General features: G+C 45.3%; 5 protein-coding genes and 1 long non-coding RNA gene across 7 annotated transcripts; 4 read left to right on the forward strand and 2 right to left on the reverse strand.

The window, feature by feature from the left end:
• The first annotated feature begins 9,044 nt into the window (after window positions 1-9,044).
• Window positions 9,045-21,887, forward strand: LOC111163729 (C-C motif chemokine 14-like). 2 transcript variants are annotated; one of them, XM_022552674.3, is made up of 6 exons: window positions 9,045-9,241; window positions 11,263-11,310; window positions 17,090-17,217; window positions 18,344-18,491; window positions 21,094-21,208; window positions 21,668-21,887. In XM_022552674.3, exons 1-6 carry the CDS (start codon window positions 9,184-9,186, stop codon window positions 21,753-21,755), a joined length of 585 nt encoding a protein of 194 aa, XP_022408382.1. In that variant the 5' UTR covers window positions 9,045-9,183; the 3' UTR covers window positions 21,756-21,887. The 2 variants fall into 2 exon arrangements, with proteins under 2 accessions (XP_022408382.1, XP_022408383.1); XM_022552675.2 differs by lacking the exons at window positions 9,045-9,241; window positions 11,263-11,310 and having other exon boundaries at window positions 17,104-17,217; window positions 18,339-18,491.
• On the reverse strand, window positions 18,861-61,725 carry LOC111163678 (uncharacterized). Its single transcript, XR_016388982.1, has 2 exons — window positions 47,380-61,725; window positions 18,861-47,003 (listed from the first exon to the last, which is right to left on the reverse strand). It is a non-coding gene; the product is annotated as an uncharacterized LOC111163678 (long non-coding RNA).
• CCL16 (C-C motif chemokine ligand 16) lies at window positions 22,246-28,069 on the forward strand. Its single transcript, XM_030763158.2, has 3 exons — window positions 22,246-24,373; window positions 26,383-26,635; window positions 27,064-28,069. The coding sequence occupies exons 2-3, from the start codon at window positions 26,448-26,450 to the stop codon at window positions 27,173-27,175; spliced, it is 300 nt and encodes a 99-aa protein (XP_030619018.2). The 5' UTR covers window positions 22,246-24,373; window positions 26,383-26,447; the 3' UTR covers window positions 27,176-28,069.
• Window positions 50,054-56,168, forward strand: CCL5 (C-C motif chemokine ligand 5). The gene is made up of 3 exons (XM_022552589.2): window positions 50,054-50,249; window positions 51,627-51,738; window positions 55,685-56,168. The coding sequence occupies exons 1-3, from the start codon at window positions 50,174-50,176 to the stop codon at window positions 55,770-55,772; spliced, it is 276 nt and encodes a 91-aa protein (XP_022408297.1). The 5' UTR covers window positions 50,054-50,173; the 3' UTR covers window positions 55,773-56,168.
• HEATR9 (HEAT repeat containing 9) lies at window positions 58,665-72,034 on the forward strand. The gene is given in 16 exon segments (XM_022552590.3): window positions 58,665-58,828; window positions 59,964-60,013; window positions 61,606-61,787; window positions 62,051-62,177; window positions 62,404-62,460; window positions 62,655-62,711; window positions 63,399-63,456; window positions 63,844-63,974; window positions 67,715-67,897; window positions 68,289-68,381; window positions 68,470-68,589; window positions 69,628-69,701; window positions 70,177-70,228; window positions 70,670-70,756; window positions 70,988-71,362; window positions 71,924-72,034. Coding segments are annotated over 16 exon segments (1,830 nt in total). The 5' UTR covers window positions 58,665-58,740; the 3' UTR covers window positions 72,020-72,034.
• A 6,838-nt stretch (window positions 72,035-78,872) lies between these two features.
• On the reverse strand, window positions 78,873-108,312 carry TAF15 (TATA-box binding protein associated factor 15). The gene is made up of 16 exons (XM_022552569.2): window positions 108,218-108,312; window positions 101,732-101,771; window positions 100,185-100,236; window positions 100,018-100,102; window positions 99,833-99,935; window positions 97,637-97,830; window positions 96,097-96,217; window positions 88,717-88,751; window positions 88,070-88,102; window positions 86,072-86,181; window positions 84,891-85,020; window positions 82,041-82,133; window positions 81,264-81,345; window positions 81,059-81,147; window positions 80,555-80,951; window positions 78,873-79,201 (listed from the first exon to the last, which is right to left on the reverse strand). Exons 1-16 carry the CDS (start codon window positions 108,222-108,224, stop codon window positions 79,162-79,164), a joined length of 1,611 nt encoding a protein of 536 aa, XP_022408277.1. The 5' UTR covers window positions 108,225-108,312; the 3' UTR covers window positions 78,873-79,161.
• Between the last annotated feature and the right edge of the window lie 9,141 nt (window positions 108,313-117,453).

Genomic DNA, 117,453 nt, shown 5'->3' on the forward strand with positions numbered 1-117,453 from the left:
GGAGCAACTAAGCCCGTGTGCCACAACTACTGAGCCTGCACTCTAGAGCCCGTGAGCCACAACTACTGAGCCCGTGTGCTGCAACTACTGAAGCCTCCATGCCTAGAGCCTGTGCTCCGCAATAAGAGAAGCCACCACAATGAGAAGCCCACGCACCACAATGAAGAGTAGCCCCCACTCACTGCAACTAGAGAAAGCCCGAGTGCAGCAGCAAAGACCCAATGCAGCCAAAAATAAATAAATAAAATAAAATAAAAATAAAAATAAAAATAAAAAATATATGAGATATAGCCATACAATGGAATATTATTCAGTTGTAAAAAAATTAAGTACTGATCCCTGTTACAACCTGGATGAACCTTAAAAACATGAAATTAAACATTAAATGAAAGGATCCAAACACAAAAGGCAACATATAATATTATTCCATTTATATACGAAGCATCCGGAATAGGCAAATCCATAGAGACAGAATGCAGACTAGTGGTTGCCAGGGGCTGGGGGAGGAGAGAAAGAAAGTGACTGTTAACTGGGTGTAGGAAATACCTTTTGGGGTGGTGAAAATCTTCTGGAAGTAGACAGAGGTGATGGTTACACAAACTGTGAATGTATTAAATGCCACTAAATTGCACACTTTAAAAAGGATTAACAGTTAATATTATTTGTTTTACCTCTGTAACAACAAAAAGCAATAAGCCTCCTCTTGGATGAGGAAGTATTACTTTTACTTTCAGGAAACTTATACAGATTAGTCAGTCTCCATTGCCCAAAGAGGAAATTATCAGTTAGCTTTTACTCATAACAAATCACCCTAAAATTTAGTAGATTAAAACAAGCATTGGGACTTCCCTGGCGGTCCAGTGGTTGAGACTTCACCTTCCAGTACAGGGGGTGTGGGTTCGATCCCTGGTGAGGGAGCTAAGATCCCACATGCCTCACAGCCAAAAAAGAAAAAAACCCCACCAAATCATAAAACAGCAGCAATATTGTAACAAATTCAATAAAGACTTTTAAAAAAATGGTCCACATCAAAAAAATCTTTACAGAAAAATAAACAAGCATTAACAACAAGATACCTCTGCACACCTACTAGAATGGCCAAAATCTGGAAAAATAACAACATCAAAGGCTGGCAAGGATGTGGAACAGCAGAAACTCCCATTCATTGCTGGTGGGGATGCAAAATGGTACAGCCACTTTGGAAGACAACTTGGAGGTTTCTTACGAAACTAAACATACTCTTACCAAATGATCCAGCAATCATGCTCCTTGGTATTTACCCAGAGGAGTTGAAAACTTACGTCCACACAAAAACCAGCACACAGATGTTTACCGTAGCTTTATTTATAATTGCCAAAACTTAGAAGCAACCAAGATGTCCCTTAGTAGGTGAACAGGTAAATAAACTGTGGTACCTCCAGACAGCCCCAAAGCAAATGAGGTATCAAGCCGTGAAAAGACAGGGAGGAATCTTACAAGCATATTAGTAAGTGAAAGAAGCCAATCTGAAAATGTTGCATACTGCATGATTCCAACTATATGACATTCTGGAAAAGGCAAAACTATGGAGACGGTAAAAACTCAGTGATTGCCGGGTTGGGGGTAGGTGGGTGGGAGGGGAGATGAGTAGGCAGAGCACAGAGGATTTTTAGGACAGTGAAAATAGTCTATGATACCATAATGACGGATACACATAACTATACATTTGTCCAAACCCATAGAATGTACAACACCAAGAGTGAACTGTAATGTAAACTATGGTCTTTGGGTGATTACGATGTGTCACTGTTAGGTTCACCAATTGTATCAAATGTACCACTCTGGTGGGGACTGTTGATAATGGCGGAGGCTGTGCCTTTTGGGGGTATGGGGTATGAGGGAAACCCCTATACCTCCCCTCAGTTTTGCTCTGAATCTAAAACTGCTTTTAAGTGCCAGCATTTATTATTTCTCACAATTCTGTGGGTTGGACGGATGGTTCTCCTGGTCTGAGGCAACTCAGCTGGGGTTCAATGGTCTAGGATGACCTCTCAGCTGGGACAGCTCTCCATGTGGCTGCTTAACCTTCAAGAGGCTACTATGGGCTGGTACACATAATTGCATAAAGGTTCCCAGCAGAAAACTAGCACAAGTCTCAATGGGCCAGCACTTTTCAAGTCTCTGTTTGCATCACACATTCTACTGTCTCATTTGCCAAAGTAAGTCACATAGCCAAGACCAGAGTCAGTATGGGAAACAACTTCCCAAGGGTATGCATACGGGGTGGGGGGATTTATTGCAGTCATTTTTGTACATAAGCTACCAAAGGAAGGAAGAAGTCAAATATTTAAACCAAGACCTAATCTCTAATAGCCAAGCTAGAGTTAGGAGAAGTGCTTTGTACAAAACAGAGATCTCTTTATTTGACTTGATATCACCAAGGCATACAGGAAATGGTCAGAAGATATCTGAGGACCCCCATCCATGTGTGACCACAGAGCAGTTTCAGTTCTACATTATAAAACAGACTTCAGCTGTGGACTCTTCTTTTTTTTTTTTCTCATTTTTTTTAAAATTTATTTTTGGCTGCATTGGGTCTTCATTGCTGTGCGTGGGCTTTCTCTAGTTGCAGCAAGCAGGGGCTACTCTTCATTGCGGTGTGCAGGCTTCTCATTGTGGTGGCTTCTCTTGTTGCGGAGCACGGGCTCTAGGCACACGGGCTTCAGTAGTTGTGGCACGCGGGCTCATTAGTTGTGGCTCACGGGCTCTAGAGCGCAGGCTCAGTTGTTGTGGCACACGGGCTTAGTTGCTCCGCGGCATGTGGGATCTTCCCGGATCAGGGATTGAACCCGTGTCCCCTGCATTGGCAGGCGGATTCCCAATCACGGTGCCACCAGGGAAGCCCAAGCTGTGGACTCTTGAATGGAATGCTATTCTTCGGATTTGTTGTGTTTCTCTAAGCAGGCCGTGGGCCCAGTCTTGTAGACATCAGGAGAAACAAGAAGACGTGTGGGTTGGATCTTTTATTCCCCTTAGTACTTAAAAAGAAAGGCTTTCCCATGTACAATAGTGAGGCTGTTTAAGATCATACACAAGGGTGGAAGAGGTACACACGGATTATTTCCAAACAGAGATATTTACAGTAAGGACACAGAGGAAGTGGTGTAGACCAGGAGTCACCTCACCAGCTACCTGTCTCTGTGGGTCCTGGTCAGGCCTGCCCTAACATTTACAGGACCCAGGGTAAGAATACATAAGGAGGCCTCTATGTCAGGTGTGCCAATATTTGAACTTTATAAAAGAGCGAACAAACAGATTTAAAAGTACAACGAATTGCTTAACATTGCAGCCCTGTGAAGCTACTGCATATACAGCCCTAGTTTGGGAGTGCATCGCCACAGACCGGAGCACAAAAACAAGCAAGAAAGTGAACATGGAGCACCGCCGGGGAAGAACTGCTTGTTTTTCAAGAACGTATGGTGTTCATACCATCTGCGAGGAAAGATTTTGACAAGCTAGCTGGCTTACCTTTTCTCTTACCTAAAGGCTTCTGCGGTTCAAATCTTCCCCGCGGTCCAAAGGGGTGTCGGCCTCCAGTGCTGGCAGTGGCGACCCATCAGCCTTCACAGCCTTTGGACTCACAGCCTTTCAAAGACACAGGGCAGGAGAGGTGGAAAAGCATTTTCCCTTGAGTCATGAACTGTGTTTGTCACAAGAGTGGATGTTTAGTATTGAAGGTCATGCCAGGCCAGCCCTGAGTACCACATCCCAAGAGACAGAGGTTCCTTTGTGCTCTCTGATGAATTTATTTAGCGTGTGTTTGCGATATCAAGAATGCTCCAAAGCATGGGGTCCAGGCATAGTCCCCTCCTGTCTGGGTCTTAAAGGAGTACCAGTCCTGGCACTTTGAAAGTTGGGACGTGTTAGGCAGGTGATAACTGTTGTCTGCCACCAGGAGCAGCTGTCCCAGGATGTCAACCTACGGCATGGTTTGTGCCAGAGTTGCCACAAAGGACACAACTTACACAGGCGCTGGATGGAATACTTTACTCACGTAGAGAAGAGACAGAGCAAGATGAGCTTCAACAGTGAGTGTCGTTCCTCCCCACAGGCAGTGGGTACCATCTTGCAGCCAACTTAGGAGAATGATCTGCAACCCCTCTTGGGCTACAAGTGAAGGGTCCCATTCCCTCCCCACTGGGAACAGGTGGTGGGAGGGTTGGCCAGGTGCCCTATGTCGTACAAGCTTAGGCAAAACAAAGGTGCACGCGTTGAGTCCAGAACACAGAAAGATAATCCCACATGAGGCAATAAACCCAGCACAGCTGTGCAGCGCTTTATCTCTTGGGAAGGAAGTGTTCCAGCCCCAAGGCCTCTCTTCTGTGGCCCTGAAGGGGTTGAAAGATCACATACCCCAGAATGCCTTTCCCAGTGGGATGCGCACCTGGCCTGAGAGAGAACTAGATCACTACCTCACCTTTGCTTGGGACAACAACCTGAACTCAAGGGACCTTCCTTACTCACCACACATCCATCAGATGAGGCCAGACACCTGGGATGGTTTCACTTGGAAACTCAAGGAACAGCAACCAATGCAGGGAAGAACCACAACTTCAGGCCTCTCTCCTGAAAAGGGACCTGTGCATGGAACACCATCCAGATTTCAAGACCTGCCCAGCACGCAGACACATAACACATGGAGTGATGAGAAAGGAGGGAGGGGAAAGTTGAAAGTAACAGCAGAAAATTCCCGTAGACTAAGTGCAGGTCTGAGAAAAAAGATGAGCTACCCCAGCGAGGGGACATCTTAGCTCAAACATGCTAACTTTGTAATAGGATAGGGCAGCTCAGCTTATGCTAGATAAACGTGTTGTGCAAGCCCGGATACTGGAATGTGGCAAGAGCAGTGTTTACAGGCAGAGATGACAAGATATCTGGTATCTCTAAGGGAAGAAGCTAGCAGGTATCCTAAGCAGTATTGTGAAATAATTAGAGTGAGTGCTTCACGTAGCAAACACCTCGTCTCAGAGGAACTGCCCCAAGCACAGTTCCTGGAGTGCAGTAGGTGTTCAAGAAGCACTGGCTGCTGTTATCATCAGCTCTGGAAGACCGCTGAGGGAGGAGCGCCTGATGTGGAGATGCACAGCCCGCTCCCTCGGGTCTGCCAAGCTAAGTAGCAAACAGAGCTGATGTGATTCTTCAACGTCACCAACGATGCTTGGTGGTGGAGGAGAGGACAATCAATAAGAGACTCAGGAAGTACACGAAAACCACTCACAAAGTGTTTTCTATACCAGAGAGGTCAAGAAACAGCAGTATACTGTGAAATCGGACATTCGCGCCTTCACTGTTTCTTTTGCTGAACCAACATTCGTTCGGTACTATGTCGGACACCTCTGTACACACCACTTCTAGTCCGTCAGTGCCATCTCTTACTCTGGCCACCACTACAGCAACCAGTCCTGCACAGGCCTTGTCCAGCTCCACATAGGTTTAATCTGACAGCACCTCACCTTGCCATCATGCATACCCCTCTTTTCCTGTATCAGGGACTCTCTGATGCTGACATAGAGGACCTGAAGGAATCTGTTCGGTACTCAGGCACGTGCAACTTGGAGGTACTGGACAAGGACTCATGACTACAGGGACTTGGAAGTCACTGGGTAACATCCGCAACAAAGGAGAAAGTCAGCGAGTGGACAGAATGACTTGTCCCATGGAAGCCAGCCAGCCTCTTCCCTCAGTCACGACAGCGCTAGTGCAACAAGCCCTTGGCTATGGTGGCAAGGATGGCGGCTATGCGTGGGCCCAACAGTGTGAGCTCTCTCTCATCAAGGCCCATTTAACTATTGCCACTGCTGAATGCCTAACCTTCCAGCAGCAGAAGTAGATGTCAAGTCTCAATATGGCGCCCAGCTCCAAGGAGAAAATACAGCCATATGGTGACCTGTTGATTATCTTGGACCTCTGCCACCCTGCAAGGGAGAACAATCCGACCTTTGCAGGACTGACACGTACTCCAGATGTGGGGTTTTTTTCCCTACCAGCAGTACCTCTGCCAATGGTCCAAGGACTTACAGAATGTCTGATCACTCAGTATGGTGTTTGTACAAGATGGCTCAAGTCAGGGGATCCATTTTATAGCAAATGGTGTGAGTCAGCGGGTACATGGGATCCACTGGTATTAGCATATACTTAATCACCCAGATCAAGAGAATGGTGGGCTGTTAATAATTTAGCTGAGGCAACAACAAACTTCAGGGCTGGGACCTTCCCAGCGTTCAGTATATGCACTGAATCAAAGGTTGTCAGATGACGCTACGTCGCCAGTGGCTGAAACACTCAGGAACCAAGGGGTTGGCCCCTCTCCATAATTCCCAGTCATCTACTTGTGGTTCCCATCCCTGCAACATTAGGCTCTGCTGGATTCCTGGGGAGAAGGCAGGGGTGGGTAGTAGAGATGTACTAGCACGAGTACACAGTATGGGTTCTTTTGAACCTGGAAGAACTAATACAACCACCTTGAAGGAGGCTTTGTGATGGATTAGACATAATAAAGGCACAAACACATTGGAGGGAAGCAAAGGGTGGACCGTATTGTGTATTACTTCACATCCTTGCAAACTCACCCTTTAACTCAGCCACTGCTCAGTCATCACTTTTCTTAGATTTACACAAGCTTCATGCAGGTCTCTTGCCTCATAACTCTATAGCTTCCTGCCCTGGGGCTTTCTCTGATCCTGAGCTGTGGAAATCATGATAGAATATAACACACATGCATTAGCAAACCAGAAGTGTGAGGAATTTAATATCTGTGATCCACCACTGGCCAGTGAAGGGTTGTCCCCACCATCTATTGCTGTGTAACAAACCACCCAAAGCTTAGTGGTATAAAATGACCACGATTGTATTCTACTCACAAATGCTATGGGTTGGAAGTTCATACGGGGCACAGCCCAGATGGCTCATCCCTGCTGATGATGCCTGGGGCATGCTTGGGAAGACACAATTAGCAGGAAATGACTCAAAGGGATGGGCAACCATCTAGAGCAGTGTTGGCCAATCAAAATACAATGCAAGTCACATATGGAATTTTAAATTTTTTAGTAGCCGTATTAAAAAAGTAAAACAGGGGAATTCCCTGGCGGTCCAGTGGTTAGGACTCGGCACTTTCACTGCCTTGGCCCAGGTTCAATCCCTGGTTTGGGTATTAAGATCCCACAAGCTACGTGGCATGGCTTAAAAAAAAAAAAAAAAAAAAAGTAAAACAGATGAAATAATTTTCATAATGTATTTTCTTTAATCCAATATATCCCAAACCTTATCATTTCCACATGTAATTGATATAAAAAATTATTGAGATGCTTTTACATTTTGGGGGGGTACTAAGTCTTTGCAACCCAGTGTATAGTTTATACTTTCAGAATATCTCAATTTAGATTAGCCCCATTTAAAGTGCTCAGTAGCTACATGTGGCTAGTAGTTGCTATATTGGGCAGTGCAGATCTACAGGCTTCCTCACTCCCATGTCTGGCACTTAGGCTGGGACGCCTTGAAGGCTATGCTCATTTGGGACTGTCAACCAGAACACCTGCACGTAGTTTGGGCTTCCTCACAGCATGGCAGCCTCAAGCTAGTCACTCTTCTTAAATGGTGGCTCAGGGCTCCACGAGTAAGTGTCTCCAGTGATCAAGGTTCAAGCCCCATGGTTTTTCACACCCTAGCTTCAGAGGTCACATGGCATGCTCCACTGACGGAACCAGTCACAAGCCCTCTCTGCTTCAAGGCGAGAAAACAGAGACCCCACTGTTTGATGAGAAAAGCATGTCAACGAATTTGTGGCCGTATTTTAAAATGCCACAGGAATGAAAGCCAGGAGATAAATGTTTCTCCTTTCCTCCTCCAGGCAAAATATTCTGCAATGCATTCATAAGGCACTTCAAAAAGTCCCAGCAGAATCAAACGCTAATCCCCACCAACTGGTCCAGGCTCTCATTCCTGCTCCTAGGAATACTTCCCAAATTATCGAGCTTCACCCCATAGTTCTCATGCTCTGCTTTCAGGGGAATCTAAACTAGGAACAAAGATACAAAAATCCCTGCTTTCATGGAGTTTATGTTCTAGAAAAAGAGACAGATATTAAAAGATTTACAAGTAAAGTATATAGTATATTAGATAGTGTTAAGTGCACAGGAGAAAAAATTAAGACAAGAAATTTGGGCAGAGGGAGATTATAATTTTAGATAGAGTGTCCCAGAAAGACTAACCAGAAAAATAACATTTGAGTAAGGAGCTGAAGGAAGTTAGGGAGAAAGTAATACAGTAATTTAAGGGAAGAGTAACGAAGGCAGAGGGAACAAAGGTCTCTGAACCAGCCTGTACAACTGAAGCAGAATGAGTGAGGAGAAGTAATAGGGTCTGAAAACAGAGAGAAAACGGGGACCAGAGCACATAGGGGCTTGTAGGCTCTTAGAAGGATTGGGCTTTACACTGCGGAGATTAAAAACCATGGGCGGGGTTTAAACAGGATTGACTTGATCTGATTTATATTTTAACAGGATCGCTCTGGCTGCAATGTTGAGAATGAAGTGAAACAGGGCAAGGGCAGAGGAAGGAGACAAAATAGGAGGTTTTTGTAAGAATCCTGGTGAGAGATAAGGTTGGCTTGGACAAGATGGAGAGGGTAGATGTGGTGAAAAATAATAAGATTCTGGACACATTTTTGAAAGTAGACCCAAAAGTATTTATTAATGGATTGGATGTGGGGGTGAAACAAAGAGAGGGATAACATGACCGGGTTCACACGTTAGAGCATCCTCTCTGGTCACCCCTGATGACAGGCTGCTCATGCCCTTGAATGGGGTTAACTCCTGAGGAAAAACTTCTGGTTAAAGTATTCAGTGAACCTCCTAGAGGAAGTATCCTTCATAAACTAGTCCCTCCCTTTGCCTGTATCCATTGGGCAGTTGGGAAAGCCTCAAGTCATCCTTGCCCTCTACTTCCTGTTACCTTCCCAGCCTCATTCCCTTTTATAGAAATAGTGTGTTGTCTGTTATTCAGCCAAAGAACAGCATTCTGACCTCTGCCTCGTGACTTCCTGGTCCCCCTCTTCTTATAAATACAAGGGCAGAGCTGGGGTCTGGGGGAGTCAGAGAGCAGAGAGCCCAGGAGTCCTCAGGCTGGTACTGGCTGTGCACGGGGAAGATGAAGACCTCAATAGCTGCCCTCTCCTGCCTCATCCTTGCTGCCCAGGCTGCAGTTGGTGAGTTCAGTGAGCCTTCTCACAGGTGGGCAGGCTGATGGTGACTCTCAGTCCAGGGAGGAGATGCAGGGGGACACCTTTGTCCCAATAGGGATGTGATACTTAGTTAAAAGCAGCAGCAGTAGATATAGACCTCTCCCTGCAGCCTTCGGTCCCTGAGGAAAACTGTATACAGGTGACTGGTCCAACCTGGGGAAACAATTCTCTCCCTTTCATGGCCAGAATTATATGACACTTTCTCTTAGCTGATATAGGACTATTATGAGCTAGATCAAGAGAATTGTAGTAAAATTGTAAATCTGTAGAAAGAGGTATAGAATTCTATGATGTTAGAGTTATTATATACCCTCTGGTGTAAAACTATCAGGGAGGAAATTGGACAAGCCGGGCGAGTGACTCACCCAAGTCTACTTAACCACATTTATTTATTTATTTAACAAATAAATATCTAGTACTTTCTGTGTGAAAGCAGGCACTGTTCTAAGTGTCTTACAGATATTAATACATTGGATCCTCCTAACAATGCTGTGGGGTAGACTATCAGCAAATTATATGGTTTTGCTTATTATTATTATTATTTTACAAATGAGAAAGCTGAGGCATAGAAACCGTAGGTAATTTGCTCAAGATCACACAGCCATAAGTGGTGGCATTAGGATACAAGCTAGTTAGCAAGCTGTTATGGAAAGACATGTCATTTAAGACTTTATTTTGCAAGCCCCACACACATCATATCAAGCGTGTTGAAGTGCGTGCACATGCCTCATTTAATATAATTCATATGTAACTATATAAGAAATGAACTAAAAGTTTAGTTGTGTTTGCCTAATTAGCATAGTACAGGTCTACAACCCCTTATCAAAATTTCTGGGGATAGATGTATTTTGGAATGCAGAATTTTTCAGGTTTTAAAAAGATAATAAGATATGACCCAGCAATTCCTTTTCTTGATATACCCCAAAAAATTGAAAGCAGATACATGAAGAGATACCTGTACAACCATGCTAACAGCAGCATGAATTTTAATCTCCAAAAGGGGGAAGCAACCCAAGTGTCCACTGACAAACAAATGGATTGAAAAACAGGGTATATGCATACAATGGAATATTATTCCGCCTGAAAAAATAAGGAAATTCTGATACATGCTACAACATGGATGAATATTGAAGACATAATGATAAGTGAGACAAGCCAGTCACAAAAGGACAAATAGTATAATTCCACTCACATGTGGTACTTCAAGTAGTTAAATTCAGAGACAGAAAGTAGAACGGCGGTGGCCCAGGGGATGGGGTAGGGGGAAATGGGGAGTTATTGTTTAACGGGTACAGAGTTTCAGTTTTGCAAGAAAAAAGTTCCATGGATGGATTGTGATGAGTTGCACAATATGTGACTGTACTTAATGTTACTGAACTGTACACTTAGAGATGATTAAAATTGTATACTTTATATTATGTACATTTTATCACATTCTAAAAATATATATATTTTAAAAGGTAACACATACCTGGACATTACTTAACATCCCTGACAGAGTCTGAGAGACACATTAACCAAACACAGTAATATTTCTGCAGCAAACACATTTACTCCTATGTTAAAGGAGTAAATAAAGCCTGTAGATAGCCTCACTTCACTTTGGGTGACATTGTGCCACCAAATCATTTAATGAAAAATTTGTCTGCTTCCAGAGTCCTGTGAATTCCAAAAATGTGTAGAAAGCATTGTGGACTGTATCACATTATGTAGCTAATCAACTGATTTATTTGTGTTGGATTTGCAATTTGCTTTTTGTATTCAAGTCAATAGAATGTTTTCATGTCTCAAACTTCCTCAAAAGTTCCCTGAACAGTCTCAGGGCCTTGATAGAGAAAATGGGCCTGGAGGCAGGTCTGGTCCAGTGGTCCAGCATCCTTGCCTCCCTACCAGGGGATGGGGTTGAGGAATGAGATAGATGGAGATGTTGAAACAACTGCTTCCCAGTAATTTTTCTTCCCTTCTCTACTGTTTCTCTCAAATAGAACACCTGATGCGGAACCTGAAGAATGAACACTCAATATCTCAAGGAGGTAAAGTTTTGTTACGGTATATATATATCTGCTCAATGGCTTCAGTCTACCTCGTTTACAGGCCCTGGGGGGAGAGGAGGGTCCTATGGGCGGTGAACATCTCCAAGGAATTTCAGGATGGGCCATGGGTCTATAGGTGGCCTCTTCCATAGATGACTTCTATTCCACCTGGCTGTCCCAAGAGCTGGCTCATCTGGGGGAGGGGGGAGGGCCCCCTGCAGGCCTCAGACCCTTCCTCTTCTGGGAGGAATGGTCCTGCTCTGTTGCGGCCCCGCCTGGATGCCCTCCGACACACAGCTCAACCCTGGGGAGAGTGAAGCAAGGAGACACCAGCAAGTGCTGGCAGAGAAGGAAAACATCTCTTTCGAGTCTTGCACCTTCTTACCCTTCCCAGTACTCAGGAGGAAAGGGGGAAAGGATCTAGTTTTCCTCAGACTCAGTCCTTAAGTGACCCTTTCTCTTGCAGTAAGCATTCACCATCCCACTGACTGCTGCATCTTTTACACCCGACTAAAAATCCGATGTGTATTCATGAAATATTATGTAGAAACGACCAGTGCATGTTCCCGGCCTGCTGTCGTGTAAGTGCCGAGCCCACTGGCCATGTCTGGGGGTGTGGGGGGAGGCACCTGATGGATGGATGTCCAGAAAAGTCCCACCCTCTGGATCCTGCCAGGTCAGCTGTGGCTTATGTCCTCATTAGGATCCATCAGTTATGAGATGTTCCCAGAGAAGAGGGAAGCTAGGGAAGGAAGGAGACAGCAGGAGGGACGCTGCCCAAGGAAACTCCATGAGTCACTAAGGGAGTCTCGGAGCCTGAGGGAGGGTCTCAGAGAGGGGCCACTCTGAGCTCCTGCAGCAGAGAAAGGAAAGAACAGGCTGGGCCGAGTGGGGAATCTGAGGGGCAGGGAGGATGGGCCTCCCCATTCCCATTTGCTCAACCCTCCTCTGTTTGTAATCTTTCCCCCCTTTGCTCCCCAGCTTCATCACCAAAAGGGAGCAGCATGTCTGTGCTAACCCCAAAGATGAGAATGTTCAGAAATGCATATTGGACCTGAAGCTAAGATCAGTGACCAAGGACCTGAGAACACTATCTCTTGAGAAGAGATACTTGGAGTAGGCCCCCTCACCTCCATCTCTCTGGCCCAGACTACCTCCTAGGTGGGCCCTGGCCTGAATTATTTTTTAAAAAGCAACAAGTACTGTTCTGTTCTGGTTACAAAAGCAGTGCATTAATAAAGAGTATCCAATTTAACTTTAACTTTAAGAGGAAAAAGAATCTGTCGGAATCGCTGAACTTTGGATTTGCGTTTTTGTCAAAACAAGACATCATAGTAGAGTTTTTTAAAAGCTAAAAACATGACATTCAAGTATAGATTGAATATGTGTCAAAGATGTATTTAACCCATTAATGAAGGAACAATTAAACTGATTCAAAGATCATCTGAGGAACAGAGGTTTATATAGTTATTGGGGATGGCATTCTGAAATGTTGTTAGAGAAAAACAAATTAATATCCTATAGGGCAGGGGTCCCCAACTCCTGGGCCGTGGACCGGTACCAGTCCGCAGCCTGTTAGGAACCTGGCTGCACAGCAGGAGGCAAGTGGCGGGTGAGCGAGAGAGCGAAGCTTCTGCTGCTCCCCAGTGCTCGCGTTGCCACCTGAACCATCTCCCCTGAACCCCATCTGTGGAAAAACTGTCTTCCACAAAACCGGTCCCTGGTGCCAGAAAGGTTGGGGACCGCTGCTATAGGGCAATAAATCTGTAACTTTGGGGATTATCTTTTCTACTAGACAAAACTCCCTTGCATCTGTGCTTGGTAAAAAGCTACAAGTTACAAGACATAGAGAAGGAACCACAATAAGACGTGTAGGGGGGCAGACTTATGATGTAGTCAAGTCCCATACTCCCTGGTAGGTGACCCACAGACTGGAGAATAACTCCATTGCAGAGGTTCTCCCACAAGAGTGAGAGGTCTGAGCCCCACATCAGGCTCCCCAGCCCAGGGGTCCTGAACCAGGAAGACAAGACCCCAGAGCATTTGGCTTTGAAGGCCAGCAGGGCTTAATTTTGGCAGTCCCAGGGAACTGGGGGAAATAGAGACTTTACTCTTTAAGGGCACACACAAAATCTCACAGGCCTTGGGACCCAGAGCAAAAGTAAACATTTGATAGGAGACTGGGTCAGACCTACCTGCTGATCTTGGGGAGTCTCCCAGAGAGGCAGGAGGCAACTGCAGCTCACCCTGGGGACACAGACACTGGCAGCAGCTAGCCTTGGGAGCTCCTTCTACCACGTGGACACTGGCGCTGGGGGGCACCACTGTGGAATCTTCCCTCTAGCTTATTGCTCCAGGATCCAGCCCTGCTCTGGCCCAACAGCTTGTAGGCACCACTGCTGGGACACCTCAGGCCAAGCAAGTCACTGGGTGGGAACACAGCCTCACCATCAGCAGACAGGCTGCCTTAAGACCCCCTGAGCCTACAGCCACCTCTGGACATGGCCTCACCCACCAGAGTTCCAGAACCCAGCTCCACTTACCGGGGGGCAGGCACCAGCCCCAGAATCCTCAGGGCCCCAGCTCTGCCCTACAGGAAGCCTGCTTTAGCCTCTGGACAAGCCTCACCCACCAGGGGGCAGACACCACATGCAAGGAAACCACAATCCCACAGCCTACAAAACCAGCCTGCCCACCAGCAGGCCAGATCCTACCTTGGGACCAGCTGGGCCTCAATCTTGCCTACTAGCAGGCCAACACAAGCTTTGGAACAACCCGGACATCATCATAGCCAATTTATCAGGAACTGCTCACCCCCACCACCAGTGATCTGACACCAGCTCTGGGACCCCTGAGCCCTGCAACCAGACTCCAGGATCCGGCTCTGCCTGCCAGTAGTCTGGCACTAACCCCAAAACCTGGCTTCGCCCACCAGTAGGCAGATAACACCCTGGAGTCTTCTAGATCCTGACTCTGCCCACCAGTGAGCCAGCACTAGCCCTGGGGCTCCCTGGAGTTCTGCAGTCAGCAGCCTTGTGACCAGGCCCTACTAACCAGCAGCCAACAGCTCCATACAAGGCAGAACCTGGCAAACAAAGAGACCAGGGCCAACTAAGCCTATCAGACACCCACATAGCCCCGCCACAACAGAAGGAACCACACAGCCCCCATAGGGGGAACCCCTAGAGCACACAGCTTGGATGATGAGAGGGGCATGTACGGCTGGGATGCACAGGACGTCTCCTGCGGAAGGCCACTTCTCCAAGGTTAAGAAATATAATTCATGTACCAGATACATAAAAATACAAACAGCAACTTAGGCAAAATGAGGTGACTGAGGAAGATGCACCAGACAAAGCAACAAGATTAAACCTCAGAAGAAGAACTAAGTGAAGTGGAGATAGGCAATCTACCCAAGAAAGAGTTCGGGGTAGTGACTGTAAAGATGACCAAAGAACTTGGGAGAAGAATGGATGCACAGAGCAAGAAGTGAGAAGTTGGGTTTCCCTGGTGGTGCAGTAGTTGAGAGTCCACCTGCCGATGCAGGGGACATGGGTTCGTGTCCCGGTCCGGGAAGATCCCACATGCCGCGGAGCGGCTAGGCCCGTGAGCCATGGCCGCTGAGCCTACGCGTCCGGAGCCCGTGCTCCGTAATGGGAGAGGCCACAACAGCGAGAGGCCCTCGCACCGCAAAAAAAAAAACCAAACAAACAAACAAAAAAAACACAGAAATTCTGATTCAGTAGGACTAGATGGGGCAAAGAATCAGCATTTCCACCAAGTTCCCAGGTAATGCTGATGCTGCAGGGTGGAGTGGAAATTTGAAGAGGAACTCTCGCTCTCAACTCTGTAACTTCAGCATTGTTTGCAACTTTTATATAAAGCACATATTTCTTTAGTAACCAAAAACTAATTTCAAAGAATTGAAAAAAAAAAAGAATCTTCATTGTCTTTTCAAGGACAAACAACAAAATGGGCCAGCTTTTGACTTGTGTTAATTCTTGATTGTTTTTATGATGAAGCATATCAAAGCTACTTAATTATAAAAGAAATATACAATTGGGAAAAGTTTAAATATGGCTAAATAAGTCTGACAACCAATTTTGAATTTTTAAAAGTAAAAATCTTAGAAGGGCAAAATAGCTAGAAAAATATGTGCTTTAAAGCTGTAAAAAGAAAAATCCATATTTTTACTATTTCACTTTTAGAACCACAGACAAGATTTTTAAAGTAAAGGAAAAAAAAGATTTTAAAAGTAATATAGCTCATTCCCTTTTCTCTTGGTGTGAGCCAGTGCTTGGACAGAGGGCATGACCCACTTGGTTGAGGCCAGTGGAGCTGGAAGACTTCTCACACACAGGCAATGAAGCAAAGAAGTAAACATATTAAGGGTCCCACCCACCCTTTCTATATTATTCAATTTTTTTTAATCAGTGCATATGTATTGCTTTGAAAAACATTTTTAACATTTTTAAAAATAATTTTATTTATTTGTTTTTGGCTGCATTGGGTCTGCGTTGCTCTGCACAGGCTACTCTTCATTGCAGTGCGCGGGCTTCTCATTGCAGTGGCTTCTCTTGTTGTGGAGCACGGGTTCTGGACACACGGGCTTCAGTAGTTGTGGCATGTGGGCTCAGTAGTTGTGGCTCACGGGCTCTACAGCACAGGCTCAGTAGCTGTGGCGCACGGGCTTAGTTGCTCCACGGCACGTGGGATCTTCACGGACCAGGGCTTGAACCCGTGTCCCCTGCATTGGCAGGCAGAATCTTAACCACTGTGCCACCAGAGAAGTCCGATATTTTTAACATTTTTTAAACAGGCACTGCATACTCACCAGTGGGCAGCAGGAAAACCTTTAAGGTCTCTGATTATGTTGCCACTGAAGTCCATTCATCCCACTGTTTTGCAATTTTCATTTACTTTTTTGAGTCCCTCTTCAAAAGCTATGAGTCCTCTGAGGTCAGGGTCACCTCCAAGCCTAGCCCATGATATTATGGCAAAGAAGTGATGTGGTCACTAAACCCATTCTCTCTTGTCCCTGGGCACACAGATGATCTATATTTTCCTTACCTTTGTCATTAAGTTGGAGCCAGGTGACTTCATTTTGTCCATGGAGTGTAAGTGAAAGTAATTTATACTATTTCCAGAACTGGGCCATAAAAATCTGCCCATCCCTCTCTGCTTCTCCCCTTTTGTAGTAAACTTGGAGGCCTCTTGTGGAAAATGGCGGCATTACAAGATAGAAGAAGACTTGGTCCCTGAATGGGTGCATGAAACAGCCTTCTCCAACACATTCACACTCATCCCACTGCTGGCCCACACTGGACTGTGACATGAGCCAGAAATAAACCTTCATGTAATGAATCCCCTGAGATTTAGGGGCTGTTCATTATAGCAATGAGCGTAACCAGACTAATGTGGGTAGGAATTCAATAACTGCTTGAAAAATAAAGGACTTTCCTGTAGAGATCCTAGCAACAACTTGGCAAGTAGGCTAGTCTCCACAAAAACAAAGTAATCATTATTTCTTCCCAACTCATATTCTTCCCAGAAACATCTTGTTTCCTTAGACTGTTCCTAACGACAATTGTTATCACTTGACTTGAGGAGTTTAAATAGTGTTATTATTGATAACAAATACAGAACATTTTGAATAAATTACTGTCTTGGCACCTAAGCATGAGAATTCAGCTGTTTCCTGTGAGATATACATACTTAGACCAGCTCAATTCATCCTTCTTCTAAAACATATACTTACAGATCACTTGCTATCTGCTAGGCCTGCCCTGCCCTGACGAGTGGAGGAGAGAAGATGGAAACAGCCTTCTAACCACAACAGCAAGAAGAATAGGGCAAGTTCCCCCAGGAAGAGCACGGTCAAGGCCACTGGACGGAGAGCGTGAAGAGGTGGGTCTGTCCTGCATCCAAATCATTTCGTGAACATGAGCAAGTCTCTGGCCCTTCCTGAGCTACAGTTCCTCCTCAGTAAATAGCCTGTTTAGACAAATCTAAGGATGACGCAAGCTGCACCTTCACAGAAATGCACGGACACGGCCTCAGCACCATTTCCAACACTGAGCGCCAGTCCACCGCTAATCAGTGAAACCTGCTAGCCATCCCTGAATGAAGCATTTTCTAGGTTCCCATCAAGCTTTTCTGTAATGAAAGTCAGAAACTGGGAGAAGGTCCCAAAGGGATCCACTCTCTGAACTCAGAAAGATCTCAGAATAAGGGTTTTCTAGAGAAGCCAAGCCAGGCAGTACAGTTTTAGAGACAGCTCATTGGGGGCTCCTGCGTTTCTTCTCCACGGCAGAGTGATTAAGGACACAGACTTGGGAGCCAGACTGCCTGAGTTTGAAGCCCGATTCCACTTATCAACTGTCAAATCTCGGGGGAGTAATGGATGCTTTTTGTGCCTCAGTTTCCTCAACTACTGTTAAAAGGGCTAATATTCATGAAGCGTTTGGGACAGCAGCTATTACGTATAGCAACCCTTAAAGTGTAATGCTTGTTAAATAAATTATCTGCTGAGCACCATGACACTTCTTCACCCCAGGGGACAGTGAAAGGCTGGGGATGAGGTAGAGAGACAAAGGTTCTGCTGAAGAGCTTAAGTGAGGATTTCTTAGACCTGATGTGGGGGCTCCCACAGACCTCATCCTGTTGCCCCAAATCCCCTCCAATCTCCAGCCCCCATACGGCCTTGTTCTGAGGCCAGGAACCAGAATTGGGTACAGGATACATCCCAGCCTTTGAGATCTTTCACTGAATCTGAGACAGTCTCCTCTACCACTGTGCTCATGGTCGCCCTACGACTAAGGAAGAGCTTATATCAAAGGGTTAAACGTATTCCCACTGGGGATGGAGGTCAATTTTCTCCCTGAAACTCGGCTCTCTGTGCTTCCTTCACTCCACCCTCAACAAATGTGCAGGATATGAAATTGCTGAGAAGTCTACTTTGAAATCTTAGTTCCCCTATCTAAAAAAATATACTTTGCCTCAATGAACATTTCTCAAAACTTCCTCAGCCCAGGAGCCTCCGAAGCCCCTACCAGGCCAGCTCTCCTCCCGCAGCCACTCCCTTCACAGGAGGATGAGGGTCTCCATGGCAGCCACATCCCTCCCCCTCCTCCTTGTCCTCATCACCGTCGCCCTGGGGTCCAAGACTGAATCCTATTCAGGTGAGTGCAATACCTTCCAACCTGGTTCTTGTGGGTAAACAAGCATGAGTAGGGTTGCCGGGGATACAAGGAAAAGGGGCTCTAGAAGGAGGTCTGGTGTCTTCTTTTTTGTGTTACTGAAGTATAGCTGCTGTACAATGTCATATAACTTACAGGTGTACGATAGAGTGATTCACAATTTTTAAAGGTTATACTTCATTTATAGTTATAAAATATTGACTGTATTCCCCATGTTGTGCGATATATCCTTGTAGCTTGTCTTATACCTAATAGTTTGTACCTCTTAACCCCCTACCTCTACTTTTCCCCTCCCCATTTCTCTCTCCCCACTGGTAACCACTAGTTTGCTCTCTATATCTGTGAGTCTGCTTCTTTGTTATTATATTTACTAGTTTGTTATATTTTTTAGATTCCACATATAAGAGATATCCTACAGTTACTTGTCTTTCTCTGTCTGACTTATTTCACTTAGCGTAATGCCCTCCAAGTCCATCCATGTTGCTGCAAATGTCAAATTTTCATTCTTTTTTATGGCTGAGTAGTGTTCCGTTGTGTGTATATAAGGTCTGGTGTCTTCCTCACCCTGCCCGGGGTGAGTCCCCTTCCTGTCAATGCCATGCAGTGAGGCCAGGCTATCTCTTCACTCCCTCAATTCACCTCTCTTCGCCATTCAGCAAAAGACTGGCTCATCCCATTTGGGGTCATTATGCCTAGGGAGACTGAGGAACAGTATTTGGAGCCTCTCGAGGCCACTATGTCCATTTACCTCCTGGGATTTGGACCCAGGCTGCTTCCAGGGTCTGCCCTACCCCACGAGTGCAGTATCGTTTAGTTATGTGGTAGGGGGAAACGCGACAGTTGGGGGCGTCCCCAGGCCACCTTTTTTCAGCTTATTTCTTAAGATGAGCTGCCTTTACAGCAGCCAAAACTACTCCTCACTCTGCAATTTTACTTTATTTCCTTTTCAGAAACTGAAGGGAAACATAGAAGGTTGTTGAAATAAAACTAGACTAAAGTTGACGGAATCTGGACAGCTTGATTTGCCTCTCTGAGAATTCACTCAGACGGCTCAGAGGAATGCAGTGGCAGTGGTTCCCGGGGACAAGCGGGTCCCTTATCTCACTCTTTGGGGAGTGAGGATGCTGCTGGCAATGGTGCTGGATAAGAGGACCAGCCCTTCCCTTTCCACCCAAGTACCCGGTCACTGTCGGTGACCCCGAGGTCATCGCTGTGCACACCCACATTTCTGTCCAGGTTGGTCACATAACATGCACAGCCCCAATCACTGCACCCGCTAACTGCAGGGTCCTTGATCTGAAATGCCCTTCCTGCTACCCCCATAATTCAATCTTGGTGTGACTTTGCTGTCACCCCCTTGCACCTCCTGTAAGAGCCATGAAATTTCAGAATCAAAAAATAACTGAAAAATAGTGATTTTTTTAGAAAGTGTTTTAGATCAGGAAACCTTCTCTTCAAGCAAAATCTTACACAGGAGGCCCAAAATGTAAAACAGACAAAAAGGCTGATGGGGTCTTATACCCAAGACTGAACTCCCAAGTGCATCAGTGCCTCCAGGAAACTTCATGTAAAGACCACCAATCCAGTTAACCGCCTCTTCACAGATGGGGAGACTGAGGAGGGAATGAGGGGTGATGGGCGCAAAGCCAGCAGAGGCAAGGTGGGGTGTCCTGCAGATCTGGGTGTCCTGGCCCCCGGGCCATTGTCCTCGGGGCTTGGTATGGGCATCCTGCCCTCTTTGCGGGGAACGGGCAGAATGGGGACACTGAGAGGGGCAGGGTCTGCATTCCCAAATGGCATGTATCCCAATCCCTATTGGGATTTCTTCCCACATCCCTCTTTTTTGGAGCATCTCTGCCAGCTGCCCCCAGGGATGGCGTGTGCTCGCTGAGATCTGGGCTTTGCTGCTCTTCCATCTGGAGTTCAAAGTCATCAGCCAGTCCTTCTGGGGTGGGGATGTGGGGGTGGAGAATGGAAAGCAGAGTGATCACTAATGACGGAAGAGGGAAAGGGGAGCCCCGGGAAGAGTCTGAAAGGGAGACCAGAGGACTGAGTTTTTTCTACAGCCCTCTCTTGGAATTCTGGGGGCTGTCCCCTCCTTCCTTCCCTCTTCCACCTGCTCGGGGGCAGAGGCAGCCAGCAGCTGTCACCTTTAACAAATGTCCCGATCTGGGACTTCCCTGGTGGCGAAGTGGTTAAGAATCCATCTGCCAATGCAGGGGACACGGATTCGAGCCCTGGCCCGGGAGGATCCCACATGACGTGGAGAAAAAAAGCCCGTGCGCCACAACTACTGAGCCTGTGCTCTAGAGCCCGTGAGCCACAACTACTGAAGCCCGCGCACCTAGAGCCTGTGCTCCGCAACAAGAGAAGCCACCACAATGAGAAGCCCGCGCACCGCAACCAAGAGTAGCCCCCCCTCGCCGCAACTAGAGAAAGCCCGCATGCAGCTTTCTCTAGTCTCTCTTTCTTCGCGTTGCGAAGACCCAACGCAGCAAAAAATAAACAAATAAAATAAATAAGTTTATTTAAACCAAACAAACAAGTGCCCTGATCTCAGCTTCCCTCCATGCTTTCTCCTCAGGAGGACCTTACCACCCCAGCGAGTGCTGCTACAGCTACGTGACCCGGCCAATCAGGAAGCAGTGGATTTCAGGCTATTATGAGACCAGCAGCCAGTGCTCCAAGCCTGGAATTGTGTAGGTGGCACCCATACACCACACTGGGGGAGGGGGAGCCAGCAGGGCCCGGGTAGGGGAGAGGGGGGCAGGGAGAACACAGAATGGGTGCTCCCCAGGGTGCTTCTCAGGAATGTCCACGCAGGGAGAGGCAGCGGGGAGGCAACCTGGGGGCTTCTGGGCTGTCTGGGGCCTGCTGGGGCCAGGAGGAAGCTGGTGCCATGGATGGGGAGGTGTGGGGGAGGGGAAGGGGAGGCAAGGGGCACTTCCTGGGTGGGGACACCGAGATTAGATGGGTCCAGGGGCCCTGAGGGGCTGAAGGGCATGCCTCAGAAAGGACGCTGGCCCTGGGCTACCTCTCACTAAGGAAGGAGAACCAGTCTGGGTTGGATGAGGAATTTGTGAGGAAGGGAGGATGGGCTCTTGCTTCCTGGCTGCTGGACCCTTGGTTTCTCATCCTTCTCCCCTCTTGTTCCACAGCTTCATCACCAAAAATGGCCGTCAATTCTGTGCCAACCCCAGCGATGACTGGGTCCAGGACTATATCAAAGGAGCTGAGGAGATCTGAGTGACCCAGAAGTAGCGGAGAAGGACACAGCTCAGAATTTAAAGAGATGGGGCTGAACTCCACTCCCAATTTAGCCCCAGACACCTCCTGGGAGATGCCCTGCCTTGAATTAAAGACCATCATGCCCTTCCCTGCACTCGTCCATTTCTACTAAATTGCCCATTGGCAGTAGACTTGAGGACACTGGTGAGCCCAGCTCAGGGTGGCACTCTCAGCCTCAAGCATCACTCTGCAAAAGTTTGGCCAGAGCCTGGTGCCAAAAAATGGGTCAGGTCTGCGATGGAGGTAGAGGAAAACTGAGCAGAAAATGAGGAAGACAGTGTAAAAGCTACCTTTACACAATAATAACCGCAATCATAACAGATTCCATTTCTGTAGCGCCGTCTATATTCTAAGCAGTTTGTGTGCATTATCTTATTTAAGCTTCACAAGTGTAAAGCTAAGAATTATCACCTGATTTTGCAGGTAAACCTTCATAAAGGCCTCTCTATAGCAAACTCCATAGTCTTTTTCTGGGCTGGTCTCAAGGCCTCTGTTCCCTGCTGACTGGGATAGGAATGACTCATGGACATATTTTATCCAATTCTTGCCCATCCACTTACATACATCAGGTTGCACTCTATTGTTTTACTCAGTTTTGTGTCCTGCACAAGGCATAGCAAAAAGCCTGACCCACACCAGGTGCTCAGGAAATGGATAGATGGATGGATGGTGGATGGATAGTCAGATGGGTAGATGGATGGATGGGTGGGTGGATAGATGGATGGATGGATGGGTGGGTGGATAGATGGGTAGATGGATGGATGAATGGATGGTGGATGGATGGGTGGATGGATGGGTAGATGGATGGATGCATGGATAGATGGAATGATTCAGGAGTCAAAAGGAAGCTTATGCTCCAGGAATAACACTCAGCTGCCCCCAAAGGGGGGGATGCCCCCATCTTCCAGGTTCAAGAAGGAGCTCTGCATACAAAGAGGAAGAGCACATCCAGTGTAGGCACTATGACCACCCTTCCTGGCCTCCAGCCCTCCACAGACAAGGGCCAAGAGGGTGCCTGCACACTGAAGGTACAGCAGACTTCCTCAGACCTTCTCTCCTCCATAAACAGAGGTCAATGGGGTATCTCACACACGTACCCTCCCTAGCTTCATAAAAAGCCACAGCTTCACCAGCACTGACTGTCTTGAACACACCAGGACTAACTGTATTGTATGTTTTTTTCCTGTTTATAAGCAGTCATGCCAAACAGCAAGCCCCACAGGTATCTTCATAGTCCTTGTTTTTCCCCTGCCTCCCTCTACTCCCATCTCCTGAAACACTCCCTCACATCTCTAAAACTCACAGTGCATCAAAGGCAAAATACCCTGTATCTTTCATTTCTTCTCTGCACGCTGCCTTCAGCCTGGAACAGGGCTCTGAGGCAGTCTGAAGAGCTAAGATGCTGAGGGGCAGGTCCAGGCTTAGCCAAAGGTGGGGGTGGGCCGCAGCTGGAACTCCGGACCCAGAAGCAGGTTGTCAGGTTCATGATGTTGGGGTGCCCTCTGCTGCCCATGATTGGCCATGGTGGCAGATTGGATTAACCCACACTGAGGGCACCCAGAAGGGATCAGCTAATTAGACGTAAAACTGGTTCCGAGTCCAAGGTCCAAAGAGATAAATGAGAACACTGATAAATAAGCCAAACATTTCAGCAACAAACAGGGACCCAAGGATCAGGCACTTTGGGGGCTGGGGGGTGGTATTTGTAGCATAATCTGTGACAAGAAAGAGTGTGAGCTCAATCATGTGTCCTTGGCGGGGGTGGACACACATCCTTTTCCGAGGGCACTAACCCTACCCTTGCCTCGGTCTGTGTTCTCTCTAATCCGGCTTTCTGTTTGCCCTCCCAAAGACCGATCACCTGGGGAAATAGTCAATTCAACCCTCCTCCCTCCTCCTTCCCCAACATAGAGATGGGGGCAGGGAACATGGTGAAACCGCATGGATCTGGTTTTCAGGACTGCCTATCTGTCTCCTACCCATGTGACCTTGGACAATTTATTTAACCTCTCTAAGCCTCAGTGGCCTCATGTGCAAAATGAGAGTGAAAATCTCTACTCCCCGCTGGGAGGATTAAGTGAAGTGGGGCATGCCAGGTGCTGACACACGGCACGTTCTCCACACTTTCCCTTTCTCTCTTTTTTCCTTCACACGGATTCAAACCTTACCGAATTCAGCTCTGCTCCAGACCCCGCCCTCCACCGCCCTCCCCTTCAGCAAACACCGAGGGAGGGGCCGTTGTCTCTCCTCCTCCGCCTGCTAAAGTGGTCAGAGTCCAGAGAGCTGAGGGCCCAGCGTGAATGACCAGGAAGGAGACTGTCTCCGTTCAGCCTCCGAAGCCCAACTGCCCCACTGAGAGGATGAAGGTCTCCGCGGCTGCCCTCTCTCTCCTCAGCTCACCATTATTTCTGCCATTCACAGCCAGCCAAGTGAGTCCACCTGTCCCTGAAGGGCGGCAGTGAGGAAAGGGAACGGGGCAGCGAGGTGATGCTAAGAGTGCTGTCAGGTCTCTGTCACCAGCCCTGGGGCCTCTCCCCTCCTGCACACAGAGCTGCTGCCTTCAAACTCTTCGCTTTGTAAGTAGAGCTGAGCTGTGGTCCAGATCCTTCTGGGGTTGGGCAGTTTCAGGAAGCTGGGTCAAGGTTACATCAGGAATCCCAAAGACAGACAGCAGGAATGATCATTTAGGAGGAAAAGCCAAGGAAGAAGCAGAAGAGATAATAATAAATGTACGCAATGAGGAGGGAGGCAAGGCAAGTGGATGAAAAAAGCCATAGATCCTCTGGGAGGGCAGGATGAAGGGAGTCAGGGATGAGTGATGTTTGAGGCTAAGCCCAGGAATGGGGAGTCTGAACCTAGACACCCCTTGCTCGCAGTGTCTGTTGTAGTTTGCTGGGACTACCACGGCAGCCAAAAGAAGTCCTGGTGGGATGCCCACGTGTACCATTTGTGGGTTTCTGGGCCCCTATCTCCATCCCCCAGCCTAGGACTAAATAGAGTCTGGAGGAAAGAGAAAAGGGGTTGAAGGAAGTTGAGAGGTTTTGGAACTATGGGATGCTTGGGACATATGGAGAATGGGGCTTGTTTTGCCCACTCCCTAACCCTGCCTCTACCATCATTTATGAGGGCTGGTGATAGGGACGGGACCAAGGCACTCAGGCCTTCTACATACCCGCCTCCAACTGCCCCAGCCCTTCCTTTGTCCCTAAGGCTGCCCTTGGCATATAGTCTGGCCAGATTCTGCCTGTGTAAACACTCAGGGGAGCGAGGGTCACACACACCATGTAATCTGCCCACACGCTCTCAGGGTGCCCCTGGTCTTTGTAAACGTTGTCTTGAGAACCAGGGTCACTGTGGGTAGAGGTGCCTCTGGTGGGTGGGACGGGGCAACAGTGCCCTTCGGGAAGGTCAAGCAGGAAGAGAAAATGGCCCACCCAAAGCACGGGTCAGGCAAATGATTCTCTCGAGAAGTCTCAGGCTTTGCCACCAGCTGGAAGCGAGGGTCAGGGATTTGCACTCTGCAGGTTTGGGGGCCGGGTGAGGTGATATCCCCAACTGATGAGCAGTCAGGGGAGCCCAAGGGAGACACAGTGATAACCCAGCCGAGTCTCGTATCCTGCGAGCGTCAAAGAGAAGGGGAAAGAGCCATTTACAGGCCAGAAGAGTGGCCATTACAACCATTAGCTCTTCATTACAGCAAGCGCTGAGTCTTTCTGTGCCAGACTCTGAGTTAAGGGCTTTACAAGCATTCTTTCAACTAATCCTCACCACGATCCTAGGACGTAATTTTTTACCCTCGTTTAACGGGAAAAGACACCCAGAGATTAAGAAATTTGTCCATGATTCAAGTCACTAAGTCGAGACTCCAACCCAAGCTGTCTGACTCTGAAGCCTAAATATGAGCCTTTTCCTCCTGCCCTGACTTCTGCTCATCTCCCCATCTCAGCCTCCTCCCTGACCTCAGCCTCTCTGGTGCCTCTAGCACAGAATCCAGGCTCCCTATCACAGCTCAGAAGAGGTGTGGCCCTCCCCTCCCTCGTCAATATCCTCCCTTCCTACATCTTCCTTCCCACCTTGCATTGCAGCCTCCTGGAACTGTTCCGTCCCCCCAGACACACTGGGCTTCCCCCACCTCAGGCCTCCATACATTTCTTTTTTCCAGATCCCACAACCCCTCTGTCTGCCTAAATCCTACTCATCCTTCAGGAATCAACTCAGGCACCACCTGCTGTAGGACTTCTTCCTCAGCCACCCAGGCTGGGTTAGGTACCCCTCATTCTGTTCCCATAGCATCTTGTGTCAAATTCTACTCTATCCCAGACCACGTTCTATTGTAGCGTTTATCTTTTCACTTTCCCTTTTTACCCAGACTGGTCTGTCAGGTACACAAGAGCAGTGACTGTGTCTTCCTCATGTTCTGAACCCCATAGAGCCTGGCATGTAATAGGAGCTCAACATGTGTTTGCCAAGTCAAGTTCATCAGCAAATGTGATTACCCCAGTCCTCTGTACTTGGTGACACTCAGTCCAGAGGCTGAAGGTTCTACAGAAGGTTCAGCTTTTTCACTTTCTCCATTATCCATCAGGCTACCATCAGTCCCTGCTGATAAATGGCTTTGCCATCAGAAAAGCGGAATGCAAGAGATGGGACATGGAAGTGGGCAGCCATGGGCTCCCTCTCTACCTCCTTGGCTCAGCATTCAACGTCATTCCCTCAGAAATTCCTGAGTCGGTGAACCCTCCACCCACCTGCTGCCTGAAGTATCATGAGAAAGTATTGCCAAGAAAAGTGGTGGTGAGATACAGAAAGGCCCTCAACTGCTACCTGCCAGCAATCATGTAAGCACCGCTCTGCAGACATTTCTATGGAGAGGGAAGGGGAGCCCAAGGCTGGAATGGGGTGCACAGAACCAAGTCTCCATGCTAGAACAGGGGAACAGTGGTTAAGGGCCTGGGCTTTGACTCTCACAGGACAGGCCTGGGTTTCGTTCTTGATTTTTGCCACTTATAGTTGTGTGGCCCAAGAAATGGTGGCCATAATGAAACCCAAGCCTGAGGGTCTAGGCTGAGTGGGGAAGGGGCTGAATGAAGAGACGATGAGGTCTAGAGGCCAGAGAGGGAGGCCTTCTGAGGGGACCCAGGTGGGGGAGGCCTAGGGAGGTGGTACAGGGCATGAGGCAAGCCCGCTGTGAGCTAGAAATGGGGAAGTGTCGACTGGACCCCCAACATACTCTATGACCCATGACAGTCTAACTCTGCCTCCACAGCTTCATCACCAGAAGGAAACGAGAGATCTGTACCAACCCCAATAACGAATGGGTCCAAGAATACATCAAGGATCCCAGACTACCTTTGCATCCTTCCAGGAAGTTGGTCTAGGTTAACATTATTCGATCTGAGAAAGGTCAACCCCAGATCCTCAACTGCCCATGGTGGTCAGGCCTCAGTGGGAGCCCAAGTTTGGGGGAAAAGTGGTGCAACCCTGTGAAAACGCAGGCAGCCTTGTGGTCTGAATGACAGAGTTACATTCAGAGAAGCAGGCCAGTGATCCCACAAAGTAAAGTGTTTCAAATATATTCTCAATCTCTGGAGGACATGCCAAAGTTAAGGGAGGAGAGCAGGGATACATTCTTAATGCACAGAAAAGCATCTTTCACATCCTCCTCCTTGCTCTGCTTTCAGGTCCTCACATCACTCCAGCCGTTCTAAATGATCAGACCATCTCTGGCTTCTCACTCACTGAGACCCAGAGGACTCAAGACTTTTCCTGTCCACCCTTATCCCTTTTCTAGGTCTCTTTTTTCTTCTATTATCTTTTCTTTTAAAAAATAACATTTTTCTTAGCAGGCCAGGGTGGGAATATTCAAATACTAGTGATTTTTGTCCCTGTTGCAGAGGTTTTGCTTGATCCCCTGATATCGGGTCTTCCCCAGGGTGACGTGTGTACAGACAGTGCCAAAACAGAAAAGGAGGTGTGAATCCCTAGCTCCCGCTCTAAGCTTTGCATGGCAAGGGAAGGGCATTAGACCAGGTTGGAGATAAAAATCTTGATCTAAAATGCAACCATTCAATAAATAAAATTTGCTTTATTGCCAACTTGATTTCTAATTTCCTGCCTGCTTTCTGCTAGGGTGGCAGAAACTTAATCAAAGTTTTTGCAGGGGCTTCTCCACATTCCCCTGAGAAATTTGTCAATTTGGGGGACTGGAAAGTTTACATGGTACCACGCCCAGACATATATACTCCATCTCCCCTTCTCCCTACCCCTCTGTCCCCAGCTCAACAACAGGGAGTGGACTCAGACAAAATCCAACATTCCCGCAAAATGGTGTTATGCAGGCAAAGCAAAATCAGGCAACTAAAGCTATTTAAGTAGAGAAACAAATAAATTTGCTGAAGTGATCATTCTGAAGACTGGCCATCCAAAGACTTGGATTCTGATAAACTGACCCATGCCTGCCCCCAGTAGCCCCCAGTGGTACTGCATCATCCTGCCTCCCTGCCTCCCCACCACAACTGAAGCTAATCGATCCAGATGGCCACCTGACTCCAGATGGCCAATGAGACTCTCTCTTAGAAAGACGAAATTTGGACCAGAGAAACAAGTACTGGTTGCTGTTCGAGCATCGTCCCGAAGGAAGTTCATTGTCCCTATGAACTCATCCACTGAAGCCCCTGGAGCTGCCCTACTTCCTGTCCCCACTCCAGGCTTGGAGGTTTGGTTAATCTCAATTCCATGAGATGCCCCAGCATTCTTCCCACTATTCCTGTTTTGTTTTAATTCCTAAAGGACCATGGTGGCATTTAGCACCTCCAGAATAACTTTTCGTTGGTTTAGGTCAGTTCTGGTTTGCGTGTGTTAAAACATTCCCAACATTTTTACCATGTTTAAGTGTACAGTTCAGTGGCATTAAGTACATTCACAGTGCTGTGCAACCATCACCACTATCCATCTCCAGAACGTTTTCATCACCCCAAGCTGAAACTCTGTACCGGTAAACAACAACTTCCCACTCCTCCCTCCCCACAGCCCTCAGGAACCACTATTCTACTTTCCGTCTCTATGAACTTGACTCCTCTAGGTACCTCATTAAGTGGAATCATACGGTATTTGACGTTTTGTGACTGGCTCATTTCACTTAGCGTAATGTTTTCCAAACGTATCCATGTTGTCAGGATTTCATTCCTTTCTAGGCCTGAATAATATTTCATTGTATGTATCTACCCTGTTTTGTTCGTTCATTAATCTGTCCACAGGTATCTGAGTACCCGCTTTTCTTTACATGAGCCAGAGTTAGCAGGTCTTGGGTTCTGTTACTTGTGCCAAAATCACTTTAACTTGTGCAGTTACCTGTCAATCACCACGCTGGCCGGGCAGGGGCTCGGGGCAGGTAAGGGACCAAGGCTCTGGCCTTCCCCTTGTTCCCCCACAGGGGTCACTGCTACCTGCTCTAATCCCCCCCAGGCTGTGAGCTGCTCCTGTATCCAGGGATTTCTCTCCACCCTCCCTGCGATCAAAGCTGAGAGCTTACAGCTGACTGTGACCAAACATCCTCCTCCAGGAGCTCACATCCCAGGGATGACAGAATCACCAACAAATACAACATAGCCAGGCTGGACCTTTGCTCGCAGGGGCCAGAGTGAACATAGAGGGGTGGCAGGGCTTGGACTGACACAGGAGCCAGACTAAGTTCAGTGTGTACACCCAAGCAGGAGGTTTCAGAGTCCTTAGCCAGCGCGAGGGTCAAATCAGGGAACCCGAGTTCAAAGGCCTTAGGGACAAACTGAGGCTGCAAACAAGAAGCAAAGGCCAGGATCAGGATTCTGGCAAAAGCTGGAACGGAAATGTCATTATTTGTCTTTTTTCTTTTTTTCTTTTTTTTTTTTTTGGTCTATCAGAGGAGTTCAGGGTTGAGATGTCAGTCCAAACACCTAATTGAAAATCTATCTACAAAGTCAAATTCTTACCCTAGCACATAATATAAAGCTTGCCAGAAACTCCTAATAGTTCAGGACCAGAAGTACTTATCTCGGGTGCATTCAATTGTCTTTTGTTGGGTTTTTTTTGTTTGTTTTTATTTTTTGGCCGCTCCGCTCTGCATGTGGGATCTTAGTTCCCACCAGGGATCGAACCTGTGCCCCCTGCAGTGGAAGCACAGAGTCTCAACCACCGGACCACCAGGGAAAGAAAAGGGCTATTCCTAGGCTTTTCAAGGTAGATAAATGCCTGGCTTTAAACATTCACGTGCATGAACACAGACACACACACAGGAAGGACCTCCTCATTCTGACACACAGGGGTCTCCCAGCCCTGATGATCCTACATGGAAGACCTCACCCACATTAACCTATGCTCAGACAGCTTACATGACTGTCAGCCTTGTGGATGAAGGTGATCGACTGGAAGGGGGTGAACAATAAGGCCTGGAATAGTGGGGTTTCCACTCCTTTGTCAGAGAAAGGGGTAGTAAGGGGTGAAGGCCACACACAGCAACATGAGGAACCAGTGCGTGGGACAGGAAGGGAAGAAAGTGAGGAAGCAGCTCTGGGCAGTACAAAGAGCATCTTACCTGGCACCGAGAGGTCTGGCCGCACGCCCCCTCTCGTGCATCCATCTAGTGCAAGTGAGGATTTGCATGGGACAACCAGATGTCCCGCGGCTAGCCCTGGCTGGCCTGTAAGAAATGCTATTCGGCCTTCGGAGCAGCCTCCTGAGACGGGCCAGACGAGCAAGCATTTCCCCTGTAGAAAATACACGTGTGCCTGCACCTGTATGTGAGTAACCACTGAAAGTCACCAGCAGCCTCAATGAGGATATGGGGGACACAGTTGATGCAACGGTTTAAAAGCACTGGCTCCACACTCAGCAGACAAATCCAGGTTCAGATCCCAACTCTGCCTCTTACCCTGACAGTAAAATGCTGTTAAGTCTTTTAGCAGATAGAACAAGAATCCCTCTCGTGGAGGAAACAACCATTGTTTAGAAAATGTGTCTGTAATCCCAGTGAAGGCAGGAACCTCTCCCAGGACATAGACTGGGACCAATATTTCAGGGGAAGGGGTGAAATTGCTCTGCGTGAACCAAGAAAAGTGACTGTTTTGCCTTTGAAAGCCAGAGGTGTGAGACAGGGCCAGCACCTCTAGACCAGAGATTGGAAAATGTGAAGTAAGTCATTGGGGATTCACGGAAGTCTTGTGAAAGCTTTGGATTCCCCTAGACTGTAAGAACTGGAGAAGTGGAAAGACCCCCAAGCAGCTCTCAAGATCCAGGGACATGACTGGATGGCTACTTTAGGTGGGGTGGTGAGGAAAGGCCTTACTTTGGGGGTGACATGCTCCTTGAGAGCTAAATGACCAGAGTAAATCAGCCATGTGAGGACTGATGGGAAGAAAACTTTCCAGGCAGAAGGCATAACCAGTGCAACAGCCCTAGGCAGGAGCCAGCTTGGCCCAGGGGACAGTGTGGCTGGAGCACAGGGGTGAGAAGGAGACCAGCATGCGCAGTGGATACAACCAGTGTTGACACTCAGCCAGCTCCCCTCGGGAGCTGCTGGAGCTTTGACACATCGTAATAAATTAAAATGTAACCAGCTCACTGGGGTCCAGAAATGGTCGTCTGCTCAGAAGCTCTCCAATGCCCCCAGAAGGCCATCCTAGCCTTTGGCTAGGGCCTCCTGGGGACAGGGATCTCCAAGTGAAGACCTGTTCTCCCATCCAGCAGCCATAGCCCGCTTCCCCAGCTCAGTTCTGCCAGCCTTTTCCAAGTCCTTTCTGAGTCAGTCCTCCTTGCCCTGCTTTGACAGGCTAGGAACCAAGGTGACCCCTGTCCTTGGGCATCCTTGTACGCAAAAAGACTCCAGCTCGAGGTCCCCAGTCGCTGGGAGAGCTGATTAAACTCGGTGCAACCCCAATGCCACAGCCTTGTGGAAGTCCAGGACCCCCCCCACTCCACTGCCAAGATTTCCTTCCGTTCCTTTGGCCTGTTTTCTCCCTCCCCAATCTCCCTCCCCAATCAGGAGTCCCACACCAGCTCAGCAGCAGGTATCACCTTGCTGGATCTCCTCCTTGGTAAACCAGTTTCTCTCCCTGCCCAAGAAAGAAGGCAGGGCCAGCCTCCTCAGAAGGAGGAAGGCATGATGTAGAGACAGGTGGAGAACCTGGAAACCCTGCCCCTTCCACCCCAAGAGGAGAGGCAGAGGAGTAGAGAGTGAGAGCTCAAGACAAACAACCAGAGAGCAGTGTGTCATGAAATCCCCCCTTCAGACCAGAGGTTGGAGGGAAACCTGAATTCCGAGAACCTTGTGTCCAGCCCTAGTAACTGTGGTGCATCCATACAATGGGATACTACACAGCAAACCACTGACAAATGCAATATGAATGGATTTCACAGATGTGATTTGGAGTAAAAGAGTCAGACCCATAAGAGTAAATACTATGTGTCCATTTACATGAAATTCAAGGACAGTCAAAACAGTCATAGACATCAAATAGTGGTTACCTTTGTGGGATGGATCTTCCCTACAAGAGAACGTGAGGGAGGGAATTCCCTGGTGGTCCAGTGGTTAGGACTCTGCACTTCTACTGCCTGGGGCCCAGTTCAGGGAACTAAGATCCCACAAGCCCTGTGGCGTGGCCAAAAAAGAAAAAAAGAGAGCGAGAGAGAGAACATGAGAGAAACTTCTGGGATGCTGAAAATGAGGCTGGGTGATGGCTACACAAGTATTGATATATCCACGTGCCAAAATTCATCAAGCTGTAAGATTTATGCACTTTGCTCTATGCAAGTTACACCTCAATAATCTTTTTAATAAGGAGTTGGGGGAGTGGTAAACCAGAGACAGCAGTTTTGTACTCTGCTCCCTTGGGAGCTGCACATCTATCAAGATAAAAACAGCTGGGATTGTGCAGAGGGCACTGATGTAACCACACGTGACTGTCCGGCCATATTCTACTACTCCCTGTAGTATATTCTACACTGTACTTTATATGGCATTTTTAAATGGGAAAGGGGATGGAGAAATGCCCCTGGCTATAGAGGGGCATGACCCTCTTAGGGACTAACCCAGGTTACCAAATCTACACATATGCGAATGCAGGCCACACCGCTCATAGGAGTTAACAGTGGGGAAGGGAGGCTTCCACGTTTTATTTACCCTGATAGGATATGTGGGGGTATTTTCCTATTGTTACCCCTCTTCCCTCCCCTCATTCGAGCAGATAGTCTGCACCATGCAGCTCCTGCATCCCTCTCAGGGGAGAGAGAAGGCAGGGCAGAGAGCAAAACTGAAGGTCTCTTTGGCTTGTGTGTTCTAAAAGCTTAAGCCCCCTGCACAAAGAAGAAAACAAGATTCAGGGCTTCCCTGGTGGCGCAGTGGTTGAGAGTCCGCCTGCCGATGCTAGGGGACACGGGTTCGTGCCCCGGTCCGGGAAGATCCCACATGCCGCAGAGCGGCTGGGCCCGTGAGCCATGGCCGCTGAGCCTGCGCGTCCGGAGCCTGTGCTCCGCAACGGGAGAGGCCACAACAGTGAGAGGCCCGCGTACCGCAAAAAATAATAATAATAAATAACAAGATTCAAAGCATATTTCCTTAATGTCTTCACCAGAATTATTAAAGAGTATGGATTTCTTCCAGGATGAAAAGAGAGTCCTGCTGGGAGTTTGGGGTTAGTAGATGCAAACTATTACATTTAGAATGGATAAACAGGGATTTCCCTGGTTGTGCAGTGGTTAGGACTCCACGCTTCCAACTGCAGGGGCACGCAGGTTTGGTCCCTGGTCGGGGAACTAAGATCCCACATGCCGCGCGGAGCAGTCAAAAATAATAGAATGGATAAACAACAAGGTCCGACTGTATAGCACAGGGAACTATATCCAATCTCCTGGGATAAACCATAATGGAAAAGAATATTAAAAAGAATGTGTATATGTGTATAACTGAGTCACCTTGCTGTACAGCAGAAATTAACACAACGTTGTAAATCAACGATATTTCAAGTTAAAGAAAAAGATAATGAAACGCTCTTTAAAAAAAAAAAAAATACAAGGGACTTCCCTGCCGGTCCAGTGGTTAGGATTCCAGGCTTTCACTGCCAGCGACCCGGGTTCAATCCCTGGTCAGGGAACTAAGATGCCACAAGACACGCAGAGTGGCCGAAAAAAAAGAAAGTCTTGGTTTGGGCTGGAGGGAGGCAGGTGCAGCCTGGGCATTCCAGCGTCACTGCCAGGAAGCAGGTGTAAACAAAGATAAACAAAGAGCACTGCTCACCACCCAGTTCTACAAGGATTAGGTCATAGCCCACAGCAGTCGCTGGCTGACAGCACACCCTGAGAGGAAATTAAGACAACAGGATGACGTACTCTGTGCTTCGGATAAGCAGGCCCCTTTGTTAGCTAGATATTTATCTCAGGAAGAATTTTAATGAACCCAGATTCTCACATCTTCCCATACACAGAAAAGCACTAGAATCATTAACTTGAGATACCTTTTCTTTGTGACTAGCAGTAATCTTTTACAAAGATGTCTCCTTGACCGCATGTATTCTCTAGCCAGAAATCATACATGTACCGGTTTCTCCCCCACCTCTTCAGAGCAGTTTTCTCAGAGCGGCTGAGAGGTTGTCTCCCAGGCTATAGCCCTCAGTAAGTCCCGGAATGAAACTTGAACTCACAACTCTTTTTTAAAATTTATTTTATGTATTTTTGGCTGCATTGGGTCTTTTTTTTAAGTTATTTTATTTTATTATCTTTTTAATTTTTTTTTTTTAAGATTTATTTATTTTTATTTTTGGCTGCATTGGGTCTTCGTTGCTGTGTGCGGGCTTTCTCTAGTTGCAGCGAGCGGGGGCTGCTCTTCATTGCCGTCCTTGGGCTTCTCATTGTGGTGGCTTCTCTTGTTGTAGAGCATGAGCTGTAGGCATGCAGTCTTCAGTAGTTGTGGCACACGGGCTCAGTAGTTGTGGCTCGCGGGCACTAGAGCACAGGCTCAGTAGTTGTGGCGCACGGGCTTAGTTGCTCCGTGGCATGTGGGATCTTCCCGGACCAGGGCTCGAACCCGTGTCCCCTGCATTGGCAGGCGGATTCTTAACCACTGCACCACCAGGGAAGCCCAAACTCACAACACTTAATACTGTGTGTTTATCTTGAAGTCGACACAGGGAGACCCAAAGAAGAAGGGCTGTGGAGAACATCCAGGCAGATGGGTCACAGCAGCTCTGGGGCAGGTCTCCGTGTCCTCAAGTGTGACCCCAAACTATCGGAACACCACCAGACCCCCACTAACCCCAGGGAGGATGACTCAGCAGTAACTGGTGGGGACAGATCATCATATGGGCCCCCCAATGCCTGGAACACCCCAGAAAGGCTGAGGTTAAAGTGTCCCACCAGGCCAGCAAAAAGGCAGGCTAAAAATACACATCAGACTAGGTTATAGTGGTAAAGTTTTCTTTCCTATAAACCCGAGTCCGTGGACTTAGAGTCCAGCTACAACTCTAGGTACTTCTGCATTATTTGAATCTGTTTTGATTATCTGAATCTCTTCTATGTTTGTGTTTTACTTGCATAATTTTCATTAACTTTTGTTACCCTGTGTCTCTGGCATGGAGACCCACAAGGAAGGAGTCCGCTGAGGGTGTTCCCACTGTGGCCTCCCTGCCACTTTGGTGTGACCACAGACTCCCTTGACCCTTCATCCTGAGGCTGAACCACAGTGGGACCTCTGGCTGCCTCCCCGCTGGGCTCAAAGAGCAGCCTGTGGCTCCTGGCCGCAGGACTGGCAGGGTGCCTTACCACCTGCCTTCCTACAGAACAGAGTCCCTGTCAGCACCACCGCCCCACCTTCCCCCCGGCCCCGGGGGGAGAGGGGGGAGGGGGAGGGCCCATTCCTCTCCAGCCAAGCTCCAGAAATCCCCCTCTGCCCTAAGCAGCCCTGGCCTTGCTTAGTCTTGTGTTTACCTCTCACAACGGCAGGGGACCGTCCTCCCAATCCTGCCTGGGAGCCTGAAATGGAAATTCTGCATCATGAAAGTGCCTCCTCTTCCGCTTTGCTAGCTGGAGTTCTCCCCGTCACTTCCTAAGAAGCATCTGTTTCCAAACCCATTTCCGACCCTGCAACCCTGTCACAGCCCAGCTTCAAGAAGCAAGAGGCGGGGCAGTAGGAAATGAAGAGGAAAATGACACTCAGTGGCCATCTTTTTATCTCAGGCACTTTACACATGTCACTTAATCCTAATATCTACCCTTCAGGGTGGGGATTAGCTGTAGGACATGTGACAAAACTGTGGAGAATTCAGAGAGCTAAGCAACTTGCTCCAACTCACACAGCTAGTCAGTGACCAAGCCAAAATTCACATCTATGTCTGTCTGACTCCAAGGTTCCCAGATGGGACCAGTCAGTGCCTGACCCGCCGCCCCCGTGGTCTCTACGGGCCATCGTCATAGAATCTACCCTCCCAGCTCATCGTCCAGGGGTACTAGCTGAGGAAGTTCTTATGCCTCCACTGCCCAGTCTGTTTCTCCATTTCCAAGGCCCCAACAGAGGAATCTTTTCGGTCCGGCTCATCCTTTTAATCCAGGCCACACAACAGCAGGCAGTCCCTCTACCACAAGCACCTGCAACTCTGCCCCAGAGCCCACCCACAGCAAGATGGGAATGCTGGGGAATTCACCCTGAAGTAGCCCTCGATCAATGACAGACACGCAGTAGTGAGCAAATCACTCAGCTTCTCGCCCCTGGGGGAACACTCAGAGCGCCCAGAGGTCCCCAGAGGAACTGAGTCCAAGGTGCCCCATTACAATGGTAATCTGCTCAGTAAAGAACCCTGCAGGGGCATCCTTCTTTTTTATGCTTCATTTCTCTGTTTCCCTACTGGAAATTCTCGGGATCACCTCCCAGTGAAGTACTGGCACTCAAATCCTTGTCTCGTGGTCTGCTTCCAGGGGAGGCCAACCTCAAAGGTGTGAGAGAAAGAAAAGTCAAGGATGACTCCTAGGTTGTTGGCCTGACCAGTAGAGCTTCATCATCTTAGCGTAAGTAGCTACATATCCTGAGCATTTGTCATGTGCATCTGGCTGGGCCTGTGACACAGAGTTTGCCGATTAACTATCCCAGCCGCAGTGTGCAGTGTACAGGATCGTCCCCATATTACCAGTAAGGAAACAGGCTCAGGAAAGTTCAAGCCTTTGCCCAGAGTCAGACAGCTAGTAAGTGGTGGAACTGGTTTTCAAGGATCTGGAGGTGAGAGAGGGAGTAAGTCCACCCTGCTTTGGCTTGGCTGCTCAGAACATGGGATCAAGACGACCCCTATTTCCACTAGCCAGCCCCTCACTCCCAACAGGAAAGTTCTCCTTTCCTCACAGTAGAGATTTTTAATGGTGCTACCATTCACCTTTTCACTGATGGAGAAAGTGGAGGCAAGAGAGAGAGAGAGACCAAAAGTACGGAGGTGGGAGAGAACAGACGAGATAATGACAGCTATTTTGCCGGGGGTGCTTACAACACGTGTGCTAAGCCCTGTTCTTTACGTCATCTCATCTTGCCAAAAGCCTTGAGGAAAGAATTGTCTAAAATTATCCCCCATTTAACAGAAGCAGGTGTTGGGGCGGGGGGGGGGGGGAAGGACAAGGTCAACAGAACAGTGAAGAGACGATCCAGCCCACCTGACATCTCGGTGGCCTGGGTCCAGCCCCACCTCCCTGTGACTCAGCTGCTGTTTTCCATTTCTTTTCTTTCTTTCTATTTTTTAACAAAACAGTTCCACATCCTACTTTCTGAGCATTTCCTGCCTGGTCCCGGGGGTGGCAGGAGCGGGGAGTTTAGGGAATTAAGCCTCTGAAAGAGGACTGAAGCTACATGTCAAAGGACAGCCACATGACATAAAAACCCTCGTGCTTTCAGCAGTACCAGCAGGGCTTTGGAGAGAGAAATGCCGGCGGTCTGATCATCTGCAGCGCTGAGGAAGGAGAGCAGCCTATGCGTCTGCAACACGGGAGGGTGGTTTTGTGGCCGAAGGGTTGTGTGCAACTGTGACAGCAGGGGTGATTCTTAACCATGCATCATGTGGCAGTGTCAAAAATGTACACCACTGAGATATACCCCCAAAAGGGTTGTTCTCTTTATTTTCAGTAACTGGTCTCACACTGGAAGATCCATTCCCACCAATGATGGAAGAAGATGGGAAACCCTCTCCAAGATGGCCTCAGGATGCAGGGGGCACTTAAGCAGCCTCGAGGCCCTGGCTGGGGGTGAGGGACATGGCTCTCATCCTGCTGGCTCTCGTTAATGCCGCTTTGAGGTGTGGCTCCTCTCACCTTGCTCTGAACCCTCCCAGCTGCCACACTGCTGCAGCCAGGGGACTCATGGTCTGCTCACTGGGTGTGGCCAGGGCCCCTGGTCCCTCACTTGCTGCCTCTGCCCCACCATGTTCTCATTGACCTGAGTCTCAGCACATCCTCCCTCCTTTTTAAGCCACCCACTTGGCAGCCTCTGTTCTGGGGTCATCCGGAGCCTCACCAAAATATCCCCAAACTTGTTCCATCCTGCATCTCAGAGACTGCGGGCAGTCAGGAGTCTCAGCCCACCCACATCCCCCAGGAGAACTAAAGGCTGGTGCTGGATCCTGGCACGTCTCCTCCAATTCCCAGCTTCTACTGAATCCTCTCTTTCTTCACATGCTGCTTCACCCACCATGGGTCAGGGCCCCCATTCCCCCAAAACAATCCTGGTGTGAGTTACTGGGTGTTAACAGATGTTTACTGGAAATTTGGGCATAAGATAGGTTCTGAATGTAGCACAGAATGATTCAGGTGAGAACTTGAAATTGGATATTAACCATAAAAATCCCTGCCTTAGAAATCCACTGGCCATTCCCCGCCAGAAGGAATTAACCTCTCCCTGGCCTGACTTTCTTACCAACACCTGGGACCCCTGCCCATCTGCCCTCTTCTCCCTCACAACCCCACACCAACTCTCACACTGACCATTAAAGACTCCCAATCCTAGTTCTTTCTTTTGCAGAACAATTAGCCCTCTCTAGGCAATATAGGTAGGGGTGGGATAAGATAGGGGGTCTCCCCCTTTATTATCGAACATGTCCATTATGCACTTTTTCCCCTAAGCCCAAGAGTAACTCCCCCCCTAAGATTTTTGCCCTCATTTTAGATCAGCCAGCTCAACTTTAACCAGCTCTACTAAAACAACATTTTTGTACTGCCTTATACATTTCTTTGAATCCTCACAGTGAAAAGTAGGCAATGTTATTATCCCCATTTCACAGACAAGGAAACCGAGGCTCAGCAAAGTTAAAGAATACAGCCACTGAGTGAACCAACAGCCAGGCAAGAACTCAAACCCAGGTCTGCCTTACTCTAAACGCCGTGCTCTCCACCACTGCCCATCCTGGGAGGAGCTATGTTTCTGCAGCTGGGAGGAGAACCCCATTTTCAGAACAATTCCCACGCGGCAGGAAAGGCCAGTATGCTGCAGGGTCATCTGTGGAGCCAGGAGATAAGAACCCCTGACGCTGGGGGGAGGCTGCTCCCCTACAGTCCCGACCACCCATCTTCACGGAGCACCTTCCAGAGCTTCCTGAGTCAGCCTCTCCCCTGGCCAGAGAGTCACCACTGTGAACACCAGGGCAAGTCCCATCCTGCAAACAGTCACCTTGGGGCCGACCATACCGTCTCTAGACCTCAGAGCTACAGAGAGGAAGCTGCAAACTCGAGGCTCTCCCAGACCATCTAATCAGCGTGCACCCCTGGTGGGCAGGCACCATGCCTCTTTCACCTCTACTGGGGAAAGGGACCAAGCCCAGGAGGCCCTCATTTCCAACCAAGACTGTTTCTTCCCCGCCTCATGAAAAAGGGCCCCAGCAGGAGGCCCTGACTTCCCGACAATGTGCACAGCTGTGACCATTCACTGAGTGCCTGCTGTGTGCCAGGCATTGTACACAATGACCTCCTCTCGTCTTTCCAGTCCCAGGGCTCAGTAGTATTGGGTTGGACAAAAAGTTTGTTCGAATTTTTCCATAACATCTTACGGAAAAACCCGAACGAACATTTTGGCCAACCCAATAGTTGGCCCATTTTACAGATAAAGAAAACCATCTAGCAAGATCATGGCAGTTTCTTGAGGTTTTGCAGCTTCAGCAGCAGATGCCGAAATTTGAACCAAAGCTTGTGCAACTCTGAAGCCTGTGATGTTTCCACTTCAACACCCTCTGTCGGAGGAGATAGATAGTGATCTGCCCCTCCTTCCCTGGGTCCAACCATCAGTCTTTTAGGGGAAGGCACATAAGGCCATGTTTTTGGTGTCAAAGTGTGATTCTAAAAGGCCAGTCACCTGATGGGACGAGGGGTGGGGTGAGAGGCGGCAGCAAGGATGAGCCACTGGGTGAGACATCCCGCCTAAGAGAACCCCACTGAGAGGACCTGGGTCTCTCACTGGACTCAGGGATAAAAGAGGTTCTGAGACTAAGAAACGCCAAGGGAATTCCTCCTGGACACCTGGGCACGTCCTGCAGGTGACTCTTTATAAATAAACCAAACACGCACATGATACAAATTCTGAAGATGCAAAATAGTATCCCTCTGGGGGAGGAGGGATAAATTGCGACTTTGGGACAGACATATACACACTACTATATTTAAAATAGAAAATCAACAAGGACCTACTGATAGCACAGAAACCAGGACCTGATCCCACACATACACACTCACCCAGCTGCTGTTTCCAGCCTACTTGGAGCCCACAGATTCCTGACCATCCACAGCTCTGAGGTGGGTAGCAGTGATTACCCTGGACATTTATCCACCAGCCTAAAGAACAAAAAATCTCAGGGAACTCAGCTCAATATTCTGTAATAGCCTAAATAGGAAAAGAATTTGAAAAAGAATAGATACATGTGTATGTATAACTGAATCACTTTGCTGTACACCTGAAACTAACACAATATTGTTAAACAGCTATATTCCAATATAAAATAAAAATTTTCAAAAAAGAAAAAAAATCAAGCAAGCTAAATGGGATCTGGGTGAAGGATTCATGTAAAAAAAAAAAAAAATATATATATATATATATATATATATTTCTTTTAACCAGAAGCTGAAAATATATACTAATTTTGAATAGTTATATTGGTTAGAATGATATATATCAATTTTTCAAAATATATTTTTTGTCCTAAGTAAACTGACATTTTAAATGTCTAAAAGCTTTAAAGAAATAGTATCCCTCCTATCCCTCCCTGTTCCCAGGCCTCCCTCCTGTTCCCCTTCCTAATAAGAAGGGAAGGTAATTGTTACCAGTTTCTTACAAGCCTCCAAAAGAGAATCTATACATGTGAGTCCTTTTTTTTTTTTTTCACACATGTAGCACACTACATAGACTATTCTGTTTCTCTCTCTTTTTTTTTTTTTTAATATTTATTTACTTGGCTGCGCCGGGTCTTAGTTGCAGCACGCGAGACCTTCATTGTGGCGTGCAGGATCTTTTAGTTGTGGCATGCGAAGTCTTAGTTGCAGCATGTGGAATCTAGTTCCCTGACCAGGGATTGAACCCGGGCCCCCTGCATCGGGAGCACGGAGTCTCAGCCACTGGACCACCAGGGAAGTCCCTATTCTGTTTCTTACTTCTTGTATCTTAGAGATCATTCCATATCTGCACGTAGGGAGCTACATCATTCTTTTTAGTAGCTGCCTGACATTCCATTGCATGGAAGTGCCAAATTAGTTAATCAGTCCCTTACTGAGAGACAGTCTCCAGCCTTCATTATTACAAACCATGAATATCTTGGATATATTAGGTCGTGCCTGTGTGCATATGTATGTAAGATAAATTCCTAGAGGTAGAGTTGCTAGTGCTTATTAAATACAATATATGCTTTAAAAATTCAAATGGATTTTGCCAAACTGCCCTCCATAGAGGTTGCAGCAACGTGTAGCCCACCAACAATGAAAGGCAGCACAGGGAGTGCTTTCTATATGAGGAAAGACCTTTAGCTGGCAGAGACAAGATGGGGGCAGACAGGCAGGCCTGTGCCTAGCCAGACATTCGTCCTAGGACAAGTGACAACGATGAGCCAGCACCACCAACAGGCTGCTCCCTGCAAGCAAACCACCCATTTCACAGATGAGAAAACAGGCCCTGAGAGTTGCCATGCCTCACCCAGAAACCAGGACCTGATCCCACACATACACACTCACCCAGCTGCTGTTTCCAGCCTACTTGGAGCCCACAGATTCCTGACCATCCACAGCTCTGAGGTGGGTAGCAGTGATTACCCTGGACATTTATCCACCAGCCTAAAGAACAAAAAATCTCAACAGACCCTCTCCATGGTTACTGCTGGGCGGTGGGCACCGAGGGCAGGAAAGAAGTGAGAGTAACACGGGAGCCATGGGTGTCCTCATCAGCCACTCTGGGAACAGAAGCAAGCGTGGCGAAAACACTTCTCTATCTTTGTACTTAGAGAGTATCTTCACATCTACTAACTCGTTCCACCTCCACAGCAGTTCTCTGAGTTACACAGGGCAGGGATTCTTATATTCATTTTCCCTGTTTTATAGATTTTAAAAACGAAGTACAGGGCTTCCCTGGTGGTGCAGTGGTTGAGAGTCCGCCTGCCGAGGCAGGGGACACGGGTTCGTGCCCCGGTCCGGGAAGATCCCACATGCCGTGGAGCGGCTGGGCCCGTGAGCCATGGCCGCTGAGCCTGCGCGTCCGGAGCCTGTGCTCCGCAACAGGAGAGGCCACAGCAGTGAGAGGCCCGCGGTTCAAAAAAAAAAAAAAAAAAAAAATGAAGTACGACTTGCCCATTGCTAGAGAGGAACAGAGACTAGAGGCAGACCTAGGGTTTCTGGTGCCTAATCCTGGCCACATCCTGTTGTGCACCTGTGTAAGCAATCTCCTGTGATATATGTCCACAAAAACCCCCCTTATCTGCCCACATCCAGGATGAGTCACCCTGTCCCTAGAAATGTTGTTTGGGACCCTCCAATGCATGGCTATACAAGAATTCCTTTCTCTGGGTCCTCATTTTTGTTTCAGCTCTGTAGATACATCCTTTGTGAGGAGACTCTTGGGATGGGTGGATTTGTACTGTATCTAAGTGTCTGGTGTGGCCTCTGCAACATGATGGGTGCTCAATAAAAATGTGTTTCCTGGTTGGCTGAGAGGCTGGATAGATGAATGGATGAATGGATGGATGGATGGATGGATGGATGGATGGGTGGATGGGTGGGTGGAGTATTGGTTTAATTTATTTATTTATTTTGTTTGTTTTTTAAATTTTCTTACACAGCATCCATTCCCCCTTCCAAATATTGCCTTGACATCCTTTTGTGGAATTACTTCTCCCCCAGGGTATATAGTCTCGGTGGTACTGCAAATCAGGTGCTCTATCCTCTCCCAGCCAAGAAGCAAGCAAATGACACCAGCTTGGCTGGTTATCCTCCCTCCCTAGGACTCTGAATCCTTAATAGATTGAGAGATGGATAGGAAAAATGGCTGGAGTACATTTATTTCAATAGTGGTGGCCTGATGAGACTGTCAAGCAGTAGCTGCTGCCCAAACACCCAGACCTGTCCTTTTTCCAAGTCGGGTTCTCCAATGCTCTATCCATTCTAATAGCTACTCAGCATTACCCCCAGTACATTACCCTCCTGCTTAAGTTAGCCAGAGTTGTTTTCTGCACTTATAAGCAAAGAATCTTAAATGACACAGATGTAGAGATGAAGGTACGGGTGGATGGGTGGAGGAATGGAAGGAATGAAGGAGCGAGTGAAGTGAAAGGGCCGAGCAGTGAGCATGTGGACGAATGCAGTACTGCCCATGGAAGGACTTCATGAGCTAAGTGGTAAGGTGAGTCCCAAGCCTTGGAAAGACGGGAGGTAAGAAGGGGTAATAATGATAACCCCTCAGCCTTACCTGCAGGAGGAGTGATATGAACCAATTTTAGGGGCAATAAGACACCTATCCCCAGCTCTCCTCCAGGACACTACAGATCCTCTAGTTTTGTATCTTTTAACGGAGAATGGCCTCAGAAATAATACTGTCAAACCTCCATTTCCTAGATGAGGAAACTGAGGGCCACAAAAGGCAAGAGGTTTGCCAAAATCTCACAACTAGGTTTGGCGCTGAACTGGGACTAGAGCTCAGGTCTCCTAATTCCCTGTCCCTTGCTCTTTTCACTGCCCAAAGCTTCCTCTGTTAGGAATGACTAAGGTGCAGAATTTCCAAATCCCATTTTGAGGCAATTCCCCAAGGGGACTTCCTCTCCTAGGCTGAAGGTCCTAAAAAACGCAAATGGCTCAGGAGGTGCTAAGGTCCATCCTGTTGTGGCCTGAATGATCTGCGGTGGGGGGATGCACAGGGGAGGCAAGGCGAGAGACTGCAGACCCCCAGCCCCGGGAATGGACGCAACAGCCAAGAATCCAGGGGGCTTCTCGGGACCAGCTCAAAAAAGGGGCAGAATCCAGATCACAGCCACAAGAATCCTGTAAGATTCTGAAACTTGTGTCACTTCCTTTGTAAGCCTGTCTGTGAAACTCTTTGAAAAAGGGTCTGTGTGCTGACCTGCAGGGACAGCCAGGAAGGGGGAAGAGGGGACCATGTCTCACCCCATGACCAGGCTCAGAGAGAGAGAAATCCAGAGAAGGGCAGAGCACAGGGCCTGAGTCTCTGAAGCCTGCCGCACAGAGGGCAGGAGAGCTCAAGGCAGGCCTGAGTCATCATTGTTTTCTATGTGTTTTCTTCCTAATCAGTGAAATAATGCCTAAAATATCTAGCACAGCGCCTAATAGCTAGTGGAAAATCACCGTCAACACCCCTTGCCTGCCCTCATGCCTCCTGACACTGAGCTGAGATGAACACCTCTCCTGGGCGGAGGGGGGAACATTGAGGGAAGAAATGCTAGAGCCTGGACATTTGGGGAGAGAAAGAGAAGGCATCAACTTCTGAGTATGTACTTGTGCCAGGAATGGTGCCGAGCAGTCCAATGGTTGCCTCATTTCATACTCTGCGGTGTCCCAGGAGCTAGGATTCTCTGCGCTATTTCTAGAAAGGAAGCCAAAGTGTAGACTAGCTAATAACATGACCAAAGACACACAGAGAGTAAGTGATGTGTCTGATTTCGGCCCCAAGTTTGTCCCCCTTAACCGGCCTTTCTCCTGGGGGCTGGGGACAGCAGAAGGGAGGGGCTGCCGTCCTCTGAATGTATGCACAGAGAAAGGGGAAGCCACCGACAAACACGCAGAGGAAAACAAAAACAAAAAACAGACTCCAAAGTGTGAGGAAGAGGCCCTGAAATCGTCTGCCCCCCTTACCCACCACGCCCCGCCCCCAGCAGTTTTGGAAGAATTGATGCTTCTGCCTGGGCCTCGCTCCCACAGCTGCCCCCCCAACCCCCGCCAGGGTGTGTTGCAGTGGGCTCCTCCAGTCCCCCGAAGCAAGTGAGCACATCAGCAAACACACCGCCTGTGGTCTCCAGCTGCAGAAAACAAGTGGGGCGTACACAGCCCCTGAACTGTGTGGTGAAGGTGCGAAAGGCCGGGGGGGCCAAGCTGCAGCCTTCCAGCCTGACTGTGTTTGAACAGGAGAACGGTCGTCACAGTTGGTACCCTGACACAGTGAAATGTAGCAGGGGATGGGGAAGGGAAGGGAGGCACAGAATAGAATGACATAGGATGAACAAACCAGAGCTGGACCAAAAGGCAAGGGCAGGCTGTAGCAGGAAAAGTCTTGAAGAGGGGTTCAAATCCTGTTCCCACCTGGGCAGATCCCCTGAGCCTGCTGGGAGGCCTCCCCTTGCACCTTCACCCTGCCGCCCCCTACAGACCTCCGCCAGCACTAACGGAGCACCTACCCCAAGCAGGGCCCTGTAGGCACAAGGAAGCGGGAGACGGCCGCTCACTGGCTCAGGTGGGACACGTGTTAACAAGAGCAGAGGAGGGACACAACCAGAGAGCAAATCTCCAATTTGTGAATGGAGAAAATTAAGGCTCATCAGGAGGAAATGACTTTGCCTCAGGCTTCTCCTGGGGCCCAGACTGGGATTCCTAGAGGATGGAGGGAATTTCCCTGCTTTGGACATTTTTTTTTTTTAAAGCAGCCAAAAAAGCCAGAGCTGCTCCCCACACAGTCGTGGGGGGAACTCCAGGTCAGGGCAAAGCTTCAGAATCCAGATACGATGAGGTTTCGCTTTCTTTGTCTGCTTTTGGTTTTCCTAACATCACAGTGGGAGGCTGAGCAGGCAGCCAGCTTCGCTTACGAAATGAAATGAAAGAGGAAAAAGGAAGACTGGGCCAGGAGGGCAGGGGAGGAGCTGCAGTAGGCTGGGGCGGAGTGTGCGTCTGGCTTCAGTGCGGGATGTGCTAGGAAAAGGGGTGCAGGACGGAGGAAGGGTGATGAGAACCAGCCCTCTGAACTCCAGAGGCCCATCAGTGAGCCTGCTGGGTCTATGAACCTCTTCTATGCAAAAATTACATGTGTGAGGGTTTGGGTAGGTCTCCACATGTTTGTGGAAAGTGTTCACAGCTTTCATCAGATGCTTAAAGGGCTCCATTCCCCAAAACAGGTTAGAATCAATCTCTCACTCGACAGATGAAGAAACTTAGTCCCAGAGAAAGTAAGCAACTTGCTCCAAGCCAGAATTAATAATACAGCTGGATTTTGAACCCAGGAGTCAGACGCTAGAGAGCCCATGAACTTAATCAAGATGCTGTAAGAAGTTATCAAGACTAAAGCAGCATTAATTTAGCATCTATCATGTCCAAGACATCTGTTGGAATGCAGGGGGAGAATACAAAAAACAAATAGAAAAAAAAGCATAGGACATTGTTACTGTGTTCAGGGAGTTAAGACGAGACCAGTGAAAAGTTGACTCACAGTAAAGGAGTATGTTTTCCCTTGTTCTGGGTGAGCTCTCCCCTCCCCCGCCCCACACAAACAGACACTCCAGAGGGCAGGTCTTTGGCTCACATGGTGTCCTCAGCACCCAGAGGGCTGCCTGGGTCACAGCAATTCTCAGTGACAATTTGCGGAGGCAGCAAGGAGTGATGGAGCGGTGTAGGCCAACCACACTGGCGGGATAGGGAGGACAGAGACAGCTTCGTGACGTTTGCACCTCACCTGACGGTCTCCTAAGCACGTCCACTGTCATCACTTCCCTTGATCCTCTCGACCGCCAGTGTGGTGAGTCAGACAGGCAGGCGTTCCTGGTTTTCGGGAACACAGAATGCCAGGTAAATCATAATGACAGTTGCCATTCATTGGACACCCACCCTGTACCAGGTACTGTACTGTTTACACAGGTGCTCTGATTTCCTCATGGAATCAGTACTTTGGAGCCAGAGGATATACTGATTCCGTGAGTCTGAACTCTGATTTTGCACAGGAGAAAGTGAGTGGCAGAAATGGAATTACAGTCAGGTTCTTCTCTCTCCTCTGCACACCCATAATCCCCTGGAACCACCAAAAGGGAAGAAAAATACTCCTGATGTACCCACTGCCTATTCCTGCTTAGCAACCCTGCCATCCTACCCACTCCCTATTCCCACTACCATTTATACACAGACATGCACACACACTTACACACAGCAGAATCGTTCACTGGGATTTAAAGATGGGGATGAGGTTGGTCGCCTGTGGTTCCCTCAGCTCTGTCCTCAGCTCGTGTCCCAACTCAGCGTATTTGGTATCCAGAAAAGTACTTTCCTTTCTTCCTTAAAGAAGGAAACTGAGATCAAGGAAAGGCAACAGAAATAGAGCTCACAGGGAAAAACAGCCTTAGCAAACGTTTCGGGATTTCTCTAGATACAATGCAGTGTGGTAGGAAGCTAGGAACCAAGACAGACTTGGGTTCCATGTTGAATTCTTATCACTTTAGGAAATGTGACCTTAAGCAAGTCATTTAACCTCTCTAAGCCTCAACTGACCCACCTGCTTAAAAACAGTCTTCGTAATAGGGTTCACGAATCCACATCAACTGGGATCCGGGGTGGGTGGGTGGGGCTGTCTAGATTGCCGAAAAACCTACAGTATAGAATATCCTTAAAGGGACTGCCATTTTCTTACTCAATAATAACACGATAATAATAGCTAACGTTATTAAGTACTTAACAGTGTCAGGCATTGTACTTAAGAGCTTTCCAAGCGTGAGCACATTTATGGCAACTTAATTGTCTCAACAGCTGTGGGAGGGGCCACTGTTATTATCGCTGATTTATAGATGAGGAAACTGAGACCACAGAGATGAAGTAACTTGTAGGAGGCCACCTGGCTTGTAAATGAAACACCAAAGCCCCTGCTCTTAACCACTAGGCAGCACAGCCTCCCACATGTTTGCTGACTAAGAGGATTACATGAAGGGAACAATTCAAACAGGCAGATCATTTTTGTGTAGATGGCTGGATGTTTCTTAAGTGCTTACAATTTATTTCTTTAAATGAGATGGGCCATGGTTTCCAAAACTGTGCTTCTATTGGTAATTGTTTAACGAGTCAGGAGGGAATGAGAGGATTCTTATGACAAGTTGAGAACAGCACCTGGCACCTAGAGAGGATGAAGAGCAGCTTAACTGCCTGAATGATGTGGGTCAGTGGAAAGAGCTTGAGCCTGGTCATCAGAAGCACTTGGGTTCATAAACTGGTACAGTCAGTAGGGAGAACAGTGTGGAAGTTCCTTAAAAACCTGAAAATAGTTACCATACGATCCAGCAATCTCACTCCTGGGCACGTATCCAGAAAAGACAAAAACTCTAATTTGAAAAGATACACGCACCCTGTTGTTCATAACAGCACTATTTACAATAGCCAAGACATGGAAGTAACCTAAGTGTCCATCGACAGATGAATGGATAAAGATGTGGTATATATGCAATGGAATATTACTCAGACATAAAAAAGAATGAAATATTGTCATTTTGCAGCAATATGGATGGACCTAAAGATTATCATACTAAGTGAAGTAAGTCAGACATCACAGATTATCATACTAAGAGAAAGATAAATACTATATGGTATCAGTTATATGTGGAATCTAAAAAATGATACAAATGAACTTTATTGACAAAACAGAAACAGACTGACAGACATAGGAAACAAATTTATGGTTACCAAAGGGAAAGGGCAGAGGGGGGGATAAATTAGGAGTTTGGGATTAACAGATACGCACTACTACATATGAAACAGATAAACAACAAGGAACTACTGTATAGCACAGGGAACTATATTCAGTAGCTTGTAATAACCTACAATGGAAAAGAATCTGAAAAAGAATATGTATATATATAGATATATATGTATCTATACATATATATATATCTGAATCACTTTGCTGTATACCTAAAACTAACACAATTTGTAAGTCAACTATGGTTCAATTTCTTTTTTTAAGTCAATCTGAAAAAAAAAATACTTGGGTTCAAATCCCACTTATTGCTGTGTGACCTCGAGGACCTTAATGACCTCTTCTGAGGCACAGTTTCCACTTCTATAAAGGGAGAATAATAACCATCCTGCGTCAAAGTCTTCGGGTGGAAGAAATGAGACAAGTTCTCCCCATTCTGGGTGATTCAGTCACCCTCAGCCACCAAGTTACATATGTGACGATAGCTAGCAAAAAACATCCTTGGTGTAAGATTACGTTTTTCTTTTAATTACGCTTTTTAAGATGCGTTTGCCTTTGTTACTGTCAATAGACACTTTTAGATAATTCAGAAGTCAACTTCAGCCCAACCCAGGCCAAACTGTCACTAATTCTGAATTATCCAAATAGGAATTGATGAAGATTGACTGTATCCAATTCTTTGGAATGGAGGAAGGACCTCGGCTCTAATCCAGACCACCACTTCATTCAGTTTCAAGGATGTCCCAACCATGAACCTTTTCATGGTGAGCAGTACTTAGCGGACCGAGCACTGCAGCAAGAGCCAGGGCACCTGGGCTCTGATCTCGTCGTACTGCCCTTCCTCCTGTCCCCAGGGAAGCAGCTTCCTGACCTCTGGGAGGACCCCTGCCCTGGCACACGAAGCTGAGGATGCCAGCAGAGGAAGAGATTTTTCCACCACCGCTGCTTGTGCTGGTTCTTCTCAAGGGCAAAGAGGGAAGTGATGAGCTCACTCTGGACTAGAGGGCAGTGAAGAGAGGAGCGAGGGAGAGAGAGAGACTCAAATTTCCGGAGGCTATTTCAGTTTTCTTTTCTGTTTTGTGCAATTTCACTTATGATATCAGCCAGTGTGTGGCTGCTCTTTTGGAAACTCCCCTAGTGAGGGCGCCCCCTCTACTGGCCGGGCTCCCTATAAAGGGCCAGCCTGAGCTGCAGAGAATCCCTGCAGAGGATCCTGAGACAGCAGGTGGATCTCCCACAGCCTCTGCTCACAGCTACCATGAAGGTCTGCGCCGCCGCCCTCGCTGTCATCCTCGCCATGGCTGCCCTCTGCGCTCCTGCATCTGCCTCCCCATGTAAGTCCAGGTCCTGACCACCACACCCCCCGGGGTCCAACCCTTAGACTGGCCCAGATCTCGCCCTCTTTTCAACTGTAGCATTTATACCATCTGAACCCTATGACTTACATTCCCCTGTACTGCTTTACCCAGATGTCCAGTTGTCCCTGATAGATCTCAAAGCCACTTCATGGCAGGGACCCTCTGAACAACTTGTATGTGTCATCAAGGTCTACACCCCAAGCCCTACAGGTGCTCGCTGAGTGTGGACTGATGCTGGGGATACTAGCAGGCAGGGGCAGCTCGAGCTGACCTCCAAACATGACTAACTCATGTCTAGCAGCAGCAGGGCTCCTAAGAAGCTTCTAAGCACTTAAGTAAAACTCTCCTGGGACAGTCATATTCCCTCCATTTCACAGATGGAAAAAAGTGGGACTTGATAAAGGATAACAAAATCTAATTAAATGCCCACTCTGGGTCAAGCATTGTGCTGATTGCTTTGCAAATATCATCTTATTTAATGCTCACATCTACTCTTTGAGTAGCTGTCCTCGACTTATAGAACCCCGGAGAGGTTAAGTAACTTGTCCAAGTTCACGCAACTAGGAAGTAAGGAAAGCAGTGTTCAAACCCAGCTCTGTTTGGCTCTGAAACACTACTACTCTGCTGGAAAATGGCAACTGACACTTCCCGGGGCCATCCTGAACTAACTGACCAACAAAAAGTCCTCCTTCTCTGTTCAGAGCCCTTCTCAGTATGCCTCAGCCAGAGGGTCCCAGGATAAAATATGCATCTTCAGGCCTCTCTTAGGGGTCCTGGCTCAGTCATGAAGTCTGAGTTTTGGAAGCCTCCCCGCAACCCACACTAGGTCTCAAAGAAACCAAGTTCTGAACCCATTGAGGATCCTAGGAGAGCAAGAATAAGGGCAGAAGACCTAAGACAAGCCCGGAGGAAATGCAGGATGCCATCAGAGCCAAAGGCATGGATGGGGTCGTGGTACAGAGGGAAGGCTCAAGGATTAGGTGAGGGAATCCCCACTCTGGCACTGTGTGTCCATGGCCAAGTGACTTTACCTCTCTGAGCCTCAGTTTCAGCCAAAGGAGGATAATAGTCTGTTCAAGATAAATCATATAGGGACTTCCCTGATGGTCTGGTGGCTAAGACTCCACGCTCCCAATGCCGGGGGCCCGGGTTTGATCCCTGGTCGCAACTAAGATTTCGCATGAGGCAACGAAGATCCCACGTGCTGCAACTAAGACCCGGCGCAGCCAAATAAATAAATAAATATTTTAAAAACAAAAAACTTTTAAAAAGATAATTCATATAAAGCACCCAGCACAATACCCAGTGTGCATTGGCAATGAATCCAGGAGTCTTCTTTCTTCCCTCTCCCAGATGCCTCGGACACCACACCCTGCTGCTTTGCCTACCTCTCCCGCCCGCTGCCCCGCGCCCACCTCCGGGAATATTTCTACACCAGCAGCAAGTGCTCCATGGCAGCAGTCGTGTGAGTCTCAGCCCTGTGGAACCCTCCAGGGGGTGAGGGAGGGACACCTTTTGCCCCAGAGCCAGTCCCCCCGCCATGAGCCCTCAGAGATGGTGCCCCATCCACTCCCACCCATCCTCCGGCTGCTCAAATAACCATGGTTCCGCCCTCTCTAGCTTCAGATCCCCCCGCTATTGTGGAAAAAGGCTAGACAAGGTGTTCCTGAAGGATCCTCCCCACTCTGATGGGCTAGGTTAGGTCTCTGATCTTTACGGATGTGACTGTTTCTTGAACCTGGTCTGCCATACCCCTGGGTGGAGAAGATCGACTCAGTCATCTCTTTCCAGTTAAGAACCCCGCAGTCCCTCATATCCGACACCCAATCAAATCCACCTGCAACTTCAAAAGGAGCTAAAGAGGAGAGGTCAGAGGTCAAGGCCCTAGTTGCAGTCAAGCGTGTTAAAAAAAAATAAGTTATTGATTGATGAAGAAATAATGAAATGAGATTCTCCTTTAAATACGTAAGCTACCATATTTAGAAAAATAATAATCCTTGCTACCTAGGAAGTGCCTACTGTGTCAAATGTCTTACATGCATTATCTCTACATTTTATCATAACATCCCGGACAGGTATGCATAATTTTCTCCACGTTTCAGATAATGAAAGTGAGACCCAGAGAGGTTTGGTAACTTGCCCAAGGTTGTACAGTAAGTGAGGGAGGGATGGAGCCTGTTTCTGGAGCCTCCTCTTTCTACTCTAGCAAGGTCATTAGTGATAGTGGCTTAAGAAGTTTAAGATGACAGAGACTTAAAGAATGAAAATGGGGCAGTCATGAAATTTTCCATATAACGATGAAGTTTTTTAATCCAAAAATTTCTGTGACACTGGCAAAGTTACAGGTATTCAGATTTGGCCTTTGGTCCTGATGAATCTTTCGAAGTATAGCAATAATATTTAGCACTACTGGGACTTCCCTAGCGGTCCAGTGGTTAAGACTCTGAGTGCGGGTTCCATCCCTGGTCGGGGAACTAAGATCCTACATGTCATGTGGCACAGCCAAAAGAAATGTAGCACTAATAATTTTATCTCTGAAAACAAGTATTTTTCAAAAGGAAAAAAAATCCTTCTTTGAGCACCCATTATGGGCAGGCAGAGTGGAGTAAACCACCATCCCGGCCCTTCTGGGGCTCACAGTCTAAGCCAGATGTAGCAATGACCAGGGCACCCTGCATAAGAATGTTACAAAAGGAAAGAGGGAACACACCGCGATTCAGGGCTTAGCTAAGAGAAGGGATTTAGGCGAAGTTTGCTGCAAAAAGTGCTGTTTGACTTGGGATTGTACTGAGGGACAGGGTGTATGAGGCAGAGGGGATGTCGCCAAGACTCTCCTCTGGTTTTTGTAGAGTCTCCGTATAGGAAAGCACTGAGGGCCTTGAGTGTCAGCACAATGAAGCAAAAGTGTGAAATGAGCTGGAACGGGGAAAGTCTAGACAAGAGAGGTCCAGTGGAGAGGCTGCTGTTGTCCACATGAGTGGTACTGAGGCTGAACAGGACCTGAAGCGAAGGAGAGACGGGGTGAGGAAGCTTCTGAGGTGGAATCAGCAAGCCCTGGCAGGGGCTGTGAGGTCGGTAGCAAGGAAGAGAGAGGGGTTGAGTGTGATGCTGAGGTTTCAACCCAGACCTGGAGAAGGGTGAAGGTGGAGCCCCCTGAAGTCCTGAGGAAGAGCTGTTTAAAAAGGAAAGGACCAAGGTGCCAGCACAACAACTCTATGGAAAGTCCAGCAGGGAATGTACGATGAAGAGTTTGTAGCCGAGGAAAGGGTGCTGGGGCCGGAGATGTGACATTTTTTAATAGGAGGAAGGGGTCTCCCGATGTCACAGTGGCAGGAATACAGCAGTCTTGGCTGTTCCGGCTAGTCTGTCTTGATTAAAATCCCAGCTCTGCCAGTTAGTAGCTGCATGAGCTTGGGCCCGTCACTTAACCTCTCTGAGCCTCAATTTCTTCATCGGCAAAGTGCAGTAAAATAGAGGTATTTCCCTCACTGGGTCAAAGTGAGGATAATAAAAAGAAAGATAAAATTAGAATATTTCCTGGCACACAGTTAGGTGCCTGATAAGTTGTTAACTTACATCATCATCCTTCTCCCCCTCTAAATGTATTATTATATACAGAGAAGTGACAAGTGAAACTTGAGGAGTGAATGCAAAACATTCAGTCACTAACTCATTCAATAAATATCCATTAAGCACCTACGGTGTGCCAGACCCAGGGCCAGAGACTTGAGGAAGCGCACAGGAGAGAAGGGCAGCCACGTTGAGCACACCTGCTCTCAAGGGGCAGGTGAAGGTGGAGGGAAGTCAGGCCAGCAGAGGCTCCCCACAGAGTGGGCAGGGAGAGAAGGCTTGGCAACAGGGGCTGCTAGCCAGTATCACATTCAGCAGGGAGCAGCAGCAGGAAGCCTGGGCAACCCTCCCCCCAGATGTCGGTTTCCTGGCCTTTCGACTTCCTGGCCTCAGGCCAAGGGGGCTGAGGAAGGAGGACAGTGAGTCTGCAGGATCTCCTGTATGACACCTGGCTTGCCGAGGGCAGGGTCTGCATCGGAAGCTCCCTCACCACCCCAAACAAGAAGACAAATACTAGGAGGCACCAGAGCCCAGTACACCCCTTCTGCTCCCTTTCTCTTCTCTGCACGCCAGGCAGGGGAGAAAGAGAGGTGGTCAGGTAGCTCGGAGTGAGGCTCAGAGAAGGGGAAGCAGCTTCCCTGAGAAAAAACGCTCTCCATGATAGAGCACGAAAAGGGGCCAAGAAATCCTCATTCTCATCAGATAACCTAAGCCTTCACTTTGTCTGGAAACATCTCAAAAAGGTGCAGGAAAGCATCCTGAAGGAGAAGCCAAAATGAGAACGGTCCACATAGGCAGGGCTAGCTCCACAGTAACACGTTAATGGGTAGCACTGCTGGCCAGGCCCAGGGTGTCCCTCAGAGAGAACCAGTCTCCCAGCAAACAGTTAAGGCAGGCAGCTGGACGTAGCCCATGATCCCCGGCCTGTGAGCCTTCCAACTTACACCATCAACACCTGTAGAGATAAGGCCTCCCACCCTCACCGGCCTCCACATTCTGGCCGGTTAATTGGTAGAAGTGCTTTGACATCTGCCAGTATCGCAGGGTCCTCAACCTCTCCGAGCCATGGTGTCCAGTACCGGGACCTTTGGGCTCATGTTGCTCTGATCCACCCTAAGGCAGAGGTCCCGCAGCACCCCAATAACAACACATGCATGGTATTTTTCAAAACTAATTTATATATACTATCTCATCTGAGCTTCACAACAATTGTGCTAACTAGGAATTATTTCTGTCCACATTTTAGAGGTAAACGTATAGACTCAGAGGCCCTAAGTGATTTGCCCAAGGTGATCTAACTAGTAAGTGGTGAAATCAAGACTCAAGTTCATGTCCTTCTTCTGTTCACCCAGGCACACACAGATGGGTTCCTCTGTCGAGTGTCTATGTGTGCCAAGCACTGTGTTATCTAAGGCCAGATCACACATTTGTTTCACCACCTCATCTCCCACTTACTCAGCCATGACTCAGTTCCTGGAAGACACCTCTTTTTCTCTGCATCTTCAGCACCCAGCACAGGGTCTGAAACAGGAAGTGCTGAGAAGTGGTTGACCAGCTCAAGCCTGGGCTCCTAGGGCCCCGTATCCCCTTAGATCTCCAGGCTGCATGTGTTTTTGCGGCTTGGGGGGCGGGGGGTTAAAATGCACACAGGACTGCTTCTGGCTTGGAGCCCTTTGACCCAACAGAAGAGAAAATGTTCTTTCCTTGAACGCCACCAACACAATCGTATGGAGCTCCAAAACTAACCCACCCAGTATCATTTCCCCCCTGCCTCAATCCACCTCATCTCCAAAACTGGCGCTCCCAGCACTGACCAGGTCTCACCCTCTTCTCTCCCACAGCTTTATCACCAGAAAGAATCGCCAGGTGTGCGCCAACCCAGAGAAGAAATGGGTGAAGGAGTACATCAACGCTTTAGAGTTGAGCTAGGATAAAGGACGCCTTGAACCTGAACTTGTGCAAACCTTGCTTCTTGCTCTTGTCCTAAACAGCTTGGGAGGTTCCCCCGTGCCCTCCTCCCACCCGCTCCTTGGAGGGCACAGGTCCCACCACCCGCAGCAGCTGCTGTAAAAGCCCCCCAGGGCTCCTGGGGCTCTGCCTTGTGCACAGGAGGCCTCTAGGCGCCGAGCTTCAGAGCCCTCGCCCGGCCACCGCTCTGCAGTCAGGAAGGACGTCAGCACCTCTGGAGGAGAAGGAGGGAGGGAGACTGGGCTCCTACGGTCATGCCCCATGACCAAAGCGCCCACCTCAGCCCCTCACTGGGAAGGGCTGACTGGCAAATGTAAGAAATCAGAGTTTCATTAAAATTCTCAAAGCAATTACAAAGCAGCCTCCTGGTTTGACTTCCCGTCGGGAACCCCCCTTCCTCGTGAGCATTAAGCATTGGATCCAGGGCTGGTCACATCTGGTGTCCATCCTGGATTTGGGGGTTGTGGCCCTATGCAGTGAGCAGGCCCCGGGGGCACAGGCTCTCTGAAAAGGGGCCTGGGCAGGACAGAGCAGGTAAAGGGACCAGTGGCTCATCCACTCTGAAGGGAGACAACAGTCACTACCTCCCAGCCCCGAGGCCCCGAGAGTTTCTCTCACTTCCCACCACATACCTCCCTGCTTCCTCAGACCATGGTCGGCCCTTCTGCCTACTCTGCTGGCTTCCACCCTAGCCCACCCTACCCCTTACCGGCAGTGGGTTTCTTTGACATACCACTCGTGCCCCTGGAACGGGATTTCATGGCACTCCCAAAACACCTCGGTTCTTTCAAATAAAGAGAAGGAGGGATTTTGTTGTTTTCTACCACGGCACCAGCACTTTTCAGGTGGGAGTATTCCAACTTTCCCATCGATGTGTTCCTTCCCGTGAACCTGTCTTGGCAAATATATCCACATAATCAGAGCCAGCGTTGACCGCGCTATCACTCTGTGCCAGGCATTGCCAGCTCCCTACATCCACCACCCTTCATCTTCATGACCCTCTGGGGCGGGGAGTATTATTAACCCTGTTTACAGTGGGGGAAAGCCCTTGGCAAGAGATGGAAATAACTTGCCCAAAGCCCCAAAGCAAAACAAAAACAAAAAACAAACAAACCAAAAAAACAGGGGAGGTGGGGTGGAAGGTGGTACAATTAACATTTAGACGCACCAGGTCCAAAGTCCAATGCCAAAGCTGCTGCTTTTTTTTTTCCATCTTTAATCTGCAAAATTTCAAACCTAGTGAAATTTGCAAGAATACACCCATATACCCTTCATCTAGATTCAAATATTAACATTTAACCACATTTGCTTTATCTACGTGCATATATGTGTGTGTATATACAAACACACGTATATTATACAGATGGCTGGTATGTACATTCTTTTCTGAAATGAAAGTTGCAGATGTGATATCACTTCCCCCCAACAGTTTTAGTGTGTATCTCCTAATAACAAGGACATTCTGCGTAGCCACAGAATGAGTAGCATTTAACACTGACACGATATTATTTTCTAACATAGAGTCCATGATCAAATCCCCACAATTGTCCCAATTATGTCCTCTAGAGCTATTTTTTAAAATCCAGGCTCCAATTACAGGCACATATTGAATTTAGCTGTCAGGTCTTTTTAGTGTCCTTTAACAGACTTTCTTTGTCCTTAAGATATATTGATATTTTCTTCAGGAGTTCAGATGGGATTTCTGTAGAATATTTCCTAAGGTGGGTTTGCCTATTGTTTCCTCATACTTAGATTCAGGATGAACATTCTCGGCAGGAAAACCACATGGTGACGCTGTCTTTCTCAGTGCAGCACGTCAGTTTATTGCAAGCGATGGTCCAGTCGGAGGACTTGGTGGCCTGTGTTTTCTCACTACAGCAAGCTGCCTGCTGTGCGCCAGGCACTATGCTAGATGTCGAGGTTGCAGTGTAGCAATCACTGCAAGCAATGAAAGGAATTCTGTGTAGTACACATGACACGAAACCTTGGACAGAAGCAGTGGCTCAGCGAGCACGAGGACTCTACAACAGTCAGCTGTTGGTGGCAATGGAAGCTGATGTAGAGCTGATAGACTCTGAGATAAAATCTGTAAAGGGATGGCATTTCTACTTTTCAGTGTCAATATATGTGACTATCCACATTTGCACTTTTTTATTATTGCTGTTCTTATATATTTTGTTTTAATAATTCCAGAGTTCCTTTTATTTTTATTTTTTTTAGTTTTGGCAGTGCCTCACAGCATGTGGGCGGCATGTGAGATCTTAGCTCCCCAACCAGGGATTGAACCCAGGCCCCCCTGCAGTGGAAGTGCTGAGTCTTAACCACTGGATCGCCAAAGAAATCCCCACATATTTTTTAAAACTCAGATTTTTTTTTTCTAAAATGAAATAAAATAAATGTGCTCAGTGATCAAAAGGAAAAAAAAGAGTTCCATCTCTTGCTGCCAAGGAGGGAGGCACGTGTATGAATAGGGCTTTCCCATTTTTTGCCATTTTCCTGATGACTAATCCTAAGGACAATCCCTGCTCCTAACATGGGCTACGTGAGCTTGAAGTTCACTAAACGCTTCGACTTTCTTTTTGAATTTATGCCTCACCACTGCCCCTCTACCTAGCCAGACAAGCATGGCTTTCCCACTTTTCAGATGAGGTAAGTGAAGCTCCCAGAGAGAAAGGGACTAGCTCAATCCACAGGCAAGTAGATGCCATGTCTGGGACTCCAGAATGGAACCGGAGTGTTCTATTTACCTAGGCGATCTGGTTGCCCAGCACTTGGAGGCTTCCACCTCCAGAAGCCCAGACACCTCACTAGTCCCTCTTGTGCCACAGAGGACAGGTCTCCCTGAGCTGTGACCCTGCTCCCACAAGGGAGTAGTCCCTGTAGTCCCCTCCCCAACCCAGGTGCTCTCTGGTTCCCCCAGGAGAAGAGGATGGCCTACGAAAAATCAGTCGACATCTCTGACATCAACAGGTCAATGTTCAAGTGCCCATGGCTGGAATATCCAGAAAGGACCAAAGGTGAGGCTGAAATGGACAGGAGTGGAGTCAGGGATAGGGACCTGAAAAGGAAGGCTCCCAGGCAGGGGTCTGGGTGATGTCAGCAGATCCGTGGGAAGAGGCAGGGCAGACCCTTGGATACTTTCAAGGCTCCCCACAGCCCTCAAGGTAAGTCTCCAGCACCCTCTAAGATGGGATGTCTTTGTGTCTCCCCAGCTTCTGCCCCCTCATCTGCACCCCATGCTTACGACTCCAAGGTTTGCAGGTATTCCTCGTGCCCACTGCTCTTCCCCCTCATCTGTCTGGCTACCTCCTACTTGCTCTGAAGACTCGACTTGTGTATAATCTCCTCTGGGAAACCCTCCCTGCTCCTCCCAGCCAGGTTAGGGACAACCTCATCTGGACCACGTGTGCCTTTATCCATCTTCACATTTGTTTCCCTCTATTAATCACCAGTAAACAGTTCTGTCTCACCAGCTAGACCAGTGGTTCCCAAAGTATGTTCCCAGGACCAGCAGCATCAGTATCTTGTTAGAAAAGCAAATTCTCAGACCACACCCCAGATTTACTGAATCAACACTCTGGGGATGAATCTTCATCTGGGGATAAGGAAATCTGTGTTTTAACAAGCTCTCCAGTTCTTTCTAATGCACACTCAAGTTTGAGAACCACTGAATGAGACCAGTGGTTTTCACCATTAGCTGCACATTAGAATCCTCAGGGGAGCTTTCTAAAATGCCTGGGCCCCTTCCTCAGAGAATCTGATTCAATTAGTCTGATGTAGGACTCAGGCATGTTAAAAATTCCCTCAAATAATTCTAATACCCAGCCAGGGTTGAGAACCACTCTGCTAGACCAGTGTTTCTCCAATTTCAACGTGCATAGGAATCCTGCTCAAATGAAGATCCTGACTCAGTAGGTCTGGGGTGGAGCCTGGGGCTCTGCATTTCTGAGAAGCTCTCAGGCTATGGCAATCTTACTGTTCCACAGACCAAGATACCAGGAAAGTATGAGTCCCTGAACAACAGGAATTATGCCTTATTTACCTCCCAGTGCCTGATACAGCGTTCATTAAATGCTAATGCTAAATAAATGAAAGACTGGAAGGATGACTCTTCAATCCACCCTTGTCATTGTCATCCCATTTGTACCATAGAACTCAGAAGAGCCACAGCTCCTGTTCTCCTGCCCTTGTCCTGCCACCAGGTAAGACCCCTAACTTCTGCCACCCTGGGAGCTTTGTTGAAGTAGGAGGGGCAGCAGACTATCCTTTCCCATTAAGGCTAGTTCATAGAACCCTGACACTCACCCCTGGGGCTGCTACTAACTATGTGTGACCTTGGACAAGTCACTTTCCCTCCCTGAGCCTCAGGAGTACCCTCTGTCACAAGCCAACCCCTTCCCATCTCCCTTTATCAAGTTGCTATGAGACAATATCTGTAAGGCTTAGGCTATGCAGGCAGGGCTTAATAATGAGTCATTTTTATTAACACAGGGATCTTCCTCATTAGAGTTGCCAGATAAAATGGGATGCCTGATTAAATCTAAATTTCACCTAAACAATGAATAATTTTTAGTATGAATATGTCCTAAATATTGCCTTCATTACCTGGAATCAAAATTCAACAGGACATCCCGTTTTTTATTTGCTTGGTTTTTACTAAATCTGACAACCCTACTCAGACTGAGTCAATGCCCCATTTTCTGAAGTCACGACAATCACCCGAGAACTCTTATGATGATCTTCTCAGTCACCACACTGGGAACCACTGGCTGAAGCCCCTCTTCCTTGTTGCTCAGAGATCTGTTGTAGAGACAGGAAGGCTTGAGAAGAGACAGGAATGAATCCTAGCCAAACCTTCCGAGAAAGCCCCTGACCCATCCAAAACCCTCCACTGCAACCAGAGCTACAGTTTCACAATTGTGTAAGAGATAGATTATTTGAAGAAATCCTGCTTTTCCAACCAAACTATTAAGTTCCGTGAGGGCAGGGCTGATAACTGTATCCCCAGCACCTAGTGCTTGGCACATGGTAAGTGCTCACTAAGTATCTGTTGAATGCCTGAATGAAGGAGCTGTAGCCTGAATTTCCGCCCCCCCCCTTTACTCCACATCTCCCTCGCCCCCTGCCTTTTCATCTCCTTGCCCAAAGCTTTTTCAAAGTACTCTGAGATGCTCAACTAACCAAACTGTGTACGGTTGTCCCTCGGTATCAGCAGGGGATTGGTTCCAGGACTCCTGAGGATACCAAAATCCATGGATATTCAAGTCTCTTGTATAACGTGGTGTGGTATCTGCATGTAACCTACACACATCCTCCCTAGATTACTTATAATACCTAATACAATGTAAATGGTATGTAAAGAGTTGCTGGGTACGTGGCAAATTCAAGTTTTGTTTTTTGGAACTTCCTGGAATTTTTATTTTCCAAATACTTTCAATCTGTGGTTGGCTGAATCTGTGGATGTGGAACCTGCGGATACAGAGGGCCAACTGTACTCAGATCCATTTGCAGATCAGCAACGGCTTCACCACCTTTATGTCATTTGTTCTTCACAACCACCCTGGGAGGGGTACAGAACAAGGAGTATTAGCTCCAATTTGCAGATGAGAAGACTGAGATCTTGGTGGGGTGAAGTAACTTGCCCGAGTCACACAGTGGGTTAGGAGGTGGCTGTGACTTCAGCTCAGATGACAAGGCTGAAGGGCTGTTTCCCTTGTCTAGTCCCTTCTCACCCTGCCCCTTTTCCTGGCTGAGGAATGCCCCCTGTGACTGCTCTGCCACTCACACCCCCCAGATGCCAAAGGAAGAGTTTCCCCCAAGTCCGGAGTGCTGGAGGCAGCACCCAAGCAAGCCAAACTCCGTACCTTACTGCTATTCCAAGCAGCCTGAGATCTACACGCACTGGCACACCCTGTATAATCAGCAAAAGGAACGGGAGGCCCAGAAGATACTGTGGAAAATGAGAGATCACCCTAGGTGTGTTGGGCCCCTTCCTGTTCTCCACGCCCTCCACATCTTCTAGGAAAGGAAGGAAAGAGAAGAAAGCGTTGGAGTGGGGCTGGGCGTGGTGCAAGTCAGCCTCCAGATCCCAGAGGAGACCCTGGGGTAGAAGGAGGCTCATCTTCCTTCCTCTGGTCTCACCTCTGAGCTGGGCTGAGGACCAGAGGCAGAGAAGAGTTTGTGAAGTAAGGAGGGAGGGAACAAGGGGACAAGGGCTACCTGTGCAATTTCTCACACAGGTACCTCAAAGAGGGTACCCTCATCCCAAAACTCCATCTCCCAATGAGCAAGCTGATTATAAAACCTCAGATGGAATCCAAGCCCTTAGACCCTACTGGGGACCCGCTGAAGTGGCAAAGATTAAAGGTCAGGGACCACGGCTCGGGGGAGAATGGGGAGACTTTCTTTCTGTGGGTGCCCTTACCTGGGGCTCACACCATCCTTCTGCCCTCAGTCCCTGCCTGCTGCCTGCAAGATGGAGGGAGAGGAGGAAAGGGGATTGGATTGGATGAGCTCCTTCCAGTTTGAAAGTACAGTTGTAGTACTCTATTTATCCCTTTCTTCCCTTCCACTGGCTCCCTTTGATGGGCAGGAACTCACTGAAAGCCTGAAATCTCCCAGAGAGGATGAGCAGCTCTATGCAGCACAGGTGAGAAGTGGCAAGGGTGGAGGGGCATGGTTACAGGTAGGAGTTGGCTGAGCTGAGGAGTAGAAAGATGCTTGAGGTGGAGGGCAAGGGTAGAGTGATGTTCCAAGAATAAACTCCAGCTGTGTCCAGAGGATGGAAATTCCCGGTGGTGGTGTCCAAGGTCTCTTCCCTTTCCTCTAACCCTGTTCCTGCAGGCTCTGGGGTGCCTGGGCGTCAGAGACAAGTTTATCATGGAAGCACTATGGCAGGTGGTGAGTCTGGGGCTGCACAGAGATCAGGAGAGGAGGAAACAGAGCCTGAGGTGTGTAGAGCATTGGCACATGGGCACTGACAAGGCTCGCCAGGCTCAAGGACTACGGGTCAGATCCAGGGAGGAGAGAGCTGCCTTGTGTGGCATGTCCCCATCTCATGCCCTTGGCTTCTTTAAAGGGCAGCTTGATCTAGAAGGATGGGGAAGGGGGAATCTGAAGATCCCCTTTGTCTAACAGGTAAGATGAGCAACTAAAAAGCTAGGAGAAAACTGGGACTGAGTTCATTCTCTACCTTAACTGAGTCAATGCCTGTGCCTATATGCCAATTTATAATGGGGGGTTCTGTGTTCTTACACAGAATCTCATTTAAATCTTCCAATATTAGGAATAGGTAGTAGTTGCTGCATTTTTCTAACGAGAAAATGAAAGCTCTGAGAGGCCAAGTGACTTGCCCAAGGCCATGTGGCTACCAGATACCAGAAAGGGATGTGAACAAAAGTCTTACTCCCAAGTCGTGTTCCTTCCATCGTACCATCCTGCCTGTACCCTGTGTTTGAGCATAAACAGGTCACTCTCTAGGCCTCGGTTTCCTCATTTGTAAAATGAAAAGTTAAGCTGAGATGATCCTGAAAGCTCTGACATTCCACCACCTTATGGCATGTTCCTACCCACCGCCTCTTAAATCAGGCCCAAACTGGCCCAGAGAAAGTGAAGTATGAGGCCTGTCAAACCCTGGCCATCCTGGGTGAGTATGTCCTCTCCCTGGGTGGGGAGAGGGGGGAGGTGAGGAAGGAAGCAGTGCAGCCACACTGCCCTTTGGGGAAGGACAGAAGGGAGTGGACTGTACACTCACTGCAACCTAGCCATTGGCAGGGTCTGGGGATTGTCTGATGTACTGTTGGGCAGAGAGAGGAAGGTGGGGTGAAAAGCGAGAAGCGATTGGAGGGAGGGAGAGAACGGGCTCTGGGAACAGCTGTCATGCTCAGCCAGCTGCTCTAGTGTCTTGAGGGGACGGGCAACCCTGTGACCTAGTACTTGGAGCTTCTGTCTTGAAGGCACAGGGGTCAAATGGATTCTGGCAGAGAGGAGCAGCCCTGAGGCTCTGCCCTGACCTGAGGTCCTCCCCGTCCAGGTTGCCTGAATAAGCATGTGATCCAAGCTCTCATCAAGCAGCTGAAGGGGCAAAATGAGGGGCAAAGGATGGATACTCTGACAGCGCTACGGGTGGCTCTGAACTCCTGGGCTGCTGTCCCCAAAGACCAGGTGATTGGGAGGAGAGTCAGTCACTGGGGCGAGGTAAGACAAGGTAATTGATAGTGTTGGCAGGGGGTTAAGCCAGGGAGAAGGTAACGTAGCTCCTAGCTTTGATGGTGGAGGACATTGTCCTTGTGGAGTCCCCTGTGGAATAGGTTCCCTGGACAGAGCATTGGCATAGCCACTTAACTGGTCATACAACCTCTGAAAAGCCAGCTTTCAGAGGTGTCATTTGTCCGTCTCTAAAATGGATAGAGTAGTTATCTTATAGCATTGTTGAGAAGATTAAATGAGATAATATATGTAAAGCACCTAGCTCAATGCCTGTACTCTTTAAGTGATAACTCATCATCATTATTATCATCCTTAAAATAACCTATTAAAGGAAAACCTCTGCCAAAAGGGTACTGGGACCAAGAGAGTCTGCTGACACTACTCAAGACTTTTCCCCCTTAGGGTCCTCTTACTTTGACCCCATCGCTGCTCCACATGAAACAGAATTCATCACTCATCCATTTACTCAACAAACATATATTAAACAGCTGTCATGTGTGAGACACCATCCTAAGCCCTTGGGATATGTCAGCAAACCAAACAGGCAGAGATCCCGGCTTCCGTGGAGCTTACATTCTAGTTGGGGGGGGGGACATGTAATAACCAAGAAATTTAACTATATAGTATGTTAGAGGTGACAAGTGCAATGGAAAAATTACGTAGCAAGGTGAGAGTGATCAGGAATGCTGAGTGGAGATGGGATGAGTTGCACTTTTAAACATGGAGGACAAGGAAGGCCTCATTTGGAAGTTGTCATCTGAGCACAGACAAGAAGGCGAGGGGTAAGCCTTGCAGATATCTGAGAGAAGGCATCCTGGCAGAAGGACAAATCCAGGCAAAGGCCCTGAGGCAGGAGCACGCTTGGCATGGTCAAGGAACAGCAAGGAGGCCATGTGAAGGAAGTGGAGTGGGAACAGAGAAACCAGGAGGAAATGAAGCTGGGTCAAAGATGTTAAAGGAGACTAGATCGTATGTGGGCTTCTGGATGACTTTTAAGTACTTGAGCTTTTACTCTGAGTGGAATAGGTATTTGAGCAAAGCAGTAACATAATCTAACTTATGTTTCAAAAGGTTCACTCTTACTGCTATGCTGAAAAAAGATGGGCAGGGGTGGGGGGCAAAAGTGGGAGCAGAGAGACCAGTTAGGGGCTGCTGAAGCAATCCTGGTAAGACACGATGGTGGCTTGGACCATGGTGGTTGCAGTGTGGTTGGTAAGAAGTTATTCAATTCTGGATACATTTTTAAAGCAAAACTCTGACAGGTTAAATGTGAGTTATAAAAGACAGTGAGGGGCACTTCCCTGGTGGCGCAGTGGTTGAGAATCCGCCTGCCAATGCAGGGGACATGGGTTCAAGCCCTGGTCCAGGAAGATCCCACGTGCCGTGGAGCAACTAAGTCCGTGCACCACAACTACTGAGCCTGCGCTCTACAGCCTGCGAGCCACAACTACTGAAGGCCGCGTGCCACAGCTACTGAAGCCCATGCACCTAGAGCCCGTGCTCCACAACAAGAGAAGCCACGACAATAAGAAGCCTGCACACCACAACGAAGAGTAGCCCCTGCTCACCTCAACTAGAGAAAGCCCGCGTGCAGCAACAATGACCCAACACAGCCAAAAATTTTAAAAATTAAAATTAAAAAAAGACAGTGAGGAAACAAGGATGAGGTCAAGGTTTTTGGCCTCGAAACTGAAAGGATGGAGTTGTTACCAACTAACATGGAGAAAGCTGCAGGTGGAACAGGCTTGGAGGTACTATAATATCAAAAGCCCAATTTTGGACAAGTTATGTTTCAGATGTCTACCGGACCTCCAAAGGAGACAGCAAGTAAACAGTTAGATATACAGCTAGAGGAAGAAATCTATGAGTTGTCAGCATATAACTAGCATTTAATGTCATTCACCTAGATGAGATCACTAAGAACCAAGAATCAAGCCTTGGGGCACCCCAATGTTAAGCGGTCAGAGACAAGAGGAAGAATCAGTAAATACTGAGAAGTGGCCAATAGGTAGGAAGACAGACAAGAGTGCAGCATTCTGAAAATCAAGTGAAGAACATATATCAAGGAAAGGAGATAAATCAACCATATCAAATAATACAAGGACTGAGAATCGATCCAATGGATTTAACAATGTGGGAATCATTGATTATCTTAACAAGAACCATTGTGGGGACTTCTCTGGTGGTCCAGTGGCTAAGACTCCACACTCCCAATGCAGGGGGCCCGGGTTCAATCCCTCGTCAGGGAACTAGATCCCACATGCTGTAACTCAAGATCCTGCGTGCTGCAACTGAAGATCCTGCATGCTGCAACTGAAGATTCCACATGCCACAACTAAAGATCCCACATGCCGCAACTAAGATCCCACACACCGCAACTAAAAAGATTCCACATGCCACAGTGAAGATCCCGCATGCCACAACTAAGACCCAGTGCAGCCAAATAAATAAATATTTTTTAAAAAGAACCATTCTGGTGGGAAGGTGGGAGTGAAGGCCTGAATAGGGTGGGTTTAAGAGAGGATGGGAGGAAAGAAGTTAGAGTTGGCAAGCATGGACAACTTTCCAAGTTTTGCTGAAAAGAGTTGTAGTCAGCAGCAGGGGTAAATACTAGAAAAAGGAAAAATAACAGCATGTTTCAATGCTGAGGTGTAATGATCCAGTCGTTAGGAAAATGACCATTTTGAAGAGGGTGGGAAGAATTGTGCAGCAATGTTCTTGAGCAGATGAGAAGGGATGAGCTCGAACACATGAGTAGAGAGACTGACTTTAGATAGATGGTCATGGTCCATTGTAACACGTGGAAAGGAAGAACATATGGGTGCAGGTGTTGAAAGTTGGATAGAAGTGGTGGTAAGTGTCTCTGGAACTTCTTTTCTAGTTGCTTTTATTTGCTCAGTAAAGTAGGAAGCAAGGTCATCAACTTAAGAGAATAGAGGAAGAAGTAGTAGAGATTCCAGAGGAAAGAGAATGAATTAGAAGGGTGGGAAAGAGAATTGCCCGGGGAAAAGCAGTCTAATCACTAGGCAGCATTAAGGGTCTACACAAGGTTTGTGTTCATACACTTCAAGTGAGATTAGTCATCATAACTTTGTTCCCCGCCAGGAAGTGCAGGCGCAGCGTTGGTGGAGAGTTGAGTACAATGAAGCAAGAGGGGGTAAAGGAGTTGAGTGGGCAGGACCGTGGAACTGAAGCTGGGTAGAGGGAAGAAAGTGAGGAGCAGTGAAAAGGTGATCAGTGAATTGTTAGTCTTTGTGGAGTCCAACAGTTGTTGACATCAGAGGAGAACCAGAAAGATGGGGGGGAGGGGTCATAGAGAAGTTGCAGTAATGGGTAATGATAAAGTCTCTATGTGGGAATTAGTGGCTGACACAGAGTAGAGGACAAGGTTATTGGAGGAGAGGCGTTGGATCAGTGACATGTATATTTTTTCAAATGCCAGGAATTAAGATGGCAGAAGTGTTAGAGAGTAACATTGATCCATCCACAAGAAAAGTCATAGAGAAATGAAAGGATGCAGCCTAGGGGCAAGTAGATGACAGCAAAAATAAGGGAAGTGGGTAAAATAATCTCATGACGTGAGATTCACCTTAAGGAGGAGGGAGGATGGTCTGGAAGCAGTAATGAATTGCCTTCCTGACAAAGCCTGGCCGAAGACATAGTCCCACCACCCGTGTCCCTCATCTCCCTCTCAGAGGACTCAGGTCGAGGATGGAGAGAAGCTGGTGCCTGTGCTGCGGATGCTGATAAAGAAGTCAGGGAACAAGGCAGCAGTGGAGGCGGCCCTGTGCTTGGGGTTCCTGAGGCCCTGTAGCAGCACAGCCCGAGAGTACTTGCTGCAGTGCCTGCACCAAGGGCCGAAGATCCAGCAGATGCAGGTGTGAGGGGCAGGAGGACGAGCTCCCTGGGGAGCACTGGGGAACCGGTGCTGACTGGTGGGGTCTGGACCCTGTCATCCTCATCCCAGAGAAAAGAAGCTCCCGCAAGGAGCACCACAGGGTCTCTGTGTGTTTTGTCAGTATGTATATACATATGAGTACAGGGTCGTATGGACGCTAAATGTACACGTCTGTGTACATTCGATGTGTATGGGTGTTCATGCACGTATGTACACGTGTGTGCACATGAACTTATGCTCTCACTCACGAGGCCAAGAGGGAGGAGAAAGGACCCCACCTCTTCCCTACAAGTTCTAGCCCTCGAGCCCGTTTGGCCATCCAGATGCCTCTGGGCCTGTTATACCCCAGCCCGCCCTGCCCACCTCCACAGGCACTCAGTATGCTGGTCAAGGTAATGGGTGTGCACTCAGCCACGGTCATCAGGACCATCCTAGACCAGCTGTGCTATTCCAGTGTCCTTGAGGTAAGCTCTAGGGCTGCCTAGTACCCTGCCTTCTCCAGGACTAGGACAGGGAGTCTATCCTTCATGTCTTCCCCACCCCTGCCCTCAGCACCGTTTTGAAGCCAGCCAGATGCTCAAGACCATTGGGCTGGAACAGATCCAGGCACAGGGCCTGGAAGGACTCACGTTTGACCTGCTCAGGAGGAAGACATATAATGAACCCTTCTTCGTAAGTGAGACCAAAACTCCCAAGTCCAGGCAGCTCAAAACTGTCTCTCTACCTTTCTCTAAAGACCCCCCTGGCTTGGTTCTCACCACGCTGCCCCCCAAAGCATCACATTGACCCTAATGCAGCCCCTGTTTTCAAGCCACCTTGCCTTCATGCGGGCCGTTCTCTCAGCTTAAAAGGCCCTGAGTCACCTCTCCCTCCTCTGCAAGGTGGAAAACTGCCGCATGCTTTCAGTCCCACTGGTAAGTAACTCATTTCTCCTTCTGCCTATTAAAATACGATTGTCCCTTTCAAGCCAGTCCAAACAACACCTCCTATGGGAAGCTTTCCCAGATCACCAACAACAGAATCACCCTGCCTTCCTCTGTGCTCCCTTGCTTTTATCTTTGTTATAGCTTGCTACAAAACCAGCCACAGAACTGCTGAAGACATTTTTCTAAACTGTGAATCAGATTGCACCTCTGCATAGAACTTCTCAATCGCTCCCCAAGCCCTCAGAAGGGCTTACACTGCCCTTCACCACCCAAGTCCTGCCTACCTGTCTAGCCCCACTACACTCCCGCTCAGAGCCACACCCCGTCCTGATTTATACCTGTGGTCCCAGTGTAATTACTCAGAGTGCCCCACTCTGAAGAGTCCATTTGGTCACCTAGCTAAACTGAACTGTTTCCTGCTCCCTAACCTCTCTGTGCTCTCTCTTGCCTCCAGGCTTCTGTACATGCTCTCTCTCTTGCCCGGAAAATCTGCCCCCAGCCCTCTACCTGGTTAACTCATGTTCCATGATCAGGTTTCAGCTGAGGCATCACTTCCTCCAGGAAGTCTTCCTGGTACCCAGACTGAGCTAGGAGACCCTCCTATTGCCCCTACACTTAGTTCAGGAGTGTGACTGACTGTTCCACTTGTCTGCTTTCCCCACCAGAGCATGAGCTCCTCGAGGCAAAGATCATATATGTAGCACAAAGTAAACATTCAATAAGGTTTGAGAAGCACTTTAAGGGTACACCCCTGAATCCTTGTCTCACCTTAATCCCTCTTCAGGCTATGAGGCAGGCTGTTGCTGAAACTGTGGAAGAGCTCAAGATGAAGCCCACAATGATGAACTTGGTGGAGGCGTGAGTGGCTTGGGCTGGGAACTGCCAGGGCCAAATCCTAGGCTGTGAGAAGGGGACAGAGGGTCAGAGAGAGCTGAGAACCTACGGTCCATTCTCAGCTCGCACTTGCCTGTGCCCCTGGCCAAGTCACTCTTTGACCTCTGGGCTTTTCTTCATCTGTAAAAAGGGGCTGATAATACCTACCACTCAGGGTTACTATAAAGCTCCGATTAAGATGAGGACATGAAAGGGACTTGTAAAAGGTAATGTTCTGGACAGATGTGAGTCCTGATCGTCATTTAGTGCCCCCTGGAAAACTGTAGTACCTACCTTTCCCCTCCCAGCCCCTTTCCTCACCCAAGAAATAAGAAGGGGAAGTTAATAAAATTAACATCACACATCAGCTTTATGCCTGACTCACTCTGGACTGTAAGAAGCAGCCAGCCTTCCTCCCCTCCCCTTTACTGGACCACAACACACTCACTCCCTTCTCCAGGCAACTGACGAGCTCAAATGCCACTGCACGCCAGGAAGCAGTCATCTCTTTGGTAAGGCCAGCTCCGCTACTCTAACCAGATGTTTTGATGGCAGGGGTAGCAGGCAGTCCAGCAGTTACTGAAGGGAAAAAAGGGCTGTAAAGTTTGGGGAGGTTGTTTGCTTGTTTTTTTATTTTAGAATTCCAGCCCTATCAGGAGTTCAGGAAAAGATTTTCTTCAGGATTGGAGGTGGGTGGGATAAGGGACAGGAGAAGGGTGTGAGGGGCATTGCTTAGATATTACATGTAGAAACTATCTTGACTCTTCTGGTGAAAAAATTGTACTGGAACCCAATGAAGTGGCCCCAAAAGGCAAGGAAAGTGCTACCTCTGCTGGGAAGCCATCTCTCCTCTCCAGGCACAGGGTCGTCACAAGGGCACTAGAATGGAAGAGTGTAGACAGGGCATCTTCCTGGGGCCGGCTATTTAGGCGCCCTCATCCTGCCTCTGCCAGGGTGTCCTGGGGATCCGCAGCCCACAAGTGTTCCACTTGGTCCTAGACATGCTGGATGTGGAAAAGAGCCCGTCTGTGAAAAAGAGCGTAAGGCATCCCCGCCCACCTCTTCCTCTTCTCAACCCTTCCTCCAAGCCTCTCCCACCTAACCTCACGCCACGTGCTCTTTGTCAGAGGGGAGGAGAGGGGAATACGCCCGTAGACACTGTCCCCTTGACCTCATTCCCTGGGATCAGAAGGGCCTGTAGACAGAGCTCCCCCTCCCCTCGCAGCATTGGCCTGAAGTGAGCCAGCCACAGGGCCTTTGTTTCAATGCAGCTACAAGAAACATTAATTCTTTTGGCCTCGATTGATCCCTGGATCCAAAACAAGCTGAAGAACAAGGTTCTCTTTGTATATGAAGTGCCTAAGAACAGCATGAACGTAGAGTTCACGAGGTTCCAGAAAGAGCCTGAGAAACCAGAAGAGTTAAATATCCAAGACTTTCAACTTGCACAGCTGAACCCCTTGTTTCTTACAAAGTCCAGTGCCACGTCAGACCAACAGAAGAAGTTAAATGCCCAGAAAGGGTCTGGTACCTCTGCCTTTCCATCCTGTTTCTCTAAACCACAAAAACACAAGTCACAGGCCACAGGGTCCTGGACACGAGGGATCAGGAAACAGCTCCGGATCCTTGCTGAGACCTCCAATTAGGTCAGTTCTTTTGGCTGAGTTCCCACTCTCTCTTTAAGGATGCTTCTCAGGCTCCCCTGAGAAAATAATCTATACTTATCTTCTATGAATAAATGAGCATCACTCCACCTACCACTACTGTTCCCTTCCTCATGGGCTGCACTGAAACATAGGTCACCTCACTCCTGGCTGGTCACTCCCCTACTCAGCCATATGCCCTTTCCATGAGACAAGGCTGCTCTAGACAGCCAGCCTGCCTTCCTAAATCACGTCCTTGTCTATGCCCAGAATTTGATGACAAAGCTAAAGCTGAGCCTCTGCCCAGAGGTGGCTGCTGAGGGGAAAATGGGAGAATATCCTGGAAAGCTTGGCTATTGGACCATTTCCTCTTACTAACTTGCCCCCCCCCTTTCCTATCAGTGGTCAAGAGATAAATTAGGCTTAATCAAGACCAACCATCCTCTCTTCTGTCTCTTCTCTTACACCTGCTTTCTACCTACCTCAGGGTCATTCCCTTTGACAGACTCTATTTACTCTCTAAGACTGCCTTAGATTCTCCCTTATTTTTACTGAAGGCTTCAGTTTCCCTTTGCCAATAGGACCAATCACACCAATCCCAAAAAGCTACATCCTCCGTCAGAAAGGAAAAGCCCAGACTTCAGAGTCAGACAAATCTGAAATCAAATCCTAGGGTCCATTACTCACTTTATCTTTGACTTTGGACAAGTTATTGAACCTTTCTGTTTCCTCACCTACAATATGAACAGATTAATGCATACTACTTCTGAGGGCTCCTATGAAGATTAAACAATAATATAAAGCCTAATGGTGCCTGGCATTCCATAGTAGGCACTCAAATGTGGGCTTCTTTTCTCTCCTTTCCTCTCTTCAGTGTTGCCATGTGAGCCCGTGACCACCAGAGATTTAAAAAGTCCTTTTACTTCCTCAGTCTTACTGAGTGGTCTAATGAGAGGTCAAGTTCTTCCCATCGAGTAGGAAAGCCCAAAGTGACATAAATGTTCTCTTCTACTTCCCCACATTCCAGGTCCTAGAGTAGTCCAGTTATTCTGAATCCAGCATGGTATATGTCAATGAGATTTATCTGCCCACCTGCCCTACCACTTCCAAATTCATGTTTTGCTTCACAGAGTTGTAAGTAAAAACCAAAAGAGTAGTTTCACTATTCTGGGGTATAAGCAACACTGCCTCTAATAGTGTGGCACAAAGACCAAAGATGGAAAAATGATTATTTTCTTTTGCCCACTCTGTAGGTTTGCACTGGTGAGCAACCTAACCCAAATTTCCCTGGGCCTTGATAGCCTGTGGATACAAACAAGGCCTTATTAACTACATAATTCAGGCTCTCAACTCCTGCAAAGTCCTGCCCACAGATTTCCAACCCCTCCTCTTCCATACTTATGGGTCTCTCCAGGGGATGTCTCATTACTCAGCCAGATACCAGTCTCTGCTCAGTAGGACCTCAATACTAATTTCACCAATCCTCACCAGAAGATTTAAGGCAGCACCAAGGGGACTTCCCTGGTGGTCCAGTGGTAAAGAACCCACCTTCTAATGCAGGGGACGTGGGTTCAATCCCTAGTCGGGGAACTAAGATCCCACATGCCGCAGGGCAAATAAGCCTGAGTGCCACAACTACTGAGCTCACACGCCTCAACAAGAGAGCCCACGTGCCGCAAACTGCAGAGCCCACACGCTCTGGAGCCCGCGCACCACAACTAGAGAAGAGAAACCCGCACGCCACAACTAGAGAAGAGAAAACCCGCACGCCACAACTAGAGAGAAGCCCGCACACAACTAGGGAAGCATGCACGCAGCAACAAAAGATCCCACATGCCTCAACGAAGATCCCACGTGCCACAACTAAGACCCGATGCAGCCAAAAAAAAAAAAAAAAAGATAAAGAAAATAAATACAATAAATATTAAAAAAAAAAGACAGCACGGAGCATAAAGGTCTGCATAGAGCACCGACCGTCTGGTATGCCACCAAGGTACCAGAGCCTTCCCAGTACCAGAGCTACCTATATCCAATATTCTTAGAAACACACTTAATCCAAGCTGTGGCCAACTTCTCTCAGAGGCCTGAAATGCCCACTCTTCTCAGCCATCAGGATATGTTGGGATAGATTTTTGGACACCATCCAAAATGTGGCACCATCCAAAATTTAAGTCCCCTTCTTACCTCTCCTCCCTTTCTAATGGGATCTCTGGATACTCCCACTGATGGCAAAAAAAAAAAAAAAAAGGATTTATACCCTCTACCTCTACACCTCTTCCTCAAACATTCTCCCCCATCTCTGTGCTATAACTGAAACCTTGCTCTTGAACTGGCCTCTTCCTGAAATGTCAGGTGTTGCTCATCCTCCTACATTCCTTCCAATGTCACAATGTCCTGTCATTGTTTCTCCAAGGGTCTTGGCTCTCAAACGAGCTATCCCACCCTCTGGCCCACTTCCCTATTTTCTCTCATTCATTGCCTGAATCTTAGTCTTGCTATCACCATCCCTATGGACAACCATCCAACACCTCAGTTCCTCAGTCCCTCAGCTCAACTACAAAGGCTTTTCCCTCTCTTTCACTTCAGCTACCTACTCCCATGGCCACACTTAGCCCTAGTCATCCCCAGGAATTTCTCCATCTACAAAATCGTGAACATCTACTTTCTGACCCAAACCTTCTATCTCTCCAGCTCTTTTTATCCCCACTACCAGGCCTCTGAATCTCATCAATAACACTAAGGTCTTGACTTCCCTACATTCTCCCTGTTAGCCCCCTCTTACTTTTTAAATTTCTACTCAGCTGGGACTCCATCCATCCACCACTATTCTCACTATTCTTATACTTCCACTATCATCTCTCTCTGACTAGTAAAATCCCCAACCCTGAATCAAACTGCCTCTGATCCTATAACCGGGTTGCTGATTATAGTGGAGAAAGCTCACACATCCATAGACTGGTTCCCTCAAAACACTTGCTTCCTATCTTAACTGAGTTCTTATTGCTGTCTGGCAATTTTATGGGTTCCTAGTTACAATTTCAAGCCTTCTCTGCTCTCTTCACATTTCCTACAGTCTCTTCAAACTTTCTATCCTATTACTCCCCAACTCTCAGTAGGCCATTATAATTTCTCTCCGGGGGAAAAAAATAAAAGACATCAGATGAAATTACCTCAACTTCTTGCCACCTGTTATAAAAATGCTTGTATACAGTAGTTGATAGCACAGGCTCTAAGGCCAGATACTCTGGTTAGTATCCTAGCTCTGTAACTTACTAGAGATGTGATCTTGGGTAAGTTGCTTAACCTTTCAGGGTCTCTGTTCCTCAGTGTCCCTTCTGAAAGCCCCTTTCCAGTAGCAATCAAAATCATTTACACCATTCACCTCTTCTCTGACTTTATGTTCAAAAGGAATATTTTTCCCTATACCTCCTTGCCTCACAGCATTGTTATGAGAATTAAATGAGTTAACACGTACGGATTGCCTGTAATTGCCTGGCATACAGTAAGCCCCCAATGAATGTCAGTCACCTGTTACTACGATTATCAGCATCTGCACTTACCTTAGCTCCACTACAGTGCAAGAGGCACTCTCCTCTTCCAAGGCGAAATCCTCCACCAGTGTCTGGGTGCCATCCCTTCAAGGAATCTGAATATCAATTTTCCCCATTTCCTCTCAAATAGTGTATAAACATGATCAATTCCCATCCATCTTAAAAATAACCTCCCACAAACCCACAACCCTTTCTAGATGCCTCCTCTCCTTAGCTCACCTCACCTCTAATCACCCTTCATAATCAAGATTCTTAAATAGTTGTCCACACTACCTGTCTCCATTTCTCTAATTCCTATGATTTATTACCCTACTTCAGTTTGGGTTCAGAATTCAATTCTCTACCAAAACTGCTTTTGCTAAGGCAGTAGTTCTCAAAAGGGACAATTCTGCCCCCTCCAAGGGACACTTGGCAATGTCGGGAGACATTTTTGGTTGTCACAATTGGGGGCTGCTACTGGTGTCTTGCGGTAGAGGGCAGGGATGTGGCTAAATATCCTATACATAGCACAGGGCAGCCCTCCACAACAAATAATTATCCAACCCAAAATGTGAGTAGCACCAAGGTTGAGAAATCTCATGCAAAGATAATTTATAACCTCCGTATTGCTACATACAATGAATGCTTTCTATCCTTTATGTGACTCGGCCAACTCGAGCACTTGACCCCATTAGTTTCTCCCTCCTTGTAGTCCACTCTTCCCTTGGGTTCCACTGACACCTCACTGGTATTCCCAGTCTGTTTCAGTATCCTCTTCTATTATTTTTTTTTTATTTTTGGCTGCACCACGTGGTTTGTGGGATCTTAATTCCCCAACGGGAGCGAACCCAGGCCCTCAGCTGTGAAAGCAAGGAGTCCTAACCACTGGACCACCAAGGAATTCCCTATTATCTCTTAAATATTGGTACTTCTCAGGGTTTTGTCCTAGGCTCTTGTCTCTCTAGACTCCAAAACCATTAGAATCAATTGGGGCTTTTGTTTTTTAAATGTCCCAGGCCTCACAGATTCCATTGCTCTGGAGTGGAGCCCAGACATCTTCTGCATTTTAAAAAAGTTGCTAGCTAATTCTAGTATTCAGCTAAGATGGAAAACCACTACACTAGTCTTATTTTAATCATATCCACTCTCATCACTTTAATTACCATTTATATACTAATGACTCAAATCTATAATAATAGAGTCTTTCATTTAGTCAATATTCATTGAGTACCTACCTAGGTACTGGGACTTACATTCTAATGGAGGAGAGAAATTAACCACAAAAAGATTGTTTCATATAGTGATAAGTACTGTGAGGACATCATTAAGAGGTGATGTGTGTGTGACTGGAAGAAGTATTTTAGATATGAAGGTCAGCAAACACCTGGGAGGGAGGCTGGGATTTGACCCAACATTGTTATGAAAAGGAGTCAACCATGTGAATATGAGGAAAGAGAATCCTGCACAAAGCACACGCAAAGATACTAAAACAGAAGCACGTTTTGTACCATCAAGATTAGGACCAATGTGGTTAAGGTAAGGCTAGTATGGAAAAATATTCTCCTATGAGGTTGTGGAGACAAAGGCCAGATCATACAGGGCTTGGTAAGCCAAGGTAAGGAATTTATAGCCAACATACAATGGGAGGTCACTGAAAGGGTTTTAAAGAGGCATGACATATAGGTTGATTTACATCGTTACCATATTGTTTAGCTGCTGTGTGAAGAACAGATTTTATTAGAGGGGCAAGATTGTGGGGGACCTATTAATGGGCTATTGCAGTTATCCAGAAAAGTGATGACTGTAGCTTGTACCAGGATTAGAACTAAGAACATAAAGATGGTTTCAGGATATATTTTGGAGGTAGAATTAAAAGAACCTGCAAGTATGGGATGAGTGAAAGAGAAATCAAATGTAAGTTCTAAGTTTTTTATCTGATCTGATTGGGGTAGATTAAGACTGAGATGAGGAAGACCAGGAAGAAAGAAACTGATTTGGAGATCATAAGTTCTGTTCAGTCCCAGCGGAGTCACCAAAAAAAAAAAAAAAAAAGTTATGTTAAATACATCCTAGTGAAAAAGTCAAGTAGGCAGCTGGATATAATGCAGAGTTAAGGGAAGAAGACAGACTGGAGACATAAATTTGGTGTAGTCATCACCATATAAAACCCAAGATAAAAGTGAGTATAGGGGCTTTCCTGGTGGCGTAGTGGTTAAGAAGAATCCGCCTGCCGATGCAGGGGACACAGGTTCGAGCCCTGGTCCAGAAAGATCCCACATGCCGCGGAGCAACGAAGCCCGTGCGCCACAACTACTGAAGCCCATGCACCACAACTACTGAAGCCTGCGTGAGCCCGTGCTCTGCAACAAGAGAAGCCACCGCAGTGAGAAGCCCATGCACCACAACGAAGCTTAGCCCCCACTCACCACCACTAGAGAAAGCCCGCGCACAGCAACGAAGACCCAACGCAGCCAAAAATAAATAAATACATTTTTTTTAAAAAGTGAGTATAAATAGAAGAAAGGGGATCAGAACAAACTGAGAAACTTCTAACACGTAAAGGGCAAGTAAAGCTAGCAAAGGAGACAGAAGTCAGTAAGGAACATCAGTGGCACGTAATGTTCAGTGCTGCTGTTCTCTGAGCTGCAGATTTGCACACCCAGCTGCTGACTGAATGTCCCTACTTGGAAGGGACATTCACAAGTGCCCCAAATTCTACTTACCCACAACTGAATTAATTTCCCTCATCTTACTCCCAAACCTGTTTCCTTTTCCAGTGTTTCCTATTTCGATGAACAGCACATCTACCCAACTGCCCAGGCCAGAAACCTGGCTCTTTTCTCCCCACTACTTCTGACATCCAGCCAAATCCCATCAAATATCCCCCTTCACTTCTCAAATCTATTATCTCCTCCTCATCCAGTCACTATCTGAGCTCAGACCTGTATCATCTCTCACCTGGTATACCATTTTGTCTCCAGTCCAGCCTCTCTACTAGGCAGCCATAATTATCTTTCAGTTGATGCCACTCAGGTCAGCCCATTCCCCTGCTTAAAATCTTTTAATGACTCCCCGTATGGAGGCAGGGGGAAAATGAAATGCAAGGACCTTATCGTAGAGCTGGCTTACCTCTCCAGTCTTATCTTTTACATGCCCATTCGTAAACTTCTTCCTCCAATCACAATGCACTACATACAATTCTCAAGGGCACAGCCTGTTCCTCACTCTTTTAACTCCTGATTTATTAATATTTGTTCATGTCAGTTTTCTGCTGGGAACACCAATTCCTCACCCCAGCCTCTTTACTTAGCCAATTCCTACTCTTCCCTCAAGGCTCTCCAAGCTTTCCCAATCCCACATGACTGGATTAAGTATCCTTCCAACCAGCCCTCAAAGCTCCTTGTACTATTCTTACCAGAGCACTTATCAGACTATATACTCTCTGTTTGCTTGATGAGCAATATATCCAGCATCTGATGCAGTGCCTTACCCTTGGTAAGGGTAGGAAAAACAGTTTTTAAAAGAATATCAAATAACATATTATGTATATTGGTATCTTAACCCTGGTTTGTCAAACCCTTACTCTTCCTTCCTAACCCTTGGACCCCCATATTCCCAGCGTCTAGAACACTGCCCTAAATAAATGGTTCTCAGCTGTAAACCTGGTTTTTATCAAAACCACCTGGTGATCTTAAGATAAATTAAGATTCCCAGCTCTACCTCCCCACATCCCACCAATTTCTGATCCAGTAGACCTGGGGTGAGGCCTACGAATCTGGAATTTTGACAACCTCCTCTGGTGGTTCTGACATGCAGTCATGCTTGGAAACTACTATTCTAAATGGAGTAGGAACTCAATAAATATGGTTGGAAGTAACATTTTAATTTCATGAAGTAGAATTCATTTCCTAATTCTTTAGAGTTCGAATCTGCTGTGACTGCATCCTGAGTGTGACAGAACAATGCACTAATGTACAAAAGTCCACAAAACAAGCATCCTTTATTGCAGTATTACAAAACACTTTCCATTTTGGCAATATTTTACAACGCACTTAGCTTCAAGGGTTGGGAAGGAGAAGGTTGGAAACTAAAGGGGGATATCTCGATGGACATTTTTAAAAGGAAAACTGTCCCAGCCCTCCCACCCAAATAAAAATCCAAATGTCACTTAATCTCACTACGCAAGAAGAGGCCACGAGGAAAGCAGCAGGCAAAACTCTGGCAATTTCACTATGGATCATGTCAGAGACAAAGGAACATTCAAAACAGTCATCAGTATGGTCGGTTGCGCTGATCATTTCTGTAGTCGTTTCTAGGAATGAAAAATAAAGAGCCAGACTAAATTCTAATTTTCTACCAGGGGAAAGCATCAGACACTTCTTCAGGGTGCTGGTGACTGGCATCAGCTTGACAATTTCTATAAGAATGACACCATGCCTAATATATTTCTCTGCTCCTAGAAGGTGCTTACTAAATGTCTAATTTATCAGCTTTAAGACATACAAAGTTCCTAGAAGCCCTGCTATCACTAACTCTCTTAAAAATTTTTCCATCTAGAATAAGGACTCTAAACCACTGCGGTATTTCAGGTCAGAGACTGCCATTCCAGCACTCTAAAAAGAAAAGTAGTATAGTGGAATAAGCAAGCAAACACTTTCATGTAAGAATTCTGGACCTGCCACTTACTATGCGATCTTGGAAAAGTTACTCAACATTTCTAACTCTGTAAAATGGCAAGTACATCTACCTCTGGGGTTGACAGAAGGACTAGAACGAAAGTATACAAAGACACTTCCACAGGATTTGCCACACAATAAGAAGTGTTTAATAGATGATAATTACTAATAGCTAACAATTATACAGTGATTACCATGGCCCCATGGCATGGCATGGTTACCATGGCAACCGTTGTAACATAATCTAATGCAACTCCACGAAGGAGATATCATTAGCCCCATTTTACAGATGAGAATACTGATGTTCCAAAGGGTTAAGTAACTTGCTTATCAAGCAGCTAATAAGTGGTGGAGCCAGGATTTGAAAGAAGACAGTCTGTCTCCAAACTCTGTGCTCTTAACTACATGCTTTACTAATTCTTGCTACCCTATATTGTCTCTGACACAGTAACTGAAGTTATTTTACATCACTGTTTATTCAACTTTTTTTGCCTCTATAGCTTTCACGTGCACAGCACACTCCCTTCAGTACCACCAGTGATTTTCATCTGGAAAAGGTGTAACAGAATCTCCAGAGAAACAACTGCAAGGTAGCACACGTGATTTGCTAAAAAAAAAGCACACTCCTATAAAAGCACACTCCTATAAAAGGTGTGCTCTCCCCTCACTTAGATTAAGAATCCCTGATTTACATACAGTTTCAAATCATCTCTCAATCTCAATTATCTTTAGCTATGAGAAAGAATACACACACATTTACCTACATTCATCCAAATATAAAGATCATGAATAAGAATTTCCAAAACAAATTTTAGGAATTGCTAAGCAGGAAACTAAATGGATCTTCTCCAACCTAACTGAAAGAGTTGACAATGGGAAATTCAAGTTCTAAAAAACTGGACAGGAAGAAAATGTGATGAAAAGGGCTCAGACTCTAAAATCTAAGAGCAGTGAGGTAGAAAGGTTAGCATGTACATTCTAATACTCACCTTCCTCCCATTTTGCCTCCATAGCCACCTCGGTCTCCTCCATAGCCGCCGCCACTCCTGTCTCCTCCGTAGCCTCCACTTCGGTCCCCACTGTAGCCACCACCACCACGGTCTCCTCCGTAGCCCCCCCCACTTCGCTCTCCTCCATAGCCGCCACCTCGGTCTCCTCCATAGCCACCACCACGGTCCCCCCCATAGCCACCTCCTCGGTCCCCCCCATAACCACCCCCACTTCTGTCCCCTCCGTAGCCACCGCTGCCACTTCTGTCTCCACCATAGCCCCCCCCACTTCGGTCTCCACCATAGCCGCCTCGGTCTCCACCTCTGCCCCCACGACCTCTGTAGCCCCTCTCTCCACCGTAGCCCCTCTCTCCACCGTAGCCTCTTCCCCGGAAATCTGCAAGGCAGAAATGCAAACTAGTAAGGCCAGCAGAATAATGGAAAGTCTCCTTAATGCCAGTCAGAAGATTAATAGCATGCAGATGCTGTTAAAGGCTGACCCACCTCCTCCTAAGGGACGAGAGTCCTCTGGTCTGGGCTCATTGCACTGATTGCAAGAATTCCTTCGAGCAAAGTTCATATTTCCACATGACCTGAGAAAGGAGGAAAATAAAATGCTCAATAGTTTCCAATGGATTCAGAACCCCCTCTTGTACCTTCCAACCCCAATCCCAACTCTTACATCTACCAAAATAAATGGTATACTTACGGATTAGGGCAAACCCAGTCCCCACTTTTGGGGTCTCCACCTCTCCCCTGAAAGCCTCCACGGCCTCTATATCCTCCACGGCCTGGGGGAAGTAAGAAGTGGGGAGGAATCAGTAGCAGACATTAACAAAGCAGAGGAAAACCATCAGACAAAAGAACTAAGAGCAAGTGTTCATCAATAACTGGGCAGCCCCCCCTCAAATTAACCCCTTACGGCAGGACTCCATGATTCTTTGATTTGGGGCTTTACTTATTTAGTCAATGCAGGAGATGTGGAAGAAGACCCCAAGGCACACATTAAAGTGCAAATAATGCACTAAAAAACTTCGAAGTCCACTTTCTATAATGCCCTCCTTAGTTTGAGAATCTCAGGGATAAAGGTTAAGTGAGAAGACATATTCCAAATTTAAGGAATTAGACACAACGGAAATGAAAGAGTTACAAGTAACTATCAACATATCAGGGAACTCCCAAACTGGTCAGATTAACTACCTAATTAGGTATCATTTAAACAACTACCTCCTTATGTCCAGGTGAATAACAAACTGCTTTATATAGCTTTCCAAAGAGATTTCTGGAACCTTCTTCCACCACTTTCTTAACTATTACGACACCTTATTTACCTAATCTCCTATTCTGTACCTCACTTTTAAGATAAAAGGAAAAAGACCGATAGGGAGAGAGAAGTAGTAGCAAGTTCACACAACAGGGACAGAACATGGACTCAAATCCAAACCTTCTGTGTAATACCCAGGCCTGTGAGCAATAAGTATTTTACCTCGTCGCCCACCTCCACTTCCACCTCCTCTCATGAATTCAGGTCTTCTGGTGGCAAAGGACACTTTAATGATGTTGCCATGGAATTCTTTTCCTAAAAAAAAAAAAGAAATGGTTTTGCAGAAATCCTATTCTACATCTCCACCTCTCAAAAATATAAAACTTACAAATTTTTAGTTTCAGAGGAATAACTGACATGTCCTCACAGAAATTCAAACACACTAGTGTTCCAAAGAGTCAAGGTAACTGTACTAGAACATGACACAATCTACTGAATAGAGCAGATCTGTCACAAGGAGACAGTCATTTCCTACTAAGCAAAAACAACAAAAAACAAAAAAAACCATCTAAAATTTTACATGAAAAAAGCCAAGTACAGAACAATGTATGTAGTATGCTACCATTTCTTTTTTTTAAAGGGAATGAGTGTGTATGTGCATGCATGTGCACACATATGCCAGTCTATACACTGCCTATTGTGCTTAACTCTCAGTAGGTGAAAAGGTGGAAAGGAAACTCATTTTTTACTATATACTCTTGGTACCGTTTGAAATGTTTTTTACCTTAGACAAGTAGTATCTTTAAAAATAATGTGTGCAGGGCTTCCCGGGTGGCACAGTGGTTGAGAGTCCACCTGCCGATGCAGGGGACACGGGTTCGTGCCCCGGTCCGGGAAGATCCCACATGCCGCGGAGCGGCTGGGCCCGTGAGCCATGGCTGCTGAGCCTGCGCGTCCAGAGCCTGTGCTCCACAACGGGAGAGGCCACAACAGTGAGAGGCCCGCGTACCGCAAAAAAAAAAAAAAAGTGTGCATATGTGATTACTTATATACATGCATACATACACATATTCTGCTGTCCCAGGGCCTTAGAGACAGAAATTTTCACTTTATATTAAATAAGAGAACTGACATATAAGGAAAAGGTGCCCAAGGAGTCATAAAATAGTTATAAATCCAGGAGTCTTAGCACTCTCACCAAAGTCCTAATTGTTGTGACTGGCAACCTTCCACAATGTCAGATGGTATGACAAGCACTTTTAAATAGGAAACCCATGGATAAGTATTTTAAAAGCTGTAAAAAGACCTGGTGAGAGCCGAACTATGGAGTTACTGTTAAGAGGCTCATTTGCCCTATGGGGGAAAGGCACAATAATTTTTTAACATATCATAAGCTATGATAGTTTTATGATTCACAGAAACTATGACACAAGCAGAAAAGTGAGGGAGAATGGACCTAGCCTTCAAGAGCAAGGTGATGGGGCCTGATTAGGGAAAAAAAGTAAAGAAAATGGAGGTGAAGACAGAGTTATCATAACCTCATCTGTGAAGAAGTAAAGAAATGCAATTATGTCTTGCAAGACACAGGTGCAATAATCTTGGAACTGGAAGGGACCACAAGTGCCTGTCAATCCAGCATAGTTTAGCACTTCACAAACAATGGTGCTAGACTGCCTGAGTTTAAGTCCTGACCCTGCCACTTATTCTGTGGTCTTGGAAATTATTTATCTTCTCTGTGCCTGAGTTTCATCATCTGTAAAATGGTAATAAAAGGGTACATCTTATAGGGTTACTGTGAAGATCAAACTGAGTTAATCCACATAAAGTTCTTAGAACCATGCCTAGCTCATAAACCACAGTAAACATGCAGTAAGTGTTAGTTATTATTAAATTAGGGTACAAAAAAAAACAGGGAATTTATAATAACATGGGGAAATGACTATGTTAAGACGCTAAGTGAAAAAAAGCATGAGACAAAACTACATTTGGAGTATAATGATAAACTATTTTAAAAAACTGGAAGGAAGGGGCTTCCCTGGTGGCACAGTGGTTGAGAATCCTCCTGCCAATGCAGGGGACACGGGTTCAAGCCCTGGTCCAGGAAGATCCCACATGCCGCGGAGCAACTAAGCCCGTGCACCACAACTACTGGAGCCTGTGCTCTAGAGCCCACGAGCCACAACTACTGAGCTCGCCTGCCACAACTACTAAAGCCAACGTGCCTAGAGCCCGTGCTCCACAACAAGAGAAGCCACCACAATGAGAAGCCCGTACACCACAACGAAGAGTAGCCCCCGCTCGCTGCAACTAGAGAAAAAAAGCCCGCGCACAGCAACAAAGACCCAACACAGCCAAAAATTAATTAATTAATTTATTTATTTATTTTAAAAAAACTAACTGGAAGGAAAAGTTAATACCAGTAGTTGTCTCTATGTAGAGAACTATGGATGCTTTACTCCTTTCTTCTACTCTCCCATATTTTCTTATTTTCAGGGGGAAAAAAAGTCTTACTGTTTCTTCTAAGTATGTATTAAGATTATATTTTAAGGGAAATTAACCTAAATTTAAAAAGAATATAGTCAACCAGGCCAACCCTCTACATCTCTATCAGGGTGGCCTTAAGCACAAAGCATGACATAAGGAAATATTTTAGACAGAGTTCATCTCATTTCTAAAGGTATGTAAAAACTCTGGCCTGTATTCTCAATAGAATATCTAAAAAAGTAAACATGAAGATAATCACCGTCTACGAGAACATATTTTGACTTCAATACTAGAAAACATTTATCCAAACCACACGTTGAAACGGTATGAATGAGGGACTTCCCTGGTGGCGCAATGGATAAGACTCTGCACTCCCAATGCAGGGGGCCCGGGTTCAATCCCTGGTCAGGGAACTAGATCCCACATGCATGCCGCAACTAAGGAGCCCACGTGCCGCAACTAAGGAGCCTGCCTGCTTCAACTAAGGAGCCGGCAAGTTCAACTAAGGAGCCCGCCTGCCACAACCAAGAGCCAGCACAACCAAATAAATAAATTAAAAAAAAAAGAAACTATATGAATGAGGTATACCATCAAACCAGTCAATGGCTGCCTTAGCTGAAGGAGGGTCATCAAATGATACTGTTGCCTCCCCTTTTGGCTTTCCTGTGTCCTTGTCTGTGTACAGATTTATCATTGGTTTTCCAGTCTTCTTATTTGTCTGAAGAACAAACAAGTGGGTGTCAGTATTTTAAGAAAAAGTGATCATGAACCACATAGATAATTAAAATTGTATTTTTAAAGGAATTTACATATCCATACAATAAATACTATCAACTTAACATAAAAATGAAGTTATCTGTAGGTTCTGAAAAGGAAAACTCTCTAAAATACATTAAGTGAAAAACAAACTAAAAAAATGATACACAGTATATACTGTTTTATCCATGTATAATTTCTTTAAACCCACAAAAAAAGAAAACATAGATGCTTCATATAAATATATACCTTGTGAAACTTAAAAAAAAAAAAAAGACCAGGAAGAATGTTCACCAAGCAAATAAATAAATTACCATTAAGGCATACACACTGGATTTTGCTGAGAAGGGAGTGGAAGACAAGAACTGTGTGAATTTTTTACATATTTCATGTGTAATTAATAATTTCTTAAGAAATTTTTACTCTCCAAGAAGGAGAAAAAAAAGTAATTCCACGGACACCAAAACAAGAGCAACTGCAAACTGATATCAGGCAAATGCTTCAATCTACTAACACTAATCTAAATGCTTTCTAGTTGGAGATGAAAATATATGCATGAAACAAGCAGTGCATGAGACACTTAAGTACAATAAAGTTATGAAATAAAGCATTATTATATTGGGCAAATATATAGCAGACATTAAATACCAACATAAAAAGTTATTAGTAATAACTTGGGTTTTCATATGTTGGCATTTCAGAATATAAAAATGTTTTCACAATTTCATTTGGTTCTCACAATTTTAGGAGCTAGGCAGAGACTATGTTTAGAGTCCTAAGATTGAAAGCCAAAGCCGTGGAAGGCTGTGGAAAGGTACACACAAGCGAGGAATAAAATCTTCATGTACTTTAGCAAACTTAGCAAAGGCCTACAGACATGGGTGAGCATGTGCATCAGGGAACTTTAAGAGACAAGCCTTACTGGAGTATGGGCTTATTATGTAACCTATGTATCTTAACCAGAATATGTTGATAATTATGAGATTTTCAACATAAGCCAATTTTTTACTCACCTTGATAATTCCTATTTGTTTAAAGAACTCCCCCACTTGATCTGTAGACACACCCTCCCCAAGTCCTTGTACAAAGATTGTGTTGTTATCTGAATTATCAGATTCTGAATCTATGGGGGAAAAAAAAACCATGATTAATTTTACATATTCCTTAGGTTTACTACATCCTATTTAGTAATCAAGAATAATAATTTATTATTCAATATTCAACTATTTCTGTGACCAAAAGGAAAAAGGACCAATATACGAAACCTCTTAGATAAACATGCAAAGTGGTCATAACAGTTATTTGGTAGGTCAATTCTCACAACTAAACTTCAGGTAAAGTGGATCAAGTCCACACTATATCAAATACATAGACCAATTAAGGGAAATCTTACAAATCTCACTCTTCAGATTCAGATACAGGACTCAAGCTCAGGAAGAGATGAAGAAAGTTAGTATAAAGTAGCATTCCTTTCTTTGGGAGTTTTAATTCTTTCTGGCTAATCAATACTTTTAAAGCTTTCTAGTAGAAAATTGCCCAAATCTGACACTTTGAGCTTCCAAGCAAGCCAAGCAGAATTGCTGGTTTCCCATTCATTGCAATAAGCTTTATATATACCAGAGAGTAGGGGCACCTTGACACACACCTTACCTTACATGCACACTTTTGGATTAGTATAACAAAATAAGAAAGATGCACATAAATTCAGTCCATCAAGGGATAATTCAGAAATTGCCATCCATATAGAATACTTTAGCATCTTAATAAAAACAAAAGTTCTGATTTCAATATATACAACTACTGAGCCTGCGCTCTAGAGCCCGCGAGTCACAACTACTGAGCCCGTGCGCCACAACTACTGAAGCCCACACACCTAGAGCCCGTGCTCCACAACAAGAGAAGCCACTGTAATGAGAGGCCCGCGCACCGCAACGAAGAGTAGCCCCTGCTCACCGCAACTAGAGAAGGCCAGCGCACAGCAACGAAGACCCAATGCAACCAAAAATAAATAATAAATTAAAATTAATTAATTAAAAAAAAAATTTTGGCTCAAATAGATTTTTAATCTCTACATAACTTTCAAAAGGCTCCAGGCAGCCTTGAATTTCATTTGAAAATATAAAGGTACATGAAATTAGTGACCTCTGAGGACTTCCCTGGTGGCACACTGGTTAAGAATCTGCCTGCCAATGCAGGGAACACGGGTTCGATCCCTGGTCCGGGAAGATCCCACATGCCGTGGAGCAACTAAGCCTATGCGCCACAACTACTGAGCCTGCGCTCTAGAGCCCGAGCCACAACTACTGAGCCCACGTGCCGCAACTACTGAAGCCCGCGCACCTAGAGCCCCTGCTCCGCAACAAGAGAAGGCACTGCAATGAGAAGCCCGTGCACTGCAACAATGAGTAGCCCCCGCTCGCCACAGCTAGAGAAAGCCCACGCGCAGCAACCAAGACCCAACACAGCCAAAAAAAACACAAAAAAACAAAAAGAAAGGCACATGTAGAAAGAAAGATGTTTTGTAAAAAAGAAAAAAAAAAGAAAAGAAAGGAAAAGAAATTAGTGACCTCTGCCCAGAGTAAGACAATTCTCTCATATATGAATTCAGGTTTCTTAGGCCCACTGACCAGACTATCAATCCACTGTAATATTTTCTTAAACACAGCTATTCTAATTCCCCAATCATACCAATTCTCTCATACTTGATTTGCAGTAATTAAACAAATAATGCTAATTAGCAGTACAAAATCAAGTATTTCTTCACAAAAGAAAAAGTAGAGAGCATGGGAAAGCACAAACATAGTAATTTTTCCTAGCAAACTTTCCAATCAATCCCCCTGAACTTTTCTTGCTGGTACATCTTTAGAAGTGAAGCTCCCTGGTTCTGGCAGCATTATCAAATCAAATCTTCTTCCTGTACTAACTCCTCCAAACACACACACTTTTCCTTTGAAAAAATGGAAAACTAACATTCTCTTAATGGCAGAGTCACAAACTACCATAAACCTTACCAGCATCTGGTCTGGGTCCATAATCCCTGTGACCTAAGGGAAAAGAAAAAGAAAAAGAAAAAGAAAGCTATTTAAGGCAACTCATAAGAAATCATTTAAAAACAGTAATAATAACCAAGGCATGAAAAGTCAATACTTCCAAAATCCTTGTAAGTAACCATCACAGATTTACAAAGTAAGTATATAAATTAAGTTTTATTAAAAGTTTAAGAAATCAAGATGAATGTCAATATTCCCTTAAACTTGTCCCAGACGGCACCAGCCACTTTGGCATTACGCTAGTATCACTTTTGTTAAGCTCTGGTTGTGAAGGCTGATTGGAAAACCGTAATAATTTAAAAACACCATGTCAGCTACCTTTATTAAAAAACATATTGACAAAATCCAGTGAACGTCTCATTCATTGGTCACCAGACTCTTTCATGCAAATTCACTGTGTAGAAACCCATTGGACTGTTTGAGATCAACTTTGTCTTTTTAATATTTTGAGATATATATATGCATATATATAATTTTTTTTTTAAGCACACAACACACACCAGCCTCAACAGAGTAAGAAAGGGCTTAGACTACGTCTGCGGGATATTGGTGGCTTTTAGGTTTATATAGCATTTCCACTGAAACATTTTGGGATACTCAGCACTTACCACCAAAATTTTTGAAGCCACCGCGGTCACCACCACTGCAGAGGAAAAATTGAAGAAATGATTTCTTCCTTAGGTCTCTAATGTGCTGAGCCCTGGGCTCAATCTATACTTAACTGTCACAAGTAGAGCGCCCAGGAAAACAGTAGCACCTCTAACTTTCCAGTAAATTTCATTTCATAGACTTCAAAATGTTGTTTTCACCTAAATGTTTCCCCAAGGATCTATTTCCACAAGGGTGCCTTTTCAAGCTTATTACAGAACATACCTAATATACTCTTATTTTAAAATTTTCCCAACCCCAAGCCAAAGGGATAATATTCAAATCCACTTAAACTGGAGGCACAAGAGGAAGAATGCTAAACATTCTTTCCAAGGGGAAAGAAATCATTTAAAAACAGTAATAATAACCAAGGCATGAAAAGTCAATGGGACAAAGTGAGAGAGTGGTGTGTACATATATACACTACCAAATGTAAAACCGGAAAGAAAAAAAAAATGTAAAACCGATAGCTAGTGGGAAGCAGCCACATAGCACAGGGAGATCAGCTCGGTGCTTTGTGACCACCTAGAGGGGTGGGATAGGGAGGCTGGGAGGGAGGGAGATGCAAGAGGGAAGAGATATGGGGATATATGTATAGCTGATGCACTTTGTTATAAAGCAGAAACTAACATACCATTGTGAAGTAATTATACTCCAATAAAGATGTTAAAAAAAATTTTTCCAAAGTCCTTGTAACCATCACAGATTCACAAAGTAAGTTTTATTAAAAGTTTAAGAATTCAAGATGAATATCAATATTCCCTTAAAGGGAAATATTTTTGTTATAGGGGATATTTTTGTTAAATATGAGAAAAAGACTAGGAGAAAAATATAAAGCAAGATTAAAATTTTGATAGCAGAATGGGAGAGGTAAAAACTTGAGCACTACGTTCTACTGTGATACCAAACGGTGGGTTTTATGAGATGAAGAAAAAAGTGAGGTACAAATATACACAAAAGTGAGACTGAATGAAAGCGGTTTTAAAAATTCAAATCATTCAGATATCTGGTAAAATGAGCACTAAAAGAAAGCATAACTTTAAACTGCCCTCCTATTCCATGCCCACTGCAACATGCTAGCTCTCTTCACAGCAGAGCTACTGACATTCATGCTGCCAAATGCTCTTGTACACCAATCAGTAGACCATATCAGAGACAGAATGCTACATACTCCACAAGAAAATGACTTTATTTGGCAATTTCCACTGCCAGGTAAGTCAATGGCCCTTGTGTGCATAGCTTTATGTAAGAAATCTAAGATCTCTCTTATCAAGAAACTCTTTAAATGCTCATACATTGAAAGCTTGTTTCTCTTAACTGAATTATGTAATCCTCTAAGATTCATGTGCTGACATGGATACAAAAACACCCAAAGTTTTCAGATGGTGATATCTAATTTTCTACTACTACTAATCTTCTACTATAACCCAAGAAACTAATCCAATATACTAATGTCTCTTCACTGCTTAAAAGCCTCTGCTTTAGTAATAACCCTGCCCTCTAGATGGCTTTTCTTGAGCCATCCTGAGAAAAACCACTCTGACTAAATGAGAAAGAATTTTTTCTTTAGAAGTCTATTCTACTACCTTGACGTAAAAAAAAAATTCCCTTGCAACTAGCATAGGTATGGACACACGCAACTTAACTCGCCATTAATTTTTATTTGATGCCCAAGAAATCTAAAAAGGAGAATAACAATATTTCAAGGCTATGCAGACAAAGCAAAGCTCAGGTCTTTCATATATATAGTTTCCGATTGAGTGTCTAAGACCTCTCTTTCAGAACATCACCCAAGCCCTCCCACCAACCCATACTTCTAAATGGCCTATATATCATAGCTTAACTCTTTAAGGAAAGGAAGCCAAACAGAGTTCTGAGATTAAATTGCTGAAAATCTTATTAGAAACAAGATATCTCAGGTTTCTTCAAAGATGATCATTAGAATTCTAAAAATGATGAAAAAAGAGCTAGTGAAAATATTAAATCGGGCTTCCCTGATGGTGCAGTGGTTAAGAATCCGCCTGCTAATGCAGGGGACAGGGGGTTCGAGCCCTGGTCCAGGAAGATCCTCTGTGCTGCGGAGCAACTAAGCCTGTGTGCTACAACTACTGAGCCTGCGCTCTAGAACCTGCGAGCCACAACTACTGAAGCCCACACACCTAGAGCCCGTTCTCCGCAACAAGAGAAGCCACCGCAGTGAGAAGCCCGCGCACCTCAACGAAGAGTAACCCCCACTCGCTGCAACTAGAGAAAGCCCGTGTGCAGCAACAAAGACCCCATGCAGCCAAAAATAAATAAATTTTTTTTTAAAAAAGAATATATTAAACCCACATTCCTATGTCAGGACGTTAAAGTACCCAGGATAAAGTATTTTTTTAAAATAGGATATTTGCACAATTAAGTGCTGGAAGAGGCACCACTTAATTATTCTGCTGCCAACTTAACCAAGTACCAAATTGTTTATCTGACCACAATGGAGGGAAAATATGCAATTTCATATATCAAGTAGTTCCTAAAATTTCTATTCTGGCCAGCAATATAACTTTGAACAATTTTTTAAAAAAGGACATACCCCTGGTAAAGTATAAAGGATATAAAACAAATGACACTTGAATACGTTTATAAGTTTCTATTCCTCCATACAATGGCATTTTAACTTAAGTCATCATTACTGAGCATTTCCTTTGAAAATTCAGCAGCTGAACACTTCAAACACAATGGCCGTAAATATGGAAACACCCATAAGTACATTCGAAAAAGTACTAGTCTTCAAAGTAGGAGTCTCAGGGTATAGTCTTAACTATCACTAATCAATCTTGAAAATTTGGACAAGTCAGTAATTCTCCCTAGGCTTCAGTTTCCTCCTTCGCAAAATAATGGTCTACACCCTTACTACCTGAAAGGTGGTCTATGGAATAGCAGCAAAGGCAGAGCCTGGGAGTATCTCAGAAAAGCAAGCTCATCCCAGACCTACTAAATCAGAATCTGCATTTTAGTAAGATCCCCAAGGAGTTCATATGTACATTACAGTTAGAGAAGCACTGGTCTAGATGACCTATAATTTTATGTGAGGCTTTCTTTCAAGTTCCAATGTTTCAGTCGCTTTTCTCTTTCCTTATTAAGAAATTTCATATTAATTAATTATAGTTCCTTACTAGGAAATTTATTATATTAAACACAGTAAATAAACCTCAAATAGTACCACTATTAAATCAGTTAACAGAAGATGGGCCTGTGGTTAAGAATCTTTCTTCAAATCTGCAGTCAAGTTACATGTCCCTTTTCCATAAACTAAGTTAAGGCCCCACTAGCAAATTAAGACACAAAGGCATGTGAACATCTGAGTCAAGATGTTGCCACAACAAATTTGTTTCCCTCCCAGAAAAAGAAACAAACTTGTACACATAAAGAATTTCTGAAGTAAGGACATTTTAATGTAAGGAAGTAGAGGCATTTACTAGAGACATAATATAAGAATACTCAAAATTTATGGCTGAGTGCCCCCTGCATAGGAAAATCAATTATGTATTCTTGACTCAACTACAGAAATCGTTGTCCCAAGTTCAAAACCACAATGAGCAGCCTACTCTAGGGTAGACTCTGAGGGTTCTTTCACTGTTACAGCATTACATATTTAGAGACGACAGTCAGATTTAATTTCAGGTGCTTCTCAAGAAAGAAAATATACTTTGACAGAATCTCTATTCCCAAAATTTAATTTTTAAAAATCCAAATATATCTATATTCAAGGACTAAAACTGCCAAGAAGTAAAAGGACAATATAGGAATCTTTATTCCCAGAAAATTCAATACAGAGAGAAAAAGGAACTTAGCGAAATACTGAAAAAGATTAGTTTTTTAAAAACTGTTCTGTGTTTGATTTTTCATACTAGTAATTTACCAACATTTCAGAAGGCCAAGAATCTACCATTCTAGAGCTGCACTATCCGATACAACATTTACTAGCCATATGTGACTGCTGACCTTTTGAAATATGGAGAGTCTAAATTGAGATGTACTCTAAATGTAAAATACAAAATGGATTTCAAAGTCTTAGTATAAAAAAAAGAATGTGCATTATCTCAATAATTTTTATACTGATTACATATCTGTGATGTTAAATAGATTAATAGATTAAATAAAATAGATTAAATAAAATATATTATCAAAATTAACTTCAGCTGTTTATTTTTCTTAATGTGGCTATTAGAAAATTTTATATTACACATATGGCTCACAGTTGACCCACATTATATTTATATTGGGCAGCACTGGCGGGACTATCACCAGCACACATGCACATTTTTAAGAGAGCTATTCAAAAACTCTTATAAGGGCTTCCCTGGTGGCGCAGTGGTTGAGAGTCCGCCTGCCGATGCAGGGGACACGAATTTGAGCCCCGGTCTGGGAAGATCCCACATGCCGCGGAGCGGCTGGGCCCGTGAGCCACGGCCGCTGAGCCTGCGCTCCACAACGGGAGAGGCCGCAGCGGTGAGAGGCCCGCGCACCGCAAAAACAAAAAAACTCTTATAAGAAGACATTCAAAATTTAAAATAACTTTTTTGAGATTTGAGCTATTAAAGCCTAAAAAATCTACTTAACTTGATGACATGCTAATAATGGAAAATGGTTATCTATAAAGTTCTAGTAATTTTGCAATGCATTCAGCATAATGCTAAAGTTAAAAACACTGAGAAAATTTATGGCCTTAAGCTTCTAGTCCAGTAGGAGGCCACTGATCTATTTTAGATAACAATTAGAAATTCAATCTTTTTTGCTGCAACTGCTTTTTCAAAGAAAAACACTGTTTCCTATAGTCCCTATAGTCTTCACGTTTCTCTTCCAAAATTGGAAAGCTGACAGCTTCCTTTGGTCTGAATTCTTCCTACAGTCAAGCAATCATACAACTTGAGTCTAAGAATGTCATATCCTTTACCACACATCCCACCTTCACCTGCAAACTGTGCCCCTTCTTTAATTATAAACCCAACTAATGCCAAATATTCTTCAAACAGCCCTGAAAGGATCATATTTTCAACCTTGCTATTTTTAAGTAAGATGATTACAAACACAAATGGGAGTGTTGATGAAGACTAACAAAAAATGTTTGGGTATTTCTGGTACTTAAATGCAAAACCAAGTGTAAGGGGAAAAAAAGCCCTGAAACTGGGCTTTTTTTTTTTTTTAATTTGAAACACTTCACCCCTGTAAATAAGCTAAAAATCACATCCTGAACAAGATATTGTGGCACATGAAAATTATATGAACTTCGTATTTCAGTAACCATAAATGAAGTTTTATTGGAACACAACCATGTTTATTCATTTATACAGGAGCAGAGCTGAGCAGTTGCAAAAGAAACCACATGGCCTGCAAAGCCTTAATTATTTACTATGTGGCCTTTCACATAAAAAGTTTGCCCATCCAATATAGAGAGTAAGTATAATCATCCACATAAATTTCTTAAAAAGGCCTTTCATGCACATTCCATTTACTGGCTAAGGGGGTGGGGTGGGGGGAGGGAGGGAGTATACAGACAGCAACTGGGTAAGACCTCTCCCCCAAAAACCCTACCCTGACGTGAACCAGATCACCATCATTTTGACCTAATACATCCTGGGCTTCTACACAAGATTTTGTTTGAAGAGGTTCTAAAGTTAAATAAAAAGATTTGAAACTCAAAAACTTAGTTCATGATTCAGTACCTGGGCCAAAAATTATACTGAAATGTTGCCAAAGAGGTTTATCGAAGTGCTTAAAACTGGTATGTCCAGGGTTGGTTAAGATACAGATCTTCCCTCTTTTAGCAGGAGGATCACTCAAGGTCCTTTCAACTCTGATTCTAAGATAAGTCATCTCTCAAAAACGAAAACATACTTTTAAAGACTTCCCTACCCTCCTCCTCCTGAAAAGTGGGGTTCTACCATTCTCAGTCAGACACTGTCATAGTTTCAGAGATAATCTATAGATATAATTATAACTTCCTTATGAAGAAAATTAAACCTATGATATGCTGTAAAACATACAGCATCCCAAGGCAGCCAATTATCTACAACATATTAACCAGAAAATCACATATACCTGTTAGTTATCTTGTTTGGGATTCTGTTTGAGGGAGCGAGGCTACTAGGTAGAGAGTAAGCACCACACCACTCTATGTTGTTCACTTACATCCACATGATGATGAAGAGGCATACAATATACTTGTTTTACCTTAATAAATTGACTTCAGCTATCAATCAAAAGACATTTAATGTTCAAGTCTTATAAAAATTTATCAAATATGTTTAGGCTTTAGATTTGCCAGACCAAAGCACTATACACTAAACAGAGAGAAAGTCAATGAGATCAAATTCCTGGCTCACTTGAAAAATTAACAGTGCTGTATGTAACTGATTTTCTCAGGTCACCTCAGGGAACAAACAGTCCCTAAGAAGCAAAAGAGTGACCTGGTATTGATATAATATTGTCAGTTAACAGGCTGACAATTTCAATTCCCAAGGAACACACATTATCTTTTAAGCCTGTATATTTTACACACGGGATGTGCAACCTACAAACCTCATCTGAGGACAATAAATGTCAATTACTTTTTCGTTCCTATTTTTAGAGCAAAAGCGCTAGACTTACACATACATTTGAAAGTAATTTTAAAGCCACCTTTCATAACATATGCCATAAATACCAAAACCTGACAACACTAACAATGGAGAAAAGGAAAGCTGAATTAAAAAGTCATTCCTTTTCCACAGCTTAGTCTAGACAAAATATGCAACGGTATGTGACATTGCACTAATTATCTCAATAACTGTTTACTTAAGAATGGGGACAAAATAATTCAGTTACATAAAATCTTTCTCTCATTTGCCAACCCCAAATTTATAATCTGCTATTGCCTCCTAATATTTTCCCTTCCCAAGGGGATTCAAGATTAAAGAACAGCCTCTCCACCTTCCAATCTAGAATTAACTTACCTTGTATTTTCTACATATAAAACACTTGGATTTCCCAGAGTCATCTTTTAAAGGAGTTTAGAGTCAATAGTTCTGGCAGGAAAAACATAGTTAAGTGGTTTAACCACACCATAGTAGGGGACTTTTCTCCATTGGTATTTAATATATACCACATAAACTAACGGCTAACAAAGCCTATTTTGAGGTAATTTATGTGACATCTTAAGACTGAAAATAAATTTTGAATTTCTGTCCTCTTCTCTACAACATAATCTCTTTTATAGGCCTCTTAACTAAATCAGATGATGGAATCGAACCAGCTAAGTAACAACAACAACAAAAAAAGAGAGAGAGAAGAAATGTAGACATCTGTACCTAAAAACTTACCTTGATCCTGTCATAGGACCTCTTCCATCCTTGTCATATCCCCCACGCCCTCTACCTCCTCCCTGTGACCCGCCATATCCTCTATTATCTTCTCCATACCTACTCACATCACGACGGTCATCTACAAAAAAGAAAATTAATACATACATACATAAACAACTTGAAATTTCTGACAAAGGCTTTCCACAACATAATATTAAATAGCTCTTTAGGTCACCTGTGACCTTCAGAAAATGGCACATGTGCACAAAACTCAAATGCAAGTCATCAGAACACCATCTGGAATTAAATGTATGAGACTTATATGTGTGTCAAATTCCATTCTACCAAAGTCAGAAAGCAAAATGGTGATGTGGATATCACCATTTGATGTGATGATAATATGGAGTAGTTTGAGTAAAGTACATTAGGTACAGAACTCTAATAAATTAAAAGAATACCCTGATCTTAGGGACTTCCCTGGTGGCGCAGTGGTTAAGGCTCACGCTCCCAATGCAGGGGGCCCGGGTTCGATCCCTGGTTGGGGAACTAGATCCCACATGCATGCCGCAACCAGGAGTTCACATGCCACAACTAGGGAGCTGGCAAGCCACAACTGGGGAGCCCACCTACCACAACTAAGGAGCCCACAAGCTGCAACTAAGACCTGGTACAAACAAATCAATCAATCAATCAATAAATACTTTAAAAGAATACGCTAATCTTAAAAGTTATTTTTCATGTCGAAAATATTTCAGTGTAAATCAAACACAGACAAGGAATAACTAGATTTTCAAACTGAGAGATATTCAGTGAATATATTCAATGAAGAAGATATTCAGTGAATGAGCTTCCACTCTTACTCATTCACTTGTTCATTCATTCAACTATCCAACAAATATTTATGGAGCAGGTATAAAAATGAGTAAGGCAGGACCTTTGCCCTTGAAGCATTCATTTTTATGGCTGATCAGGTTCCTAAATATCATGATATATATAAAATGATATACATAAAAGAAAGAATGACTGGTCCTTCTTAGTTGAGGTTAGAGAAGGCTAATATAGGATCATAATTTCCTCAAATCACATACAGCACCAGTACCAAGATAACTGGTAGCATGGACTTCCCTGGAGGTCCAGTGGTTAAGACTCCGTGCTTCCACTGCAGGGGGCACAGGTTCGATCCCTGGTCAGAGAACTAAGATCCCACATGACACACGGTGCGGCCAAAAAATAAAAAATGTTTAAAAATTAAATTAAATTATAAAAAAGAACTGGTAGCAGCAGTATTCATTGTTAAATGATCAGCTGACTGAGACAACAAAGGAAATTCAAAAACTCAGCCAGCAAAAAAATCACGTGACCATCTGGAGTCTCCAAGAAGTTCAGAAATATCAATCTAATAAACTAGTTTTGATGGACATGAGACAGAACATATGTTCAGGGTGACTCTAAATTCTTACAAACAGTTGAAATCCTCTGTGGGTCTTTTAATACAGAATTCAATACACAATTCTATGAAGGGAAAAAAGGAAAAATAATAGAGGTCAGCATATCTTACCTTGTGTGTGGTGGCTGTAATTTTCCCTTTGTGAATGGTAGGATTGCTGGTTTTGATTATAGGAATCATGCTGCTGATCATAATTTGACTGCTCGGCATAAGAGCCATGATGTTGATCATAGCCTGACTGCTGGTCATATGAATCTTGATGACCATAGTCTGACTGGTCATATGAAGGCACTCTTCCACCTTGGCTAAACAGAAATCAAGAACTTGAGCGATTTTACAGAAGGACTGTTTACTGCAGCAGGCTGACTGAGACTGATTGCTATAAGAGGCCTGCCCAGCTAGACCTCATCCACATTTACTACCCTTTTCTGGTAGGAATCATTTAGCTCTTTTATCTACAGAATCTTATCACCAATGGAATGACTTTCAAACAACAGTTCTACTATCACTGAAGAGGTGTCACATCATGAGAAAAAACACACACACCTTTGAAAACTGTAGAGAAGCAAGAAAATCACTATGGTTTTTATCATCTTGAATTACAAAAAAATTAAAGATGACATAAAGTACAGTAATATGTCTGACTCTTTAACAAACATGACACAGCAAGTGCTGACTCCTTTTAATAGTTACACTAAAAGGCTCTATCTCAGTTTTAACAACAATATTATTTAATAATATTTTGGGGACTATTTTCTTATCTTTAGAACCTTACCTTTAGTACATTCTTCTAAGTATCTTCAATAATAGTAAATTTTAGAAAATAGCAATAAATCATTCAAAGTTTTAATCTGCTGAGTAAGAGGAAGGAACTTGCTTTGTGATGCCATTTTTTAACTGAAACAAAGTCTAACTACCAAATGAGACTGCTTTATTTTCTCTTGCAATTCAAAAAGAAAATTCTAAGTATGTTCTGAGCAATATGACTATTAATTACCTACTCTCAGGATGGGAATGTTGAAAGAAACACTTAATTGGATTTGAGTTCTAATGTTTACTCAAAAAAAAAAGGTGGGGGGGGGACAAAAATGGCCTCACAACTTAATAGTCACATCTTACTCTGCATCAAATGAGCAAAACAATCTAGGGAAAAAAAAAAAAACAATCTAGAGGCTTCCCTGGTGGCGCTGTGGTTGAGAGTCTGCCTGCCGATGCAGGGGACACGGGTTCGAGCCCTGGTCTGGGAAGATCCCACATGCCGCGGAGCAATTAAGCCTGTGAGCCACAACTACTGAGCCTGCGCGTCTGGAGCCTGTGCTCCGCAACAAGAGAGGCCGCGATAGTGAGAGGCCCGCACACCGCGATGAAGAGTGGCCCCCGCTTGCCACAACTAGAGAAATCCCTCGCAAAAAAACGAAGACCCAACACAGACATTAATTAATTAATTAATTTAAAAAAAAAAAAAAACAATCTAATAAAGGTCGATTCCCCAACTCCCTACCCAAAGCACATCACAAAGGTCAGAACCCTAGACCTTCACTTTAGAATGACTGACTGTCAAACCAAATCTAACATTTCTCTTTGGTCCACATTTATACATCACATTACCAAAAATGCATCCTTATGAAAAGATTCTCCTTAAATTTAAAACTAACCAGGCTTGAAGAGCCTTCTAATGTAACACGCTTTCTGGATAGTATTCCCTACATTTGTACTTTGTAAAGCACAGTAAAAAGTAAGTTGCTATTACTAAAATTAATAACAAGTACAGGCTCCTCAAATCAGAAAATTTTAAAAAAATATATAAGACCTGTAAAATTGCTAATATTCACCTACCTATATTAACAATTAAAACATTTTTTAGGGTATTTGAAATACGTGCATAGGTTTTGGCACTTTTTTCTTTAATATTTTTGCCCCTGAAAAGGACATTAAATACATTAAAATGGTTAAAAAATAAACTGGAAATGAAAAGTAAGCATTGATAAGTCTCCTTTTATAGGCAGGTTTTTATTTCATCTCAGGTATAAAGCAGAGGTTCAAATTTTACATTTTAACATTTAAATCATGTGTATTCACTTACAGCTAAACTAATTGTACAAATAACACATCATAAGAATCAAATATCAATATTGACAATCTCCACATTCTTTATAATACAAAACTGTGAAATTCATACACCATCAACACTTTTCTGGGGAAAAAAAAAAAAAAGTTTAAAGCTAGGACTTTGTTAGTGAAAGCTGTTTAATACCCAAAGTGTTATTTCCACTTCCCAACACCTCAGTACTTTCACTGTTTCCTTACCCTCCTGATGATTCCATGTTTTGCTGTGCCTGGTTATTATAAGATTGCTGGCCATATGAGCTCTGCTTTTGATTCTCATAGCCACCATAGGACTGTGAATAACCTAAAGATTGAACAGATATACCATTTAGGAAAGGTTCTGATTTTAAATTCCTAAAACAGCAAATTTAACAAATCAGTCCAACCTGATTGGCTTTGTCCGTAACAGGAGTAGCCGCCATAGTTCTGCCCATATGAAGAATCAGTAGTTTGCCCATAGCCAGAATAGCTCTGAAATTTAGGTAAATACAAGTTTCATTGCATATTTAAGATTAAAACTATTTATAAAGAACTCAATTTATATTTAACCTACTTGTGGTGCTTGTCCATAACCTTGGCTGCCTTGATTTCCATAGGAAGAATAACTGTAAAAGAAAAGTGTACTACTTGAAAGAAATGTGCTAGAATTTAAAAGCTTAAATTAACCCTATCTTCATTTTCAACTTTCAACTCAAATACAAGCTTCTTTCCTGAGAAACTGTTGATCTAACTACCTCTTCGAGTCTAAACTGAAAGGTGATAACCAAAGACTGTCAAAGACATAAATAAAATCATTCCCAGACCTCTTAAATGCCAAACACACACCAGAAGTTTTGCTTTGACAATCTCCCACAAATAAACAAAACTTCACCAGAGCTAGAAAATTCCAACAGAATTATGCTTGGATGGGTGGGAGGCTGGGGGTGGAGGGGAGTGACTACATGGTAGCAAGACCCATAATAAATATCTGAAGCAGAAAAATAATGACTCTTTAAGTTAGAGCTTTAATCAATTTAGCTGTGCTGTGACAGATTAATTTCTTCCTACCATTTGCCTTAAATTTGCCTCTAACATCCTAGAAAATGCACAGTGTGGCACTAACCATCCAATTGTTAGTGCCTCAGTAATGAAAGGCATGTATATCTTCAGAATACTATCATAGAACGAAAGTATATTGTATCCCCAGTGTCATAGCATAGGATGGCATAGTTTGTTGGCTGAATGAATGAATACATGCAGCTTTCTCGGAGTTGAGCTTTCTTTAATTTTAGTGCATATAAGCTTTAACAAGTCAGAAACAAACTTTCTGAATATATACCAAAGAAAAATAAAACATATGCCAAAAAATCTTACTATTTTAGAGCTATCAAATGCTAACAGAATTTCTTAACTTTATAAAACATATTTCATTGAATAAACATTTGCTAGTTGCCTACTATGAGGGTCTATCCCATGAGAATAAAAAAGTCAAATCAGTCTTGTTTTCATGAAGCTTAAAACTTGATGACAGAAGGTATCTGAGTTGCTCTTCTGAATATCTCACACTGAGCTGCAAAACACTTATACTACAAGTGAAGGCTGTATTTCTGGTAAGCAAGAGAATCCTACTGCATGTATACATTCACATAAAAACAGACTTTTCTTTTTATTGTGAGCATGGTGAGGATGATTTTAAAAATGCTAAACACTTCTATCATAGTGCTTCAAGAAAATCCACTCCAGAAAAAACACATTTAGCATATTATATACAATCAAAAAAATTAAATGCTTTTTCTAAGCTGTTATAGTTCAACTACTTAAATCCTTTTAGTAATTGTTTCTTCTAAATAATTTCTTAAAGAAAACAATCCTTATAATACCTATGAGATTCATTTTAATCTCTAGGGGGCACCTATATTTACTGATTCAAACAGCCTTTTAAAAAAAGAAAAATATCTTACAGCACCTATGTACATAGGCTGACTCTTTCCCCTTCACAAGCTAAGATTTAACTCTTAAGACGTCAAGATACCAAAGCTTAAGAGGAAAGCCTGACTAAATTTATCTTTTTTTCTCAGTTCTACTCGTTCATGGTATTATTGAAATGTATGTATACTTTACCTTTGCTGCTCACCCCCAGACTGACCATAACTTCCGGAATCTAAAACACATAAAAAGAATTTTTAATCTTATTTAAAATTAGGCTTCCCTCAAAGGCTGACTTTAGCTCTTACAGATGAAATGTGATAAGAAAATATCATAAACTACAGAAAGAAAAACTAGAAGTTAAAAATACAGTGCAAGGAAAAATCTGTGCCAATAGTATTAGCTATTTACAGTAACTACAGCTTTGAAAACAACTACTCTACAAACATGTCCTGATGGTCACAAAAACCAAGTGAACAAATGAGAAACAGTCAGTGAAAAACCCATCCTTTCAACAAAAACTCAAAAGCTCAAGTTATATTATCTTTATATATAAAAAGATATGTTTAAAAAAACTAATCAGGATCAAAAAGGGGAAAATGCACACTCTAAAATAAATCCCCAGGATTACATTTACTTCATATCCTTGCCATTCCCTTGGATTGGATTGGATTGCTTTGGCTGTCAGCAGCAACAAAAAGATCTCCAAAGACTTGGTAAAAGCAGCTAAGCCACTTGATATATACCGACTCAGCAATACTTACCTCTAGCTTCCTTGTTGGCAATAAAAACTACCAAGGAAGGCATGAGTTGAGTAATATACGTCAAAATAATAATAATAATTTGAACTGTGAACTTTTCTCAATACTTTAAAATGTCGGTTATTCCAAAAATTTTTGAAGAGGCTCTACCCTCTAGGCTTCTCCTCAGAGTCAAATGAATGACCTAATTTTATTAGTGACTGAGTAAGAGAAGAGTATCATATGAAATACTCTTTCAACTGCAAAAAAATGACTGATAGTCTTCAACTGCTATTAGGCCCAATCTCGTCTAATCTGAATAAAACTATTTGTTGTTGAACAGTTCTGAAAACCCGCCAAATACCAAATCACATCAATGACTTTTTCATTCAATTCATATAAAGCTACAATATGAAAACACTGTCACTGGCTGTATAAGTGGGTGACATCAAATTTGCCACTTTTCTACAGTAGAGATCGCCAATCAGACTGAACAAGAATTTTTTTAATCCTTAACTACTAAAATATTGAATGAAATCCTGACACAAACTACTTCTTTTATGAATGTGGACATAAGGCTACCTGAGATGAAAAAAAAATTTGTGCATCACTGCCCATAATAATAACATGACTAGATTTGTAACTAACCAAATAAGAAAAATATGAAAAGGATACAGAACCTAACTGGATCATAAAGAGATTAGATGCATCTATCAAATGGCAAAGGAAGTTAGTTTCAACCAATTCAGAAACTAAAAAGGATTACTGTGGGAGGAGGGGGTGTATGAATAAAACAAATATACATACACTGGGGATGCATGAAGCTTTAAGTTAAATTATATCCCAAGGCACTGACGTGGGTTCTCCCAGTGACAGAGTGGAGTCCAAGACCTTATTGTACTTTGGCTCAGGCAAAAATTATAGAAGTACACAGCACATATGTCATATGACCCTGCCTTAAATCTAATAAGTATCAGAGCTCTTAACTCAGTCAACTTCAGCTCTCTGAAACTGTAAATCTGACTTCTTTAGCTGGCTGACTTTAAAACTCTAGAATATAGAAATAAGAGTATTGACCAACAAGTCGAGCTCTTAGTGAAAGTAGATGTTTTACATTCACCAGAGAAAATCAGTTTATAAATGTTATCTATGGCATTTTAAACAACTGCTCATTATGAGTACTTGACACTTGAGCCTTGTATCTGGGCCCATGAATTATTTAGGTGCTTTTATTTCCAAGTGTATAGGGTTTTGACACTCTTTGTGGTTTTGTCTTCTTATTCCACTGCAGCCAGAAAAGGTATTTTCTGTACTATTCCAGGTATTTGTTAGGATTTGCTGTTTTTCGCTTTTCCCCTTGGTAAACACTTTTACTTACATAAATGTCTCCTATGTGCTTGATAAGAACTGTATTATCTAAATGTTGAAAGAATTCTGTAAATCCGTAAGATGATGCTTGTTAGTTCTATTATTCATATTCTTACTCATGTTTGGTCTACCTGATCTATTAATTACACAGAGAAGTATGTTTAAATTTTTTTTAATTCCCTATTTGACTCTGTATTTGTCAATTTCTTTCACTGAGTGTTTTTTTGCTTTCTACACTTTGAGGCCATATTGTTAAAGCACATAAAAGTACAGATTTACAGCTTCCTGGTGAATTTCCCTTTTTTTTCTTTTTTGAATTTCCTTTTAACATTACATGAAGACTATCATTAAAAATGTCCAAACTTTATTTTGACTGGTAATGTAACTAAACAATCTTCCTTTTGGTTGATGTTTGCCTGATTAATATTTTTCTATCTCTATACTTTTAACACTTCTTATTCTGATGTTTTAGGTATGTCATTTTTGAGAGCATACATCTAGATCAATTTTTCCCAATGTGAAAATCTTTGTCTTTCAACTGATGTTTTCATATTTTTATTATTGTTACTTTTTATTTATTCCTACCAGCCTATACTAGACTCTCTACTTACCAGGGTCTTTTTTTTTCAACTCCTTAACTTCCTTCTATTGGATTTTCCTTACTCCCTTTCCCCCTCTACTGCTTTGGAAGTTAGACGTTCAAATTCTGTTCTTTTAATAAGTCACTATTCATAATTTAAAGAGTATGTTCAATTCTTAACATGCATTCTTGATAAAGTTCAAAATGATCTTCGACCTCCACTAGCATACAAGAACTTTAATGCTATAATGCCAATCACAGCCTTCACCTATTATTTTGCTTCCACTTTTTCTTTCCGTTATCTTTTGCTTCCACTTTAAAACTCTAGATTCCACACAGTCAATACTTTTTATCTACTGCATTTGCTTCCTCTGTATCTTTTTGCATCCCACTCCTCCCTTTCGGATTTCTTTTATTAGTTCTTTCAGCAAAGGCCTGAAAGTGGTATTCTTAGTCTTTTATTTGCGTAAAAAAGTCAAGGTCAAACGTTATTTTTCCTCTAAATTCCAAAGATCATTTAGTGGCTTCTTAAAACTTTCAAGAAGTCTACCAATCTTACCTTTTCTCTATTTCCTCTGATAGTTTTGTCACTGGTATTTCATAATCTGCAGTTTCACATTTAGGTATCTAGGTACGAATTGATTATGTCTCATGTTTGAGGCTACTGCTTCTTGATCCATCAATTTTGGAAAACTCTCAACTATCTATTAATTCTTCACCATTTACTCCTTCTCAAACTCATATTAGATATATGACAGGACTTCACAATCTATTTCCTATACTTCTTAAAATTTCAATTTTCATCTTTATCCTTCTGAACTGAATCCTGGGTAATTATATCTATTTTCTACCTCACTAATTATTTCTTCTGCTAGGTCTATCTGCAATTCAACTTGGCCACTTTTTCCATTTCTAGAAGTTACACTTGACACTTGATTCTTTTTCAAATCTACGTAACCATTTTCCACGTCTTGGTCTTAGGGTTGATTACTTCTTTTAGGTTTCTAATAATTTTAAACACATTAATACTCGCTTTCAGACTATTAGGGATTCAAATGCCATTTGTCACTCTCATTTTGGCGAATTGTCTTCCAGAATTCTGCAATGTTTTACTGTGAACTTATGTTCTGCAAGGCTTGTTTTTTCTGTAAGATTCCTCGTGACCTAGGCTCTGAAATTTCCTCAGAAAAGGTTTTTCGTTTGTTTTTACTAGAAACCCCAAGGTTACTGTCAGTCTAGAACCAATTTTTATGTTAAATTTCTTGGCCTGAGGTTTCCTGGACCTCATAACTAATTTAAATGTACACCGAAACTGTATGAAGCACAGGTCCCAAGTTACAAATTCTCAGGAAAAAACTTTTTTCCCTCACTCAAGGCCCAGGCTTCCTTGTTATCTCCTATCCTGTACAAAGGTTTTTTCTAGTTCATTCTTTCACTTAAGATACAGTCCTTCAAACATCCAGGTTTTATGTAAGGGTTCCCATTACATGGCTCTAATGGTCTCAAGGCTGCATCTCCTGTCCTTAGTTATTTGGGCAATAAACTCCAAGTCTCTGAATGAGACCTACACCCTTCTCTATGCCTACCATGCTGGCTTCTACTTCATTTCTGGCAGCAGGGGCTCGCCCTTTGTTTTATGTAAGTTCTTGCATTTTTAGCTATTCGTAGACAGAGGATTTACAAGTTATCTTAGTCTGCCATAGTGCCAAAAGAAGTTTCTTGACTTCGTAATTTTTATATGTATAACTGATATTAGATTTGATTTTAACTTCAAAGGTGTCAGATAATTCACATTTGTCTGAGAGTCTGACTCACAATATTTACAACTCTGATTTATTTATTATGTAAGCATTTATTTTATTACGCTTATAAGTCTGTCCTGTCAGGCACCTGTAGTGGCTGAGTCAATTTGATAAGTTAAATTTACAATATAGTTTGGAATGTTTAAAGGACTTAACTAAACTTAATGCCATTAGTTGTTTAGGGGGGAGTCAAAAGCATTATTCCTATTTTTATACAAAGTCGAAAGTAGTATTTTTATACACAAATTACAAAATGTACAGAGTATATAACAACACTAAGTAGAACTTAAAAGATTCTAACTCTAATTGACTTAATGTAGAAACAAGCAATTATTAGTTCTTTTTGACATGAAAGTCAATTTTGATGTTAAAAAAACTCAAATTACAAAATGACAAGTAAGTGCTGTCTTGGTAATTCTAAAGACCAGTGATAATGGATTACCCAGCTCACACACTATTATGACACACTGAAAATCCTGGATTTTACAAACGGTACAGCTCTAAAACTTAATTTTCCATAAAAGCTACCCAGTCCTACAAAAATAAGCCATTGCTTTAAGCCAATAATTATGTCAAAAATCGAGACAAGTCAATGGTTTTTAATGAGCACTGTATACACTGAAATGGTAAATTTCTGCATGAAGGTGGGAGAATCTTAAAAAATTTTTTTTTTACATCACGGATGGGTTACACACCCTCCTGAGTGTACCTCTATGTACTTCTGTGGAGCTTTACCAGACTTCATTCCAAATTATGCAGCTGGTAAAATATGTACCAATGTCACCTTTGGGGTAAGAAATTATTTCTTGCTTGAGCAAGAATTAAAGAGACAAATTCTGTGCAATTAACAGCCTCTTACATCAGGTAGATGCCCCTTCCCCTTAAAGATCAACCTTCTGGCTTAACATCAATGTTAATCTAAAGAATGTTTATCATTTCCCTGTCCAACCATTCTTGCTAATTTGGTCTCCTCTCAGCCTGCTGCTTCCTTTTTGTCACATATTTCCACTCTTCTGCAAAACTGGATTACCGGGGGGGGGGGGGTTGTGTTTTTGTTTTTTTTAATATCAACAAGTTCTCCCTTAAAAAAATGTAAAATACTCTGCCAGCAGTCATTTTCATCCCAACCATATGGCTTTCAGGGACGTGTTCTGCTTTTCCACCTGAAAAGTAACATGTAATTCTCATGATGGTTCCTAGCAAGTGGGGAGCCGGGTCTTTCTTTGCAGCCTGCGATGTGCCCAACAACAGAGGGCCTTGTGTGGCAGCTTGGGCTGCTAAGTCAAGAGCAGACCCACGTCCCGGACTTTATATTCTACTTTCGCAAGACCTAAACGGGCTGTCCTGATAAGACCAAGGCCTCTTTTTCTCTTTCACACAACGGGGGTGCCTCTGTCAATTTAAAGTGCTTGATGGAAGACTGCCTTTCCTTTGGTCTGTATGTTTCAACGTAAATGCCACAGGGACCTACAAGAGCCCATCAATAATAAACAGGGCTCACTTTCAAGCTCGTGCAGGAGATAAACAACTGAAGAGGTGAAGATGACAAAGAAGGGTGAAGAGGAATTTTACGCAAGCACCCCCATCTCGAATCCGGGAGGCTGGTGCGGAGGGAATGACGACATGTATGTAGGATTTCGTGTCAGGCAACGTCGTTTAAAAGGGCTCCCAGAGCGTCAAGGCCCCCACCTGATGAATGGGTGAGTCAGGAAGGCCCAGCTCCACGTCACGGATGGGGAAACTGAGGGACGAGGCGGCGAGATGACTGGCCGGAGGCCTCGCTGAAAGATCTGAGGCGGAGCGGAGAACCAGAAGCACCGATTCTCTCCGGCCGATGCTCTAATCACGGGCTCCCCCCGCCCCTGCGATGGCGTAGCGGCCTCCGCCCCCCGATTCACACACCCTCCCCCGGGAGCAACACGTCGCCTCGGGTTCCAAGGACAGGGCCAAGAGACCGGGGGCTCGAGGCGCTCCCGCCGGGATTTGCAGACGGAGAGCGTTGGGAGCGTGCGTCCCTCCAGTCCAACATGGCGGCGGCAGCGTCCGCCCCCCCCCCCCTCCCCACACCCCCACCCCAGCCTCCCTCAGGGCCGGAGACTTTCCCGCGGGGCCCTCCGGTGGGCGGGAAGACGGCCCAACCCCGCCGGGCCCCTTTTCGCCGCTGCCGCTGCTCGCTGAAAGTGTCACCTACCCGACATGACTAACGGCCGCGGCGCAGAGCCCCCACAACCCGCAGAGAACAAGGAAAACCAGAAGCAAGCGGCGCTGCGGCCGGAGCCGTACTGAGGACGGCGCGGCGATCTGGCCCCGAATGCGGGACTTCGGCAGCCAATCAGAGGGCAGTGGGCGGTACCACAACGCCACGGCTCGAGGGGTGGCTCTGTGGTAGACCAGAACCCAGAGGACTTCAGAATCCCCGTTCCCCCCTCCTCGGACGGTACCATTATTGAGAGGGAATTGTGGAGAGGCCGTACCACTGCCGCGATCGGGATGGGGGAGGGGACTGAACCTACCCGGTACGTCCTGATTACAGTCCTATTTTTCACTTCATTGGATCTAATAGAATTCGAGGTTAGGAAGCGAAACAGGAGAGCCTTATAAACGCAGATTATATGGTTAGAAAAGGACATTTCGAATGGTATGTCCTAGTTCGCTCCGCTTGGGCTGCAGAAGGCTTGAGCCACCTGGGGGCGTTGGGAGTTGCTGAGCTCCGGGCCGTAAAGTCGTGACGAACTGCGGGACCAAGTCGCCTCCCGGTTTGTTGTAACTAACTTGCCGAGTAACAGACTACAAGGTGATACTGGAACAAACGTGTGCCTTAAAACGAAATCACACACAAACCGGACCCTGAGGATGTGTCAGGGTAGGGGGTCGAGCTTTAGTTTTCGGTGCTAGGATAATAGCTAATTCTAATTGTCAGGCACCTTGCATCATCTTGTTTAATTCTCACAACAGACTGATGAAATACTATTCCCACGTTACAGACGAGAAGGCAGAATTCACTTGCCCTGGGTCGCACTACTGGTAAATGGCCAATGTGGAATTGGAATCCTGGTAACCAGGCACCACTGCCTGTGGGTCTAACTGTTCTGTTGCCCTGCCTACAGGGGCCTCAAGCTCTCGAGTCTGAGGTGAGGCTATGAAAGCTCAGAGAGAGCACACAAGGACATTTTCCCCAAGGGCGACGTGACATCTGATGAGACAAACCATAGGTGATGTGCAGAAGCTGACCACTTCTTAAGTGGGGAAAAGTGTTTTCGATGACTTGGGACTTCCGCGGTGGTCCAGCGATTAAGACTCCACGCTCCCAATGCAGAGGACCTGGGTTCGATTCCTGGTCAGGAAATTGGATCCTGCATGCCGCAACTAAACACGTGACAAAGAAGATGCTGTGTGCAGGCAACTAAGACCGGGCCCAACCAAATAAACAAATACTTTTTTTAAAAAAGTGATTCAATATGTTTGGAGTTTACCCAGGAGGGGAGTGTGGTAGGAGATGAAGCCAGAAAATTAGGGGGCTAAAGAGCTGAGACCTTGTAAAGTACATTAGAGTTTGTGCTTTATTGAAGGCAGTGGGTAACTCCTGCCAGATGATTTTAAAGAAAGATCAGATTTGCATTTTCGGGTTGCAATATGAAGAATGTATGGAGATAAGAGGTGCCTAAAAGCAGGGAGACCGATTAGGTGACCAATGCAATAATTCTGGTGAGGGATCATAGTAGCCTGGACTTAGGTTGTGGCTGCGGGGATGGGGGTAAGTGAGAAGATCCCTGACATACTTAGGTAGTAGACTCAGCAAGATCTGGTGACCAATTTGGGTGGGAAAAGAAGTGAGAAGTCCAAAAACAAAGAAGCGAGAAGTCCTGGGTAAATTCTGAGTTTCACACCTGGACAAGTGGGCGGGTGGTGGTGCCATTCACTGTGACCGGGAAAAGGAGGAGGGGCAGGCTGGGCTGGAGGTGGAGCGGTAAGTTCAGAATTACTGCCTGCAGGTCCGAAAAAGAGGCATGAGGTCATCTCTCTTCATTATACTAGCAGTAAATGAGAGCTCAGCTCTAGAGGTAGAGGGTCACAGAACTCTCTAGGCAGGTCCAAATAAGCAAGGCTAAAGAAATAGAAATTCTTTCATGACTAAAAACAATTTAGCCATTCAGTGTATATATTGAGGAAGGCAACCCCAGAGGAGGAGTTGGGCAGGAGAGAATTCGGTTATTGCCAGTTGGGGGAGCAGGGAACACGATTTCTAGGTTTTTCTTCCTCTTTTTTTTTTTTAATTTTTTTTTTAGTTTATTTATTCTATTATTTTTGGTGGGGTTGGGTCTTCGTTGCCGCGCGCGGGCTTTCTCTAGTTGCCGCCAGCGGGGGCTACTCTTTGTTGCCGATCGCCGGCTTCTCATTGTGGTGGCTTCTCTTGTTGCAGAGCACAGGCTCTAAGCGCGTGGGCTCAGAAGTTGTGGCACGCGGGCTCTAGGGCTCGGGCTCAGTAGTTGTGGCATGCGGGCTTAGTTGCTTCTCAGCATGTGGGATCTTCCTGGACCAGGGATCGAACCCACGCCCCCTGCATTAGCAGGCAGACTCCCAACCACTGTGCCACCAGGGAAGTCCCGTTTCCTCTTTTTGAATTTTTTTAGAATTAGGCTATTTTAAAAGATGGATATACAAAAAGTGTTGCTCATCATCAACCCCTTAAGTTTGTACCACCGTTCATTCATGCATTCTTCACTCAGCTGCCATCTCCTGAGGTCTACTAGGTGTCAGGCCCTGGAAGACCTAGAAATAGAGAAACAGGAAGCAGGATGGCTCCTGCCCTCCAGGAAGGGCCTTCTCATAACAGGGACAATACAAACCTATGATTCCAATAAACTACTGAACATGCTAGAATTGGAGGGTGCAGAGGGTGGTCTGAAAACACAGAGGAAGAGCACGTAGCCTACATGAAGGGTAGAAGGGTTATTAAGGAAGTCTTCCTGCAGGAGATGCCTCCTAAACCGAGCTTTGAAGAAAGAACAGGAGTTAGCCGGGGGAGTGTATATCGGGAACAGCATGCTCCAGGCAGCAAGGGCTGTATTTGCAGAGACCGGGAGAGAAGAGGGTTCTGGGAGTTTTTAGTGATTCAGTCTGGCTGGTCTGTGGAGTTGCAGGGGTGGGGAATGGTGATAAGTGAAAGAAGTAGGCAGAAGCCACATTTTGAAAATCCTTGTGTGCCTTGTGGAGGAGTTTGGATGTTAAATTTAAAACAATAGAGAACTTCTGAGGAATCTAATCAAAGGAGTGACATTTAGTTTTTTATATCCATTATCTCTTTTAATCTGGACAGCCCTGTGAAATAGATACTGCTGTTATCCACATTTTGTAGACTGAACACTGAAGCTTGGGGAGGTGAAATTCTTTACCAAGTTCACACAGCCAACTAGGGACAGAAACAGAGCTCACAACCAGGCCTTTGGGCCAAGCCCCACGTTCTTTTTGCAGTGTCTGTGGTCTCCCAGACTTGAAACAGAGAACTCCCAGGTCTGCATTGTTCTGGGGCTTCTTTCCAAGGGTCCTTCTTTACCACAAACTGACTCCAGATTGACTCCTGTGCCCTCCTGCCTTCCAGGCTTTTGCGAGGATGATTATCTGCCACAAACTTTAACCCTCGCTCTATGTATTTAGGGAAGACAGCAGGTACTTTTCATACATCAGCTTTAGCAGAATGCATCTGGGAAGGTCTTAGTAGTGGGTCTGTTTGCCCCTGATCCATTCCTTGGGTCCTCACTTGGGGAGCGGACCCCTGCAAGCTGGTTTCAATTTCATCGATTCCCTTAGGTGGTAGCTTCCGGCTAGAATGGCCAGGGAGCATCTCGGTGGGAAATTAGGTGGTAGAAGAAAGGGAGGATCAAGGGTTATTTCTCCTCCCCCACCCCCACCTCCCTGTCTGCCACAGGAGGTGTCTCAGGCAGCACCTATCTTCTCCAGAGACCCAGTTTCCCTTGGTGACCCTGGCTCTTGGGCTCCAGAACCCTACCCCTCCCTTCATCCCTCCAGCCTATGGTTGGTAGAGTCTTCTTGCCTCCACCCTGTTTGGCTTCCCAACTCTTCCACCACTGGTGTAGGGCCTTGTAGGACACCGCAAGGACTGTGAATTTACTCAGAATGAGAAGGGAAACCAGTAGAGGGAGCCATTTAGCAGAGCGCCAATAGGATCTGAGCTATTTTACCAGGATTACTCTGGCTGCTATCTTGAGAACAGATTGTAGGGGGCAGGGAGAGGTTATTACTCCCACCACAGTAGAAACCAGACCCCAGTGATCTTTTGCCTCTTTCAAAATCCTGTGGAGCTCACAATTGGACCACATAATTCAGGGCTTGCCTACCTGCTTAGAGACCAATTTGTTCTGTAGTTGGGTTGCATCGTTCATCTCTGAACCCCCCAGTGCCTCATACAGCACCTGAAACAGTAGGCACTGAAGAAAGGGGGTGGGGGGGACTTAAATGAATGAATAAATAAATGCTGAAAAAAATGGCATGACTTGTCTAGAAACTCCTCAAGCTCAAAAACCTCATCCAGGACTTCCCTATATCTCCCATGGGGCACAGAGTAAGTGTTTGGTGAGTATTTGTTGAACACTGTAGGCCTGCTCTGTGCCAGGTGCCCTCATCACCCACACCCACCCCACAGAGGGGTCCCTGGAGCCCCACACCTCCAGCCTTTGTAGAGAGCAAGCCTCCCACGGAGATGAGACTGACACTCCGCTGCGGCAGGGCGGGAGGAGGCTCCTTGTGAGTGACCTGCTGCCCTGTCCTCTGGACAGAGGCAGGCACTTCCTGTTTGGGGTGGAAAGGAACCAGACACTTTCCTGTTAGCAGGTCTTTTAAGCAAAGCCACAGATGCTGAACAGGTCCTGGCCCGGCCTTTCAGACCAGATGCCTGGAGGTTAGACGGCCTTTATGTAGAAGGGAAGTGGGGCACAGGGCCAGATTGGCCAGCCTTTTATTGTGTTCCTGGCAAGTCCCCTGGGTCCTGGTGTGAGTAAAAAACAAACCAGAAGAGGCTGACGCCCTGCAAACTGTGATGAGGGTTAGGGTTGATGGGGCAGCTCTGAGCCAGAAAGCATTGTTTGGGATGAGGTAGGTGTTCATGCAATTGTCCTGGGGCAGGACAGGCTTGTGTAAGTCGTGTGGATATGAGTGCTTTTGAGTGTGAAACCCATGTGAAGAATACATGCAAGTCGCTTATGTCTGTGCACACAAGCCCCAGCACTTGATAAGACTGAACAGTAATTAATTGTCTAGCTTGCTCCCCATAGCAAATCGGGGTAGCAGAAAAGGCAGGAATTATTATTGTCCCATTTTAGATGGCAGACACAGAGAGATCAGTTGACTTGTAAGGGTCAACAGAGTGTGAAAAAGGCAAGATTCAAACGCAGGTCTGTGTCGCTCCAAATTTCTTGCTTCTTCCAGTCCCCTAGGAACATGGCAGGTGTGTATGTACAGGGTGGTAGAAAGGGAGGTATACTTGTGAGTGTGACTACATCCACCTGTTCTGGAGAGAGGAGATCTCTCTTCCAGAGGTGGAGGTGTTTGCTAGAAAGTTAGGGCTTCCAAAATTGAATCACAGCTTAAAATGCACAGAGGTTATGGTCAATAATAATCCAGATTATCACAGCTAAAGTCTTCGCATCTCTGGAGAAAGCCTCCTCGTCAGCTCTCCCAAACTAATCTCACATCCTCATTATTCCTCTGGTTATTCCTATCATTGTGGTTTTCAGAGGTTGATCATTCCATTAGTGGTTTTCTCCAGAGCTCAGAACTCCTGATAACATCTGCTTTGTGTTCTGCACATTTCCTGGGGTGAAGGAAGGGGCAGAAACAAAGCTGATTGTTTCTCATATTATGAAGAGAGAAACTGAGGCCCAGAGGGGCCTTGTCCAGGTCCACACATCCTGACTGATTCAAGGGGTCCTGGTCAGGAAGAGGACTCAACGGCCAGCTGTTGCCTTCTGTCAGGCAGGAACGAATGACTGGGCAGCTGCCAACTATTCCCCTGGGCAGGCAACTTGCCCAGCCCCTGGCATGAGCTCCTCAGAAGTTCTGTCCACTCTGGGAGGGCTGGGAGGCACTGTGGATCTAAACCGAGCCCCAGTCCAGGAGGAGGGAGGGAGGGGAAGCAGCTCTCTTTGAAGAGGAGCTATGGAGAGGACTGCCGGCTAGTTGAGTCAGGAACCTGCTAAGCCAAGATGTGGAGGGAGAGAAGGAGAGAGCCAGAGTTTTCTAAGGGAAAACCTAGAGCTATTTTCCTCTTAAACTTTTTTTTTATAAATTTATTTACTTCTTATTTATTTATTTTTGGCTGCCTTGGGTCTTCGTTGCTGCCTGCGGGCTTTCTCTAGTTGCAGAGAACAGGAGCTACTCTTTGTTGCGGGCTTCTCATCGCGGTGTCTTGCTTGTCTTTGCTGCGGAGCACCGGCTCTAGGCCCACGGGCTTCAGTAGTTGTGGCTTGCGGGCTTAGTTGCTCCACGGTATGTGGGATCTTCCCGGGCCAAGGCTCGAACCCGTGTCCCCTGCGTTGGCAGGCGGATTCTTAATCACTGCACCACCAGGGAAGTCCCTCCTCTTAAACATTGGTATCTAGTATTTAGTGATCCAGCAGGTCTGGAGTGGGACTCAGGAATCTGAATTTTTAACAAGTGTCTCCAGGTGATTCAGTGCAGGTGTCCAAGAATCACATTTTTTAAAAATGAAATCTACAATTGACTTTAATGTACGTCCCTAAGTAAGAACTTTTTCTTTTTCTTTTATTTTCTTTTTTTTGGCTGTGAGTCATGCGGGATCTTAGTTCTCTGACTAGGGATCAAATCCATGCCCCTCAATTTCCTCATCTGTAAAATAAGGATGCTTATAATAGTAGCTTTCTCATAAGGAAACTGCAAAGATACAATAACATGATTTATATGAAGCACATAGCACATACATGGTGCATGTTAATTCCTCAGCAAGTATTAACCATTATTATTTGTTCCAATTCCTCCTTCCCACCTCCACCCCCACTCCCACCAGAGGAAGATACAAGTCCCTATTGGATTAATATAGGGACTTGTCACCACAGAATTGTTTTGGATGTGGGCAGTCTTTGGACCTTGCTTTGAGGATTCCTGCTCCAAAGCCGTTCTCCTCCCATCACTCTTCTGATACCCTTGCTGTGGATAATGTCTTTCCAATAAACTACCCTGCCTTTCTCATCTCTCTTTCCTGCTCAGTCTCCCCGCCAATGGCAAACAGCCCTCATTCACATCATCCAAAGTGATTTGGCTCGGGATGTGTCCTGGAAAGTAAAAACATACAGCAAGTCAGTTGTGGAGCTGCAAGTATAGGCCCCAGGATTCCTGAAGATCACAGAATTTGGTGCTCTGGGATTTATGAGTAAGCTTCATAGGCGGTCAGGGAACTGAATCCCCCTGCTCCCCTCATTCTAACCATGGATACACACTGTCTTTTCGGGAAATAGACATATCCTGTACATATGGTATGGTTGAAGCCCAGGGTGGGTGTGTGGGCAAAGAAAGCTCTGTTCTGCATAAACTCTTGCAGGCACTCGCAAGCAGAAATGGAGTGGGGAGAGGTGAGGATGAGATGAAATAATCCAACCAAGGACACAAAGGGAAAGCAGAGGAAGTCAACTTTCGAACACAATAGTGGTGCTAGTTTTCAGGTTCCTGGACCAGGGCTAACCTCAGATGCAGAGAAAGGCAGGGTCAGTTCTCTGGGTGGCTGAGCCTGTCTCCTTCCAGACACTCAGCCCTCCAGAGGACCCCTGCTTCCTGCCTTCCCCTGTCCTCCCAGTGCAGCTGAAATGGAGAAACCCCAGGGATGTGCTGGAGGAAGGGATGGCAAGATTCTCCCTGGAGAACAAATTGGCACACCTGGGTTTGACTCCAACTTGGCCCACGGTGTCCTTACCAACTGGTGCTCCTCAGAGCTTCCTGCCCCAAAGCAGAGCCACATCTGACCTATCAAAATCCATCTATTAGTCAAGGGCACCATGTGCCATGTCATAACTGCAACCTTCTGACACTGTCCCCCACACACATACATGCACTCTCTAGGATTGCCAGATAAAACAGAGGGTGACCAGTTAAACCTGAATTTCAGATAAACGATGAATAATTTTTTAGTATAAGTATGTCCCAAATATTGCATTGACACATACTTATACTTAAAAATTATTTGTTGTTAATCTGATATTCAAGCTACCGTACTAGATTTAGCAACCCTTCTCGATGCTCAGCCCTTCAGCATCTCCCTCCCCCAGGCTCACTGCAGGACTTTGCCTGAATCTGTAGCTGTGGCCATCTGTTCTGTCCTTAGCTGAGAACCTTGGTCACAGTCTGCCGCTGGACTGAAAGCTCTCTGAGGGTAAGACCCAGGCCTTGTCCACCGTCTCCATTCCAGGCAGAGATGCTCCCTATAGATGTGCACAAGGGCACCGGCAGAGAGGGGGCATGAATTTACAAAGAAACCCACCCTTAACTGTGCCCGCAGCGGAGCCCTTGCCGGATTGTGTCTGAACCCTTGAAGGGCGCCTTTTTCTCATTGGTCTGCCCAAACGAGTGCCTGTTTCTAATTGGTTCGCCCAGAATGAGTGTCCCCTTTTCATTGGCTAGTTGTGAGGTGAGCGTGGCCTATTTCCAAACAGTCCGCCCCAGGAACGCCTATTTCTGAGAAGTCCAATCAAAGAGGCGCCTTTTAAAAATTCCTCTGTCCAAGTAGCGCCTTTCTCTAACAACACAAAAACATCTTGTGCACTTAAGGCCCTAAGACTTCGGATAAGAACACTGCCTTACATTTGCTTAGCGCTTTATAGATTCCAGATTACCTTTACACACATTAACTCATCTAAACCTCACATCGATCCCCACGGGTGGGTATCATTGTGCCATTTGCCTTTTACAGGCTAGCAAACTGAGCCTGGAAGAGAGACAGCAAGCCGTCTGCAGTCACTAAGGCGGATAATGAAAACAGTTTACTTTTGCTCAGTACGAGTTTGACTAAGCTTTTCACGTAAATCATCTGTCCACCCTTACTAGGATTGTGTGGGATATATAAAGCCAGGCACTTTACACTCATTTTCTCAATCTTCATGCAACTCTGGAAACTAAATATTATTCACTATCATTTCATTGATGAGAAAATTGACGCTCGAAGTAAATTCTTTGCCAAAGGTCACACAGCTGCAGTCTATCTTTTACCGATATAAAATGCGGACTGCATGATGCCAGGTACGGTGCTCAGTTATTTACAGGCATTCTCTCGTTAAATATTCCCTATTATCACTTGATGTCTGTATTCTATTATCCCCATTCACTGCTGAGAAAAATAGGTTCAGAGAGGGTGAGTGACTTGCCCAAGACCACACAGCCAGCAGGTGGCTGAGACAGGATTCGCAC

The sequence above is a fragment of the Delphinapterus leucas genome, chromosome 19 (assembly GCF_059928025.1).
Source record: "Delphinapterus leucas isolate spDelLeu-1000000601 "Yukka" chromosome 19, BTC_Dleu_Yukka2, whole genome shotgun sequence".
Classification (NCBI taxonomy): Eukaryota; Metazoa; Chordata; class Mammalia; order Artiodactyla; family Monodontidae; genus Delphinapterus; species Delphinapterus leucas.

Bases quoted from the DNA above. Each gene is read 5' to 3' on its own strand.
- LOC111163729 (XM_022552674.3), top strand. From the start codon at position 9,184: ATGAAGACCTCAATAGCTGCCCTCTCCTGCCTCATCCTTGCTGCCCAG. The intron at 9,242-11,262 runs GTGAGTTCAGTG...TCTCTCAAATAG, and splicing joins TGCTGCCCAGGCTGCAGTTG to AACACCTGATGCGGAACCTG. The intron at 11,311-17,089 runs GTAAAGTTTTGT...GCTATCTGCTAG, and splicing joins ACACTCAATATCTCAAGGAG to GCCTGCCCTGCCCTGACGAG.
- CCL16 (XM_030763158.2), top strand. From the start codon at position 26,448: ATGGAAGTGGGCAGCCATGGGCTCCCTCTCTACCTCCTTGGCTCAGCA. The intron at 26,636-27,063 runs GTAAGCACCGCT...CTGCCTCCACAG, and splicing joins TGCTACCTGCCAGCAATCAT to CTTCATCACCAGAAGGAAAC.
- CCL5 (XM_022552589.2), top strand. From the start codon at position 50,174: ATGAAGGTCTGCGCCGCCGCCCTCGCTGTCATCCTCGCCATGGCTGCC. The intron at 50,250-51,626 runs GTAAGTCCAGGT...TCCCTCTCCCAG, and splicing joins TCCTGCATCTGCCTCCCCAT to ATGCCTCGGACACCACACCC. The intron at 51,739-55,684 runs GTGAGTCTCAGC...TCTCTCCCACAG, and splicing joins TGCTCCATGGCAGCAGTCGT to CTTTATCACCAGAAAGAATC.
- TAF15 (XM_022552569.2), bottom strand. The intron at 99,936-100,017 runs GTTGGACTGATT...TTCAATCTTTAG, and splicing joins TTACGGACAAAGCCAATCAG to GTTATTCACAGTCCTATGGT. The intron at 85,021-86,071 runs GTGAGTAAAAAA...TTTGTTCTTCAG, and splicing joins AACAAATAGGAATTATCAAG to ACAAATAAGAAGACTGGAAA.